At 45.0% G+C, this 121,896-nt stretch overlaps 1 long non-coding RNA gene and 2 pseudogenes across 2 annotated transcripts; all 3 read right to left on the bottom strand.

Moving 5' to 3' along the window:
* Nucleotides 1-625: 625 nt before the first annotated feature.
* LOC118546315 (uncharacterized) lies at nt 626-76,912 on the bottom strand. Of its 2 annotated transcripts, XR_004922534.2 has the most exons (4): nt 76,661-76,912; nt 11,420-11,605; nt 1,787-1,924; nt 626-1,514 (listed from the first exon to the last, which is right to left on the bottom strand). It is a non-coding gene; the product is annotated as an uncharacterized LOC118546315 (long non-coding RNA). The 2 variants fall into 2 exon arrangements; XR_013449468.1 differs by lacking the exons at nt 626-1,514; nt 1,787-1,924; nt 11,420-11,605 and adding exons at nt 61,461-62,135; nt 73,679-73,753.
* On the bottom strand, nt 70,331-71,316 carry LOC118546318 (histo-blood group ABO system transferase 2 pseudogene; annotated as a pseudogene).
* Nucleotides 76,913-119,666: 42,754 nt separating the features above from the next.
* On the bottom strand, nt 119,667-119,774 carry LOC118546319 (U2 spliceosomal RNA; annotated as a pseudogene).
* Between the last annotated feature and the right edge of the window lie 2,122 nt (nt 119,775-121,896).

Below are 121,896 nucleotides of genomic sequence, written 5' to 3'. Positions count from 1 at the left end.
GTGTGCCTTCCCCCGGCCGGGGATCTCTGTGCTTCAGGCCCGTCTCCCCAACAAGGAAACTGCATGCGCCTTCCCCTGGCCAGGGACCTGCGTGGGTCGCCCAAGCCCCCAGCCCTGGGGCCTCCATGTGGAGGCCCCTGCAGGTGTCCTCTCCCCGGCTCTTGTGTCGTTTTGTCACTTGAGACATCTTGCAAGCGCTGTAAGCGGCTCCTCTCTGCATGGAGGTGTGACCAATAATATCTACACAGACACAGGGCTTTCCTGTCCGTCCTTTTTTATTAGTCTTATTAGCCTTTTGCTAACCTTCTTATCAACTAAGCATAGGCTCAGTCGTCTGTTCATTCAACAAGTATCCAGACAGCATCAAGCCCACTGGGCCCATCAGTAAACAAGAAAACAATTCCTACCCTGAGCAGCTTGCATTCTAAAGGGGGGGGGGGACACAAAAATAAACAATACAGCAATAAATAAATATGTTAAATATGTTACAATTTTACATATTTATTTATTCACATGGTGATAAATGTTCATTTATTATAACTTAACATGTTTATCTTACCATGATAAATATTTTAGGAAAAATAGGGCATGATGAAAGACAAGGGCAGTGGTGGGGGGGGGGCGGGTCAATTACAATCATCAAGAAGTGACACTGGAGCAGAGGGCATGTCTGAGGAAAAGTGTTCCAAGACAGAACAGCCTGGGCAAAGGCCCCGAGGTGGGAGTATGACAATGGAATTCTGGATGTCCAGCTCTGAAGCCTGAAGCGTGCTCACATGTGTCTCAGTTCTGGCTCAGGCTCAGACTGGACTCCCTTCCAGAATGACTGATTTGCTTGCATTTCTGTCTCTGCCCGCCCCCCCCCCCCCAGCCCTGTGGACTCTTCCCCTTTGCCCACTGTCCCTGTGAGGTTGCCCATGTGTTCAGTGGGACATTGCTTCTTGTTTTCCGTCGGCATCACCTGGGATGACCCTTTGCCTTGGGAATGGCTGTGGGGACCAGCCCCCAGCCTCATCAGGTCCCTGGAGGGCAGGAAACTACAGTGTTCCTTGGTTTCCCAGCCCCGTGGATAGGGTGCTCCCTGCCTCCCTCACCTCTCCCGATGTCCATCACTTGGATAACAATTCCCTTCTCAGCTTCTCTTCTTTAGGGTGACTGGTGTCACAGACTATGTTTTCTTCGGCTCCGATTCCAAGCACCCGGCACAGAACCCAGCCAGTGACAGCGCTCCGTCAGGGTCTGCTCAATGAATAAGGCACAAATACTCCTCTCTACTCAGCAGCTAAGTAAACTGAGACCAGTGACTGGAGACGTGACATCCGGCCCCACCTTTGTCATTACAGATTGAGAAAGCTACCTTGGTTTGCTTTGTCAGAGTAGGCAACCCTTGCCCAAGCCCTCACTCGCCTCACGGAGGGAGTTTGTGCAGAATGGGGAGGGCGTGGAGGCGCGCATGGAGAACACAGTCGGGAACAATCAGTCCTCACGCGCACAGTTGTTAGTCCATGGAGGTTCTGAAACAAGGAGAGAGTGTTTAGGCTAAAATTATTTACTAAAATCATTAGCGTTTGGCCCACTGCCCACCAAAAGTCTGCCAAAACATGGGCCACTTACTGACAGGGAGCCCTAGCCAGATGCCGAGCAGCTTAGTTCATTTGCTCAGAAAATATAAAAGAACATCTCTCTGGGAATACTCGTGCACTAGGGAAACACCACCCCCATTTTAAATGCTTGACTGTATTCCTGAAAGGAAATTGGGTTGTAATAGAAACAAAGCAAATGTTACCCTGAACATGGAGCAGGGCTGCCCGGGGCCCCGCACGCACTGAGCATGGAACAGTCGTGACGCTCTCCCATCCACATTCTTTATTAGAGCTCCAATCTATGACGAAATCATCCTGCAGAACTCAAACCACTTTGGATCCTGTAACAAGCAGACGAGAGACAGGTTGACTTTGGTGCACTTTTCCATCCCAGCCACTGCCTCCATATAAACTCCCTCTTTTGGGTTGCTGTCATGGCCTCCAGCCTGGACTTCTGGCCACTCGCTCAGGCCATACTACACGTTGCTCTCAGGTGTTTTTCCAAATCTCCCTTACTTAGTTCAAATACCAGCTTTGTCACTTACTAGCTGTGTGGCCTCAGGTAACTTGGTCAACTTCTCTGTGCGTTGGCTTCATCATCTTAAAATGGGGATGATAACAGTACCTACCTGATAAAATTGGTGCCCCAGATCAAAGTAAGTTAAAGCGGGTGAAGTACTCAGGACTATGCCTGCACATTGATACCGAGATGTAAGTGGTGGTCATTCCTGTTACACTTGCAAACACTAGCTGGCTTCACACTGCTCTTGGGATAAAATGCAATCCTTTAGCAGATACGGGTTTTCCTACTCAGAATCTCCAACTGTCTTTCCAGACTCATCCTCCACCTTTTCCCTTTCTACTTCTCCCCATGATTACATGTCTCTTCACCGCTCCGACAAAACCTACGTTCTTGCGAGAAGATTCTGTGAGCTGGACCTCGAACACCACTGCCTTCCCTGTCTTTTCTTATCGAGTGTTTTGCATGTGCTTTTCTCTATATGCGGAATGTTCTGCCTCCTCCTCCATGACACACGCCATCCACCTTCCGGGCCCTCCCGGCTGGGACTCTGTCTGTGCAGCCACCCAGCACCCTCCAAACAGAGGAAACAGCTCTGGTTCCCCAGGCCAACGGAAGCCTTCACATCTCTGAAGGGCCAATAACCACAGTGTACGCCACCTCACGTGGTTGTTGTCTCTCCTCATAGGAATTCATGCTCCCTGGAAGGCAGGAAATATACCAAAACCGATGACTTCGGTGCTTGGCATGTGTTCAAGAAATGCACAAGTAATTGAATTGATCACATAAAAGCAACTCGGAACGGGCAGAGGAACTGGCCTGTCACTCAGGGACTCCCGTACCACAGTTGCTGGGTGAGAGGAGCTGAGACTTTGGGCTGGGTGACTTCTGACTCCACGATTCCAAGAGAAGCTAGAAAAGTTCGTGCTGCGTGTTAATATAGTTGACTGGATGCAAATAATAAATCGGACTCCAATATTGTCATTTCATTGTACTACTTTAAAAAATTTTTATACTAAAAAGATGTGTAAACACATGTGACAGACCAAAAGTTGGTTCTCAAGGTAATGAGTTTCGTGAGAGTTCACAGAACTCAACTGCACCAATGTTTTATACAAGGGGTCGTTCTTCCAACTGGAAGATCTGAAAAATGCAAATTTAATCTATTCCTCTTGCTAAAAAAAGTCAAATACAGAGGAAGAATGATGAAGTGGTGGGTGAAGAAGGTGGGAGCCACAGGGACAGAGCAAAGGAGCTGCCAGCCGAGCCAGAAGATGGGACGGTCAACAGTGAGGTGAGCAGTGAGCTAGCTGTCCAAGTGGCTCCAAATCTACAATCAGTGTGCTTATGTCAGTAATACGCAAAATGAAAAAGGTCAAGCAGTGAAAACACTAGCAGCTTTTCCTCGACAATCACACAGGAGACGTAGCCTGGACCATACCTCTTGTCATCCAAGAAGTTTCTCCATTTCAGACTTGAGTATGTCACATGCAAGTCTGACACGGATCATTTGGGAAAGCAGAGATGAAAGAATGTGCCTGCAAGGAAAATCATTCCTACTTATTTTTTTTAAAGACTTTATTTATTAATTTGACACAGACAGAGAGAGAGAGAGCATGAGCAGGGGGAGCGGCAGAGGGGTAGGGAGAAGCAGACTCCCTGCTCAGCAGGGATCCCAACGCGGGGCTCCATCCCAGGTCCCTGAGATCATGACCCGAGCAAGGCAGACGCTTAACCAACTGAGCCACCCAGATGCCCCCCTTCCTACTTATTTTTAAAAAACAAGTGTATATTTAAAATATGGGGCGCCTGGGTGGCTCAGTTGGTTAAGCGACTGCCTTCGTCTCGGGTCATGATCCTGGAGTCACGGGGTCGAGTCCCGCGTCGGGCTCCCTGCTCGGCAGGGAGTCTTCTTCTCCCTCTGACCCTCCCTCTTCTCGTGCTCTCTCTCTCTATCTCATTCTCTCCTCAAATAAATAAATAAAATCTTTAAAAAAATAAAAAATAAAAAAATAAAAAACAAGTGTATGTTTAAAGTATTAAAATCGTTCAGGCTTAAGAAATACCCAGTGTTGGCAAGGCTGTGGAGGGACAGGAACCTTCGTGCTCGGCTGGGAATGTGATCAGTACAGCACTGCAGGAAATAATATGGAGGGTCCTCAAAAAGGTAAGAATAGAAATACCATATAATCCAGTAATTCTACTACTGGGTATTTACCCAAAGAAAACAAAAACATCAATTCAGAAAGCTATGTGCACCCCTTTGTTTATTGCAGCATTATTTACAATAGTTATGGTATGGAAGCAATGTAAATATCTATCGATAGAGGAATGGATAGAGATGTGGTATAGATTGATAATGGAATATTACTCAGCCATCAAATTAGCAGTGAAATCTTGCCACTTGCAACGACGTGGATGGAGCTAGAGGGTATTATATTAAGTGACATAACTCAATCAGAGAAGGACAAATACACGATTTCACTCATATGTGGAATCTAAAGCACAAAACAAACAAGAGCAGAAACAGAGCCCTGAATACAGAGAACAGACTGGTGGTTGCAGAGGGAGGGGAGGGACAGGTGAAGGGCAGAGGGAGGTCCAGCTTCCAGGAATGGGATGGATAAATCCCGGGAGGAGCAGCACGGCACGGGGAACAGAGTGAGTGGTGTTGCCCCAGGTAAGTGTGGTGACGGACGGCAGCCACACTCGTGAGACCACAGTGTAACACACTCTTGCACTGTCACCGTGCTGTGCGCCGGACACGAACGTCGCAGCCTGTGTCGGCTACAGTTCAATAAAAAATTTTTTTTAAAGAAAAGAACAAAAAGGACTGAGATACTGAGATGAGCTACAGGAGAGCCAAGCTCAGAGCAGCACGCCAAAGGCCAAGTGACAGAAGTCCAATTTTCCCGCAGGGTCCAGAGCAGGCAAGTTGGTGCAGAGACCGTGCTCTAGAGCCGGCCAGCGTCTGGGGCTAGGGAGGTGGAGGGACACGCTGATGTCGCCGTGGGGTCTCACCGGCAGCAATGCGCACCAAGCTCGGCATGGTACTGGATGCGAATTCTAGCCTCTAAAGCTGATCTAAAATTTTGGAATAAATAGTGAAAAATAAACAACTGAACTTTAAACATAAAATCAGGGGCTCCTGGGTGGGGATTGGGTCGATTAAGCTAAGCGTCTGCCTTCGGCTCAAGTCATTATCCTAGGGTCCTGGGATGGAGTCCCACAGGGCTGGGGGCGGTGGTGGCGGGGGGTTCCCGGCTCAGTGGGGAGTCTGCTTCTCCCTCTGGGTGGCTCCCACTGCTTGTGCTCTCTCTGTCAAATAAATAAATAAAATCTTAAAAAAACCCATAAAATCATTTAGTCTTGATGTGAAATGTAGTTTGTTTTTTTTAACAAAAATAAAGAAATGTTTTGGCCAAGTTCACCTTCCTCTTCTGGTTTATTCACAGATGAAAGAGAAAGATAAACTTTCCTGCTTTTTTCTTCCCAAGCTCCCAAGGAGATCTGTTTACAGAGGCAGAGAACATTCTTTCTGCCGTAGAAAGCTCAGCTTTCGGAGGAGCTGGGCCCCCAGGCCTCACCGCCAGCGCCCAGCGAGAACGGCCAGCCCTGGACGCCTGGGAATGTCCTCTCACCCGCAACTGTTCCTTGAAATTTAACATATTTGAAAAGAAATCAAATAGAGGTTTTTAAAAATGGAAATCTTTAAACAAAAGTGCCCAGATAAAAGTATAATATTTTTATTATATATTTTATAAATATCATAAAATATATAATAATATATATATTATTATATATTTTATACTTTTAAAAGTATAATAGTTTTAAAGCAGTCATTTTGTACAGTTTTCAAGTGGGGGGAGATTTCTGTTTCACCGTGGGTGTGGCGTCCAGCCAGCAGATCCAAGCGTGGGTCGGGAAGGGTGTCACCCCGCAGACCGAATGGGAGGCAGCGCCCTGGGCTAAAGTTCACTAGAATCTCAGATATCTGATCCCATTACCTGTGTAAGAACACAGATTTGTCAGACCCCTTCAGGAAACTTCTATTTAAAAACTATGGTCAGGGCGCCTGGGTGGCTCAGTTGGTTAAGCGACTGCCTTTGGCTCAGGTCATGATCCTGGAGTCCCGGGATCGAGTCCCGCATCGGGCTCCCTGCTCGGCAGGGAGTCTGCTTCTCCCTCTCCCACTCCCCCCTCTTGTGCTCTCTCTCTTTCTCACTCTCTCTCTCTCAAATAAAAAAAATAAAAAATAAAAAAAAATCTTTAAAAACTATGGTCATTAAAAACAAAAACAAAAACAAAAAACTATGGTCATTGTTCTACCGTTGACATTTAGGCCAAAAGAACTTTTAATGCCGCTGGAAGGAGGGTTCTGAGAGATGTGTGATCAGCAGATTCCCCCACATTTCCTCCCTGCTCCCAGCCCTTGTTCAGTGTTAACCAATAATCAAATAATCCAGGTGTCAGCTGAAGAGGAGCTGGAGAGGTCTTAAGCACTGATTTTTATTTCCCTGAAAAACAGTCCTTAAAAAAGGGGGTTGGGGGGTGGGGAGGCTTTCAAGAATTAACTACCTGAAGCAGTCACAGTGAACTGCTGTTCTTAAGCACTGATTTTTATTTCCCTGAAAAACAGTCCTTAAAAAAGGGGGTTGGGGGGTGGGGAGGCTTTCAAGAATTAACTACCTGAAGCAGTCACAGTGAACTGCTGTCCTGGAGAGGGAGGGCCTCAGTTTACCGGCCAGCGCTGTGGCCCCAGGCCCGTCCACCCCTTCCAGAGGGAGGTGCGCAGCCCAGGGAAGCCGCTGGCCCTCTGCCCGCGCCCCGCCCTCTTCCTCTGCCCGCGCCCCCGCCCCCCCCCCCGCTCGCGTCCCCCCTCCCTCTGGCGGCGCCCCCTCTCTCTCTGCCTGCGCTCCCTCTGCCTCTGCCCCCCTCCCTTCAACAAACCAAAAACGCCTGAAATGATCAATCTGAACAAGGAGCACCTTATTCTATCCTTCGTGAAGGTCAAAGCTCAGAATTCAGCGAGACCGCTCCCCCCTCGGCCACCTTCTGCATGTCTGCTCAACTACCTCCCCCCTACAGTCCCCACGGGCATTCTCCCCTTCTCCAAAGGGCTCAGGAGGACAATCTTGACCTGGATGATTTGTGTGAGCCTGACTCAAAAACATTAATTCTGGCAAATTGAGCTCCGAACATTCACAATACACAAACCCTGTCTTGTGGGGACTAACCCACCTTCATTGTGCTGTTCCCTCCACCCACCTTGGGTTGTCTTTGTATGAACTAGGCTTTGCTCTGAGGCTATAGGGATTGGTTTTACTTTGTTTGTTTTGGTTTTTCTGGACCTCACCCAGAGGTCAGTGATTCTTAACCTTATTTCACTCATGACCCCTTTTGAGAACAAGGTGAAGGATAGGCATCTATTGCCCCATGACAAAGCGCACCCACACACTCGCCCGTGTACACACACTGTTTTGTGTACATTCCAATAAGATGATCTTTTGGTTTGCGTCTTATCTTAGAAAACTTCAACTATGTAGACAACATGGACCCAATATATTAGAAACTAATACAGCCTATGTTTATAAAGTCTTTGCAATGAATGGTTCCACACAGCTCAGTCCCTTCCAGGGGTAAGTTTTGTGAGCCTGGGCTTCAGAAACACACCATTGGAGCCAACCCAACCCGTCTCCTCGCCTTAGGCTGGTTTCACGGTCTGCAGAGTGAAAGATTCAGGAATGCCAACCAGACCACACATTTTGCCTAAGGTTCCACTTTTCTATTACCAAAACATCATTTGAATTAGTCTTTCTTTTGAAAAATGTCTTGAATAGTTGATACTCCTCCTCCCTGCTCACACCTTCCCTGCATCATACTTCTTATCTAGAGGTGAGGAAGAGGGAAACATGACCTTAATAAGAAAGTCAAACAGTATTTGTGAAATACCTGTGGTGTCACCAGTCCTGAGTTTCTGAGTGCAAATATGCAATGACCCACGTTGTCGAAACAATAGTTCTCGAGTAGAACAAATCTTGAGACGTGGAAAATTTAGTGGTGCCATTATAATTACTGAGGATTATGATTGTCCATTAATTTGATGATGATTGTTTAAGTGCAGTTGGGCATTTTACAGAGACATTTTTCATTTATATATGGAAAGATAAGTCTAAGGAATATAGTACTTTATTTTATTTTATTTTATTTTTAAATATTTTATTTATTTGGCAGAGAGAGACAGAGCAAGAGAGGGAACACAAGCAGGGGGAGTGGGAGAGGGAGAAGCAGGCTTCCGGCAGAGCAGGGAGCCCGATGCGGGGCTCGATCCCAGGACCCTGAGATCATGACCTGAGCTGAAGGCAGACGCTTAACGACTGAGCCACCCAGGCGCCCCAGGAATATAGTACTTTAAAAAAAGCCATTTCAAAGCCTTCTTGATACCATCTATTATAAACTCCCAAACCACTCTTTCAGTCGCTTTGAATCAGAAAATTCCTAAGTAAAAGGAGAGTACTCGGAAAGGGAGAACAGTAAGTAGAAAGAAATGTTCCAACACCTTAAAATAAAGCAGTATTTTTGTTATTCGCCATTTCTGAGCATGCATGCATTCTTACTGGAGAACACTGAAGAGAGGCCGAGCACTGAGGCATGTTTGCAGGCTTGGGGTATGGCCAGAGGAAGGATGAGGGAGCACAGCTGTGAGACACAAGTCAGGAAGCAGACAGAGGCTGCAGCCCAGCCCAGCACACCCGCCTCGTCAAAGCATCTAAAGCAGGATGAATGAGTGGCTGTCAGGGCATGAGGGATCAAGGACCCAGGGGCTGCTCCAGATTCTGAGCCAGGGAGGGAGGCTCTGGCAGTGATCTGGCTGGAAGAGGGTAGGGGACTTTTCCTGGAGCTGTTTCCAAAGCAAGGCTTCATGAATTATGACAAGTGCTAGTCATGTTTTTTCCTGATTTGGGGTAGCCTGAAGAAGGCCAATGGACCTCTGGTGCAGGGCGTCCCCTAAATCCTCCTCTGGAGCTTCTGCTAACATGCTGTCCCACTCCTTCCCTCCCCGTTCTTCTCTCAGAAATAACCTGATAGCCACCCCCCTTCCCACCCCTCGCCTGAGCCATCTCTGTCCCCAGACCCTCTGCATGCAAGACCCCGTGCCCACTTCTCTGAGCAGAGTTACCTTAGCAGAGGCTCACGTGTCTTTCTTGCATCCAGATACCTTAAGGCTGTTCATTAAGACCGCTTAATGAGTATGGTTTATTTCAGAGAGGTTTTAGTGACTGTCTGTCATTATAACAAACGTGGCTCACATTTATTCATCTACTTTTCCAAGGACTTTACATGAATCTACTCATTCAATCCTCACTATAATTAGAGATTCCCTTGGCCTATCCCTGAACTTCGTAATAACGAATTAGTGCAGTAGGTACTCTTCTCAGTAGCTTCTTGCACTCGACATTATGTCTGTGAGACTTGTCGACAGTGTTGGGAGTAACTGTAGCTCACTCTTCTTCATTGTGGCTAGAATTCCAACAAATTCATGAGAACAGGATCTGCCCGCGTCAGTTTACACGAAGACAATTGTGTTCAGAGCACAACAGAGCAATACAGCCTTCATTCCTATCTAATGCCAGGATTACTCATGCTTGAGTTCCCGAAGTTCTGTGCGGATACTTTAATTACAGTTTTAAAATAAAGCTTTCATTAACAGGAAAGAAGAGGAGAAAATTTACAGGTGAAATTCCTTGCTTGTGATTGAGAGTAAGCGGGGGAATTCTGAAGCTGGTCTTTGGGCTCCCTCGAGTTTGAAGGTAGAGCCAGATCTTAGGAAAGTTCAGGAAAAGGGACAGAAAAATCATCTTTGGAAGCAGAAGCTTAGAGGGTGGAAAACAGGAAGAATTAAGCTTCTAGGTAATAGTTCTCATTGTCTACAAGTTACACCTCTAAGTTCACTCTTCAGTACTGACCGTTGCCAGATCCCAGAGGTTCACTTGCGGGAGCAGTGAGCAGCACGCGGGCTCCAAATGTACCCGCCCCGTCCAAACCCCAGCTACTGTCACATTCACGGACATTTGAAGACTTAGGAAGCTGGATAGTCAGCTTCTCCACATTATCCCCTTTAAAGCTAGAGTTTTGCTGCTTTAAATTTAAAGTCTCATGGCTTTGACGGCCAAGCTGTGGCGGTGAAGACCTTTGCCAAATATTTTGTTCCCCGATATCAGGAGAGGAAACTGAGACTCTAATGAACCTATGGAACCAACAAGGTGGCCAAATCTTTCAGGATGCCAAGAGAATAGAAAAGAACCCAGTTGTTTCTGTCTTTGTTTTACAGAAAAGAACAATTCTATTCTCATTAAAATTTCAGGCAAAAATGAATAGTTTCCTTCATCCTAGCAGAATTTCTCCCTTGTTCAAATTAAATAGATATTTATTAAGCATCCACTGTGCGTAAGTCCCAGTAACAGGTGCCATAACGGAGGGCGCCTGGGTGGCTCAGTCGTTAAGCGTCTGCCTTCGGCTCAGGTCATGATCCCAGGGTCCTGGGATCGAGTCCCACATCGGGCTCCCTGCTCCGTGGGAAGCCTGCTTCTCCCTCTCCCACTCCCCCTGCTTGTGTTCCTGCTCTCGCTGTCTCTCTGTCAAATAAATAAATAAAATCTTTAAAAAAAACAACAACAACAGGTGCCATAACGGATATAAAAATAAGTGAGAGACATTTCCTCCAAATTATATAGAGAAAAAAACAATCTCCGTATCTACAGAAAAGCTAGAGAAAATGAGCAAAAGCTACCTTGACCCACAGCGACACCTAGTGACTGATCCTCAAACAGCACTCAGCCGTGTGAAGAAGGATGGTCGCGCACCGATAGGTGAGGCTGGTGACAGGGACGGCTAAGGTTTGCAGGGCACTCAGTACTTTACCAAGCACTCGTCTCTGCCTTATTTCACCCGGTGACTGAGACGGATGCCGTGGAATGTAATCGAGGCTGATGGGGTCTGGGCCGCGGTCAAGCTGGGGTCCCCTGGGCTTTCTGTCACAGATGGGGAGGGGCGGGCAGGGGGACGCAGCCCCTCAGCAGTGCTGGACGAGATGCATGGAGGGCTGGGCAGCCACCTGTGGGCACCTGCAGAGTCCCCCTCAGGGGGGGAATGATGTGTCCGTCTGTCTGCACTGGGGTGCCCCTGAGCGACCTTTCCAACCCCTCTCCCCTGAGAGCCCCAGACCTTGGAGCCCGGTGCCTGTCGAATGACTGTGTCGGGATTTGTGGTCACAGGTTGTTCCCGACACGCTTGTCCCGAGGCCTCAATGACCTACTGCGTCTCCAGAGTTAAAAATGCTCGCATTGCGATGATTGATTGACAGTTTCTCCTGGACTCTGGCTTCCTTGAGTGAGGGTCTTCCTCGTCCCTGCAGCCCCAGCACTTGGGGATGGCACATAGTAGGTCTGGGTGCACAGTTAGCTCGGGTTCCAGATGAATAGCAGAAGGTTTCAGCAGTTTTCTGGAGCATAAGCACATGGAAGGGAACCAGAATATGTCACCCCAAAATATGCCACGTTGCCAGAAGGGTTAATTTGAGCTGAAGACAATCAAGAAGAAGCAGAGACAAGGGAAGTTCCCTGTTTTTTTGGAAAACCTAAAGGCAGGACTCAAATTTTCAGGTGTCCCTCCTCCCCCTCTATCAGGAAGGACAAAAGGAAATCACCAGAGGCAACCCTATTTTCTTATTTTATCATTTTTTAAAGATTTATTTATTTAATTTTTAGAGAGAGAGAACTAGCATAAGCGGGTATGGAAGGGCAGAGGGAGAGAGAGAATCTTAAGCAGATTCCCTGCTGAGTCTGGAGCCTGACGTGGGGCTCGATCCCACGACCCTGAGATCATGACCTGAGCTGAAACCAAGAGTCGTTCGCTTAACTGACTGAGCCACCTAGGTGCCCCCCCAGAGGCAACTGTAGACCCTTATCGGTCTGGAGTTGGCTCCAGAGGAATCTACGGACAAATGTTACTGACTGGCTTGGATCTCCCATGACTGGCCTCCTGTGCCCTCCCCTTCCCGCCATTCCCTGCCTTTGGAAGCCTGAAATGCTTTCCTTTGTCCTGTTGTCTCTCCACGACCTCACTGTCCTTTGTTATGGAGACTGTGTAAGTCTGAGCTTTACCATGTCTGTATGAGCCGCACATGTTCCTATTAATAAATGTCTGTTTGTCTCTTACTAACCTGTGTTTATTACAGAGCCCCGGCCAAGGGCCTAAGATCGGTAGAAAAGCCTAAGATGGGTAGAAGAAAATGTTTTCCTCTTGCACAGTATTTACAGCAGGTCATATTAGGGGACCCAGGCAGACTGTCAGGTCCACGGTTCTGAGCTATCCCCAACCTTTGGACAGCCTAAAAAGTCCGGAGCAGCACCAGGGTCCATTTACTAGAACTAAGGATCAGGTGGGGAATAGGATTCTGGATTCAGGAATTGGGCAGAAACCTGGATGTCGGAATTGGAGGAGACTCGGGGCTGGACCCCCATAGAGTCTTTCGCAGACAGACGGGATGGCTCCTGAGTCTCCCGATTGCATGCTCCTCACACTGCCACCAGAGCCAGCTTCCGGAGACTCTGAGGCTGCCACCCCCTTGCTCACGGCTGTTGTGTGGTCCCGTACTAGTGCCTCTCATCCCCAAAGTCGCCTCATGGCGCTCAGCTTTCGCTGCAGGACCCTGGACTCTGCAAACCACTTCTTTGTTTGCTAGGTGGCTCGGAGTTGGGTTCTGATGAGAGGCCACACCAGCAGGAGACTGGATGCCCAGAAGGAAGACAGGATCTCCCCTTCCCCTCCACGTCCTGCCAGCATCGTCCTGGCAGCCTAGCCACTTCCAGCCCTGGATTCCAGTGTGCAGTGTTCCCAGCATGCACCAGCCTCACCGCGTCCCCTTCAGAGACGCCAGCACCAGCGGGACTGCGTCAGTCCAGGAACCCCAGCTCCCAGCCCCCAGGGCCACCCTGGGGCTCAGGATGCCAGCACCCAGGCTCTGAGTTTCAACTCTGCAGGGCGCCTCGTCCAAACTTCTGGGTTTTCTTTAATCGGTAAAATACACATCACGTGGAATTTATCATTTAACCATTTTTTAAAAAGATTTTATTTATTTATTTGACAGAGAGAGACACAGCGAGAGAGGGAACACAAGCAGGGGGAGTGGGAGAGGGAGAAGCAGGCTTCCCGCTGAGCAGGGAGCCCGATGCCAGGACCCTGGGATCATGACCTGAGACGAAGGCAGACGCTTAATGACTGAGCCACCCAGGCGTCCCCCATTTAACCATTTTAAGTGTACAGTTCAGTATTGTTAAAACCATTCGTATTGTTGGTGCAACTGATTTCCAGAACTCTTTCATCTTGCAGAACTGAAGCTTTATCTCCGTTAAACAGCAACTCCCTATTTCTCCATCCTCCCAGCCCTGGGCTGCCACCATTTTACTGTGTATCCATGAGTTTGACCACTCTAGGTATTTATGTAAGTGGCTTCATATGGTATCTGTCCTTTTGTAACTAACTTATTTCCCTTAGCATGATATCCTCAAAGTTCATGCAGGTACGAGAGTTCCCTTTCTTTTTAAGGCTGAAAAGTATCCCATTGTGTGTATGGACCACATTTTGTTTATCCACTCACCATCCACGGACCCTTGGGCTGCTTCTGTCTTTTGGCTACTGTGAGTAGTGCTGTTGAGAACACGGGTGTACAAGTATCTTTGAGACCCTGCTTTCAATTCTTGGTGTATATCCCGAAGTTGAATTGCTGTATCATATAGTCATTCTAGCGTTAATTTTCTGAGGAATTTCTAAGTATGAATAACTCCAAACTCTCCCCTCTGTCCCCTACGCCATAGGGGTAGTTGCTGTTCCCCTTGTGTTTTCATTATTTTTAGTTCCTCAATAACTCTTTGTATTCGGTTGTGGATAATTGTGTTGCAGATTAATTTTTGGAAGATAAACTTAGTTACAGGATATTCAGCTTGGTTGCAATTGGACTTGAGTACTTCACAGCATCCTGACTGGGTCCTGACAGTGATACCCGTCCCACCTGCTGAGTGAAGGACACATATATGTGTGACATACTTGTGACAGACGAAGGACACTCAGCACATCATCCGTGGGCTTCTCACACCCTGGGCTCCCCTTGCTTAGGTCTGGAACCACGTTCTAGCCATGTTTCCACTCTGCTTTCCTTCCTTCCTTTTTTTTTTTTTTTTAAAGATTTTATTTATTTATTTGACAGAGAGAGACACAGCGAGAGAGGGAACACAAGCAGGGGGAGTGGGAGAGGGAGAAGCAGGCTTCGCACTGAGCAGGGAGCCCAATGCGGGGCTCGATCCCAGGACCCCGGGATCATGACCTAAGCCGAAGGCAGATGATTAACCCACGGAGCCACCCAGGCGCCCTACTTTTCACATGAATTTGAGCAGGCATTAAATGTGGTGATGTGATCAATGCCTCTTGCACAACAAATGACCAGTGAACATTAGCTACTGAGTAAGAAATGAATATATAACTTCAAATGGTTGCAACTGTTCCTCTCAGTTCGTCTTCATCCCTCCTTGCCTGCTCTGTGAGGATGGGTGTGGGCCCTTTGAATGTTTTCCTGCACCGGCCAACAGTGACCATTGTAAGCGTGGAGAGCTAGAGAGACGTGGATGGTGGAGGTCTTTCTTCCTGGGTCTGAATGGATATCTCAGCTGGATCCTGTCCTGTGAGCAGCACTGGGTCCTGTGGTGCACGCATGGTGTCCCTGGCACCCGTGTGCACCCGGCAGACAGCAGTCCCTGGGGTACCCCTGCTGTGCAGGTGGTTTTGTACAGAATGCTTTCATCCAACAGCTTTCCTAGCACCCTCCAGGGCAGCTGTCCTGCAAGCTTCCAGCAAGCTCCCCCAGCAATGCCACCACAGTGGTCTCTCTGCAGCTCACTGAGCCGGGGCCCTATCCTCTCCAACAAGGTCTGGATCTGAGCTATGAAGCAGGGGGCCTTCCCTTGGGGCTCGAAATCAGCCAGATGGCAGCTAGTGGCCTCTTCTTATATTTCCTAGCATTCTCTTGATTTCTTGCCTGCCAATTCCATGTTGTTTAATAATTCAAATTACTGTGTGGTTCCTCTGTCCTGATTGGACCCAAACAAATACAGATGATCTTTAAATGAAGCAGAAAATAATCTCCGTGCACTTTTACCTCCAACCCAGACTTGGTCTATCCTTTGAATTAAGTTCGTTTACATTCCTGCTATTTGCATAGGTCCTGTGCTCAGGGTTATGGATGTGGTGCACACGAACAGAGTAGGATTGCCTTCCAGAGTTTGAGTGGGAGGGAAAGGGCAGGAGGCAGATACAGACATAGATGTACATGTAATGTCTTTGTGTTTGGATCTTAAAATGATAGAGAAGAAAGGAGGAGAGGTGAGAAGAGCAGAGGATGGGAAAAGGAGAAACGAAAAGCAAGAAGAGGGCATCGAGCCTCCGAAGAACTGACTTCCACTTAGAAATCAGGGAATTGAAATAAGCTGCCAAAAACCTTAGCTAGGTCAACTACCACTCAAAGTTCTCCTATTTTCTTTCTTTTTAAAAAAGATTTTATTTATTTATTTGAAAGAGAGAGAGCACAAGCAGGGGGAGTGGGAGAGGGAGAAGCAGACTCCCTGCTGAGCAGGGAACCCGATGCGGGGCTCGATCCCAGGACCCCGCGATCATGACCTGAGCCCAAGGCAGACGCTTAATGACTGAGCTACCCAGGAGGCCCATGTGCTTTTATTTTTCACTAGACTAAAAACTTGAGGGCAGGCGCAGGGATGTGTCTTGTGTGCCCTTCAGCAGGAGGTGGGACAGAGGACTGACAGACTTCCCACCTGGATGCCGGCTGAACGACAGTTCACATTGGGACGTCAGAAGGTGAAGTTCTGGAAGGTGCCGAGATCAGACAGTCCCACCTCCTCGTTCTCCAAGGAGACCAGGAGCATCGAGAGGATTTTTGGTTCTCCAGGCCCCAGGACACTGGCTGGCAGGAGCTGATACCTGGTACACACTCAGGAGGAAGGAGAGGAGGGAGGTCGGCGTGGCGTGGAGGCAGTGCCTCGAAACTGGAGTCGAAAAGTGATTTTTGCTGAAACTCACCTCAAAACTCAGTTCTCTTCTCTCCCAGTCTAGCTCTGTTTCCACTAGATTATTCACATTTTTAACATTACCAATGTTGCCAAAATTGCCGTCTATTTTTCTGTTACTGATGACAGTTTAACTGTGAGAGCAGTTGCCTAGCGTCCCTGCAGCTGTTGCCCCACGTACCTGGACGGTGCTCCAGCTGTCACCACCGAGAGCCCAGCCTGCAGGAAAACAAGACAAAATACTCTGCTGCCTTAATTCTAGTGGGGATTTAATTTAATTAGCATCTGATTTACGCAATGTGCTCTGACAGCTGTGTTTGTGGAGTATCCGTGGAAGCAAGAAATTACCATCCATTGAAATCATCATCAAAGCTCATTTATCTTCCTGCTGCACCTGCCAGCCTTTGGCTGTGGGGACTTCACGGAGGTTCCAGTAAGTGACACTCCAGGAAGTGTCCTGGGATCTACCGAGTGTTTTGTGCAGGCTTGTTCCAGAGTCTTCGTAGGATAAATCTGGAAATGGGGCTCTGGAGGTTTGATCAAAGGATGGGTGTTTTTTAATGGTGGGTTTTAAGGAATATTAAGGATCTCAAATGAGAGAATCTTACCACCGGGGCCAAAGGAGGGATCACAGCCGGGGCACGCCGCTCTCGCTGCTCAGGAAGGACACGGGTGATCTGGGGCAGACCACTCACGGGGGCCTCCCCTGAAGCACCTGGAGCTGTGCAAGGGGGCCCAGGGTTATCCATGTTTATAAGAACTAGTTGTTGAATGAGTGAACAAATGCATAGCATCAGGTGTGATCAACTGGTGGCTCTGCTTTTCAGTCCTGGGCACTTATTCACTGCTACCCCCCCTTCAATAAACCCATTACAGGAAGAGTGAGTACTTGAGTTTACAAGTCACTCTAACACCAGCAGGGGGCATAGTAGGTCAGGGATGTTCTAACTAAGTCCTGAGGAGGGAGGGTGACTATCTGAATACCAGCCCAAGGGAAGTGTCCAAGAACAGGTGGGTCTTGAATGACACAAATGCTTTGTTAGAGATGAATGTTTTAATAACAAGAGATAGGAGGTGGGGATCCCAAAGAGAGAACATTATATTAACAGAGATGAAAATGCATGAAATCTAAAAGATTTTATTTATTTATTTGACAGAGAGCAGGAGAGAGAGCAAGAGAAAGCACAAGCAGGGGGAGTGGGAGAGGGAGAAGCAGACTCCCCACTGAGCAGGGAGCCCAATGCAGGGCTCCATCCCAGGACCCTGAGATCATGACCTGAGCCGAAGGCAGACTCTTAAACGACTGAGCCACCCAGGCGCCCCTGAGATAAGATTTTTTGAGGAGCTGGGGGCTTGGCTCACAGAGAGAGGAAAGGCAGGATAAGTTAGGACTAGACCATGAATGACCTTGAAGAAACTCAGATTTTATTCTGTAACAAACAAACAAACCTTTGAAGATTTTTTTTTTAAAGATTTCATTTATTTATTTGACAGAGAGAGAGAGAGAGAGGGAACACAAGCAGGGGGAGTGGGAGAGGGAGAAGCAGGCTCCCCGCTGAGCAGGGAGCCCGATTTGGGGCTCGATCCCAGGACCCTGGGATCATGACCTGAGCTGAAGGCAGATGCTTAACGACTGAGCCACCCAGGCGCCCCAACTTTGAAGATTTTTGAGAAGGGGGATGACCTGATGAGATTCATGGTTTGGAAGAAAAGCCTCCAGCATAAGGGAAAGAATACACAAGCTGAGAGACACCCTCACTAGTTAGAGAGACTTCCAGCGTTTCCACTGGCAAAGCAGTAATCAAGAACCAGCAAAGCCTGGAAGCAGGGCTACCGCCCTGGAGATGAGTTCCAGAGATAACATGAAGGGTGAATTGTCAGGTTCCAGCGATGGATGGACTCCCAGCTGAGAGTCAAGGGTGCCCCTGAAGGACAATGCTTCTGGCTGGGCCCACAGCAAGAATGTGATGCCATGAAGAAGAGGGAAAAGTTTAAAGCAGTTGCCGGTGAAAATAAAAAATGCTTCCCCGTTTAGCCCGTCATTTGTACACCTGACACATGCCCAATTTTCTTGGTACCATTCTGGCATGATAGGATATGAATATTAGAATTATCTGCTGTAGTGTTTCTCAAAGTCAGCTCCTCAGACTGCTGCTTCTCGATATGCACAAGTGATTTTATGAGCAAAACAACGCACATGAGCGTATTAAATACTCTGCAAAGTCCTGCAGCAAAGGAACATTTTTCACTTTGTTTATAGTGAACTGCTCCAAAAAATCAAGTTTTTCAAACCTTCTTAAAAATAAAGCTTATGAATGAATGAATGAATGAATGAACATATTTCGAGAAAAGCTAATTTAGTCCCAAATCCTCATGTCGTAGATTAGAAAACCAAGCCCAGGGATACTCAGTGGCTTTTCCAAAGTCAGAGAACTTTCCAGAGTTGGGACTAGAATCTTCTTTCCAGAATTCTGTATGCAGTGCTCTTCCTTCTGGGTTTCCGATTACTATGATGGTGATTTGTGCAGCTTCCCTGAACTGGAAATAGCCAGAGGGTGGAAGACTGGTTGGTTCTGTCCTCCCTCTTCCCTCAGGTTGTCTCCCTCCACAGGCATGAAGCTCCTTCAGACCCTGGGTTTGACTCTTCTTTCTACCTTCCCTTCCCACCTTTCCAGGACTGAACAACACACACTCAACTGAGTAATTTAAAAGATTACATTGGCTTTCTTGAATGATTCATGAATTGGGCAGCATCCCGTCCGGCAAGGACGGAGAAGCTCCTCAAGCTACAGAAGAATGTGTGTTTCTGTGTCAAGGTCACATTGCCTTAATTACGACAGCTTTGTAGTCTACCTTGAACTCTGGGATTGTGATGCCTTCAGCTTTGTTTTTCTTTGTCAAGATTGCTTTGGCTATTTGGGGTCTTTTGTGGTTCCATACAAAGTTTAGGATTCTTCGATCTAGGTATGTGAAAAGTACTATTGGTATTTTGATAGAGATTGCACTGAATCTCTAGATAGCTTTGAGTAGTGTCCACATTTTAACAGTATTAATTCTTCCAATCTATGAGTATGGTATATCTTTCCATTTATTTGTGAGTAGTGGTAACTTCTTAAAAACATGCTGGGTAGCAGCTGTATCAGGATTCTCCAGAGGAGAATCAAGGGATTGGCTTATGGGATGTGGGGCTGGCACGTGAAAATCCGTAGGGCGGGCCATCATTCTGGAGACTGAGGGGGGGTTTGATGCTGCGGTCATGACACAGAATTCTTTCCTCTTTGAGAAACCTCAGTTTTTTCTCTTAAGTCCTTTTTTTAAACATTTTTTAAAAAAGATTTTATTTATTTATTTGACAGAGAGAGAGACAGCAAGAGAGGGAACACAAACAGGGGGAGTGGGAGAGGGAGAAGCAGGCCTCCCGCCAAGCAGGGAGCCCGATGCGGGGCTCGATCCCAGGACCCTGGGATCATGACCTGAGCTGAAGGCAGACGCTTAACGACTGAGCCACCCAGGCAACCCTCGTAAGTCCTTTCAACTGATTGGATGAAGCCCATCTCCATTACTGAGAGCAATATCCTTCCCTTACAGTCAACTGATTGTCGGTGTTAACCACATCTACAAAACACCTTCACTGCAGCATCTGGATTACGCCTGATTAAATAGGTGGGTCCTAGATCCCAGCTAAGTTGCCACATAAAACTAACCATCATATTAGCCAATGAGGAAAAACTGGTATTTCAAGCCATTGACTAAAATCAGCATTGATTAATAAATTAACATTAATAAAATCAGTAAAGTTTCAAGAGCTACCTTTCTTACAATTTGAAGATGAAGAAGCGCTCCACCTTCAACACATTCTTGGGGCCTGTCAGCGAAACTAATTTTTTCCCAAGACAACCTAAGACCATCATGAAATATTTATCTTGGGACATGTTTTCTACAGAAATTCAGTCAATTCCCAATAGAATTTTCGTGTAGACCACTTCTCCCTGGTTTATGCAGCTGGTAAACTTGAGCAGGTGAAGATGACAGAGTCAATGTGCCAGGAAAGTAACGTGCACCTCCTTTCGGGTGATTTGTTGGGGGTCCCTTCATATTCTTTTTCTCGGTATCAATACCACCCAATTAAGCTCATGTTGACAGAACCATGTCCCTCTGCCCTTGTCCCCAGTGTCAATGAAACTATACAAGGGAGAGTTTTTTTCTGAAGGGCATTCACCATTTCCCCCTCTTTTGCCTCAAAAGCTGACTACTGTGTTTGCCAGCACTTGGCACAGCTGCATAAATTCCCTGAGAATAAAATTGATGTAGTCGGCTTCATTTGGCTGTAGGGATAAGAAATAATTATATCGTGTGGTTCGAGGCAGTACAGTTTGGCAGAGGATAGGAACTTTCACAGGGGTAATTGAAGAGCATCCTCATCAAGATGCCTACGAAGATGAAAAAGACCCAAACAGGTCCCGGCTGGCTGCTCATCCGGGCAAAGACATAAAGGGTGGGTGCCCATGGCTTCTGCCAAAGCCTTTCCCCGATCACGTCAGACTTCCTGAATTTCCACTCTAAGGGTTAAAGTTTAGGTGACTCCATCATTAGACAGAAGAAATAGTGAAATTAACTTTAACTTACCTACTTTACATACCACAAAGTGTGGTGATAATGACCCAGAACATCAAGAATCTGAAAACCATTTGGATTTACTTTATTGATTCAAAAGATGTTTTGCTATATAATTAAATTAGGGACTTTTGGCTGAGCACGAATCTAGGGCCTGCTGGATGTGGAAGTCAGTTATTCCATTCCCAACATTGGATCCTGACAGCTAACAGAGCTGGGAAATACTTTTCCTCCAAGTACTCTTCAGCATCCTTACGTTTGTAGAAGGCCCTGCCGCCCCCCAGGAGGAGAATGCAGGTCCTTCTCCAAGGGTCAAAAAGGAGCCAGTCAGATGGACGGGAGCATTACCGAGCAGGGCTGGGTGGCAGGAAACGACAATACGGGCCCAAGAGGGGACTGGGGATTGCTGACTAGTCTAGATTGCTGGTGGGCAGTGTTGGTTCTGGCTGTGGACTCCCTTCCTGCCGAGTCCACTTGTGGTTGTGGCGCCGCCGGCAAAGTGGCTACACATCTGGAATCAGAGAAATTTATCTCCAAAGAATTGTACTCTATAGGAGCTTCATTTTTTTGGGGGGATACTCATGATTAATATTACAGAGAAATGTCTCCCTGGCACGTTGAACACCCAGCTGGTGAATCAGCAGGTAGGTGATATGGGGATTGACAGGTGGTGAACACAACAGCCAGATGAATCTGCTGGAGACGCTGCCTGGTTCTGCCCCCAGCACAACACAACCAAGTAGGAGCATCGCTGGAATAGCTCAGGGAGTTCAGTTAGCCAAGAGGGAGTCTGGTCAGATTCCCGCCCTCTGAGAGCATTAGGATTCTTGAATGAGTACCTTAGGAGTCCCTATGAAGATTAAGGGATAAGAAATGTGCTGGTTATCAACTGGCATGTAAAAAATGACCCCAAGGGCGCCTGGGTGGCTCAGTTGGTTAAGCGTCTGCCTTCGGCTCAGGTCATGATCCCAGGGTCCTGGGATCAAACCCCCATGTTGGGCCCCCTGCTCAGCAGGGGGGTGTCTGCTTCTCCCTCTGCCTGCCACTCCCCCTGTTCGTGCTTGCTCTCTCTCAAATAAATAAGTAAACAAGTAAATAAAATCTTTACAATGAAATGACCCCAATATTCAGCAGCTGAAAACAACAAACAGGCTCCGTGAACGGCTTAGCTGGGAGTTTACGCTCAGGGTCTCCTGAGCAGTTTCCGGGAGCTGTGGTTGGCTGAGGCTGCAGCGCGTGCAGGCTGGAGGATGATCACCTTCTAAGAACACTGTCAGTGCCCAAGCACAGTCCTGCGCAGACAGAGGCTCTAATGAACCCTGAAGCCATGTATCCTGGGAACTCGGAAGCCTTGCTGGAGGGACCTGGGAGTCCTGGAATGAGAGACACCTGGGAGCCTGGTTCCCAGAGAGGCCTGGGTCCCCAGCAGCTGCATTATCAGACCGGGTTTCAGGGGTCCCCTCCCCTAGGAGAACGGACAGGTGCTTAGGTTGTGGAGCGCCCTGGCTGCCCAAGGCCTGTTGAAGGGGTGCAGACTGCTCAGGCGCCTCAGGGTTGCCCGGGATCTGGAACGGTTCAGGAGACCTCAGCTAGTGTGGGCTTCTGGGGGACCTATAGCGTCGGAATGATTCTGAGCCCTAACCTCATCAATGATGCCTATTGCTCCTGAAGACAGATCTGGGGGGAATTCCAAAGTCTTGCAAAGGTGAGGCAAGGCGGGGCTGGACGGGGTTTCCTCCAAAGAAGAGACATCTGGGAGACCTGGTTGCAGAGAGGCCATTTCCCCCCGGACGCCAGGTGTGGGAGAGCAAACTCCGCATGCCCATCCCGCCCAGGCCCTTGGAACCGGGGACCGGAGCTAGCTCAGAAGCTGGTGCTGGGCCAGGACCCAGTTCAGGGAGGCAGTGGCGGTATGCGGGAACCAGGCATCTGCACGACGCAGTCCCCGTTCCTCCTGAAGGCAGATATCGAGGGAACTCTGAAGCCTCGCTTTGAGGGACCAAGCCACGGAGAATGAGAGACACCAGGAAGCCCGGTTCCTGGAGTGCCCCTGGGCCCCATCAGCAGCACTTCAAAATAGGAGCAGACTTTTCCCCACTATCAGATAGTGTTGTTGGGGGGACAGTATCTAGGTGGCTAGATTGGGCCGTGACGTGGGAGGTCTGGAGGGCGTGGCCACCCAAGGCCTGCGGCAAGGGCCCACACTGCGCACGCATGTGCACATCCGTACCCAGGGACTCAGGCTTGCCAGGGTTCTCCGACAATTCAAGGGTCCTGAGCAGCCCAACCAGCAGCGCAGACTCCGGGGACAAGGCAGGCACATGCCAAATCACAAACCCAAAGTTGCCCCAAACAGAATATTCCCCCTGACGGCAGAGTTCCTGCTTCCTTGACTCCCCTGCTGAGAAGGGCCCAGGCTGACTGGTGGGAGTGTCCTCCAGCAAGGGACACCCGGGGGCCCTGGTCCTGTGGAGAAACCAGGACTCAACCAGAAAGCAAGGCCAAATGCAGACCCTGTCACAGCCTGCAGCGTGGAGCCCAATGTGGGGCTTGAACTCATGACTCTGAGATCAAGACCTGAGCTGAGATCAAGAGTCGGATGCTTATCCGACTGAGCCACCCAGGTGCCCCTCTTGCTGTCTTTTCTTAAAGGCAGAAGATAAATTCTTGTGTGGAAAAATACCTGCCTGGTTGAAATAATTGCCTCCCTTTTCCCTGCTAGTTCTAGAGGATGCACCCGGTGTATGCCAGGGAGCTCCCCCTTCAGCGCTTCCCGACTCACATCAAATGAGATTTCTTGTTATTTTCACATCACCAGTTTGCACCCTCTGCCTCAGGGTGATTTTCCAAGGCTGGCCCCCTTCACCTTGGAGACCTTGCAGGTGGTTAGGGCCCGGAGGGCCACAACAGCTCCAAATGTGCTGACATGGAGTGGACTACACAGACAGAGGGCACATGGGTCGGGGAAGCCAAGGGCTTGGACCAGGGAAGGTGTCAGGAGAAGCTGGATCATGGGAGCTGGCTAAATCCAAGCCTTCACCTCCACCAATGAGGTCATTCCCCCAGAACACAGAATGGAGGCATCAGGACTCCCTTCCCAGGACAGGGCTGGGAGGGCTGGCTGGAGTATCCTCCATAAGATACACTTGAGAGCCTTATTATTGGAAAAGCCCCAAATGCCATCAGGAAGCAGGACCAAAATGGAGCCCAAGGTCAGGAGTTTAAAGCTGCCGCCTCAGACAGGTATTTTAGGAGTGGTTTCCCTCCAACGTGTTGGCCATAAAGCGGTTGGGTGGAAACTCCACAGACCAGGAGGACCCCAGTCCAAGGTAAGCTACAAAGTGCAGACCATGCAGTGGAGACCCCAGGGACCTGGAACAGGCAGATGTTGGGGAGAATGGTTAGGAGGACTGGGCTTTTGGGGAACAAAACATCATCATAATGGCTACTCCCTTGTAAAATATTCCTCCTGAATGTGGAGCAGGAGCTTTTCAATGGCCTTGGCAGAGAGAGGACAGGGAGCCTGGACAGGTAACCTGGATTAGCACATATCTGGTAGGGTTAGGGTTACAGGTTAGGGTTAGGGTTACAGGTTAGGGTTAGGGGTTAGGGTGGGGGTAGGGTTATGGAGAGGGTTAGGTGTTATAAGGTAGTGTTAGTGTTAGGTCTGGTTATAGTCTTCAGTTAAGGCTAGGGTTAGAGTGTTGGTGTTAGGATTAGGGTTAGGGTCTGTGTTAAAGTGATAGGTTGGGTTAGGGTATATGCCTGGCATCCTGGGACAGTCCTCTCCAGAGGTTTAGTTTTAAGGGTAACAGTGAGATTTTGGGTTAGGGTATTTGCCGGGCATCCATCAGTTCAGAGACCTCTCGAGACAATAAAACCCAGACCTCTGCTGGGGTCAGAATAGACCTGGCTGCCATCTACTGAGCTGAGACAAGGAGGGGATTTGTGGCTCTAAATACTCTTCATATTGATATTAAATTGTCCTTTCTATCGCTATGTGCACACCGTTTTCATAAATCTAGCATTTCTTCTTTTTCCAGGTTTAGATTCATCCCAGCGTGTCAACATGCAGTGTAATATTAGTTTCAGGTGTCCAATATAGTGATTCAACACTTTCATACATCACCCAGTGCTCATGATGCTCATCACGGCAGGTGCCCTCCTTCATCCCCATCACCTGTTTCCCCCATCCCCCACCCCCTCCCCTTTGGTATTTATTAGTTTGTTCCCTATAGTGGGTTTCTTGGTTTGCCTCTCTCATTTTTTCCCCCTTTGCTCGTTTGTTTTGTGTCTTAAATTCCACATATGAATGAAATTATGTGGTATTTGTCTATCTCTGACTGACTTATTTCGCTTAGCACTATACTCTCTAGTTTCATCCAGGCTGTTGCACATTGAAAGATTTCTTTCCTTTTTGTGCTGAGTAGTATTCCATTTTATATATCCACCTCTTCTACTTCTTTTTCCCCCCTCAGATCTAGGGTTAGGGTGAGGGTTAGGGCAGGGTTAGGGTTTGGGATAGGGTATATGCCTGGTATCCTGCTGTTCAGAAACTTCTCCAGGGAATAAACCCCCCAACCTCTGGTGGGGTAAGAAGAGACCTGGCATTCCTACACCAAACTTAGGCAAAGGATTTTATTTTTTTTTTATTTTTTAAAGATTTTTATTTATTTATTTAACAGAGAGAGAGAGCACAAGTAGGAAGAGCGGCAGACAGAGGGAGAGGGAGAAGCAGGCTCTCTGCTGAGCAGGGAGCCCAATGCGGGGCTCGATCCCAGGACCCTGGGACCATGACCTGAGCCGGAGGCAGTCGCTTAACTGACTGAGCCACCCAGGCGCCCCAGGCAAAGAAGGATTTTAAATAGATATTCAATTGGTCTTTCTGTTTTTATCTCTATCTTCACATCCATTTTCATCAATACTACCGATTTTTTAAAGTATTTTTTTTTTAGTTCCAGTATAGTTAACATACAGTGTAATATTAGTTTAAGTGTCTTTTCCTTTGGTCATTTTTTTTCTTAAATTGCACATATGAGTGAAATCATATGGTATTTGTCTTCTTCTGACTGATTTGTTTCCATTAGCGTGATTATTTCTAGCTTCCTCCACGTCGTTGTAAATGGCAATGTTTCATTCTCTTTGATGGCTGAGTAATATTCCAGTGTGTATATATACATATATACCACATCTTCTTTATCCATCCCTCAGTCCATGGGCACGTGGGCTGTTTCCATAGTTTGGCTATTGTAGATAATGCTGTTGTAAACTTTAGGGTGCATGTATCCCTTTGAATTAGCATTTTGTATTCTTTGTGTAAATACCTAGTTGTACAATTGCTAGGTTGTAGGGTAGTTCTATTTTTAACTTTTTGAGGAACCTCCATACTGTTTTCCAGAGTGGCTGCACCAGCTTGCATTCCCACCAACATCTCTTGTTTCCTGGGTTGTTGATTTTAGCCATCCTGACAGGTGTGAGGTGGTATCATTGTGGTTTTGATTTGCATTTCCCTGCTGATGAGTGATGAGCATCTTTTCATGTGTCTGTTGGCCATCTGGATGTCTTCTTAGAGAAAATGTCCATTCATGTCTTCTGTCCATTTTTCAATTGGATAATTTGTGTTTTGGGTGTTGAGATTTATATGTGCTTTATAGATTTTGGATACTCACCCTTTATCAGATATATCATTTGCAAACATCTTCCATTCTGTAGGTTGCCTTTTAGTTTTATTGGTTGTTTCCTTTGCTATGCAGAAGCTTTTTATTTTGATGAAGTTCCAGTAGTTTATTTTTGCTTTTGTTTCCCTTGCCTCAGGAGACATACCTAGAAAGAAGTTCCTATGACCAATCTCAGAGAGGTTACTGTTTGTGTTTTCTTCTAGGATTTTTATGGTTTCAGGTCTAACATTGAGGTCTTTCATCCATTTTGAATTTATTTTTATGTATGGTATAAGAAAGTGGTCCAGTTCATTCTTCTGCATGTAGCTGTCCAGTTTTCCCAACACCATCTGTTGAAGAGACTGTCTTTTCCCCATCGAATATTCTTTCCTGTTTTGTTGAAGATTAATTGACCATAGGGTTGTGGGTTCATATCTCGGTTTTCTCTTCTGTTCTGCTGATCTATGTGTCTATTTTTTGTGCCTGTACCATATTTTTTTGATCACTAGAGCTTTGTATTATAACTTGAAGTCTGGAATTGTGATGTCCCCAGCTTTGGTTTTCTTTTTCAACACTGCTTTGGCTATTTTCAGTCTTTTAGGATTATTCGTTCTAGCTTTGTGAAAAGTGCTGTTGCTATGTTGATGGAGATTGCATTAATGTGTAGATTGCTTTGAGTAGTATGCCCTTTTCAACAGTATTTATTCTTCCAATCCATGAGCATGAAATGTCTTTCCATTTTGTTTGTGTCATCTTCAATTTCTTTCATCAGTGTTTTATAGTATTTACAGTACAGGTTATTCACCTCTTTGGTTAGGCTTAATCCTAGGTATCTTGTTTTTTGTGCCAGTATAAATAGGATTGATTCCTTAATTTCTATTTCTGCTGCTTCATTATTGTTGCATAGAAATGCAACAGATTCCTGCAAGTTGATTTTGTATGCTGTGATTTTACTGAGTTTATCAGTTTTACAGTTTTTTGATGGAGGCTTTCAGGCTTTCTGTACAGAAAATCATGTCATCACCAAATAGTGAAATGTTGACATCTTCCTAGCTGATTTGGATGACTTTTATTTCTTTTTGTTGTCTGATTGCTGTGACTAGCACTTCCAGTACTGTGTTGAATAAGAGTGATGAGCGTGGACATCCCTGTCTTGTTCCTGACTATAGAGGAAAAGTTTGTTTTTCCCCATTGAAGATGATATTCTGGGTTTTTCATCTAGGGTCTTTATTATGTAGAGGTATGTTCCCTCTCAACTTACTTTGCTGAGGGTTTTCATCATGAATGAATGTTGTATTTTGTCAATGCCTTTTCTGCATCTATTGAAATGATCATGTGGTTCTTATCCTTTCTTTTAATAATATGATGTATCACATTGATTGATTTGTTAATATTGAACCATCTTTGCAACCCAGGAATAACTCCCACTTGATCATGGTGAATGATTTATTTAATGTATTGTTGGATTCACTTTGCTAGTTTTTTATTGAGAAATTTTGATCTGTGTTAATTAGGGATATAGGCCTATCGTTCTCTCTCTCTTTTTTTTTTATAGTGAGGTCTTTATCTGGTTTTGGTATCAGGGTAATGCTGGCCTCATAGAATGAATTTGGACGTTTTCCTTCCTCTTCTGTTTTTTGGAATAGTTTGAGAAGAATAGACATTAACTCTTCTTTAAATGTCTGGTAGAATTCCCCTGGAAGCCATCTGGTCCTGGACTTTCTTGGGAGATTATTGATTACTGATTCAATTTCTTTGTTGGTTATCTGTCTGTTCAAGTTTTCTATTTCTTCTGTTTTTGGTTTTGGTATTTTCTATGTTTCTAGGAATTTTTCCATTTCTTCCCGGTTTTCCAAGTTGTTGGCATATAATTTTTCATAATGTTCTCTTATAATTGTTTGCATTTCTGTGGTATTGGTTGTTATTTCTCTTCTCTCATTTGTGATTTTATTTATTGGAGTCCTTTCTCTTTTCTTTTTGATAACTCTTCTATTGGTTTATGAATTTTATTAAAAAATTTTAAAGAACAAGCTCGTTTCATTGATTTGTTCTGTTTTTTTTTTTTTAGGTTTCTATATAATTTATTTCTACTCTAGTCTTTATTATTTCCTTCATTCAGCTGGCTTTAGACTTCATTTGTTGTTCTTTTTCTAGCTCTTCTAGGTGTAAGGTGAGGATGTTTGTTTGAGATTTTTCTTGTTTCTTGAGGTGTACCTGTATTGCTATATACTTCCCTCCTAGGACCAGTTTTGCTGCATCCCCGAGGTTTTGGGCAATTTTGTTTTTATTTTCATTTGTGTGTGTGTGTGTGTGTGTATATATATATATATATATATATTTGATTACTGGGTTCACCCACTCATTATTTAGTAACATGTTGTTTAACCTCCATGTATTAGTGGTCCTTGACATTTTTTTCTTGCTGTTGACTTCTAGTTTCATAGTGTTGTGGACAGAAAAGGTGCATAGTATGACTTTAATCTTTTTGTATTTGATTAGGGCTGTTTTGTGACCTAATATGTGAGCTATTTTGGGGAATGTTCATGTGCACATGAAAAGAATGTGTATCCTGCTGTTTTAGGTTGGAATTGTCTGAATATATCTGTGAAGTCCATCTGGTCCAGTCTGTCATTCAAAGCCACCGTTTCCTTGTTAATTTTCTGTTTAGATGATCTGTCCATTGTTGTGAGCAGGGTATTAAAGTCACCTACTATTATTGTTATTATCAGTGAGTTTTGTTATATTTGTTATTAATTGTTTTATATATTTGTGTGCTCCCATGGTGGGGGCATAAATATTTACAATTGTTGTATCTTCTTGCTGGATTTTAGCCTTAATAATTACATAGTGTCCTTCTCTGTCTCTTGTGAAGTCTTTGTTTTAAGGTCTAGTTTGTCTGATATAAGTGTTGGTGCTCTGGCTTAAAAAAAATATATTTGTTTATTTTAGAGAAGGGGGAGGGGCAGAGGGAAAGGGAGAGGAGAGACCATCTCAAGCAGATTCCCTGCTGAGCACAGAGCCTGACATGGGGCTTGATCCCACAACCATGAGATCATGACATGAGCCGAAACCAAGAGTTGGACATTTAACCAACTGAGCCACCCAGGCGCCCCACTCTGGCTTTCTTTTGACATTCATTTGCATAATAAATATTTCCCCATCCCCTGACTTTCAATCTGTAGGTCTTTTTAGGTGTAACATGACTCTCTTGTAGGCAGCATATTGATTTTTTTTTAAATCCATTCTGTCATTCTATGCCTTTTGATTGGAGCATTTAGTCCATTTACATTCAAAGTCATTATTGATAGGTATTTATTGCCATTTTATTACTTGTTTTCTGGTTGTTTCTGAACATTTTCTCTGATCCTTTCTTGTCTTTCTCTTTTATGTTTATATTTTCCTTAGTGATGTATTTGGATTTGTTTCTCTTTTTTCTTTGCATCTTTATTAGTGGTTTTTGATATATAATTACCATAATGTTTGTATATAACCTCTTCTGGATATGGCACTCTATATTAATGCGATGGTCATTTAAGTTTGAACCCATTCTTTTCTCCTCCCTAGGTTTCAGGTATATATTATATCATTTTTTTTGTGAGTTTCATGACTGATTTTTTACAAAAATATTCACTTTTGGGGCACCTGGGTGGCTCAGTCATTAAGCATCTGCCTTCGGCTCAGGTCATGATCCCAGGGTCCTGGGATCGAGCCCCACATTGGGCTCTCTGCTCCACAGGAAGCCTGCTTCTCCCTCTCCCACTCCCCCTGCTTGTGTTCCCTCTCTCGCTGTGTCTCTCTCTGTCAAATAAATAAATAAGATCTTTTAAAAAAATTTTTTTTTCACTTTCACTGCTGTTGGATTTCCTACCTTTATATTGTCACTTTTGGTCTCTCCTTTCCACTCCTACATTCCTCTTTAATATTTCTACTATGGCTGGTTTAATGGTCATGAACTCGTTTAGATTTGTTTGGGAAACTCTGTCCTTCTGTTCTGAATGATGGCCTTGCTGGATAGAACATTCTTGGCTGTAGATTTTTCCCATTCAACGTGTTGAATATATCATACCACTCCATTTTGTGTTACAAATATATATGTTGAAAAATCTGCTAGCCTCACAGGTTTTTCCTTGTACATTATTAACTTCGTTTGTCTTGCTGGTTCAAATTTTTTTTAATCACTGTATTTTGTCAATTTAAATACCATATGTCTTGCTGTGGGTCTGCTTTTGTTGATTTATGATAGTTCTCTGGGCTTCCTGGATCTGGATGTCTATTTCCTTCTTCAGATTAGGGAAATTTTCAGCTATTATTTATTCAAATAAATTTTCTGCCCCCTTTTCTCTCTCTTCTTCTTCTGGGATTCCTATGATATGAATGTTATTATATTTGTTAGAGTCACTGTGTTCCCTAAATCTATTTTTTTTTTTTTTTAATTTTGTTAGTTAACATATACTGCAATATTGGTTTTGGAGATTCAGTGATCCATCACTTACATACAGTACCCAGTGCTTATCACAACAAATGCCCTCCTTAATCCCCATCACCCATCTAGCCCTTCCCCCACCCACCTCCCTCCATCAACCCTCAGTTCGTTCTCTATTGTTAAGAGTCACTTATGGCTTATTTTCTTCTCTCCTTTTTTTCTTTTCCCCTTCCCATATATTCATCTCTTTTCTTTCTTAAATTGCACATATGAGTGAAATCGTATGGTATTTGTCTTTCTCTGACTGACTTCTTTCACTTTGCATAATACACTCTAGTTCCATCCACATTGTTGCAAATGGCAAGATCTTATTCTTTTTGATGGTCAAGTAATATCCCATTGTGTATATATACCACATCTTCTTTATCATTCATCTGTCTATGGACATCTGAGCTCTTTCCATAGTTTGGCTATTGTAGATAATGCTGCTATAAACATCGGGTTGCATGTGCCCCTTCGAATCAGTATTTTTGTATCCTTTGGGTAAATATCTAGTAGCGCAATAGGTGGATCATAGGGTAGCTCTATTTTTAACTTTTTGAGGAACCTCCTACTGTTTTCCAGAGTGGCTGCATCAGTTTGCATTCCCACCAACACAGTACGAGGGTTCCCCTTTCTCCATTACTTCGCCAGTACCTGTTGTGTCTTGTGTTGTTAATTTTAGCCATTCTGACAGGTGTGAGGTGGTATCTCCTTGGGGTTTTGTTTTGTATTTCCCTGATGATGAGTGATGTTGAACATCTTTTCACGTGTCAGTTGTCATCTGAATGTCTTCTTTGGAAAAGTGTCTATTCATGTCTTCTGCCCATTTCTTAACTGGATTATTTGGTTTTGGGGTGTTGAATTTGATAAGTCTTTATAGATTTTGGATACTCTTTTTTTTAAATAAAGATTTTATTTATTTATTTGACAGAGAGAGATATAGCGAGAGAGGGAACACTAGCAGAGGGAGTGGGAGAGGGAGAAGCAGGCTTCCCGCTGAACAGGGAACCTGATGCGGGACTTGATCCTAGCACCCTGAAATCATGACCTGAGCTGAAGGCAGACGCTTAAAAACTGAGCCATCCAGGTGCCCCTGGATACTAACTCTTTATCAGATAGGTCATTTGCAAATATCTTCTCCCATTTAGTAGGCTGCTTTTTAGTTTTGTTGATTATTTCCTTCACTATGCAGAAAATTTTATTTTGATGAAGTCCCAATAGTTCATTTTTGCCTTTGTTTCCCTTTCCTCCAGTGACATATCTAATAAGAAGTTGCTACAGCCAAGGTCAAGGAGGTTTCTGCCTGCTTTCTCCTCTAGGATTTGATGGTTTCCTGTCTCACGTTTAGGTCTTTCATCCATTTTGAATTTATTTTTGTGTATCGTGTCAGAAAGTGGTCCAGTTTTCCCAAAACCATTTATTGAAGAGACTGTCTTTCTTCCATTGGATATTCTTTCCTGCTTTGTCAAAGATTAGTTGACCATAGAGTTGTGGGTCCATTTCTGGATTTTCTATTCTGTTGTATTGATCTATGTTTTTGTTTTCGTGCCAGTACCATGCTGTCTTCATGACTACAGCTTTGTAATAGAGCTTGAAGTCCAGAATTGTGATGCCTCTGGCTTTGCTTTTCTTTTTTAAGATTGCTTTGGTTATTTGGGATCTTTTGTGGTTCCATACAAATTTTAGGATCATTTATAGTACTACCTCATGTTCTTTTTTGGGGGTGAATTTCTCTATCTCATCATTTTGTCCAGAAAATAAAGAAGAAATGACAACGACAATAACAACAACAAAAACAAAACCCCAAAAAACTTGATGCTGGGTGTATTTTGGTCTGCTTGTTAAAAGAATCTAGATACCAAAATAAGAAAGCAAATAAAAATAAAATACAATGAAAGTAAACAAAAAATAAAAAATATAAAGTATATATATAAATAAAAATTAAATTAATAAAAAAAGAATTGAAAAAATAAGAAAATAAATGAAAAAAATAATAAAGATTAAAAGTATGAAGGAAGCTAGATCCTATTTCTTCTAGAGCTGAAGGTTTGCAGCCCCCTGCAAAGTAACAAGTAAACTTGGTGAGAGCCAGTTGTTTGTGCTGGGCTTCTCAGGGAGGGGACCATTGTGCTGATTCTCAGGTGGACTTGCCCTAGGGGAAAGGCTTCTGGAAGGCCCAGGGAGGCACGGCTCAGTGTAAGCGGCTCTGGACTCCACTATGTGGCGTTGTTTTGCTCCCTGAAGGCTTTCAGCACCGATAGGTGGGATGAATATGGCAGTGCCCTGCTCTCTAGCTGAAAATTCATGCCCCCAATCTTCAGTGAGCTCTCACAGAAGAGCAATCAATCACTCTTGTCTCCCCAGTTTCCATCAGAACCCTGTGTTCACCCGGCCTGTGTCCCAGCTTTTTTATCTCAGGCAAGTGACCCAGTTTCAAAACTCCAAATTATAGGGACCCCTGTATCGTGGACGTGTGCTCTTCCTACTGCGGAGGGTCTTACCAGGCTGCTGCCATTTGCTGGCCCGTCCCAGGAAAGCGGTCCCACCACGGCGCAGCGCTTTGCAGTTGATGGCAACACGACCAGAAGGCTGGCACCAAGCCCTGCCGCTCTCTGCTGGCTTCCCTGTTCCTGTGCCTGGGAACAGTGCCGCACTTTGGCGCCACCCATTCTTGTGACCCAGGGGATCCTCAGACCACGCTGTCACTCCTGGGGCTCCACCCCACTTTGCAGCCGGAGCGTCTTTAAGCCGGGCCCATCCCCCGATTCCACATCTGATTTTGTGCTCTGCTGCTTATAATACTTTGTGATAGGCTCTGTTAGCCAGCTCCCTCCCCACTGCCACATCCACAGCTGTATTTCTCCCAAGTCAACTCTCCATACCTCCTACCTTCCAAAAGGTGGTTGCCTTTCTACCTGTAGACTTGTAGTTTGTTCTCTCAGACCTCTGATGGACTTCCTGGGTGTTCAGAACGACTTGATAGCCATCTCACTGTGTTCAGGGGTGAGACAAGCTCAGGGTCCCCCTACTCCTCCACCATCTTAACTCCTCTCTCCCTAAGTCTGTTCTTGTTTTGCATAATTTTTTTTTTCTCTCTTGTCTTCAGCTTGATTGCTTTCCATTATTCTGTCCTCTAGGGTCACTAATTCATTCCATTTCTTCTTCCATCCTGCTGTTCATTCCATCAAGCATATTTCTCATTTCACTGATCGTGCCCTTTATCTCCACTATGTTATTCCCTATATATGTGTTAAGGGACTCACTCATGTCCTCCACTCTTCTCAAGCCCAGGGAGTATCTTTATGATCATTGCTTTAAATTTTCTGTCAAGCATGTTACTTATATCTGTTTCGCTTTGATCGCTGGCTGTGGCCATGTTCCTTTCTTTCATTTGGGATGAATTTCTCTGTCTCCTGGTTCTGTCTGCCTCTCTCTGTCTGTTCCTGTGTGTGGACTAAGTCAGCTGTGTCTTCTGCTTTTGAAAGTAAGTAGTGAGTTTATGAAGAGGGGGTTCCTGGAGTGCCCTGTAGGGCAGTGTCCCCTGCTCACCTGGACCTGGCAGTTCAGGAGAGTATCCCATGTGTGTTGCTTATGCTCTTCTATTTTGTTAGATATACTTTTCCTAACAGTGCAGTTGTCTGCACTGACTCTCTGCCTGTTGTGGGCTGTCCTTGCTCTCTGTAGCGTGAGTGCGACCCAGGCAGGCCAGCTCTGAGGGGTGAGCTCCTGCCGAGGAACTTGGGAGTGCATTGGGGTGGTAGCAAAATTTGTACTGGATCACCTGAAGTGCTGTAGCAGCTGGGAGCTGGGGGCCACTGCTGCTGGGAGTGTGAGGATGCACACAGTGTGCAGCAATGGCTAGGCATGGTTGGGGCTGGTCCACGCCAGTGGCTGGGGGTGTGCAGCTGGGCATGGCACGCAGTGGCAGCTGGGCACCTGGCTGCCGGCTGGGGAACTCATGCTAACAAAATCTGCCCTGAGTCCACAGCCAAAGCTGGCATGCTTGGAGTGGGGGAGTCCTCAGGAGAACTCGTGGATGGTGCATTGCTAGCTGGTTAGGTGGCAAGTGTCTGTGCAGCTCCACCTCTTGCAGTTGGCTCACTGGGGAGTGGGAGAGGAAAATCTAGACTGCCAGTGTCCTCATTTTAGAGAAGTCCCCCAACATGCTCCAAAATCAGCATGAAGAGATCTGCCTCTTATTTGCCCCTGGCATTGTATAAACTGCCATTTTAATGTTGTCCGTCCATGCAGGCTGCTGTCTCTATAAGGGGGACGATCCAGTTGTCACTTGCCCTCCAGGCTTGCCCAGTGCTGAATCAGCTGACTTTAAAACCTCTGGGTTCCAAGTCCCACTGATTTTAAAAACTCAGGGAATTCAGCCCCTCTGGTTTTTAAAGCCAAGCATTATGGGGATTAGTCTTCCTCATAAGAGCTCCCTCCTACGAGGGCCAGTTTCTCTGCCCTATTCATGTGCACAGTTCCCTCCCTCTGCCTTTCCCACCTTCCTAACCTTTCGGATGAAGCCTCTTATCTATGTTTAGGTGCGCAGTTTGTTATGCCAGTATTTGGATGGCTCTCCATTTTATTAACTTGGGTATAGATGATATCTAGTCATAAACAATGGACAGGGAGACCTCAGGGTCCTCCTACTCTGCCCTCTTCCTAAACTCTTGAAGAGACTTTAGATTTTCCGTATGTAGAAGTAGGTCATCTGCAAACAGTAACAGTTTAACTTATTCCTTACCAACTGGGATATATTTCCTTTTTCTTTTTCTGCCTAATTGCTGTTTCTAGCTCTTCTTTTTTTTTTTTTTTTTTTTTTTAAAGATTTTATTTATTTGAGAGAGAGAGAGAGAGAGAGCGAGAGAGAGCACAGAGAAAGAGTGAGAGGGAGAAGCAGGCCTCCCACCGAGCAGGGAGCCCGATGCGGGGCTCGACCCCAGGACCCCGAGATCATGACCTGAGCCGAAGGCAGACGCCCAACCGACTGAGCCACCCAGGCGCCCCTGTTTCTAGCTCTTCTAATACTATGTTGAATAAGAATGGTGACAGTGGGCATCTTGTCTTTTCCTGATTTTAGAGAAAAAGTTTTCAGTGTTTCACTGTTGACTATGTTTTTGATGGGTTTGTCATGTATTGTCTTTATTTCTTTTAATTAAATTTATTTCTTGTGTCACAAAGCAAATTATCAGATACTGGCCAGTGCTAGGGTGTTCTTGAAGCAGTCAGCAATGTCATCAAAGAGCTTGATGTTTCCCATCTTTCTCCCACTCTGTTGGCCATACCTTCTCTCAGAAGGGAAGGGGGTTATAGCACCTATAGGTATCTTATACAGAGAATATGTATTATGTTGAGGTATGTTCCCTCTATTCCTATTTTGTGAAGAGTTTTTTTTATTAGCCAACATCATTAGTTTCAGATATAGTGTTCAATAATTTATCAGTTGCGTATAACATCCAGTACTCATCACATCACGTGCTCTCCTTAGGGCCCAGCACCCAGTTACCCCAGCCCCCACCCACTTCCCCTCCAGCAACCCTAGTGTGTTTCCTATAGTTAAGATTCTCTTGTGGTTTGTCTCCCTCTCTGATGATTTCCATTCAGTTTTCCCTCCCTTCCCTTATGATCCTCTGCGCTGTTTCTTAAATTCCACATGAGTGAAATCATATGATTGTCTTTCTCTGATTGACTTATTTCACTTAGCATAATACCCTCCAGTTCCATCCATGTTGATGCAAATGGTGGGTATTCATCCTTTCTGATGGCTGAGTAGTATTTCATTGTGTATATGAACCACATCTTCTTTATCCATTCATCTGTTGAAGGGTAGCTCTGCTCCTTGCACAGTTTGGCTATTGTGGACATTGCTGCTATGAACATTGGGGTGCATGTGGCCCTTCTTTTCACTACATCTGTGTCTTTGGGGTAAATACCCAGTAGTGCAGTTGCTGGGTCTTAGGGTAGCTCTATTTTTAACGTCTTGAGGAACCTCCATATTGTTTTCCGGAGTGGCTGCACCAGCTTGCATTCCCACCAACAGTGTAGGAGGGTTCCCCTTTCTCCACAACCTCTCCAACATTTCTTGTTTCCTGTCTTGTTAATTTTAGCCATTCTGACTGGTGTGAGATGGTATCTTATTGTGGTTTTGATTTGTATTTCCCTGATGGCAGTGATGTGGAGCATTTTTTCATGTGTCTGTTGGCCATTTGTATGTCTTCTTTGAAGAAGTGTCTGCTCATGTCTTCTGCCCATTTCTTAAGTGGATTATTTGTTTTTTTGGGTGTTGAGTTTGAGAAGTTCTTTATAGATCTTGGATACCAGCCCTTTATCTGTAATGTCATTGGCAAATATCTTCTCACATTCTGTGGGTTGCCTCTTAGTTTTGTTGACCATTTCTTTGCTGTGCAGAAGCTTTTTATCTTGATGAAGTCCCCAAAGTTCATTTTTGCTTTTGTTTCCCTTGCCTTTGGAGACGTGTCTTGAAAGAAGTTGCTGTGGCCGATGTCAAAGAGGTTACTGCCTATGTTCTCCTCTAGGATTTTGATGGATTCCTGTCTCACATTGAGGTCTTTCATCCATTTTGAATTTATCTTTGTGTATGGTGTTAGAGAATGGTCGAGTTTCAATCTTCTGCATGTGGCTGTCCAGTTGTCCCAGCACCATTTATTGAAGAGACTTTTTTCCATTGGGTCTTCTTTCCTGCTTTGTCAAAGATTAGTTGACCATGGAGTTGAGGGTCCATTTCTGGGGTGTCTATTCTGTTCCACTGATTTTTGTGTCTGTTTTTGTGCCAATACCATACTGTCTTGATGATTACAGGTTTGTAATATAGCTTGAAGTCAGGCATTGTGATGCCCCCAGCTTTGGTTCTCTTTTTCAACATGATTTCTTGGTACTATTGTTAAAGGTGCTTTTGCCTCAAGTTCCCCCCTTTAGTAGTAATTATAATGATAATGGAAATTTTTATCCATGGGCCTGGATCCTGGGCTCCCAGGGAAGCTATCCTTTAACATTTTACCAAGCTCAAAATGACTGGGCAAAACCTCAGAGCATGGGCCCTATTTCTGCCCCAAGCACATAATGTACATCTGGTTTGAGAAGAAAAAGATAACCCAAAAATGCCATTGCATACATAAAGATAAGAAAAACAAAAGAACCTCTCTGGCTCCCATAAGATTAAAGTCATACTGACTTGCAGAAACTGAAAACATAAGAAAAGGTCTATAACTTTCTGGAATGTTCTTCCTCATGATGATGTGTAACTGTATGTAAAACAAAACAGAACCCAAATGTTCCTTCCCCGGAGCACTCCCTTCTTTGTGAAGATTGTGTCTCCCAGGCAGCTAGTTTGGCTATAGTGGATATTGCTGCTATAAACATTGGGGTGCAGGTGCGACTACTTTTCACTAAAGCTGTATCTTTGGGGTAAACACCCAGTAGTGCAATTGCTGGGTTGTAGGGTACCTCTATTTTATCTTCTTGAAGAAACTCGATACCATTTTACAAACTGGCTGTATGAGCTTGCATTCCCACCAACAGTGTAGGAGGGTTCCCCTTTCTATGCATTCTCGCCAACATTTGTTGTTCCCTGACATGTTAATTTTAGCCAGTCTAACTGGTATAAAGTGGTATCTCATAGTTTTGATTTGTATTTCCCTGATGGCTAGTGACGTGGAGCATTTTTTCATGTGTCTGTTGGCCATTTGCACGTCTTCTTTGGAGAAGTGTTGGTTCATGTCTTCTGCCTATTTCTTGAGTGGATTGTTTTTTGGGTGTTGAGTTTGAGAAGTTTTTTATAGATCTTGGATACTAGCCCTTTTTCTGATATGTCATTTGCAAATATCTTCTCCAATTCTGTAGGTTGCCTTTTAGTTTTGTTGATTGTTTCCTTTGCTGTGCAGAAGGTTTTTATTTTGATGAAGTCCCAAAAGTTCGTTTTTGATTTTGTTTCCCTTGCCTGTAGAGACGTGTCTTACAAGAAGTTGCTGTGTCTAAGGTCGAAGAGGTTGCTGTCTGTGTTCTCCTCTATGATTTTGATGTGAGACAGGAATCAATCATCTTTGTTTCATGATTGTATTTGAGGCCTCTGTCTTTCTTGGTGAGTGTAGCTAAAAGTTTGTCTATTTTGTTTATCTTTCCGAAAAAGGCAGCTCTTATTTTCATTGATCTTTTGTCTTTTTAGTCTCCACTGAATTTATTTCCACATTCCTTTTTGTTATTTCCTTATTTCTACTAATCTGGTTTTTTTTTTCCCCTACTTCTTTCCCATGTAAACTTAGGTTGTTTATTTGAGAGGTTTTTTGTGGATTGATGAAGACCTGAATTTCTATGAACTTCCCCCTTAGAACTACTTTTGCTGCATCCCATAAGTTTTTTCAGGTTCTGTTTTTCATTTGTCTCAAGGTACTTGTAAAATTTCTTTTGATTTCTTCTTTGACCGTTGGTTGTTCAGTAGCATGTTGTTAAATCTCCACATAGTTTTGACTGTCCCATTTTTTCTTGTGACTGATTTGTAGTTTCATATTCATTGTGGTTGGACAAGATTTGAACCAGAAGGTGAAGGGAGTATGCAGATTCAAAGTTTGTTTCTTGGGCTTTTTTCTGAGGGCAGACCACGAGTTCCATAGGGACAGAGGAAGGGTTTGTGAGATGGGGGGGGGGGGGTTAGCCCTTTTAGAATTAGTGACTTCTACCATGCATGCTGTGTACCACCATTCACACCATAGTCCTGAGGGACTTGTACTTCATTAGAAACATTTTCTAGGAGGTGCAGGGGCGGCCTTCTCCAACAGAAAGGTACCATGTGGGTTCATGGCATGGCCTCAGGTCAGCAATCAGGATGTATGGTATTGTGGGGGATCAGAACTAGGCTTTCTGTTGGAAGTGACAGAAACAGGGCATGGTGAGCTTCATGACAATAGCTGAGGTTCAAGTGACCCACTGGGTGTTGGCAGTGGGTGGGGTAGTGGGGTCTGTGAATCTGTCTCCTCGGATCTTGTGGAATTTGGGGACACCCTCCTGTGTGTTGAGTTGTGTGGAGACAGGTAGACGGCAGTCTCTGGCCAGGCACGAGGGTCACACTGGACCGCCACCAGAGGGGCAGTGTGCGGTGGGAGCCACTGCTTGGTTTCCATGAAAACTGACTGGGGTCTGGGACTATGATTCCTAGCAGCAGCATGAGGAGAGAAGGCGGTGGTGGTGCCCACTTCCTAGGGTTGTGGTCAGGACTAGTCTGGAGCCCCCTGAAGTCAGCCACGCCTGGCACAGAAGGCACCCAGTCACTGTAGCTGTGGGCACTGTGTCCTTGGCACTTTCATGCGGGCCGGATCTCATGCTGCCAACTCTTGCTTTTCATCTTCATGGTCGTGAGCCTGTGCTGTTGCCACAGGGCCTCTGGGGTATTGCCCTCCATCTGGCCCTCCTCCCTGGTGCCCTGTGCAACCCGATGCCAGGGTAGCGTTCTCGAGAGGCAGCCCTGTCAGTCCCCTGATGGAACACTTCCATGGATCCCCTGAGGGGCGAAGATAATGCCCTGCCCTGGAAGGGGGCTGCAGGTCCCCAATCAGGAGAACTACGTCTCTCTTTTCAGCCTGGCCTGCTCTCCCCTCAGTCTTCCTCAGGGAAGCTCTCTGCAGTGTCTGAGCTGACAGCTCTGAACTTAAAAATGAACATTGCGTTATATTTCTCAATGCCTTAGTTCATCCATGGCATGTCTTTCAATCCTGTTAGTGCGTTTTCAGCAGTCCTGGAGGGCTGTCTGCTCAAGGAGGGGATGACCTGGGAGGGGCAGTGTTCATTCCCACCTCCCTCAGTATGTCCCTGAGCCCTGGAGTCAGCTGTCCCACTGAGGGATGAGGGACCCGAGCCAGCCCATCCTGAGCCGAGGCTCTGTGTGAGCTGTGGAGACTGATGTGCTCCCAGAGGGGTAGGAAGCTGGCACGGGCCAGGGGCAGGCAGTTTCTCCTTCTCATTCCTTCCCCCCCTCCCTCCCAGAGGTAGCTCAGAGCAGCCTCCAAGCCCTGCATCTCGAGATCCCTTGACCTGTGCCTCCTGCCTTCAGCTGGTGACCTTGGTGGTTTCCCATTGCTTCTGCCTCCCATAGTGGCTCCCATGGAAGTTCCTGGATCAGGGGAGGGGTCGTACTCTTGTCTGTACTTGGTCCTCCTCCTGTCCCGCACCGAGTCCTCCCACCTTTGCATCTTCCATGTATGGGCTTGGAAGCAAGCCCATACACAGGGAACCTGTCAGCCGCATGGATTCAGGTAATGACCATTGAATTAGAGATGCAGGATATATCACAAACCTGCTCTGAAACCTGTCCCACACTCTGTGACTATCTCATACTAAATCCGAAACAATAATAGCTTTCTGGATTGTGAAGTGGCACCTGTCTCTACTTACACTCTTGAATGCACTGTGCTGAGTCTGGACAGAAAGGGACCATGGCTCCCGTGGGGTAGGATTAACAGGTAAGGTATGAGAACTCAGTGAAATTTGAATTTAAGGCATAGAATGAATAATTATTGTAGAGTAAATAGTCCCAAGTAGGGCTTATGAACATTGTACAGGAAAAGCTTTTTCAAAGAGGTACTGAAAGGAAAATCTTTTTAAAATTTATGTTAATTTCAGTAGAGTTAACATACAGTGTTGTCTTAGTTTCAGGTGTACAATAGAGAGCTCATCAAGAAAAGTGTACTGTTAATCCCCATTCATCTATTTCAGTCATCCCTCCTTCCACCTCCCCTCTGGTAAGCATCAGTTCTTTATTGTTAAGAGTCTGTATTTTGGTTTGTCTGTTTTCTCCTTTATTTATTTATGTTTGTTTCTTAAATTGCACATAAGAGTGACATCATATGGTATTTTTCTTTCTGTGACTTATTTCACTTAGGATAATACCCTGTAGCTCCACTGATGTGGCTGCAAATGGCAAGATTTCATTCTTTTTTATGGATGAGTAGTATTCCACTGTGTGTGTGTGTGTGTGTGTGTACATGCATCTATCATCTCATTTATGAGTTTATCAACAGACACTTGGGTTGCTTCCATATTGTGATATTGTAAGTAATGTTGCAAGAAGCATAGGGGTACATGTATCCTTTTGAGTTATCATTTTCAGATTCGTTGGGTAAACACCCAGTAGTGTGATTGCTGGATCATAGGGTAGTTCTAGATGTAATTTTTTGAGGAACCTCCATCCTGTTTTGCACAGTGGCTGCAACAGTTTGCATTCCCACCCACAGTGCACGAGGGTTCCCCTTTCTCCACATCCTCCCAACACCTGTTGTTTCTTGTGCTGTTGATGTTAGCCATTTTGACAGTATGAGGTAATGTCTCATTGTAGTTTTGATTTGCATTTTCCTGATGATGGGTGATGATGAGCATCTTTTCATGTGACTGTTGGCCATCTGTATTTCTTCTTTGGAGAAATGTCTGTTCATGTCTTCTGCCTATTTTTTACCTGGATTATTTGTTTTTTGGGTGTTGAGTTGTATCAGTTCTATACATTTTGGGCACTGTCCCTTTATTGTATATGATATTTGCAAATATCTTCTCCGATTCAGTAGGTTGTCTTTTTATTATTACGTTTATCATTGTTATTGTGCTGTGCGGAAACTTCTCATTTGGATGTAGTTCCAGTAACTTATTTTTGCTTTTCTTTCCTTTGCCTCAGGAGACACGTCTAGAAAAATGTTGGTATGGTGTATGCCAGAGAAGTTACTGTTTGCGCCCTCTTGTAGGATTTTTATGGTTTCAGGACTCCCATTTAGGTCTTGAAACTATTTTGAGTTTTTGTGTATGGTGTAAGAAAATGGTCTAATGTCATTCTTCTGTGCATAGGTGTCTAGTTTTCCCAACACCATTTGTTGTAGAGACTGTCCTTTGTCCTTTCGATATTTTTTACTGCTTTTTAGGTTTATGTCTGAGCTTCTGTCCTGTTCCCTTGGTCACTGTGTCTATTTTTGTGCCAGTACAATACTGTTAGGATGACTACAGCTTTGTAGTATAATTTGAAATCTGGAATTGTGACTCTTCCAGCTTTATTTTTTTCTTAACATTGCATTGTCTGTTCATTTTCTTTTGTGGTTTCATATAAAATTTTAGGATTGTTTGAGTTCTTTTTTTTTTTTTAAGGTTTAAATTCAGTGAGCCAACTTACAGTACACGAGTAGTTTCAGATGTAGTGTTCAATAAATTATCAGTTGTGTATAACACCCATTACTCATTGCATCACGTGCCCTCCTTCATGCCCGTCATCCAGTTATCCCATCCCCCCACCCACCTCCCCTCCAGCAGCCCTCCTTTTGTTGCTAGAGTTAGGAGACCCTCATGGTTTTTCTTCCTCTCTGATGATTTACCAGAGTTATTCCTCCCTTCCCGTATGGTCCTCTGTGCTGTTTCTTTTATTTCCCATATGAGTGAAACCATATGACAATTGTCTTTCTCTGATAGATTTACTTCACTCAGCAGAATACTGTCCAGTTCCATCCAGGTGGGTGTGATGGCAAGTAATCATCCTTTCTGATGGCTGAATAATATTCCATTGTATATATGTAACACATGTTCTTATGCATTCATCTGTCCGTGGACATCTGGGCTCTTTCCACAGTGTGGTTATAGTGGACAGTGCTGCTGTGAGCATTGGGGTGCAGGTGCCCCTTCTTTTCACTATATATATGTATCTCTTGGGGAAATACCCAGTAGTGCAATTGGTGGTTCGTAGGGTAGCTCTATTTTTAATTTCTTGAGGAACGTCCATATTGTTTTCCAGAGTGGCTGTACCAGTTTGCATTCCCATCAACAGTGTAAGAGGGTTCACCTTTGTCCACATCCCCCCTTCGTCCACATCCCCTTCGTCCACATCCCCACCAGGTTGTTGTTTCCTGTGTTGTTAATTTTAGCCATTCTGCCTGGCGTGTTGGGGTACCGTATTGTGGTTTACATTTGTATTTCCCTGAAGCCAAGTGATATGGAGCATTATCCAAGTGTCTGTTAGTCAATTGTATGTCATCCTTGGAGAAATGTCTGTCCATGTTTTCACCCATGTGTATATCTGAGGTTGGGTTAAGGTTCTGAAGCTTGGAAGATGTGATCAGTCAGAAGGGTGGAGATCTTCACAGGTGAGTCCGGGCGAGGGGGTTTGGGCTAGGGGGTTACGGGTTTGGGATAGGGGGTTAGGGGGTTCGGGCTAGGGTTTAGGGGTTAGGGCGAGGGGGTTAGGGCTTAGGGTTAGGGGTTAGGGTTAGAGGGTTAAGGGTAGAGGGTTAGGGTTAAGGTTAGAGGGTTAGGGCATGGGTAAGGGTATGGGTTAGGGTATGGTTAGAGCGTTAGGGTACGGGTTAGGGTACAGGTATGGGTTAGAGTACAGGTACGGGTTAGGGCACTGGTTACGGTACGGGTTAGGGTTCGGGTATGGGTTAGGGTACGGGTTAGGGTAAGGTTAGCTCTGATAGATTATTAACTCTGAATGAGAATAGCTGATTCCAATAAATGCATTTCTTTAAACATGTTTTATATATATTATAAAATAAGGATTCTTTAGAATCCAAATTTTTAAGAAAAATTAAATTCACTTTAATAAACATATCATGGAAAAGGAAATATAGATATCAATCATCACAACTGATAACATCACAAAAGAATACAGACACAATCTGTTTCTGATGGAAGAATATACTACTACTTAAGTAGTTCTGCCCAATGTTAAACCTGTTGAAAGCTATAGATCCAGCTACTCATTTACAAAAACACATATGTCAGAGAAATGTCCTAACAAATAGTATAAACATGTAATCAATAAAGTACACACTGCATATATTCCTACAGGAAGAAGATTTTCCCAACAAATAAACTGTAAGACCAAAAAAAAAAGAAAGAAACTCAGAAATTAACCCACACATGTATGGTCTTAACTTACGACACAGGAGAAGAAAATCTACAATGGGGAAAGGACTGTCTCTTCAGTGAATGGTACTGGGAAAACTGGACACTAAATGCAGAAGAATGTAACTGGATTTTAAATTTTAAATGGATGAATGACTTGAACATAAGACCTGAATCCATAAACCTCCCAGAAGAACACAGAGGTAGTAAGTTTCTTGACATTGGTTTTGCAGAGAGTTTTTTAGATCGGACACCAAAAGCAAAGGCAACAAGTGCAAAAATACACAAATGAAACAACATCAAATTGAAATCTTCTACACATCAAAAGAAACCATCAAACTTAAAAAGCGACCTACCCAATGAGAAAAAATATCTGCAAATCAGATGTGTGAGAAGAAGCTAATATCCAAAATACACACACTCATACAAATCAAAACAAACAAACCTGTACAAAAAATGGGGAGATGGGGCGCCTGGGTGGTTCAGTCGTTAAGCGTCTGCTTTTGGCTCAGGTCATGATCCCAGGGTCCTGGGATCGAGCCCCGCATCGGGCTCCCTGCTCTGCCAGAAGCCTGCTTCTAACCCTCTTCCACTCCCCCTGCTTGTGTTCCCTCTCTCGCTGTGTCTCCCTCTCTCTGTCAAATAAATAAATAAAATCTTTTAAAAAAATAAAAAATGTGGAGATTATGTGAATAGATGGCACACAGGTGGCCAACAGACACAGAAAAAGTTGTTCAACATCACTCATTGTCATCAGGGAAACCTCAGCCAAAACCGCAATCAGTTACCACCTCACAACTGTAGGGACGGCAATGGTCCCAGAGACAGACGCCAGGTATGGTCAAGGTGTGTAGACAAGGGGACCCTGTGCACTGTGGGTGGGAATGTAAATTGGTACAGCCACTGTGACAAACAGTATGGAAGTTCCTGGAAAAAATGAACACAACTTCCACATGACCCAGGAATTGCTCTAATGAGTGGATTTATTTGGAGAACACAAAAATACTACCTCAAAAAGACAGATTCACTCCCATGTTCACTGCAGCATTATTCGCAGTAATCAGACCCAGAAACAGACACCTTGGGAGCATTATGCTAAGTAACTCAGACACAGAAAGACAAATACCAGATATTCAGGGACGTTCCACATGGAAACAAAAATACTGAATGCATAGATACTGAGAACAGATTGCTGGTTGCCAGATTCGGGGATGGTGGGGAGACGGGGGAAGGTGGTCAAAGGCACAATGTTTGAGTGATAAAATGCGTAAGTCATGGAACATTCTGTGCAGCATGGAGACTAAAGCTAACCCGGCAGGATGGGGTACACGTTCCCCCGCTATTTGAAAGGACAGTGTTCCTAGGAAACCTTTCACAGCAGAAATGGTGTAAACCAAGGGAGGAATTACCATTCATTTATACAGAAAAATTAGTGAGCATGCTCAGACTCCAAAAATGACTTCTCTTTGGCTTTCTTAGGCCTCGGGACACAACTTCCTAAAGGATGCCCAAAATAAATGGAGATGAAACACAGCAGATGCTCACAGACACAATTCAAAGTGCTGGGGGCTGGACGCGGAGAGTGGTTCCCAGGAAGGAGCTGGTTGGGGTGCACCCCGCCTCTGCAGTGGTTCCCCACAAAACAGATGCTGAACACGATGCTCACTTTTCAACTTTTTTCATAAGAGGGAAATCCTCTTCAGGTTTCTTCCTATTACTGAACCCGGGTAATAACATAGATCTTTCAAAAAAACCGAAGTGTCTTACGGAGAACTTTTAAAAAGTGGGGAATACTTGTACTTGAAAGTTGCTGAGGGAGTAGATGTTAAATGTTTTCCCAGACACACACATCAGCAGATCCACCATGAAAGGCACCTTCCTCAGCATGGGGAACACAGATGACCTCCTACCCCCAGAAACCTCCTCCTTCCCCTCACTCAGGACAACCAACCACAGCTGGGAATTACCCCAATTCCTCCTTTCTCCCATGCCGAATACCTAACCCATCACCAAATCTGGTGAGCTCCATCTTCAAAATGTACCCAGAATAGGACTGACCACTCCTTCCAAGGCGAGTTGTCTGGTCCACACTGGAGCCCATCTCTTGCCTGAGTTCCTGCAAAAGCTTCATCATGGACCTCCCTTGCCCATCCTCAACCCTCAGTCATCTGTTCTCAACATTTTAGCCAGGATGGCCCAGTGAAACAGGATCCCATGGGCTCACAGCCCTGCTTTCTGTCTCCCTCTGTCCCCTCCCTGAGGTCATGTCCTAAGCTGTCTCCTGTGGCCACAGGGCCTTCTTGCTGCTCCTGGACATTCCTGGTATGCTCCTGCCACAGGGCCTTTGCACATACTTCCCCTTCCATTTAGAATGCTCTTGATGTGATATCACTCACCTTCTTTAGATCTTGACTCAGGTATCACCTTCCTAGTGAAGTTCCACCTGGCCCCTATGTGAATTACAAGCACCACCCCACCTCCCCTTCAGCACCCAGCCCTGTCTCCTGCTTTATATTTCCACAGCAGTTATCACAGTTACCAGTCCCTCTCGGCAGGGCAGAAACGGAGGCCTACACGGATGGTTTCACCACTGACTCCCTCCAATTTCTTGGTCCAAAGCCCCGGGGGAAGGTACCCCAGGGCTCTTGCACAGCCAGGGTGCCTGGGACAAGGGAGTCCACCTACTGCACCCTGAACACCATCAGGAAAATGAGCCACACGAGGAATCCACCTGCCCATGCAACCTGAAACGAGACACCTTCCTCGATTATAGGTGAGCACACACACTTCCTCCCCTTGCCTGAGGTGCTCATCTAAGAAAGCTGAGCAGAGACCCATCCCAAGATCCAAATCTCCCTGTGGCCAAGGTCCTAGGAAACAGATATCTCTCCTCCCTCACCAACCACCTGGGATTGACATCGGAATCCTCCTGTGGTCAGGCAGAGTGGTGCACCTGTCCCTCTTTCCTGTGATGTCATCACAAACCAGGCTTTGCTGCACAGTTTTCAGGAAGGAGCCTGCAGCAGGGTCAGCAGGCCGCCCAGGTTCAGCCTCAGCCTCGCACATCAGGCCCCACGCAGAACTAGACCTGCATGGAGCCTGGTGTCTCGTGTGGCCTCAGATCTGAACAGAGGAGCTGGGATTTCTGTTCCAAATGAAAAGTGACCTCTTGCACACAGCACAGGAACGTGGAGAGAGGGTTTCTCAGGGGTGTGGCTCTAGAAGAAGTGCTTCTGCCGGCTGAATTCACAGACACCAGGCAGAGGACATCTGCTGTGCCTCCTCCGAGGAAGCAGGGGGCACACTGGGCAAGAATCGATAATGCTGCCTGTGGGCCGCTTCCCACCAACCACCCTGCTGAGCCGAGGGCTTGAGAACCAAACAGGAAGCAACTGTCTTCTCACATCTGCAGCAGGAGGGCTGGCCAGGGAGGAGAGCCCAGTCCCTGTCCCTGTAGCAAGTTGGCCTGCCCATCATGAGCGACGGTCCACCACCACGGCATCACAACCTCCCAGCTATCTGATCCGACTACCCTGCCAGGCTCAGACCTGCTCACACAGTGAGACATAAGACCCAGAGACTTCTTTCCACTCCAGATCAATGCTTCTCACAGAGAAGCAAACTCCAGCCTCACAGATGTGCTCATCGTTAGCTCTGGAATTCCCTGGGTGGTGTCTACACTGGCCCACACCGTGTCCCATCCAGACCACTCCACAAATGCCCTAGGGTTTCAAGCCACTTCCAAGCTGCCCTTAGAAAGGCAGGAACTGGCCCGATTAGGCACACCAGCCAAGTGACTCGACGTGCTGGACACTCGGACAGCATCCTCGCTGAGCACCAACGCTTCCAAGTCCGAGCTTCACACCTTCCCTCGGGCACTGGGCACCATGTCAGCATCAACACTGCTCTTTCAGTTCACTTGTCTCCTGTTCCTTAAAGTCGGAAACCAAGCTCCAGTCACCGCTCTAGTTTCCCTTCAGAGAAATAAGGCAAATGATAGAATAAAACACTACGTGTGCACAGCACACTTCTATCAAAATATAACTCCTTGGTCTTTCTCATACGGGCAGACCTACTTACCCATACTAATGAGAGAGGCCACGAGTTCAATCATTATATATATATTTGACCTTGTGTTTTTCCTTTTGATATTTGTATCTCGAAGTCAGTCTATATTGCTTTCTTAAAATAATAATAATCATAATGATGTGGTCACATAAGGGTCTGGATCTCCATAGCCACACACCATGGCTCTGGTCCAGATAAGGATGAAGACACAACCTCAGCGATCCCGACACGCCTCACAGGTGATGAGTTCCTTTGCTACATGGAGTTGTCCGAGTACAAAGGATGCAGGTACCCTCCAGGATTCCTTCTGTTTTCTTTATAAAATTCCCCAGCTCAAGTCGCAAGTGACACCGGGTCAAGCTTCCAGAGCCCAGGATGGGCCACCAGGTAAGCAGCCCCCTCACAGAAGGCTAACAGGGTGCTACATTCCCTTTGGGAGCATGATGTGCCGCTCCCCGAGCTCCTACACTTCTTCTCCATGCATCCCTCTCACAAAGGGCACCGTACCCTGTTACAGCTCTGACGCTGTGTTTTACTTTAAAACATAATTTCTAATATCAGGATGTGGTTCATGGAAGAGGAAAACATGAACACTCACAAAGGATTCTTATAATATTTCAGAAATTTGTTTTCCCACTGTTTAATTAAAATGGGAAATAAAAACACACAGATAGCCCCTTCCACTAGCAGGTATGATTCTCTTTGGTGCTTGAAAGAAGAGCAGGAAATGAAAGAGTAACAGATGTTCTGATGACCCGTCATTTCCATAATCAAAGTTTTGAAACTTCACACACCCTCAAAGAAAGAAGCTCAAACAAACGTCTTGGTCTGGCAACTCCGAGATGTCTGACCTGGAGTGACAGGGACAGACGATGAGGCTGTGTGTGTTGGGTGAGGCTGGTGGCACAGAAGAAGGTGCTCAGCCAGCTCTCCACCTGTGCCTCACCTGTCCTCAGCCAGGAACCTGCTCACGGCCCTCACCTGTCACAACTCTCACACGGGAGACCCACAGCCAACCCTGGAGCCCACCCTGCCCACGCCCTCCTGCACAATGCACTCAGCTCTCTTCTGAGGCCCCTGTCAGCTTTACCCAGACCTGGAACTCCCCCATCTGCTGCAGAGCTCCGGGATTCCCCCTCTTCTTCCAAAACGACACTGGCCCAAGGCTTTCATGAGAGAGGTAGAAGGCTACCTAATGAATGGTTCACACCTACTCTCCCCTTCTGTCGTATTTCTCTCCACTTACCTTCCTACCTGTGCAAACTGTAAGTAACATATCAATGGAATATGAACATGATCTGAGATCTGATTCTTTCACTGCAGCCTTCTGAGGACTCCTTGTACAATAAAATACCATATCCTATGACGGGGGGGGTTTAAAACTATTATTTACAGAATAATTCAGCCCAAATCACCTCATTTTTAATTGCTCTTCATCAGGCAGAACAGTTTCTGTGGAAAAAGACTTTCCATAGAGGGGAGCCTGGGTGGCTCAGTCGTTAGGCGTCTGCCTTTCGCTCAGGCGGTGATCCCGGGGTCCTGGGATCGAGCCCCGCATCAGGCTCCCTGTTCAGCGGGGAGCCTGCTTCTCCCTCTCCCACCCCCCACCCCCGCTTGTGTTCCCACTCGCTATCTCTCTCTCTGTCAAATAAATAAATAAAATCTTAAAAAAAAAAAAAAAGACTTTCCATAGATATTACCTTCCAGCAATTTCATAAGGAGTCAACGGAAGCTCTGTGGGATAACCTGACTCACCTAGGGTCAGGCAAGCAGTTCCAGAACTCAACCCAGTGCTCCTGACAACAAGCCCCTTGATGCCACCAGCATGCCTCTATCCAGAATTCCCAAACACTCTCCTTCTGACTCCATCACCAAAGAAACTACAGAGAAAATACGGCATGTCAAAATATCTAGATGATACATTTAGAAAAACTAGAAAGTCAGGCTCAACTTTTAAACAGTAAAAGCCTGCTTTGAATAATTTTGATTTTTTCCCTTGACCCTAATTGTAACTCTTATGAACCATCACCTTTGACAAATGACAAGACATCATCCGAGTCTGTATCTGACGACAAAAAGCCACCTAACTCTAGATGCTGGCCACTCAACCATATCCTAGGCCCAACTGAATAAACACTGTTAGATTAAGGAACAAAAGATATGTTAAAAACACACAAAGAGTAAATTTCACCTTCCCTTTCTAATAAAAGTTACTTCTAGGAAACAGATGATCAGAATATATTTTGTAAGCAATAAATGAACAGAGAAAATGGGATCCCCTGCAATGTTCTACCCGCAGGGAAAGTAAGTAACTCTTGAACCAAATGGAGAATGCTGAGAGCTACTTAAGTTTTGCTTCCTGGCTCAACTAGAGAAAAGAGAAAAGCCCAGGAGGTTTGGGGTTAATGAGAAGTTTTACCTCCAGTCCTGACATGAAGATGACACTGTGCCAAGTGGACCTGCTGCTTTCTCTGAATGCTGACATCCTGTGACAAGCTGCATCACTGACTCAGATGCTGATGTTCAAAACTTCGAGTCTCATGGAGCCAGAGCAGAGAAGTGCTGTCAGGCAGAGAAGTGCTGTCAGGTGGGGATAAGTAGGACCTCCGACCTATGGCATGCACACCTGCTTCGGTTTCTGGGAGAAGGGGAAACACATACTTGTTTTTTAAGTAGTAATTATCTTCATTCTAAAGTAGACCAATGACTTTGACATTTTTGGAAAAGCGAATTACTCTTCCAAATCAACACCTCAACTCATCTGTTCCTCATGCAACTTGAGTGGGGTCTGGTTTACTCCAGCCTCCAGGCCCCCACCTGGAGGACCCTCCTGCACAATCCTGACAGCCCATTACCGTCATCCCCGGGGGACATGGGGCACAATGCTGAAGTTGGAGGACGGCTCTGGGGCTTGTTACCGCCACACCTGTGCTTGGGGGAACAGGGGACACCCTGCTGAATGAACTCGGGGTGCTGCTCAAGGTCCATTACCTGCACTCTGCCAGGGCACAGGGGGCACCCCACTGAACCTGGGGACTGTGTGCGGTCCTTACGTGCACTCTTCCAGGGGAACACGGGAAACCCTGAAATGTCCGCAACCCATCCCACAAAAGCTCGGGTGAGCGGGGTCCTGGAGTTCACGGGGCTGGGGGCTACGGCCCGTTGAAGTACTTTCAACGATTAGGAAACTCATCTGAGTTCGCGGGATTAGCTCGCTCCCCGCCGCCTTCGAGGACCCCCCAACTCCCACCCGGGGTGCACCCTACGCCCGGGACCCCACCCCGGCCCACAGCGTGGTCTCGCCCAGCCGGGAACTCCACAGGTGAACTCTCTGGGAGCGGGTCTCCTGCCCCACCTCTGCATCCCAGGACAGCTCCGGGTCCTCCCGCAGAAAGGTAGCTCCACCCCCACGCGGTGATTGGTCGGGGAGAGTGGTGCCCCGAGCCCATTGGATGCCGCGCCTGCCTCTACTGAGCAACCCGCCCTCAGGCCCGCGGCTCCCTGCGACGGCAGGTGGTCCAGGAGGCCCCTCCTCACGCCAACACCTGGCTTGGCGGCGCAGGCATGGGCGGGGCTATGGGCGGGGTCCGCCCCCCCCCCCCCCACACACACCCGGCCCATTCCGCGGAGGCCTCTGGCTGCAGACCACCCCCAGAGCCCTGCCCCTTCCCTTCCTGCACCAACCCTGCCTGCAGAGCTGTTCCTGGCTCCCGGCAAGGTCAGCTGCTCTCGGATCTTCCGAGGCTTTGGGCTTTAGGAAATGCAATGGTTTCACGTATTTCCAAGGCAGTTTTAAACCCAAAAAGTAATGCTCTAAGCGGGAAGAGCTTCGCCTTCTGGTCTCACCCATGGAGTGGATAGTGCTTCTTGGACCTTCAAAGCATCCTTGTAGGATGAGCCCGTTTATGCTGGAATATATATACATATGCTTGGTTCTACAGGGAAGCTCCAGGATGAAGAACAGCCGCCCTTCTGTGCTGTTGGAGTTGTGAACCAGGAACATTTATTTTTCACTTAAAAAGAAAACATATTGTTATTGTCGACACTAAATGAACAAACCCTTTTAAACACTTTAGAGAGAAAGGAAGAGAGTTTTATTCAAACCCAAATCAGGACAGCTGCCTGGGAGACACAATCTTCACAAAGAAGGGAGTGCTCCGGGGAAGGAACATTTGAGGCAGGTTTATATATTTGTTCTGTGTTGTTTTACATACAGAGTTACATATCATCATGAGGAAGAACATTCAAGAAAGTTACAGACTTTTTCTTATGTTTTCAGTTTCTGCAAGTCGGTATGACTTTAATCTTATGGGCGCCAGAGAGGTTCTTTTGTTTTTCTTCTCTTTATGTTTGCAATGGCATTTTTGGGTTATCTTTTTCTTCTCAAACCAGATGTACAATATGTGCTTGGGACAGAAAGAGGACCCATGCTCTGAGGTTTTGCCCAGTCATTTTGACCTTGGTAAAATGTTAAAGGATAGGTTCTTTGGGAGCCCAGGATCCAGGTCCACGGATGGTAAAAGATAAAAATTTCCATTGTCATTAGAATTACTACTAAAGGGAGGAACTTGAGACAAAAGTACCTTTAACAATAGTACCAAGAAATCAAAATGATGCCTAGAGAAGTTCACCTGTTCCATGGTCCACACAACTAAGAGAGGGGTTCACAGACACTGGGCTCCTCCCCTTCTCCTGCGCAAATCTCTGAAGCACACAGATAATTTAAAGTCAGAATTTTAGAACTGCTAGACATCTTAGAGATGTCGGCACCATTCCCTTGGACTATAGAATAAAACAGAGTAGCTCATTTTCACGGCACTAATGGAAACATGAAGTGCCCCTAAAGCTTGGATACACTGTCTCAGTTCTTTCCTTGCAGATTTTGATTAATGTAATTCATAGTCATACCATATAAACACTACGATGGTTGGGATCGTAGCTAAGGGAATATTTTAGCAATGTTTATAAGCACTGTCTCACTTCATAGAAGAGGCTGAGCTGAGTGTTTTTAAATACTATTTCAGACCTGTCTTACAGTACACTCTGAACATACCAGAGCCTGAATCAATTAAAAAAAGATAGTTCTTTCAGTAACTGTAATATTAGAAAAATATTATAATGTCTCTATTCCTAGAGATCTTGGAGTATCTTACTCAAAGATCCTCCAATTACGATGGGCAGAGGTTAAAAGGCCAACTGAATTCATTCCAGTTGGCCACACAACAAGAAAATCCTGATACTTGATATGTTTCCAGATACAGAAGACCAGAGATAAGAGGGAAATAGCAGGGTGCCTGGGTGGCTCAGTTGGTTAAGCGACTGCCTTCGGCTCAGGTCATGATCCTAGAGTCCCAGGATCGAGTCCCACATCAGGCTCCCTGCTCGGCGGGGACTCTGCTTCTCCCTCTGACGCTCCCCCCTCTCGCTCTCTCTCAAATAAATAAATAAAATCTTAAAAAAAAAAAAAAAAAGAGGGAAATAGTACCGTGTATGGAATAACAAGGGATTTGGAGTCACTTTGGAGATCCCACTTAGGTCTCTGACACTAAAATCCTCCGTGACTTGTATCGTCTCTGAGCCCCTGCCTAACCATCTAGAAAATGTGACTAATAATACCTACATCATAGTTTAGAAGTTTAAGAGGGAGAATTCCACAAAGAGCCAGTGTGATGGCGCTCAAGGGCAGGTGCTCAGGAAACCATAATTCCTATTTGGATCTATTTCTTTTCCAGAAAAAAAGAACACATGTTGAAACCATATTTCTAACAGATGACTCACAAGATGATTTTCAAACCTTAAGGAAGGTCAAGAAGCTGCTATTGTGTCATATTTCACTCAGAAATCATGTTGTTGGACTGGTGAGGACAATACAATAGCACCATCGTCACTAGGAGTGGGGAGCTTCCCATTTCCATATGGCCATGTTGTCCCCCTTAGCTCAGGGCCACCAGAAAGGGCAGCTTGGGTGGGAGACACCGTCATCACTAGGCGTGTGGAGCTTCCCATTTCCATATGGCTATGTTGTCCCCCTTAGCTCAGGGCCACCAGAAAGGGCAGCTGGGGGCAACCACATACCCAGGCTGCCAGGTGTGGCTGAGGCAGGCAGAACTCGGACTTAAGGCTGAACTCCTGTCTACCGTATTTATAGTGCTCTTCACAGATAGAATGCCATTGTCTGTGAGCTCTGATGTAGAAAAGATCGAGAATTTCCATTGTGATTCCCTCTCTGACCCTTAGGATATGTAGCAAAGTTACATTTAAGTTTTAAGCATTGAGGGACTTCCTGCTTTTCTTTTCATTATGACTATGGCTCAATTCCCTGTGGTCTAAGAATATAATCTAGTTAATTTCAGGCTTTTAAAATGTGTAGACTTGATTCATGGCCCAACATATCGTCTATTTGGATAAATATTCTAGGACCACTTGAAAATAATGTATTCTGCACGTACTATGTAATGTTCCATATATGTCATTTAGGTCACATTTCTTACCAATGTTTTGTCTGCTTTTTCTATCAGATATTGAGAAACGTATATTAAAATCTTCAAACAATGCTACTCTAGTCAACATTGCATTGGAGAATCTCCTATGTGTTATAAGCCAAGAGAAACAAAAAGAATAAGAATTGAGGAGATCATTGTGACTATTCACAGATAATATGATGGTGTACATAGAAAATCCAAAGTAGTCTATAAATACACTATTAGATTAAACATGGAAAACTTGCAAATCTTAGAACCAAGGAAGCAATCCAGAAAGCAGCCAGGGGGAACAGATTTCTTACATACGGACGGAGGAACATCAGAATAATGTCAGACCTGTCCATAGGGACCTGGCAAGCCAGAAAGGGCTGGAAAGACATATTCACGGTACTAAATGAGAACATGCAGCCAAGGATACATAGTCAGGGAAATGTTGCAAAGGAAAACCAAACCTGGGGGCATCACAATGCCTGACTTCAATCTATATTACAAATCTGTGACAGGATGGTATTGGCACAAAAACACATAGATCAATGGAACAGAATAAAGACCCCAGAAATGGACCCCCAACTCTATGGTCAACCAATCTTTGACAGATCAGGAATGAATATCCAATGGAAAAAAGACAGTCTCTCCAATAAATGGTGCTGGGAAAATTGGACAGCCACATGCAGAAGATTGAAACTTGACCATTCTCTAACATCATACACAAAGATAAACTCAAAATGGATAAAAGACCTCAATGTGAGACAAGAGTCCATCAAAATCCTAGAGGAGAACAGAGGCAGTCACCTCTTTGACATCAGCCACAGCAACTTCTTTCAAGACATGTCTCTAAAGGCAAGGGAAACAAAAGCAAAAATGAACTTTTGGGACTTCATCAAGATAAAAAGCTTCTGCACAGCAAAGGAAACAGTCAACAAAACTAAGAGGCAACCCATGGAATGGGAGAAGATATTTGCAAATGACATTACAGATGAAGGGCTGGTACCCAAGATCTAGAAAGAACTTCTCAAACTCAACACCCCCCCCAAAAATAATCCAATCAAGAAATGGGCAGAAGACATGAACAGACATTTCTCCAAAAAAGACATACAAATGACTAACGTTTAACATCACTAGCCATCAGGGAAATTCAAATCAAAACCACAATGAGATACCACCTCACACCAGTCAGAATGGCTAAAATTAACAAATCAGGAAATGACAGATGTTGGCGAGGATGTGGAGAAAGAGGAACCCTCTTTACACTGTTGGTGGGAATGCAAGCTGGTACAGCCACTCTGGAAAACAGTCTGGAGGTTCCTCAAGATGTTAAAAATAGAACTACCCTACTACCTAACAATTGCACTACTGGGTATTTATCCCAAAGATACAGACGTAGTGAAAAGAAGGGGAACCTGAACCCCAATGTTCATAGCAGCAATGTCTGCAATAGCCAAACTGTGGAAGGAGCCGAGATGCCCTTCAACAGATGAATGGATAAAGATGTGGTCCATATCTACAAGGGATTACTCAGCCATCAGAAAGGATAAATACCTACAATTTGCATTGACGTGGATGGAACTGGAGGGGATTATGCTAAGTGAAATAAGTCAAGCAGAGAAAGACAGTTACCATATGGTTTCACTCATATGTGGAACATAAGGAATAGCATGGAGGACCATAGCGGAAGGGAAGGAAAACTGAATGGGAAGAAATCAGAGAGGGAGACAAACCATGAGAGACTCTGGACTCCGGGAACCTAACTGAGGGTTACAGAAGGGAGGGGGGTGGGGGGATGGGGTAACTGGGTGATGGGTATTAAGGAGGGCACATGTGATGAGCACTGGGTGTTATATGCAAATAATGAATCATTGAACACTACATCAAAAAATAAAGATGTACTATATGTTGGCTAACTGAACATAATTAAATAAATAAGTAAATAAATAAATATGCTTTCTATATGAAAACCAAATAATAATGGGTACAGAATTTCAGATTTGCAAATGAAATGTTCTCAAGCTATGTATCACAGCAGTATAAATATACTTAACACTACCGGACTTTATACTGAAAATGTTTAAAATGGCAAAATCAATGTTATGATTTTTTTTTTAAAGATTTTATTTATTTATTTGACAGAGAGAGACATAGCAAGAGAGGGAACACAAGCAGGGGGAGTGAGAGAGGGAGAAGCAGGCTTCCCGCGGAGCAGGGAGCCCGATGCGGGGCTCGATCCCAGGACCCTGGGATCACGACCTGAGCCGAAGGCAGACGCTTAACGACTGAGCCACCCAGGCGCCCCAATGTTATGATTTTTTACAACTTTTTTCCTTTTTTTATGTTAATCACCATACATTACATCATTTTTCCCTGACTACTATCTTCTTTTTTCTTAACATATAAAGTATTATTTGTTTCAGAGGTACAGGTCTGTGATTCAACAGTCTTACACATTTCACAGCGCTCACCATAGCACATACCCTCCCCAATGTCTATCACGAAGCTGCCCCATCCCTCCCACCCCCCACCACTCCAGCAACCCTCAGTTGGTTTCCTGAGATTAAGAATTACTCATATCAGTGAGATCATATGATAGATTTTTTACAATTTTTTAAAAGTACATTCTGTATGATTCCACTTTTATAAAGATTTTATTATTTTAGAGAGAGAGAGTGTGGCACGGGAGTGGTAGGAGATGCAGGAGGTGGAAGAGAGAATCGTGAGCCCGCGCTGCCCTGAACACAGACCCTACATGGGGCTCGATCCCACACCATGAGATCACATCCTGAGCCAAAATCAAGAGTCAGCGGCTTAACGGACTGAGCCACCATCCATCTCCTTGGGCATTAGTGTTGTTCCATTCCCTGCTCTCTCCACCACTGCTGTGCTGAACACTCCTGAAAACACATCTGTGAAAAACTGAGCCAGAGTTTCCAGGGGTGAGTCTGAGGCCAAGCACTGCCAGGTGATGGGTGCACCTGCGGCCTGGGATGGGTGCTGCTCACTGTTCTCCCAGATAGGGGTGCCCGACACCCTTCTTTCCAGGGGACCTGCAGGGGACCCCCATGTCCTCAAGCACCTGAGGGCCACCCGGCCCAAGAATTCACCTTCTCTAGCAGAGGACAGATGGGACTTCTTTCTCTGGCCAGGAATATGAACCCTGATCCTGGGAAAGGAGAGCTCTCCTGGACTCCTCGCCCAGCCAGGCAGCTGTGGCCACGATGTATGTGATGGAGCCAGAGTGGCTGGGCCTTGGAGAGAATGAGTGCCTTAAACCAGCCTTGCGCAGGGCATGCGGAAGCAACAGTCCCTGCTTCCTGGGGAGCAGTGATGTGTGGGCGGAAGGAGGCTGGGGTGGAGCCTTCCAAGCCACACGACAGTCTTTCCCTTGGTCCTGAAACCAGCAGGAAGGGAGCTCCGAGGGCGGAGACGAAACTTCAGGAGGATTCCCATCCAGGGAAAGGGTGCCCACTGGAGGGCACTGAAGCAGCCAGCCCCACCGACCCGCAGACCATTTGCACAGGATCACCTCCCGCGCTTCCTTAGCATGTTGTCCGTCTTCGTGTGTGGACAGTGACTGGCTGGTGCACTTCCAGAGGCAGACTAGAAACTTTTCAGTGCTTGCTCGTGGGTCAGAGGACCACCGCCCAAAGAAGCAGAGGATGTCCCTCTCCCTCCGGAGCTGGGGAAGGCAGCCACCGTCCTGGGGCAGGACTGGGTCCAGGAGTGTGTTCTTTCTGAAGCCCCCACCTTCAGTGGGCGTTGCTATGCCTGAGAAAGGCCCCCTCAGCCCCAGAGTCAGGAGCAGTGAGGGGCTGTCTCCAGCCCAGGCCCAAGATCACGACCCTAAACCATCCTGTCTTTGGGAGGACAGGCCTCCTCCAGGAGCCAGGGAGGGGACTGGCCCCTCTCCCCTCCCCAGGTCCAGGACGCCTGGGACCCTTCAAGAGCTCTTCATTTGAGGAAGAGTCATGGAGAGCGTGTGTGTCTCGTCAGCCCAGCAAGTGAAAGAACCAAACCCCAACGCTCAGGTTCTAACAGAAGCAGAATTTCAATGTACCGTTTAGAGGCAGCCTCCTCCCCTCTTACGTGGCCTTGGGGGACCCCAGGGAAAGTCTTTGTTCTCCTTCCGTCAGAGACAGGAGCTGGCCCCGTGTCAAGGGGTCCCCACCACATCCCCATTCCTGAGGAAGAGCCACACACACGGGCCTGGTGTCAGGAGTGTGGTCGACCACTGCTCCTGGGCTCCCAGCCAGGGGCCCGGGGGCTGCATGGAAGGGCTGGATTGCTTTTGGGGGGAGGGGTGCTCACTGGTGACACCACTCACCATCCCCCACTGCACTCTGCAGTCCAGGCTCTGTACCCAGCTTAGGTCAATCACCAGCACCCTACATGTTCCTGCCATGGGAGGGATCACTCAGCATCACCCCATTGCACAGAGGAGAGGAAGGCCCAGAGAGGGGAGGTAAATGACTCCAGTCCCAGGGCTGGTCAGCAGAGAAGCTGGAAGGCCAGCGCTCCACAACCCCCGCTAGCCCAGCCAGAGACTCCCTGAGCCCAGAGCGAGCCCTCCCCTGCCTGCCCAGCCACGCACTGGCCCCTGAGCTTCATGTGGCCTGTTCTTGGCCCTGAAGGTGTTGCTGGCCGACTAGGAGGGGGAGTCCAGCTTGTGGGACAGGCTGTAGATACAGGACAGAGTGACTCGTCTGAGCTAGCAGGAGCCACACTCTGGTCTCCCTCCTGGAGCCTGCCAGGGAGGAGGAGTCTGGGTGCCCTAGGGGCCAGCACACAACAGGGTCTGCGCTGACCAGGGAGCCAGGGCCCCCAAGGAGAGTCCACTGTGCCCTCTTCCCGCTCCTGCCTGGCCTCACCTCTCCTCACTGTGGGGCTGCAGGACCCGGAACCAGGCCCCATAGGTATGGCTCAGCTCCAGCTTGTAATGATTTTGCAGCCCCGGGAACAGCTGGATTTCCTGGGTCTGGAGGGAGGAGTGGTTGCAGACAAGGATTGGGCTGGCGAGGATGCAGGGCCTTGTGGAGGGTGAAGGATGGGGCAGGGGCCAAGTCCTGGGGCTGAAATCCCTGAATGCCCACAGGGTCCCCCATTACAGTAACGACCCCCTTCACACTCAGGCATCCTGCTCGTGGGCCCCTCCACCCCGGCCTCCTTCCTGCCCCTCTGACTCCAGCCAGGGCTGCAGCCAGGGACAGGCTGGACCTCTGTCCCAGGTCCTGCCAGGAAGACAAGGCAGAAGGAGGAGAGGAGAAGGGGAAGGGGCAGACTGATCTCCCTGTCCTGAGTCGGCCTCCACTGATGCCTCCAGGTCCTCTGGCCCAGCCCTGCACTTACCTGGACCCTGAGAGGGTCTGCATTCCAGGCCAGCTGGGTGGGGGGTATTCAGTGACCTGTGCGTCCCCAGATGTCCAACGCACCTGGCCTTGCACCCTGAGGCCTGCCGCCCAGGGTGGGCGTGGTTGCAGGGCTGGTAGACTTTGGGGCCACAGAGCAGTTGGCAGTGGTGAGAAAATGTGGGGACTGGTCAGGTGCGGAGCCATGGGTCTCATGCACATCCGCCGCCGGGCTGGGTCATGGTACAGGTGCTGTATGCAGGTCATCTGTGCACACCTGGCCGTGACACACCTGGCTGGCCCTCTCGGTGGGGAGGCCTGTGTGCCTGGTGCACCTGTCCCCCACCTACCCCTGGAGGAGTGGCTGCATTCAAGCGTTTCCATGTCCAACCCTCAGGGACAGTTGGGAACCTGGGTCAAGAGAGGCAGGGACTGGCCCAGGACAAATAAGGGGTGCAGAGTCAAAGCACAGGGCTGCTCTCCAGTCCTAGGCCAGCCCCAACCCTCTCATGAGGTTCGCTTTGGGGGTGAGAGCCCCTCAGATCCTCAGGGATAGCTACCCACCCCGTCCCATGTGGGGACATGACCTTGGGCATCCCCAGGCACGTAGAGGCATGCGCACCTACACACCCACACACACACACACACACACCACTCTGACTGCCCAGCTGGGGGTCAGAACGGGAGGGCACCCTGGGAGCAAGGTGGGTGGCAAGGGGGAAAGAAGAAAGAGGTTGCAGACAGCTGGGCCATGGGGCAGGGCATCACGACTCCTGGCAAGGACCCAGATCCATAGCATGGGGAGGGGAGACAAGCCAGGCTCATGGTCAGGGGTCCCCAAGGGGCCCTGGGGGGTTGCCAGGGCACTGGGAGAGGACAGGGTCTGGGTTCCGGTGTCCATCACCACCCTGGGCACTTGGAAGTAGGAAGAGATACCCACCCCCAAGTCCAGAGGGGCTACAGCACAAAAGGCCTCAGCTTACTCTTCTGTCACTTGGGCTGTAGAGATGCAGTGTCCCTAGGGTCCCACAGGCTTGTGGAAGAGCCTGTTGGCCTTGGATCTCCATCCCTGACCCACTGTGCTCCCAGTCCTGGGAAAATGCTTTGTCCTCCCTCGAGGTCCTTCTGAGCAGAGGACAGACTGGGGGCTTGGGGGGCTGAGGACCTGGGTATGCAGAACGTGGCAGAGCACTGGACCACTAGTCTGGGGACCAAGGTCAAGACCCTCCTTGTTGCAGCCTCAGGGTCCCCATTTGGAAGAGGTTCCAGATTCACTGCTCTGGTCAGGGTGACAAGGCCTTAGGAAGGAATGGAGCACCAGGACAGGAGAGGGAAACACGGACAAGGGAGGCTTCTGAGGTTTCTCACATCACCCCTGGAGTCCGCAGATCCTGCTCCTGTGAGAGACACAGAGACAGAGACAGAGACAGAGAAGGAGACAGAGAATGAACACAGGACAGAGGGAACCAGAAGTCACACACTTCCCTCCATCAGCTTGGAAATGACATCCCAGCATTTTGCCCCATTATCTTCCTGAGAGCGCCGTCACACAGGCCATCCACCCTGGAGGGGAGGGGATTCCATAGGGATGTGTGACCAGGATCCGGGGATGCTGGGAGCCACTGTGGGGACTGCCCAGCACATGGCACAGACGAGGCCCTGGGACCTGAGCCTAACCCTAATGGGAGCCCCTGGAAGTCTGTGTTGTGAGAGGACAAGGTCAGAATCAGTTCATTACAACCTTCCCACGGGGGCTGGGACACAGGCAGGAGGGGGGTGGCTTTGCCCGGACCCCAGAGCAGACCCAGGCCCCTCTGAGCTGTGCTCCAAGTCCCGCCCAGCCCCTGGCTCATCCTTGCAATCCCAAGTGTGCACCAGCCTCCTGTGATAGCAGGTACGGAACATGTGTAGAGGTCCTACCCTGATGGCGTCCCTAGAAGTAGAAGCCAGAATACCCCAATGTGCAGATGGGGAGCCTGGGGAGGCCCTGAGAGGCCCAGGGTCTGTCCTGGGTCACAGCCCCGGGCACGCGCAGGAGCCCGGTCTGAACCCAGCTCTGTGTCCTCACAGCGGGGACACCGGCTGCACCCAGGCCTCCCGGGGGCTGTGGGTGGGCTGTGTGGGTGTCACTGTATGGATGGGGCATGGGGGGAGGGTGAACGTTGAGCAGCTGGGGAAGGTGGGCCCTCGGGGGGTTCTTGTGTGAGGAGGAAGTTGGGTAAGGGGACCCCAGGCAGTGGTGACCTCACTTCCCTGACAACAGAGCCCAACAGAATTTGGAACCCCAGTAACCAGGCACCCACATTCCAAAGACAGCCCCCTGCCCAGCTCATTTCATTGGAGATACTCCAACAAAAAACATGTTCAGGTGTTGCCCTCCAAAGTCCGGAGGCTGCAGGCTGAAGAAAGCGCGCCCTGCAAATGCTGTCCCCTGCTGGGGATGTCGTGTCAGGGCTCCCCACCACCTCTGGCCATTTGGCCGGAAGGACAGAAAGGTGACACCAGGAGGCCCAGAGCCGGCCACCCAGCCCCACACGCTCTGATCTGACCTGTGCAGCCCCAGGTCCCCTCCGTGTGTGTGTGTGTCTGTGTGTGTCTGTGTGTGAGTGTGCGTGTGCGTGCGTGCGTGTCTGTGTGTGTAAAGAGGGGTTATGCGGGGTGAGGCCACCCCGAGCAGGAGCAGGCTGGTGAGGGGTCAGATACCCAGTGGACAGGTCATGTTCAAGGTCAAGGCTGACTGGGTGGGATGGGGTGTGCGGGCGCTGCCCCTTCTACCCAAGGTTTATCCCGATAGCCCTGCAGGGATGGGTCACTGCATCCTGGGTGCAGGGTTGTGCACGCACAGGTCTGTGTCTGATCTGGGAGCAGCAGGGGGACTGGGCAGGAGGACAGTGAGGATGGCCGGGCAGGGCTGTGATGCCTCCAGCCGGCTACCCGTCCCTGTCTTTGCAGAAGGCCACGGATGACCTCCAGAGGCAGCTGGCGGACATGCCCTCCTCCCTGACAGAGGGGTTGACCCCACAGGCATCCCCAAAAACAGGTGCTGGGGATTGCCGGGCAAGACCTACACCACCACCCAGACCACTGTCCCAGGTGGTTGGTCACCGGACAGTGGTCCAGGAGCCGGAGCCCACGGAGGCCGAGCCCGAGGGTGAGAAGGCTGGGGCTGGGTGTTTGTGGTGTGTGGGGATGGGTCAGTGCTGGCCCCACAGGGAGGAGCCCCCAGAGGCTGGTGTGGGGCCAGGAGCAACGACTGGGCACAGAGCACCCAGCGGGTGGACTGCAGTCGGGGAGACGTCCCCGTGAGGGCTCCTTCCTGGTTGTGGCTTCTCTGGGAGGCCCTGGGCTGGGTTCTGGTTCTGCAAAGGCCCACGGAGAGCAGGCACGTGGGTGAGCTTTTCTCCTCTCACAGCTGCTCCACCACCTGAGGAGCCAGAGCTGGCTCTGGAGGGAGGGGTGGTGCCTGCGACTTCAGGAGGGGACCAGGAGCCGGCAGGTGACCCGGCACCCGCCAACGGGGAGCCTGATGTGGACCAGGAAGAACTGGCACCTGCCCCTGAGCCAGCTCCTGCTACTGCTCCTGCCCCTGAACCAGCTCCTGCCCTGGATCCTGCCCCTGAGCCAGCTCCTGCCCTGGATCCTGCACCTGCCACTGCTCCAACCCAACTCCTGCCCCTCCTCCTACCCCTTCCCCTGCCCCTGCCAGAGCCATTGCCCCTTCCCCTGCCCCTGCCTGAGCTCCTGTTCCTGCTCCTTCTCCTGCTCCTGTCCCTGCCCCTGCCAGACTCGCTGCCCCTTCCCCTGCCCCTTCCTGGGCTCCTGTTCTGGTCCCTGACCCTGCTCCTGCCCATAACCCTACCCCTGCCAGACCTGCTGCCCCTTCCCCTGCCCCTGCCTGAGCTCCTGTTCCTGATCCTTTTCCTTCTCTTGCTTCTGCCCCTTCCCCTGCCAGACCTGCTGCCCCTTCCCCTGCCCCTGCCTGAGCTCCTGTTCCTGCTCCTGCTTCTGCCCCTTCCCCTGCCAGACCCGCTGTGCCTTCCCCTGCCCCTTCCTGGGCTCCTGTTCTTGTCCCTGACCCTGCTCCTGCCCCTGCCCCTGCCAGACCTGCTGCCCCTTCCCCTGCCCCTGCCTGAGCTCCTGTTCCTGCTCCTTCTCCTTCTCCTGCCCCTGCCGGAGCTCCTGTTCCTGCTCCTTACCCAGGTCCTGCCCTGGATCCTGCATCTGCCACTACTGCTGATCCTGTCCCTCCCCTTGCCCCTGCCCCTGGCCCTGCTCTTACACCTGTCCCTGCCCCTGGCCCTGCTCTTACACCTGTCCCTCCCCTTGCCCCTGCCCCTGGCCCTGCTCTTACACCTGTCCTTCCCCTTGCCCCTGCCCCTGGCCCTGCTCTTACACCTGTCCCTCCCCTTGCCCCTGTCCCTGGCCCTGCTCTTACACCTGGCCCTGCTCCTGGCCCTGCCCCTGGCCCTGCTCTTACACCCGTCCCTCCCCTTGCCCCTGCCCCTGGCCCTGCTCTTACACCTGTCCCTGCCCCTGGCCCTGCTCTTACACCTGGCCCTGCCCCTACCCTAACCACTGCCCCTACTCCTGCTCCTGCAGGGCTCCCAGAGCCACACCCAGAGCCCACAGCCCTGCGGGGAGAGCTCCTTGTACAATTACCCTTAGTTCCATCGCCGGACCCCGACGCCCCGCCAGATTGTTTCATCCCCTCTCCCTATGTTCTTTCTCTCTGGTTCATATTAACTGTTATTTTATCTTTTCATGTTCTGTATACTGTTTATTATTTGTTTTAAATAAAATTACTTGTTTTCAATTGAACACGTCATGAACATTAAGTACATTCCCAACGCTGTGCCACCACACCACAGAACATTGCTGCGGAATATCTCATGCCCCAAAGGAGTCCCCGAACCAGAAGCCCTCCCTGCCCGTTTCTCCCCCAGCCCAGACCATCAAAACCCCTAAGCTGCTTTCTCTCCCTGTTCTTTTACTTGTTCTGGATGTTTCTGTACATGGAATCACGCAATAGGTGCCTTTGTGTCTGCCCACCTATTTTCAAAGGGGACTTGTTTTCTTCTGTGTTTATTTGTCATAAAATTTCCCTTATTCGATATTGAAATCCCCGATGGATTACACATCAGATGTAATCATAGAGGCCACTTTAGGAATTATGGCCACAATCTCGAGGCCGAGACCCCTGTTCCTGCTGGGACACCACAGCCTGACCCCAGACAGGAAACGGCTGGTTCCTCCTGTGGCCCACACAGAAACCAGGGAAATGCAGAAAGCTGGAAGACACACCACAAAGCAAGGCCAGAGAAAGGTTTCACCTGACTCTGGTCCAAACCACGCTCCAAGTCACTGGGTTCCACAGGGATGGAGACCAAACACACGCAAGTCCAAGGGGGAGGATAGGCATGCAGGGAATATGTGTCAGAGATGTGGAGCTCCCGGGGAAGGACTCTGGCAAAGGAAACCCTATGGATGCAGTGCTGGTCACCCTCAGACCGGCAGGTGTCTGGTCTGGGGAGAACATGAGGAAGCGGAGGTCTAATGCAGGTCCCCTGGAGGAAAGGGTGATGGGCACCCCTGTCTGGGAGAACAGTGAGTAGCACCCATCCCAGGCCGCAGGTGCACCCATCACCTGGCATGCTCGGCCTCGGACTCACCCCCGGAAACTCTGGCTCAGTTTTTCACAGATGTATTTTCAGGAGTGTTCATCACAGCAGTGGTGGAGAGAGCAGGGAATGGAACAACGCTAATGCCCACGGAGATGGATGGGATCCATGGTCCCAGTCCTCATGATAGAATGCCCTGTAGCTACTGTCACATTGTCCTTTGGGGTACAGGATCTGGGAAGCCCCTCCTGAGACCCCCTCCTGCGACCCTGTTCCTGGGAACATTGAGAATTGTTTGAGGAGGAGGTGGAGAGGATCCAGGATGACACCGGGTCCAAGGAGAAGGAAGGTCAGCACTGGGAGGACAGATGGACGTGCCCTGAGCCACCAACCAGGGCCCGTGCTGTGATGCCCTTGGACCTCACCCCAAATAATGGCTCCTGAGGTATGGATCCAGCTTCTGTGGTTTTACTCCCTCCCTCCCTATGTCATTTATTCACTCATTCATTTCCTCCTCTCTCTCCTTCCCCTCCACTCCTCCCTTCCCTCCCCCACTCCCTCCCTCCCTGGCTCCCTGCCTCCCTGCCTCCCTCCCTCCCCTCTATCCCTCCCATCGTCCCTTTCCTCCTGCCTCTCTCCCCTCCCTCTCCCCATCCTGCCTCCCTCCCATCCTCCCTTCCCTCCTCCCTCTCTCCCCTCCTTCTCTCCCATCATCCCTCCCTCTCTCTTTCCCTCACTCCCATCCTCCTTCATTCAGCACAGGATCTGGGGTCCCTGCTGTGTACTGAGCACTGGGGCTTCATCAGCAAGCACCCCCCAACCCACATGGTCACGTCCACTGTGGGAGGTGACGGGGGGCAGTCCTCAGGGCTAGCTCTGGTGATGTAGGAATCTGCTCCTGGAAACAGGCCAGTTGCACAAAGAAAAGAATGGAGACACCCATGTTTAGCACCTCCTCTAGAAAAATCTCGTCCTGAAAAGTGATGAAAAGTAAGTATATCCTAGACTTCATGCAATGTGAGTTCTAATGGCAGGTACACACTGATTCCTAGAACCAACAAAGAGTAAATCATCCAGTGTCAACTGGGGAGTTGTGACACAACTTCTCTGACCAAATGACAGCATTTTAGCCACCATCTCCAGGGACTCCGAGTTTTCCCAAGGGTCTCTGTGATCCTTGGATCCTTCCATCGACCTCCTTGGGAAGCTCTGTCCTGTCCTCTTCCTTGTCTCCTGCCTCTTCTGGGACCCTTCTGTGGCTTCCCCCTCCCCCCTTTGCAGGGCCGCCCTCACCAGGATTCCCCATGCCCCTTGGCTGGGCGCCCGCATCCCACACTGGGCCCCATGAGCCCAGTGCCTTGTGCAAGTCCTGTACGCTCCCTCTGGGGTCACTTGGCATCTCCCTTGCAGCGACCTGCATCTTGCTGTGCTGAGTCTCCTCTGAGCAGTCTGTGAGGCTGAACTGTACCCATGTCATGGGCACGGAAGTGAGAGTCCAGAACGTCCAGATGACCTGCTCCCAGTCCCAGCATGTGGAGCCTGGGCCAAGGATGGTCCACGAGCAGAGGAGGACTTGGACCCAGGGAGCCTGAGGGAGGATGTGGCACAGTGAGCCCACAGGAGGAGAGTGAGCAATGTGGGGGCCTGGTGCTCAGACCTGCTGGGAGACCACATCGCACTGGCTCTGTCCCCAGGGCTGGAGGTTGTCAGGGTATCCACCCTCCCAGGCTGCAGGCTGGCAGGGACTGGCAGGAGAGGAGGCACCTGGTGCAGGAGAGAGCCCTCTGCAGAGAGGAGGGGGCAGGAGCTCCCCCAGCAGCTGGAGGAACTCGGGGTAGCCACCCTCTCAGGCTGCAGGCTGGCAGTGGCTGGCAGGAGAGGAGGTGCACCTGGTGTAGGAGAGAGCCCTCTGCAGAGAGGAGGGGGCAGGCTCTCCCCCAGCAGCAGGTGCACTTGGGCAGGCTGAGGGGGGCATTAGTGGACAGCAGTGCCTACAGCTGGGGTCTCCACAAAGACTCTCAGGCTCAACACAAGCTGTGTGGATGGCCTTTGTCCCCCAAATACAAAGTCTGGCCCAGGACCCCCCTCAAGCCCTGACTCCCAAACCTTTGTACTCAGCTCAAGTGACAAGCAATGGCCAATAGTTTAGGTGGTGTTGGGTGCACAGGGACATTTGTTTTTCTGGCCCATGCTGTAACATTGCTGGCATTTTAAAGATCTCAGGGCTTTGATTCAAAAACGGCAGGATGCCGGGGACCCCAGACAGCTTTCTGGAAACCTGCCTCTGGGCCTTGCAGCCCTCCCATCCCACCAGCTCTGCTCAGAATCCCTCCAGGCCACAGACCCACAGTCTTGGGTCCTCAGGTGGCCCAGACGATGTGCCTTCAAAAAGCGATCCCAGTGGGGCTGCAGGACACACTGTGGATTCCAGCAAATCCCCCTCCCAGAAACTGAGGGTACCGTTGGACGAGCGGTCTGAAAACAGCCAGGTCAGGGTTCCAGGAAGACACCAGAGGCACAGGAGTAACTGAGGAGCATCTGAAGGTCAGGAAGGGACAGTCAGACTTCCAGGCCCTTCTTCCCTAAAGCTCCTCATCACTCAGCCTTTCTTTCAGTGATTCTGCTTGGTTTCTATTTGTCCCAACTGTTATCCATTGCCCTAGGCAGCAGAGACTCATGTATGCCTTTAAATGTTTCGGACACTGAATGTCCTCTTCAGGACATAGCCACTTCACTCCTGGGAGAGTTGGTAGCAAGCAAGAAGTCACAGAGGATTCCAAGGGTCTGGACTTGGTATTTCCCTCTCCTGAGATGGGGACACCTGTGGAAGGTGCAAGTGGCCAGCTGGTGGAGGGGGGGGCAGGCACCTGACATGAACAGATGAGGCCTGAGGCCCCCCGGGGTATGTGCCTGGTGTCTGGACTGAACGGGTCTTCAAAGCTGCAGATTGGCTGGGATCATCTTCAGGCTGAGGAGGAAGGTGAGGGGAGCAGAGGGGACTGAGGAGGCTTGGCTTAGACAGGAGAGGGCAGGCTGAACCACTCCTCTGGGGGAAAAGTGGGTCAGGTCCAGGCTCATGGGGACAGACACTGAGGCCACTGTGTACATGAGATAAACCAGTCCCTAAAGGACTGATACTAGAGGACCCCACTTGCAAGGGATGGAGAGCACTCTGACTCATAGAGGTGGAAGGAGCTGGTGGGTGCCAGGGCTGGGGAGGGGGAAAGGGGGTTAGGATCTCATGAGTAGAGGTTCAGTTTGGGATGATGACAAAGTTGTGGTGATGGATGGAGGTGGCAGGTGCAGAACAGTGAATGTACTTATTGCCACTGAATTGTACCCTGAAACGTGCTTAATGGTATCAGTTGTATGATCTATTACACCACAATACAAAAGAAGTGAGTCAGGAGGTCGGGGCCATCGCGAGTCCCAGGAGGGCCCAGGAGCAGGGAGCCTGTATCTTAGTTCTCGCTCTCACGCTCTGCCCCTTGTTGGTGACTGAGCTCACAGTAGGTATCAGTAAATGCTTGCTAAGACACAGTGCAGGCAGATGGTCCAGAGAGAGTGCACAAGTGCAAACCCACTGGTGGGCACTGAGGAATCCCAAGGGGACGCGCAGCCAGACAGAGCGAGTGCCCACATTTCAAAAACACCAGTGCAGAAATAGCCATTTAAGACCAAGGCAGGAACCATAAATAACCCAGAGGGCTCCATGCTCCTGGAGGCCAAGCTAGCGGCCACAGCCAAGGCCTCTGGTGGTCAGGGGACTGGGGTTCTGAGAGGTGGCTCGGCGCACCCCTGACCCTGAAGCCCCATGGCCGCGGTGAGGTGTAAGGACTGGGAGGGAAGACCCGGCCAGGGCCCGTTCTGGCTCCATGGCTGCTACAGGGCTGCTCCCAGCCCCACCAGGCGGTGTCTATTTAGAACCAGGGAGAAAACCTTTTCCCTCAATTGTTCTTTTTAAAGATGGTTGCTCAGCATTGACACAGAAAAATATCCGACATAAAACTGGAGCCGTTCACAGCTGCAAATGTCCCAGAAGTGATCAAAACGCACCAACCACAGAGAGTACCTTGTGCCCCCAGGCAAGTCTCCTGTGTGTGGGTGTGGCTGGGGGCCCTGGACATGCCCAGGTGGGCAGTGCTGGGCTCCACAGTCTCCCTCAAGGGGACAGAAGTAGGAACCTGCTCTGACAGCTCCTGGTGATTCTTGGGCACAGCCACAAATCTCATCTTCTTCGTGACTGGGGCCAGCCCAGCAGCCTCAGGTCCCGCAGGTCCTCCAGGGACAGCATCTTGGTGGGCTTGTGGTCCAGCAGGTAGCTGTTCAGGTGGCTCTTATCGTGCCACACAGCCTCGATCCCATTGGCCCCATCGGCCACCATCTCCTAGTGACAGGCCGAGGTCAGTCGGTGAACCTCCACCATCAACACCCCAAAAAAGACCCCCATGTACTAAAGGTCACCCTGGTCCCTGGGGATGTGGGCCTGGGACTGAGGCCAGTGCTCGTAGCTGAAGTCTTCGCACACCACACCATAGAAACCGGGGTGCAGGGTGCCGAAGAGGGGGGATGGGGTCCCCATGCTCATGTGGTTGCCCAACTTCATGCCCACGTGTGCACACACCAGGTCGACCACCTCATGGAGGAGGCCCTGCTCGCAGAAGCGGCTCATCATCACCTTGTGCTGCATGGATACATCCTGCCAGCATGGGGTGCTGGGGACCTCGAGGACCACCACCCTCAGGCCCTCCTGGAGGGGCACACGGCCCAGCAGCCAGCTGGTCGGTGAAGACGTAGTAGGTGACCCTGTGTCTACCATGAGGACCACCACCCTCCGGCCCGCCCGGAGGGGCACATGGGGCCCGGCAGCCAGCTGATGGGAGAAGACCTAGTAGGTGACCCTGTGTCTCACCGTGAAGTGCTTCTCCACCGTCTGCAGGAACAGCTCCAGGAAAACCATGTATCCACAGGGACAGGGGACAGGGCTGGAGGAGGGTCACTGCCAGAGGCAGGACCCCAAAACTCAGGCCGAGAACGTGTGCACCTTCTTCAAGGGGGCAGGCCCTGGGCCGCTTTAAGTAACAGCCACCCTGGCCTGTCCTGAGCGAGTCTGCCGGTTGGGCCTCCCTACCCTCCGCTCCCAGAGATGGGGGCCATCAGCACTCCATCTTACAAAGGGAGCCTGAGGCTTCAGAGGCTAGAAACCCATGCAGCCCCACAGTTAGCATGCTGGAGCCAAGAACACTCCCCCTGTGCTGAGCTCCCGGGCAAACCCTGCAGGTGCCCTCCCCTGGCTGACCCGCTGCAGGTTCTGTCCCCATCTGCCAGGAGTGGAGTACCTTTGGGCACAGCCCTCGTCTCTATGCCCTACAGACTGGGTAGAAGCAGCAGGGCTGACCACCTGCCCACTTTGCTTTGAGTGGGCTGTCACTGGTCCCCAACGGAGTTGTCTCTGCCCCCTATAGGGTCCTCGCTTGAAGGCTACTAGGCCTCTTGCTGACAACGTCCTCAGTAAACCACTAGTATTTCTAGGAGGGGCCACCTTCGAACTCCCCCAGATCAGGAATCAGGTACAGCCCGGGGGCAGAAAAGGAGAAAGAGAACTCCTAAAAGAAGAGGGGGCTTGCTTAGGCCCCAGTCTTGAATCCAAGGTTATAAACTTCTGGGTCAAGGTCTACATCTTCCCGGCCCTAAGAAGTTGGAAGTCTTGTCCAACCACCTCACCTGGCTGGTCCCCCTTTGAGGGGATGACCTGCTCCCCAAAGTGGGGACAGCAGCTCCCCCATCATCAGCAAGTGTGGTCAGCCCCTCTGAGACTGATTTTTTTGCTCCAGCACTAGGTCTACTTCCCTGTGCCTGCCCTATACCTGGCAGGTTAGTAAACTGCTCACAAAGGGAAGGCAGGCACTACATTTAAATAGGGGACAAGCACACTCAGCCAGCAGACATGAGTCAGGTCACCAGAGGGCAAGTCCAGGCCCAGCCAATGGGGGAGAAGCCAGACATGATGCAAGGGGAGAGAAGAGTGCTCCTGGCAGAGGGCACAGCGAATGCAAATACTTGAAGTCAGGCCCGAGGCACATGTGGGATGACCACACACCTGGGTGGACCACAGAAGGGGGGCCTGTGGTGGGAGAGGTGAGGCTGGAGAAGACAGGCAGGGAGGGAGCAGACCACAGAGAGGTTCATAGGTTATGTTCCAAAAAGATCACTCTGATTACTAGAGGAGACTGGGCTCTGTGTAGTGGAGGACAAGGAGACCCTAACCCTAAAACCTAACCCTAACCCAACCATAACCCTAACCCCTAACCCTCTAACCTCTAATCTCTAACCCCTAACCCTTTGTCTTTAACTCTAACTTTAACCTTAACTCTTTACCCTTAATTTTGTTCCTCACCCTGAAAATATATCTATCCCTACCCCTCTAGCCCCAATCTCTGGATAATCCTTTCTGTAGTCCCAGCCAATGCTCTTTAAACCACGAACACCAACTCCAATTAAATCATCACAAAATCACCAAAATACATTCCTATATCTTTTATAAAACAGATGTATGAAACCTCACCAGAATAACTGCTATATGAAACCAAGAGGACATAAATGTATTGTGCACCATAAGTGTGTCTCTTAACCAAAACTTCAAAGTTTATTCAGTATAGTGAATCCAAGCAATGTTATACGCCACAATATTTTTTTACATAAAAACATGTGATTATGTTTATTGATGCAAAAAGTTTCTAAACAAAATCCAAAGTCAGTTCATGATTAAACACTCAAGAAAGTAGGAATAAAGGGTAATTTGTTCAATATACCTACAGCAAAGATCATGCTCAATTTTGAAGATTGACAACTCTACTCTGAAATCACAAACAAAGCCAGGATTCTGGCTTTCACCTCTTGCTCAATAATTGTATTGAAATTTCCACCCAGAAAAATGAGACAAGAAAAAAGGCATCCACATGTGAAAGGAAACAGTTGAACTGTGTCTATTCAGAAACCAGAGATGATAACATCTTATATCGAAAGCTTCCTAAAGAATTAACAAAAAACGATTACAGCTAGTCACCTAATTCAGCAAAATTACAGGGCAAAATATCAATACATAAAATCTGTCTTATCTGTATACACTAGCAATGAATCATCCAAAAAGGAATTTAAGAAAACAATTCCACTTTCAGTAACATCAACATTGACAAGATACTTAGGAATAAATGCAATTAAGGTACAAGTCTTGCACACTGAAAATTACAAAACACTGCTGATTGAAATTAAAGAAAACCTAAATAACTGTGAAGACAACCTATGGTGAGGAAAAGACATACCGTTGATAAGGCGGCAATAGTACACAATGCGATGTGCAGATTCAATGTTGTTCCCAGGAAAATTCATGGAGGCCTCTGGAAGGAAACACATAAGCTAATCCTAAGGTTGTATGGAAAATCAGGGACCACAAGATAGCCAAAACTATCTTGAAAAAGAAAATCAAAGATGGAAGCTCATACTTCCCGATTTCAAATCTTAATACAAAGCAACAGTAAATAAAACATTATGATCATATGTATCATATGTATGATCATACATATTATATGTATGACCATAATGTTTTATGATACTGTCCTAAAGGTATGCATACAGATCAGTGGGATTTAATTGATAGCCCAGAAATAAACCCCTTCATCTATGGTCAATTGAATTTTGACGAGGCTGGACAACATTACATTAAGGAGAGAATGGTCTTTTCAATGAAGGGTGCTAGACAATTGGCTATCCACGTGCAGAGGAAAGAAAGTGGGTCCTTACCTCACACTACATATCAACATTAACTCAAAATAAGTTAAAGGCTTAAATGTAAGAGGTAAAACTATAAACTCTAGAAGAAATAAATGGGGATAAATCTTCATGACCTTGGATTTAGCAATGCTTTCAGATCTGACACCAAATCACAAGTGAGGAAAGAAAACAGAGAAATTTAATTTCCTTGAAATTAAAAACTTTTGCACATCAAAAAGACAGCCCACGGAGGGGCGCCTGGGTGGCTCAGTCGTTAAGCGTCTGCCTTCGGCTCAGGTCATGATCCCAGGGTCCTGGGATCGAGCCCCGCATCGGGGTCCCTGCTCCATGGGAAGCCTGCTTCTCCCTCTCCCACTCTCCGTGCTTGTGTTCTCTCTCTCGCTGTGTCTCTCTCTGTCAAATAAATAAATAAAAAATCTTAAAAAAAAAAAAAAAAAAGACAGCCCACGGAATAGAAGAAAATATTGCAAATTATTTAACTGGCAAGAGTCTGTTATCCAAAATATATAAAGTACTTTTACAACTCATCAACAAAGGACAGCAAAATTTTAAAAATGGACAAGGGACTTGGATAGACCCTTCTCCAGAGGAGACATAAAAATGATCAATTACACATGAAAAGATGTTAAACATTAGTCATTATGAAAGGCAGCTTTAAACCACAGTGACATACCCTTTTACACTAAAATCACTATAATCAAGAAAACTGAAAATAACAAATGTTGGTAAGGATGTTGAAAAACTGGAACCTTTAACCTTGTTTGGGAAATGTACAATGGTGGTGAAGCCTGTGTGTAAAATAGTTTGCATTTCCTCAAAAAGACAAAAATAGAATTGTCATCAGTTCAACCATTCTACTCCTGGATATATACCCCAAAGAACTGAAAACAGTTGTTCAAAGAAAACCAACAACGTGTACACTAATATTCATAGCAGCATTTTTCACAATAACCAAAAGGTGGATGCAACCCAAGTGTCCATCAACAAATGAATGGATACACAAAACGGGGTAGGTCCATAAATGGCAATACTGTTCTGCCATATAAAGGAATAAAGTAAAATGGTGCATCTGTGGAAAACAATATGGTGGCTCTTCAAAAAATTTAACACAGAATTCTGCTTCAGCATATGCACCCAAAAGAATTGAAAGCAAAGACTTGAGCAGATATTCATGTGCCATTATTCAGAGCAACATTTTTCAAAATAGCCAAAAGGAGGAAGCAATCCAAGCACCCACTAACAGATGAATGGATAAACAAAATGTGGTATATACACAATGGGACACGATTCAGACTTAAAAACGAGGAGAGCTCTGACACAGGCTACAACACGGATTGAACCTGGAAGTCATTACGCTGAGTGAAATCAGCCAGTCACAGAAGGACAGATACTGTGTGATCCCCCTTATATGAAGCATCCAGAGACGGAAACTAGAATGTGGCTGCAGGGGCCGAGGGGAAAGGAGAATGGGGAGTTGGTGTCTCATGCATACAGAGTCCCCCTCGGGGAGAAGGAAAAAGTGCTGGAGAATGATGTACCACCGTGGGAACTCAGCTAAGGCCAGAGAACTGTGCACCTGAAATGTTCCCAACTTCCTCCTCCTTCTCCAAGAAATAATGTCCCTTTCCTTTGTTTCTTGCACTTACCTGCGACGTGCCTGTAGCTTGCATGTCCCAGACTGCAAATCTCTGCTATTCCCAATTAACCCATTCTTGCTGATAAAATAACCGGCAGTTTTAGTTTACGGTTAACAGAACTAATAAATTCAGTAAACTTGCCGGATACAAAACCAATATACAAAAATCAGTTGCATTTCTATACGCCAGAGGGGGAAAGACAAATTCAGAGAGCGATCTCATCTACACCTGCATCAAAAAGAACACTATACCTGGGAATAAATTTAACCAAGGAGGTGACGGACCTGTTCTCTGACACACACACACACACACACACACACCTGGGAATAAATTTAACCAAGGAGGTGACGGACCTGTTCTCTGACACACACACACACACACACACACACACCCGTGAGACACTGAAGACAGACATCGAGGGAGACACACGGAGACGGGAAGACACTCTGCTCAGGGAAGAGCGGACACCGTGAAAACACCTACTCTCCCCAAAGCCGTCTGCAGAGTCAGTGCCATCACTACCAACCTTCCCGCGCGGTCTTCACAGACACCGAACCAACAACCCTGAAGCGGGTGTGGACGCGGGGAGGACCCGGCAGGGCTGAGGCGGCGGGAGCACGAACACGGCGGCGGGAGGCCGCCCCCTGACTGCAGACTGCCGGAGGAGCCCCAGGAACCGAATCCAGGCGCGCATAAACACAGACGCGTGGGCCGCCGAGCAGCTCCGAGTCCCGAGAGGGGAGACCCGACAGCCCCGCGCACAGCACCGCACACAAAGCCACGGAAACCCCGCGGTCTGTGCACCCGCCCTTCCTCCGCTGGGTCCTGTGAGCACGGACCCCCTCAGCAGTCCCCGCTCAGACGGCTTCTCCTCACCTTCTCCTCCCACGCCGGGTCCTGAGGAGGCCGGGCTCCTGTCCCTGTGGACACCGCCCCGTGTCCTCTACAAGCCTCCGCAGCGGGTCCTGTGGGTATGGACGCGGACCCACATCCTCCTCAGAGGGTCCTGAGGAGGCCGGGCTCCTGTCCTTGTGGACACCGCCCCGTGTCCTCTAGAAGCTTCCACAGCGGGTCCTGTGTGTATGGACGCGGACCCACATCCTCCTCAGAGGTCCTGAGGAGGCCGGGTTACTGGCAGAAGGGACGCGCATGCCCCCCACGGGTCGGGGAGCTGGGCTCGGGCGCCCCCTGCGGGCGGTGGGGGCAGTGCAAGATGCGGTGGACTCAGTTCAGTGGAGGCACCTGTCCCCTCCCGGGGTCCAGCTGAATCCATTAAATTTTGGAAATTCACACTAAAATCGAGCCCATTATCCCCTGACATCTCCAGAAACAGGAAAAATTAATTGGAAGCTATATGGAATTAAATGAAATGCAAATACAAACTTTACAACTTCTACCAAAATTCATTCAAAATTGTAGATAAATTTAAAATGCAAAACCATCAAAACACCAAAAAGAAGACATAAAGGAAAATCTATATGACCTTGGGTTTGGTGAGGAGTTTTAACACACAACACCAAAAGCCAATCCATAAGAGAAGAAATTTGATAACGTGAACTTCCTAAAATTAAAACTTCTACTCTGTGAAAGACCTTGCTCAGAAAACTAAAGACAATCCACATGCTGGGAGAAAATATCCACAAAACACATACCTGGTAAAGGATTTGTGTTCAAAATAGACAAAAACTGTCAGAACTCAACAAAAAGGAAATAACCTAATCAATAATGGGTAAATATCTGAACAGAAACCTGGACAAAGAAGACATACAAATACAAAATAAGCATACAAAAACATGCTCAACATCCTCTATCATTAGGAAATTACAAATTTAAACAACAGTGAGATGGTGCTGCACACCTGTTAGAAATGCTAAACTCCAAAAAATGAGATAACCGATTGTTGGAAGGTGAGGAATGACAGGAATGCTCCTTCCCACTGGGGAAGTGCTCCCTGCGGCCACTGTGGAAACCAGCTTGGCAGGTTTTTTTTAAGTTAAATAAGTCTCACCTTAATAGCTAACAATCACACTTCCAGTATTTAGACAACTGCTTTGAAAAACTGTTTCCAAACAAAAATTAGCACGCAGTTATGCACAGCAGCTCTATTCATATTGGCTAAACACTTAAAGAAATCAGGATGTCCTTCAATAGATGAATCCATAAGCAAACTGGGGTGCATCCAGGTGAAGGAAGCAGAATAAGCCACCCTAAATATACTTCTCTGGCGCCAGGGTTATTTGAGACTCATCAATTTTAAGGAACAGCAGACATGGAGAATCTCTGAAAACTGAGCAGAGGTTGCCATTTGGTGAGTGAAATGGATACTTACAAAGGAAAGCTCCATTTGTCAGGGTGTCTCCCTCTCTGTACCAGGAACAGAAGAATGACTAAATCTCAACACACTCTTACCAAAGGAGAAGGCAAGGACTTAAATCTGCATAACAGCCATACCCTCCTTTACTGTGCTTGGCCTGGTCATGTCCCTTAATTGGCCTTCCCACTGACCGAAATCTTTGTGTCTTTAGCTGAAGGTGGCATTTAGGCCGAGGGCTGGGCCACTTTGAGGAGTTACTCCATTTTCTTGGGTATCTCCCATGTAAACAGGATGTATGCATGTTATTAAACTTCTGTTTGTTTTTCTCCTGTTAATTTTGTCAGCAATAAAAAGGAATGAACCCCATACAAAGACATGGATGAATCTTATATGTATTATGCTAAGTGAAAGAATCCATTCTGAAGACTCCATTTATAGGTCATTCTGGAAAAAGCAAAACTACGGAGTTGATGAAAGGATCAGGTGGTGCAGGTCTGAGTATTCCCCATGATACTTTCATGCTGGATACCTGTCACTGTGCATTTGTCAAAACCCAACATCTTCACATCCCAAAAAGTAAATCGTAATCTACTAAAATTAAGTTATTTAGGATGTGGGAGTGTCACAGGATGATGTCGGGATCAAGGCCAGGGAGCACTGAATGTGCCACTTTGTCATATTGATTATGTTAAATAAAAATTACTTAAGAGACAGTCTCTGCAATGAGGACACTCATATCCTCCTCTATCTCCCTGGAAGCAGAAAATCTATCTCCATGTGAAGATGTCCCTGTAGCAGGAGGTAAAGAGACTTTGACATCTCCAGAGATGAGAAATTTAGAGCCCAAAAAATTGTATAAACAACACTTGGTACTTTTTTTTTTTTTAAGATATTATTTATTTATTTGACAGAGAGAGACACACAGCGAGAGAGGGAACACAAGCAGGGGGAGTGGCAGAGGGAGAAGCAGGCTTCCTGCTGAGCAGGGACCCTGATGTGGGGCTCGATCCCAGGACCCTGGGATCATGACCTGAGCCGAAGGCAGACGCTTAACGACTGAGCCACCCAGGTGCCCCTACACTTGGTACTTTTTACTAATTTACTACCCTAGCCCAAATTCTGTTTAGAACTCCTTACTAATTGCAGTTCCCAAGGTTGTTTCCTTTCTGCTCTGAATTCCTCACAGTTTTACTTTTTCTTTACCAAAAAACAAACGAAGGAAAAAACCTGCCATCTTTGTCATTTCTTTGGGTCTCAATTTCTTTATTGGACCTCTGTGCGCATGTAATTATACTCTGGTTTTTTTCTTCTCCTGTTAATCTGTCTCATTTCAATTTAATCCTTATTCCAGCTGGAAGAAACTTTGAGGAAAATTTCTTCCTCCCTTTCAGTGGAATACAGAATGTGACAAATAATCTAACTGTATTATAAATGTATGAAAAAAAGTCCTACTGTCACATGGGTGGCAAGATGTGCTGACCTAAGTAATTTTGGAAATGAATGGAATTTATAGACTAAAGGAAAACTGTACTGTAGGTACACAGTGGACTCTATTTGACAAAGTTCTTTCCCATCAGGGTGGTAGCTAACAGCTCTGAAAATCCTCATTCGTAATCTGGAACGGAGCAATGAATTAAATACATGGCATGTGGTGGGAGCCAGTTTGTCACTGTTGGAGTAGAAAGTTACAAATCAGCAAAGAGAAAAGATCACAATCTCCACATGGTGACAGACCAGGATGGAGACATAAGTATAAACTCAGTCTTTTTTTTTTTTTTTTAAAGATTTTATTTATTTGACAGACACAGTGAGAGAGGGAACACAAGCAGGGGGAGTGGGAGAGGGAGAAGCAGGCTTCCATCTTTGTGGGGTTTTTTCTTGGTACCTCCTTACTTTCTGTTACTTCAAGATTATCCTGGCTCCTATACTTACTGTCTCAGTCCTGGTGCCAGCAATTTCTTCAAAGAACCCTGGCTCCTTTTATTAGAGAATGGTATTAAAGTCTCACCTGTGGGAACTGAATGTACCCAGTGGGCAATGCAAGGCAATACATGCATATATTCCAACCTATGTAAACACACCTAGTTAAAGATTTGTATGTGGAATTGTCTGTATCCATATTAAGCTAAAGACTGAGTTTTGGGGTGCCTGGGTGGCTCAGTCATTAAGCATCTGCCTTCAGCTCAGGTCGTGATCCCAGGGTCCTGGGATCGAGCCCCGCATCGGGCTCCCTGCTCTGCGGGAAGCCTGCTTCTCCCTCTCCCACTCCCCCTGCTTGTGTTCCCTCTCTCGCTGTGTGTCTCTCTCTGTCAAATAAATAAATAAAATCTTTAAAATAGGTAAGTAAATAAATAACTCAGTTACATTTTTTTAAAAGATTTTATTTAACAGAGAGAGAGAGAGAGCCACAACCCTGGACTGAAGTTGAGTCGTATTTGTTTTTTGTTTTGTTTTGTTGGTTTCTGGAGTTGAGTTCAGTGATTCATCACTTCCATACAACACCTGGTGCTCATCACAACCAGTGCTCTCCTTAATGCCCATCCCCCACCCAACCCATCCCACCCACCTCCCTCCCACAGCCCTCAGTTTGCTCTCTATCGTTAAGAGTCTCTTATGGCTTGTTTCCCTCTCTCCTTTTTTCTTTTCCCCCTTCCCATAGGTTCATCTGTGTTCTTTCTTCAATTCCACAAATGAGTGAGATCATTTGAGTAGTACTTGAAACAGTCATGACCAGGCAGACATTTCACTCTTCCACTGGAGCCCGAGACTGAGGGATAGAAAACCAGTGCTCAATCCCTGATACACACCGGACCTAGGCAAGTCCTGTCCATCCTAGAGGACCAGACAGAGGAGGAGAAGGAAGAAAGGCAGTTATGCTTAAACCTAGCACTGACCCTAGCCCTGATCCTAACCCCTGACCCCTGACCCTAAGCCTAGTCCAAAGTGGGACTGGGTCTCTCATCCTGACCCTGACCCCAACGTCCATCCCTGGCCCCACCCCCACCCTCACCCTAAACTGCATAATACCTTTTCCTCTAACTACAGCTTCAAAAGGTAGATGATTGAAGCTTTGTCTTACTATTCCTTTAAATAACTTTTTTAAAATTCATGTATTTATAAATCTGTATTTAGTTAAGCTGTAGTATAAATATATGTTGCTAAAACGTGTTTCTCAGAATTCTAATAAACGGTGAAGGAGACAGTTCAGGTTTGTGTTATCAGAAGTACTATGTGTAAATTAGTGCATCAGAGAGCTTTTGGCGCATAGCTAAATCCTTCCTTCTATTTACTTACTAAAAAGAGTTCAATAACGTATTGAGAAATTATACGTTTATTTCATGGGGGAGGGGCAATGGTATTTTTCCTGGAAAAATTAGATTCTTAGTATTATTTGTCTTTTGTATCCATCACCTTTTAAAAAATATTTGTTATTGAAAACATTTAAAACTTTGAAATTAAATTTGCAAATGTTATATGTTTATGCTTTTGTTATTTGATTCATTCATAACTCACCTAAGTAATTAAAAGTTTTTACCATATTCCTGGAAAATATTTTAGAGTTGTTGATTGTTAGATTTCCTCCTGCCCCTCCCACGTCCCTCCCCCCCATCTTTTTCCTGTAGAATTACAAATTAAACTTTTAAATCCAACCTCCTTTTTTGGTTTAGAGAAAGTATCACAATTTTTAAAAAAGGTTTTATTTATTTATTTGAGAGAGAGAGAGCACGAGCAGGGGGAGTGGCCGAGGGAGAGGGAGAAGCAGACTCTCCACTGAGCAGGGAGCCTGATGTGGGGCTAGATCCCAGGACCCTGAGATCATGACCTGAGCTGAAGGCAGATACTTAATGACTGAGCCACCCAGCCAGCCTCAAATATCTGAGCACAAACAAAATTACCAAATGCTCTATGAATTCTGTGTTTAGTAAATCTATTAACCGGAGTAACTTTAAAATTTGTATGCATTTTGTTACAGCAAATTTAATTTTTTATTTACAGTCGGTATAAGTATTTTCCATAGGGACTTCATATTCTGTACTGCTTAAATGGGTATTGGCTGTAGCTTTTTTTGTGGGGATGAATTTCAAGTCGTAATTAGTAGTCAGAAATTTTTTTAATTTTACTTTTTTTTGCCTACAGTATAGACTTTTGTTGTTGTTGTTGTTTGGATAGTGAGTCATTAAATCTTAAGCTCAGATAATTAACTTTTTGAGTCTTAAGAGGCTTTCTGTGTATGGGATGGTATCAGCCTATGTACAATGAATTTAATAAATTTCAGTATTATAAGATTTTTTTGCACATTTTGAGCTCCGTAAAGTGTGAATCAACTGTTCCAGATTTTCTTTCTCCATATTTGGAAATATAGTTTTGTAAAATCAGTGTCTTACCTTTTTGATACACTAGATAGTATTTTGTTTTGTTTTAAGGAAACAAGAAGTTTTTCCATCTTTTGTTTTTTAGGAAAGTGATTAACATTTAACTCTGTTTACATTTTTTATCACTGTTATCCAATGCCCATTTTATGTTACTTTGTAAGTAAGCTTACATGTCACAAAATAAGTATCTGTTTATGTAATCTACATGTACCTATTTTACTATCTAGCCCAGTCATTTAACATTATGCTGAGATTTACCACTGCGGGGGGGAAGAATAATCACTATTCACCAAGGATTTTTAAACATGTGCATGTTTAATAAATTAGCATTATGAGGATATACTTTGGGTTAATAGGATTATCATGGTTTTTCCCCAAAAGAAACATAAATAATGACTTTAATTATGATTTTAGTGTATTTCTTATGGAATGCACTCATAAAAAGGACTTCAAGAAATTGTGGATAGTGAATCATATATTTCTCTAATAAAAATTTAAATTGTATGGTATTTTTTAATAAAGTCTTTACACTAATTGATATTTAATATGGATGAAAGTTGTGCAGATTCACATAAATTAAAAAATTATGATAAATGCTAAATATTTTATGTAAATAGTTTTTCAAGAAACAGTTGTAAAAATGTGTATATTAAATGTCTGTAACATGGAGTTTGTGGTATTTTCAACTTAGTATTCATTATTCTTTGTTTTATGTGTCTGTAAAGATTGTACTACGATGCCTTTTCACACCACAATTTGCTATTATGGGTCTTTACTTTGTCTTTAACTGAATAAGAACTTTCTTCTGATTTTGATTGAGTATAATTTACTATTTTATGATTTCCAAGATGATGTTGTTCATATTATCCCTATAATGTCTACATATTAAATTTTTAATATAACTTAAGAAAAAGGAATTTTTAGAGAGATTCAGTTGTAATTTTCACATTTCATGCAATTGAAAACATTTATTCTAGGATTTGGAATATTATAGAAGATGAAGGATGAAAAAAGATGGTATGACATAATTGTATTTGTGAAATTACAGAAATTTTGTCCATTAATTTTAAAGCATTGTTGTCATTTTAGTACTCTCTTAGCAGTTAGGCATTTGATCCTTTAAAACTTGATTTGCTCTGAAAATTATGTACAATGTTTTGTAATAATCTTCTTTATCCAGTGCCTTTAACCTTGATTCCATATGTTTGTAGCCTCAGTTATCCTTCCTTCCACTATACCCCATGATGTTTTCATAGCCTAGACATCAGTTTCTTTTTAAAAAATATCAATTTGATCATGTCAAGAGGTAACAAGACAAGTAGAGTTGCCTATGGAAGCCAGGCTTCTTAATTAACTAACAATGTTTCCTGGATGTCTACCATGTGCCAAGTGTTTTCAGCCCCTAAATATACAGTTGTGACCCTGTCAGATGAAGCCCTAGCCATTCCCAGCATTTTGTCTAGATGGGGTGGAGTTGAGAACCTAATTAAAATAGAGATACAGAGAAAGAGGCATTTAAGAATAATAAAATTAACTAGTACTTGAGTTTGTGTGAAGATAAGGTAGTAATTATTGATTTGAGATAAGCAACTGACAATATGTTAGAAAGGTTAAAAATAATACTTTGCTGCATTGTGACCTCTATTTGACTTTTGAGTTCAGGTAACAATTATAGATGGAATAAAAAAGCCTTACTTTTTCACTTTCCTTGCTGGTAAAGGTATATTTATTTTTAAATGCTCATTTAGAGTAGAGATTTATCATAACATTACTGTGAAAAACACCCCTCTACATGTTCACAGGCAAATTAGTGCACATTTTTAAAGTTGTATTTTACAATTTAGTATAAATATTTTCGGCCTCAATCTTATCTTCATAATCACTGATATTTTAAATTTGGCAACGAATATGAAATTACTTTCTGACTTGTAAAATGATTGTATTGTTATTTAAAATGCTTATTAACATCTTAAGTTGGAGTCTCCATTTTTTTTTTTTTGATGCTTAAATTCTTATCACTTATTTTGATAGCGTTTAGTAAGAGGAAATAATATTCATGTGATTAAACAAATAAAAATATACTTTGAAGAGTTTTTTTAATTGTTAAACTTTGTCATCATGAGATTAACTTTTGGCCTGGTGTTCAGTTAATATGTACTAACAAATGTAATTATGGGGTGAAATAGTCTTAAGTATGAAGTGTAATGTACCTGCATATAAATGAAAATGGCACACACAGACACTGTGCTATAGGGAGCTGTACCAGAAGATTTATGGGGCATGTGAAATTGCACCTAAAATTGTGTTATAAGTGACTGTGCTAAATTTATTTTACTTGATAAATAAATGTATTTACTCTAATCAAACTTACTTTGGTTTAGATGTCTAAACAATGTCCCTCTTTTGAAAATGTATTTGTGATGTCTACTATTGATGGGGGATATTATTGGACTGCAGGGGGTTCATGTGTTTATTTTATAGTCTGCTAGGATATACTGATTTTGTAAGTGATATTTAGATAATTCTAGTCACTGTATATTTGACAACCTTTTAAAATGTTTTACATTAGAACTTTTCTTCATTAATTGAAATATGCTACCAAACCCATGGTAGTTTAAAAATAGCTTACTTAGGGCGCCTGGGTGGCTCAGATGGTTAAGCATCTGCCTTCGGCTCAGGTCATGATCTCAGGGTCCTGGGATCAAGTCCCGCATCGGGCTCCCTGCTCCTTGGGAGCCTGCTTCTCCTTCTGCCTCTCTCTCTCTCTCGCTGTCTCTCATGAATAAATAAATAAAATCTAAAAAATAAAAATAAAAAAAAAATAAAAATAGCTTACTTATTCAACAAATATTTGAGTGCATGCTGTGTACCAGAAACTACAGGAATAATTAGGGTTTCACAAATTATTAAGACAGAGTATTAACAAAAAGAAGCATATGCACTGCAAGTGAAAAGGTATGTAAACAATTTTGCATGAATATTTATTTTTCTATTGTGTGGACTAAAATCTTTGGAATCAACCTTATAAGAGGAATGGACTATAGGAGAAACAAATTGACTTGGGTGTGAAAATATATACTATAATTGTAGTTTTGCATGTATGTGAAATTTCATGAATGAGCTACTTCATCGGTGGCCAAATTATTCTTTTCATTGATTAATCAGAAAGAGAGGGTATTATTGAACACCTACCCTATTTGGCTTTGGAGATTTTGAAAAGCAGCATGAAACAGTAACTATCGTCCAGATATGTATTGTCTGGTAGAAAGAAAAAACTATGTAAATGTGGGATAAAATGTTACTGGAGCTGTGATTGATACTTATCAGTACCCAGCAGGGCTGTGAAAGGGGAGTCAGTTCTGATACCATACAGGAGAAGGAAGAGGGCATGTGATTCGTAGCCTCATAGCAATGAGTCAAGGCTCCCGGGGCTGGTGGTACTCCTCTCCTATGCCTGAGACTAGGTACTGTGTACTGCACGAGGAAAAGTACTATGTGCGGTAGTTTCTTCTTTTGTGAAGCCTGGCTTCCTAACTGCTTAGAATAACTGGGAATCGCACTGCCACAGTCTCCTAGTTATAGCTAAGTGTAAGAACTAAATACAAGCTGAAATGAAATAATATGCAAAAAAATAATAGTAATAACATTTAAATCACAGTGAAAATAATCACTTGAGGATTTTGTTAAAAATACAGATTCAGATTCAGCAAGCCTGGATAAGGTCTATGATACTCCTGGCCCGGGGACCACACTTTGAGTTGCAAGATTTTCAAAAAGTCCTTTGGGGGTTTAGTGTGCAATAGAACTTGGATCACTTTGATTGAAACAACCAGAGCTGTTTGAAAGCCCGGGGAGTGAATGGTGAAAGAAAAGAATGTGAGAAAATACAACCAGCAGGTAATACCGGGCATTTTCAATCGGAAGAAAAGTTCATCAGCTATGTCAGGCCATTAAACCTTCCTCCTACAGGTCTTCAGAGTCCTGTAATAATAGACTTGTCTTTTTTCTATTATATGTGCTGTTGGTCTCTGTGTGTGTGTGTGCATGCGCACACACACATGAATGATGCCCACTTTGCCAGCTGAAGAAAAGTTTTCATGTGCCTTTAATTATATTGTACTTGCTGCCTAGTACATTCTAGAGATGCTTTAGGCAGAAATGACATGGTGCAATTGGTTAAAATGAACTGTTTTAAGTCATATCTAGATGTTTCTAAGAGAAGTTAGGAAGGTCTTCACAGTTGTTATTTATTAAGCTAATATAATTTGGGATAGGCACAAAGAAGATGATGAATGTGGAAGCATCATACGGATATTTGTTAGTCTATAGAAGAATAAACAGTATCACCTCATACATTTTGAAGACTGTAAGCTTAAGGTAAACAGGCTTCATTTATAGCTTATAGGGCTTGGATCCAGTTCCAATAATATCCTTGTTTTTGTAAATTTGTAAATAAACATGTTTCAAGCTTGTTTGAGTCAGGTTTGCTATTATTGCCAAATCCAGAGTCAGTGTGGGAGGGTATGGGAAGAGGGCATGATTTGGGGGGCCACAGTGCAATCAACCATATGCTCCAATCTCGGGCCAGCTCATGTAGGGCAGCAAATATTGAGTCTTAGCTTTTCATGGTCCATGGTTTCTTCAGGCAGCAAGGTCAGATCAAGTGAGACAACATGGATACTAATTCTGCTGATCAGAACAGAGGCATCAGGGCAAGCAGCATATGCAAATTTTAAATATCTTTTATTGTCTCTCTTTTTATCTTACCCAGGTCTCCACCCCTCACCTCTTGTGGGTAGAAGCCATTGGGCAGTCTCCCAGTGCTGCCATCTTCCATCTGCAGTACTATGTTATACTCCAGGGAGTGGTTTCTTATCCTAAGCAAACTTGTCTTATTCATGAGCTTCCTTGGTGAAGACTTGAATGTCAGTTGATTTTCTTCCAAGTGTGTACCAACTGCTATGTTTCCATGACCAAAAAAAAAATGATGCAAAAAAGTATTTTCTATTACATATTATCGTTACCAGTTCACCAGTGGATGTTAAAACTATTGTTTTAATTGAACTAGTAGTTTTGGTTCAGTTTTTAGGAGCAGGAGCTACTTCATTCTAAAATACTATTTGAACCTGAATATGCTGTTTTATTGTTAGGTTAGCTGGATTTTAGTGTTTGTAAATTGGAATTTCACGTTAATTTATTAATTGTCATTTTCTCTCTACTCTATTTTTCTATTAGTAGTATATACAACACAAGTGGGGGTGAAAATTCTTAGGAAGAATGTATGTTTACTTCATAAGTCCACTTTCCTCCGCTTGATCCCATGACCCTGAGATCATGACCTGAGCAGAAACCAGGAGTAGGACGCTGAAGCGATTGAGCCACCTAGGTGCCCCTCCTGGAATTTTTAATAGTTACTGTATCTGAGTCTTTATTAAAAACATGTGCTATCTATCTACTGCAGATCTTAAACATAACAGCACTGGCCAGTTTTCAGTCTTTGTTTTTTCCCTCTTTCCTAGCGGTATCTATAAATAGAAGAACAGAGATTTAGTTTCACTAAAATGAATTATGATGACCACTCTTTGACAAGCACAGTTGGCCATGGGAGCTTTAGTACCATTTTCCCCCTTTATGTTACTGATGTCAAGCCCATTTAATCCTCACAAAATCTTTATGTGAAAGTTTTATTTCAAATGGACAGATTAGGAAAAGGCAAATGGAGATTAAGTAACTTGTCCAAGTTCAGAGTTTATTATGAGGGGTTCCACTTTGATCTAAGAGGCTGAGGTGCTCAACTACCACACAGAATTGGCTTGCTTCCCAAAGCTTTGGCTTCCCTGATGAGGGATATCTGGATTGGTAACAGTATGCTGCACCATGTGCTATCTTTGTAGGAAAAGACATCTATGATTGAATTAAATGCTGAAAATATTATCCAAATTTAAAATGTGGGTTTATGGGCTCTTACTCTTCACGGAGAAATCTGCATGTTGAAGATATTAAAAGGCCAAAGCTAAAAATCGGGTTGTTTCTATTCATCCAAGTGTACAATGTAACCCAGGAACAAAGATTTTAAATATGTACTTAAATATATAGGTTAGTTAGTTATTTGCAGCATTATGATGGTTTTCTGATGTTGTAAGGCAATCTTGAAAGGACACAGATTAAAGGAGTAGAAGTATCATGGTGGAATCATGTTCAGATTATACACATGAATTTAAAATTTTAACTTGCAGCTAAACAGGAAGATTCCTTATGAATATATAGACAAAGTATATGAATGCTCTCAAGATAGTACCATGTACGGAAAATTTTATCTTTATCTTTTTCTTTTTACAGTTTTATTAAGTGTAATTCAAGATTTGTTAATAAATTTGTGATTTAACTTTGTGAGCTATCACCACAATCCAGTTTTATAATTTTTCCATCACCCCCAAGTGGTCCCTCAAGCCCGTTTGCACTTTTCACAATTCTTAACAGGCCTGCAAGAGGAACACACAGACACACACACACACACACACACAATCATTTACTGCTTCAAAAGAAAGGAAAATCACCTAGTACCACCTAGTGCTGTTTGAGTAGAGAGCAAGTTGATATTGGAGTTACCGAATGCCTCAGATTCAAGATCCCCTTAACCGGTTCACTAAATCAGCTACAAGTATTTAAGGTTTATAACTGAAACTCATCTTGCAAATATTCACAAGCTTATCTTGAAAGTATTCACAAACTCAAAATATTAACAAGATCCTTAGTAGATAAATTTTTAGAACTTTAATTTTAAAAACGAATGATACCCTTTCTTCAAAAGAGAGTTTACTTGGGGCCTCAATATGTTTTGTTGATAAATGCTTAACAGCTTTGTTGGAGGTAGAGAAGGGAGGGCAGGATCCTAGCCTACTTGCTCCCTGACCTGATGCAATTAACTATGCAAAGAAAATACTGGAGAAATACCCAAATATAGAAAGAGTGGTTATCTCCAGGATTGGAAAATGAGTGAATTTTTCCTTTTGATTTTATTTTTCTCCTGAGTATGTATTTATAATTGAAAAACCTCTAATAAGCTCAATTTTCAAAAGTGAACATCGAATTTCAAAATATTGCAAAAATGCCCAGCAATGTTCCTGAAAAACATGAATTTTCCATGATTATTCCCTTTCTTTTCTTATTGGTGGCAGTAAGTGTATCATTTACAGGGGAAAATTGAGGGCAGTGGTCAGCTAGGGGCTCCTGCCTCAGCCTCCCAGTATGACTCCTTGCGGGGGACTCCACCTGTTACCTGGTTTCATGGGAGCTCAATGTCCCAAGATTAATTAAATCATGATCAACAGTGTTATTATAGTGAAATGCAGAGGATTCTGATAATGTGACTAGAAAACAGTGTTTATTGCAGGAAAATTATTTAGAGAAACAATAATCTTGGCAAAGAATTATGTGATTAGAGATGTCAAGTTGAATAATAATAAATGCCTAATTTAGATTCCGATTCTGGCTCTGATTCTTACTATCTGTATGACCTTGGGCAAGCCACTTGACCTTGTCATGAATTTGTTTCTCAGCTGTACACTGTGGATAATAAAAATACCTACCTTACAAGGTTGTTATGGAAATTAAATAATACATGTATGCCATATATTAAGCACTCAACAAATGTTAGTATTGCTACCTTATTTTACTATTAGTATTATTTTCTTAGAGTGGTGTGGCTTAACCAGTGACTGGGGAGAACTGATCACACCACTCAAGGTGCAGCGCTGTCCTTGGTGCTGAAACCACCCTTGCTGACTACAGCAAGATTGTTTTGAAACCTCAGGATACGCGATTCCTGGTCCAAATTCTTCCAAGAATTTTGAAGCAAGTGAGAGTAGAAGTGGAGGGAAATATATGTGTGCATGTGTACACACCAACACACACACAGAGGGAGAGGGAGGGAGAGGGAAGGAGAGAGGCATAGCTCCTGAGAAGTTGCCCGGGTGAGGGGTGAGAAGAAACAGTGTTTGACATTGTTTCCAAATGACATTGCTTGCTGTCATCAAGGAAGGAAGAAAGAAATGAACTATAATCAGAAAGACTTAGGGGTCCCCAGAAAAAGAAAGACCAGACACAAGACAAGTCATTTTAGGCCCTCAGCTATTTTCTGTGATCTATGTCCAAGCACACTTCCTGCAGAACTTCCTAGGAGGTGTCAAAATTACAAAGAAAGGCAAAACCCTCAGTAGTTAAGGGTTTTAAGGGAAAAAATGAAGTGCAAAAACTAAGTGTCTACCAGGTCAGGACACAATTCAACCCCTAGCACTGTCTTTGTTCACCATTTCTGCTCACGGCTCCTCTCTTTCCTTCCTCATTTTTGCTGACCCTCTGTCAAAATTTCTGAAGTAGCGGAGGGGACACATGCATGAACACAAACACACATTTCAGAGCCCAGGACACAGGAAAGGTCATGTGTCCCCTGAAAGAAGCTATGTTCCCCCGCTACAATTAGATCCATCCCCGGGTAGAAAAACACCCCTTACCCGGCACGGGTCGTTAACTCTGACCAATAGCTAGCAGCACTACAGAACACACAACATTGTCACTTCCTATACTCTTTTGCCTTTTATGCATTTTCCAAACAAATGTAAATTTGAGACTGATTTTACTGTGTATCTTACATTTGAGACTGATTTTACTGTGTATCTACGTATCTTTGAGTAGGCTGGAGGAGAGCAGAGAAGAGGCATCGAAGAAAGTTCACTTTTCTGTGAAGTTGAGGAGATGGGGCTTGCTGAACTCAGGTGGTTATGAGATCAGGGACCATTAGGGACCAAAGGGTCACAGCTCTTGGTGTCATACCAAACACTCCCTCTCTTGGTTTACTTTTCTTCCCACTCATTCTCATTTTCTTCCTTTCTTCTATTTGTTTTGAGTCCTGGGTGACAAGAGGTCTCTTGATTCTTTCAGTGTTTGTTAGATTTTGCCCTACAGGTTGGAGACTAAAATATTTGTGAATAAAGAAATTAGGCTTTTATAAACTGATAACCCTGGGTCCTTCTGTTCTTGGAAAATCAGGGGCAGTAGTCTGTCAGAAGAAATTATGGTGTTTTAAATCAATTGGGAGGAACCAATTACCACAAAGAAAATATTCTATTCAATTAAGCAATTAATTGATTTGTCAAATGTTCATGTATTTTCCAGAGATTGTGTTCTTGACACAAAAGAGGTATTAAAATTCTTGTAACAGCATGCAAGGAGGTTTATAGTTTTTTTGGGGGGGTGGAGGGGTTGTTGTTTTAGTGGGAAAAGAATTGAAAAGATAAAGCCATTAGTAAATCATGGACTACTATAAACAAATGCAAAATAGTCTGATTTTACTGTGAGTAGATGGCTGCCATCAATCCCCAGGGTTTGAACTATCAGTCCCACTTTATAAGACTGCAGGTAACAGTACTTCAAAAGCTCCATGAAAGGCACATGCTTAAAAAGCTTTAAGTAATTCAACACTGGACTAAATAGAATTTCCTAGAAGAAGATTTCCATGGATACTTTTTTCTTCTTTCTAAAGCTACTTTTGGTCTCTTTTTGAAATTCCAAATCTGAGCAGCAAAGACTTTCCCACAACTGAATAAATTGTCTGGAAATGCAGGGTGGTTGCAACCCCCAAAGAAGTCTGAGAGTTTAAGAAATGCCCTGAATTATGTCACTTGAGACAGAGCGTGCTGGCTGTCCATTCAGTATTCAGTCTCTGTTCCTAGTTTCCATCTTGGCCCTTGGAACTTTTGCACTAAAGCACATATATCCCAGACCCTCAGAAGGCTCTGAGGTGTGGTCATGTGTGGTGGTGTCACCAAGCTCTAGTCCACGGGATATGAGCTGTGGTCACGTGTGCATCGGTATCTTTCATGCCCTTTCCCCTCCATTTCCTTACTTCTTTTCCTGATGGCTGGAATGCAGATACAGTAAGGAGCTATCTGGGACTCTGCAGATGCAGGTAACAAATCAGACTGTATCTCATTGTTTTCACTTGCTTATCTCTGAATACTAATGAGACTGAGAATTGTTTTTCATATACTCATTAGTCATTCAAGTTCAGCATTTAACTCAATGAATTGGAAAAGAGTAACGAAGCACATACAAAGAGATAAGTAGGAAAGAAATAATAAAGTTGTCTATTTTTAACCTTTCTTAATTCCTAATAAGTGCATATAAAACAAGAAATTTCCCTCTGAGCATTGCCTTAGCTATGTCAAACAAATTTTTATATGAACTGCTTCATTTCTACTCAGTTCTAAGTAGATCTTAATTTCCTTTAGAATTTTATTTTAATTATGTAGATTTCTTGGTCATGTTATTTAGTCCCTAAACACTTGAAATGTGTTAATAGCTATACTTTTGGCATTAATTTCTAATTTTATTTCACTATGATTGGACCAAATAGTGTGAATTATTTATTGATCATTTGGAATTTATTGAGATTATTGCAAACTTCTAAAATGGTTTATTTTTTTGAATGTTGCATGTGTATGCAAAAAGTATATATTCTTCATTGGTTATATGCATGTGTGTGTGTGTGTGTGTTCTAACATACATTTGATATATTCAATATATTTAATATATCCAATACAGTATGAATTGTTCATGTCTTTGATAACTTCACTTATTCCTGTCTTCTTGTTGTATTAGTCTCTGGAAGGATGATGTCATAAATCTATAACATAATTTTATAGTTATAGTTATTCTTTTTAGAATAATGTCTTTTGCATTTATTTATTCATTTTATTTTTTATTATGTTCAATTAACCAACATATAGTACATCATTAGTTTTTGATGTACTGTTCAACGATTCATTGGTTGCGTATAACACCCAGTGCTCATCACAACACGTGCCCTCCTTAATACCCATCACTCAGTTACCCCATCCCTCCCACTCCCTCCCTTCTGTAACCCTCAGTTTGTTTCCTGGGGTCCATAGTCTCTCATGGCTCATCTCCGCCTCTGATTTCTCCCCCTTCAGATTTCCCTCCCTTCCCCTATGGTCCTGCTCGCTATTGCTTATGTTCCACATATGAATGAAACCATACGGTAATTGTCTTTCTCTGCTTGACTTACTTCACTTAGCATAATCCCCTCCAGGTCCATCCATGTCGATGCAAATGGTGGGTATTCATCCTTAGGCAGTAACCTCTTCGACATTGGACACAGCAACTTCTTTCAAGACATGTCTCTAAAGCCAAGGGAAACGAAAGCAAACAAACTTTTGGGACTTCATCAAGATAAAAAGCTTCTGCACAGCAAAGGAAACTGTCAATAAAACTAAGAGGCAACCCAGGGAATGAGAGAAGATATTTACAAATGACATTACAGATAAAGGACTAGTATCCAGGATCTTTTGCATTTATTTTGATGAACATCTGATACTTACTTGGTCTTTGTCAAACAATTACAAAAAGTTGATTGCATTTATGTCTTGGTTTGATTATCAATTATTTGGCATTTGGAGTGCTTACTTATTTCTTTATTTTAGTTATTTTTCTCTCCTGCTGTGCTCATTTGTTCTTCTTTAATGGTTTTGTAATTCTAAAAAGAAGGAATGTTTCAGAGAATTTTACCCAGAGTGCCCATCATCACCAAAAGATTCAGCTGAAAATGTGGGGATAGTACGGAACGAATGCATAGCTCTGTGTAGCACTGATGGGGGTAGGGGTCTCTAGGAGGGGAGACTAAAACTACAAAGGTGATGATCTTTGAAACAAGGCTCTTCATTGTATTCTGTAGACTATGTAGAGTTCTTAAATACTCTCTTGTCTTGGCTTTGATTCTGATTCCTTAATAATAGAACTAGGGAAACAATTAACAGTATTCTCAAAGTTGTCATGTAAACTGCTTGCTATTTTTGATATGATTTGGAGATCTGAAATGATAAACTCCCAATATCTAAAAAATTATCTCATTATTATTCTCAAAGTATGTATTTGGTGAGTGTCTAAAACTATATAAGTGACATGCTTTAAGTATCCTGCTGCATCAGTTTTACTCTTATCATTATTTAGTATTCTTCTGGATCAATGATTCCCTAATTTGGCCCTGTTATCAGAAGACCAACCTGAGAAGCTTAGCAACTATGGTGGAAAGAGGCTAAAGGGTAGAAGTGGAAAGGAAATGAAATTTTATTAACTTTTGTTAAAACTCATGAAATCCTGCAAAATACATGGGCATCATTAACTCCAGTTTGCCCATAAGAAGTTGTATAAATGGCCTTAGGATGTATAGTTCAGAACTCAATCCTAGATCTGTCTCACTGCAAAGACAGTGTCGCCCCTTTCCACCATTCTTTCCTCCTTAAGGCTGACTTTATTTGGAATCAAAACTACTATAAAGCAAGATTTACTTCCTTTTGAGTTTTATCATACAGGTGTCATGCCAGAGGCAGGGACAGGCATGTCTAGGGACACAAGGGATAAGCATAAAGTGAGATTTGTTGGGGAAGATTCCAAAAGACCAGCTCTTATCAGGGCACCTGGATGGCTCAGTCTGTTAACCATCCAATTCTTGGTTTCAGCTCAGGTCATGATCTCAGGGTTGTGAGATTGAGCCCTGCATCGGGCTCCATGCTGGGTGTAGAGCCTGCTTAAGATTCTCTCTCTCCCTCTGCTCATTCCACCACCCTCCACCCTGCCGCTCATGTGCACTCTCCCTCTCTAAAAGAAAAAAAAAAAGATCAACCCTTGTCATGTGTAGGGGCCTTAGTAGGCATAGCTGGATGCACAATGGAAAGTGCTCCCTGAGAAGAATCCTGAATGATTGTGTCCCTCTGAAATTTATCTGTCAAAAACCTATTGCCCAAGGCCATGGTATTAGGAAGCGGGGCTTTGGGAGGAGATTAGGTCATGAAGAAAGAGTCCTTACGAATAGGATTTGTGCCTTATTAATGAGACTCCACAGCGCTAGCTGCCCTTTTCCAGCACTTGAGGACACAGCAAGAAGTCTCAGTCTGCACACTGGAAGAGTGCCCTCACCAGAACCCGATCGCAGTGGCGTCTCCACCTCGGATTTCCAGCTTCCAGAGCTATGGAAAACAAACTTCTATTGTTTACGAGCCACCCAAACTGTGGTGTTGTGTTATAGCATCCTGAAATAAGACAGAGACTGTGGAAGGGAGCAGAAAACACTTAGCTGACCATGTACAGAGTTTTCTGGTTGCAGGTAGTGGCTTTGCTCGAGAAAGGGAGCCCACAGGTCCATCGATTAGGGAGTTCACACACCAAGGCTACTATGAGCTAGTTACCTTGTAGGGCTTCAGATGAACTAGCTCATCCTGCTGAGCTCAATGCCAGAAGACCCAGAGGATGGCCAGTGGTGAGGGGGCAGCAGGGGGTTCGGGTGGGTGGAGCCTCCAGGCACATCCAACAGGCATATGGTTAGTCTCTTTTCAGCAAGTGTGTTATTTCCTGACATGACTATTTTATTTGAACACATGCTTGTCTTTTTTTTCTTGTTTTTTGATCTCTTTCATTTTCCTTTTATCTCCTCTCTTACTACTTTACTCCACACTACACATTTCTAGTACCAGATTTAATTCTCTTTGAGAATGAGCTGCTGGGAAGTCCCTTGGGCATATACTGTCCAGGACCCTCACTGTACTTCTATCAGAAAGAAAGTCTCCCAGGAGCTTCCACAGAGAACAGGAGTGAGTATCTCATGGTTATCTTGAGCATCAGTGGTGATAATCAGTAGCCAGAACATCTCAGGGTAACACAAGGTCTCAGGCTCAAGGAACAATCTTATTTTCTCTATCTTCTCTTAAACTTAATCCAGAGACTGGAATAGAGGCAATAAGTCAGGAGGCCTGATGGATACACACGCTGTTGTCTGCAAACAGAGGTGGATGCTGTTCTTTAAAAGGACATCTAGCACGTTTGGCAGTAGGCTTTCATTTCACCTGCTGCTTCTGTACCACTCGATGAAATCACGTTCCCGGTGGTGACTTGAGAGCACAGCTCTGTCACTCTCTGTAACCCCGGGTGTCTGCCTGGTCAAGACGTGGCTGGAAATTTCCGGTGATTGCAGCACGTAAAGAGAACTCTGCTGTGCTGCTATTAAGAAAAGGATGACAGGCTGCCTCTGCCTTTCAGTGTGGACCGTAGAAAACAGGTCCCGGGCACAGCGAGGGGAGGGTCTGGAGCAGATAGCTGGGGGCCAGGGGAGGTCAGGTGGGATGTGCTAATAGGCACAAATGCTCTTGATTTCCTCCCTCCCTGGCTATGTAATCATGCACAAATTACTGAGACTCTCCCGGCCTCACATCTCTCTGAAAATGGGAATGTTAGTAATATCTTGATTCACAAGTTCAGGATTTCCCCTAGTAAATTTGAAACTGGCCCTGTACATGGAGGCCGGCCTCTCCAAATTGGTGGGTGGCACGTTTAATAAGCAGGGGAACTCACACAGAGGCTTGTCTTTGGTACTGCGAGGCACGTGGACCCTGCACATGTCTGCTAGAATCTTAAGTTTATGTAGAGGCTGTAAGTGGTTCCAACATGTTTCAGTCCACATGGTCTCGGCAACACTTTCACCATCAAGGCTGTGTCCTTGAAATGGCTGCTGATACGGAATAGTAGGGAGAATGCACATCGCAAGGATGGGGGGAAGTGAAGAGCCTCTGATTGCCCAGGTCCAGCTTCTGGGTCAACCCGTGGTCATGTCCTCTTGATGACCTCCTCCAGAACATCCACCTCATAGAATTGTTGGAAAGATTAAATGATTGAAACACATTTCTAGAATGCTGTGCACAGAAGCCCAAGTAAGCGGTAACAATGTTATTTTCTGTGCTATTGTTGCTCATCAGATTAATGGCATCCTGGAGGTGATGGCTGTTTTGGAGGCATCTGACCTAACTGAAATTTCTCTATGAGATGATTCTACCTCTTTAGAGTCTCCTTCTATAATACTTACTCTTTTCTCTTTACCTAAGAAGGGAGACACATCTCCATTTTTCAGCATGAGGAATATTGGGAGTCAAAGAAGAACTATGACCAGCCTTATTCACAAAGCTGGTTAGTGGTGGGGTCAGAATGTTATCTGACAAGAAGTGACTGTGAGCAGGATTTACAAAGGACTCAAGATGACGTGAGACGGGCTTGCTTCTTGCATTTTAGGGGTGGGCTTGGAGTGACAGGGGAAACGCAGGGTCTGCTGGGAAAGGAAAACTAGGGTGAGGCCCCAAGTCGGGGACCCTTGGAGCCTGAGAAATGCAGAGTCTGTACACCTGGGGCAGGGGAAGGGGTGAGAGGACAGTCACCTGCCGGGTCCTGCTCATCCTGACTGCTGACCTGTCACTTCCGAGAAGCCTCTCTGATCCTTCAGACCTGGTTTGGCTGCCGCCTCCTTCCACAGCAGCCCAGGCTCTTTGCAACATTTCCACATGTATTTTGGGTCTTCCCGATCAATTTTCAGTGCTGAGAAAGCCGGTGTTTTCCTAACTGTCCTCCAGGCTGGGCACCGTGCCTGGCCCACAGCAGGGGCTCGTGCATGGGGTCGCTGACTGAACGAGAGGGAGGCGGGGGCTGCCAGAATTGCTCTGGGGTCCAGGTCTTCTGTGGCCTTTTGGGGCCTCTGACTCAGCTTGATCACAGAGCAAGAGGTTCTACTACTGAAGAGTTGGAATTGCCGTGGGTGAGCCAGAGAGGAGGGGAAATGGCAGATTTCTTTCACCGCCTAGAAAATAACATTGCGGGCTTCAGATTTCAGGCTAGAAGACGGGTAACAATGGTCAGAAGTCTAGACATGGAGCTTCACCCCAAGTTCCCCCAGCTGAGATGCAGGAATGTTTGGAAGCACTCCGCTGCACCTTCAGAACAGAGCAGAGTGGAGCAGGAAGGAATTGCAGTGAAAGCTTTCTGGGCTGGACAGACCTAGAAGCATCACACGCCAGGCGAGCGCTTCTGCAGGTGGGACCTGCCCTTCCCTGCGATGAAGCAGGTGCTTTGATGTCTCCACGGCTCCAATTCCAGGTCCACAAGGAACCGCTGAGTAGCCGGCCCTGCTTTCCCCTTGGGTGCTGATGCAAGTTTGTTGCTTTGTTTTATATTCCACCCCACGGCAAAGACCAGATTTGGAGAACTGGCTTTCTCGCTGAAGGTTTCCCAGAACCAACCCCTTCCCTCATTTCTGCCTTTCCTTCCTCCCTTCCTACAGTACCACTTTAAAAAATCCTACATCCTTTCTTCTCCACCAGTTCAATGTACCCTATTCTTTCTGCTCTTATGCTGTACTTCCTGAAACTGTGCTCTCTTGAATGCCCTGTTCAGTAAGTTTCCAAAACTTCCTTTCAAGAGGGGGTATAGCTCAGTGGTAGAGCATTTGACTGCAAAACTTCCTTTCAGATGGTAAGACCTATGATAACTGTTTTTTGTCTCTCCTCCTTGGCTCCTCTTACAATCCCTCAAGATCTGAATATGGCTCCTTGCCACCAGAGGCCATGGGCCTAGACTCGGCTGTTCCAGGCTCCATTCCAAAGTCCACAGACCACACATGCATTTGCAGCACAGCACTGGGCCAAATGGGATTGGGAATCTCTGATTATGCTGAGGTAGCAGGATTATCTCATTTAATCCTCAGGCAGCAGGGCTCCTGTGGGCAGACTCTCTTCTTGCTATGGGCTACCTTGAGGCAGGACTCACCTTAATGTGGACTTCTGATATATCCAAATTCCTCCTGAGCTCATGAGAAGAGAATATTTTTAAAAATATTTTATTCATTTATTTCACTGAGAGAGAGAGAAAATGAAGGGGGTGGGAAAGAGGAAAAGGGAGAGAAAAACTCAAGGGGACTCCATGCTGAGTGAGGAGCCCGATGCAGGGCTCGATCCCAGGACCCTGAGATCTTGACCTGAGCCGAAATCAAGAGTTGGTTGCTTCACAGACTGAGCCACCCAGGCGTCCCAGCAATGCTTTAAAATGAGCAAACAAGCCTCTTCCACAGCAGGTCTGGGCACCCTTCAATGTGCTGTGTCTGCAGGGGGCCGTGTACGAGACATCTCTCAGGTCTTCACAGCCCGCCAACACTGTGGGTGTGAGCTCTGTTGGTTTTCATAGCTAGATAAAGTTTTTTTGAGGTCATCTCTCAGGTGCGTGTCTTAAAAGTTGGGGCGCCCAATGTGGGGCATGACCCTTCACCCCTCTGGGAGAAGCTCAGGGTTCTCAGTTCCCTCCTGATTGTGGGACTAGGTGCTGGGGGTGTGGTTTATAGGGTGATTATGTCTCATTCTTTCCTACCCCTTCCATGTGCTTTCCCCCCTCATCTGCACACTTGTTTTTAAGGTTTTTTTCCACAGGAAATTTTTCCATATACAGCTGTAGATTGGTGTGTCTGTGGGAGAAGGTGAGCTCAGGATTTTCCTATGTCATGATCTGGAATCAAAATCCCGACAATACACTCTAAGGAGCACAACTCCTTTAGTGTTGCTGTGATGTGATGTTGTCTAATCTGATCTATCGTTGTCTAATTGAACATCATCTTGCAGTGGATGAGGATGCTGACTTATGTCCTTCCACATTTCACAGTCCAAGGATTTGCCCCTCAGCACATCCCACTGCTGGGGTAAGAGTGACCTTGTTTCTTGACTGTGGGACAGAACTTTGATGCTTTCCTTCTTAACCTTCTTCACATGAGCCATGCAGAAAAAGTGTAAGAATACAATATGTTTTTCTTGTCACCATCACTTAGCTATTCACTTTTTCTCTAGGAAAAGAGATTTAACAAACAGCAAAAGTTATTTAGAATGATTCCTTTCCTGACACTTTCATAAGAAAAGAGCAAGTTAGTTACATTTTCCTTCCTCCAGATGTGACTGAAAGCTCCTTATGCATTCCAGCCCACTTTTGATTAAAAGGATATCAAAGAAGTAATCGTATTTCTTGCTGTCTTATAAAGGCATCTGGCAATACACTTTTTGTGCTACAGTGGGAAAATCACACAGAGGAATAAATTTTTTATTGCAACAGGAATAAATTTGGAACTTGGTGGAAGAATTTAACTTTCAAATGTGTGAAATTATAATGCAAAATCGACCCTATGGGTCCAAACGAGATATTTCTACTGGTAAAGTAAATTAGTGATCTTCATTCATATGAGCAAATCAATATTCCTATAGGTGAAAATACATTTTATTTGCCAGTTAATGTGTTTTCTTTCCCTCACTCTTCTATGAAATCAGATGATTTCCAAATACCTGATTAAATCATACCTTGCTTGGGATGTCATCTTGCCAGATCACTTAAGAATATCAATGCGTTTGATGTGAGGCATATTAAAAATTGGCAGAATCAAATCCTTAGTGACACTGATAAATATGATATGTGTATATGTAATGTATTGAGGTCGTTTATTTCTAAATATTAGCTGCAAGGTGGACAATATACAATCACTCTGAGTTAAAGGAAAGTGCAGAAGAGCACTGTATTAAGTTATCTCATTATGGAGAAGCATTTTGTAGAGCATTCTCTCAAACTCGACACTATAGCTCCATGTCACATTGAGATGCACTGGGTGGATATGTCAATGTACACTGAATACATTTAAAAGAAAAACAATTGTAAATGAATTGAGTTGAATTTTTTCAAAGGCTGGCCTGCACTCAAAGCCTCCTAGAAGGCTTACTTTAATGAATAGATCAGTTCCCGAAACCACCGACTTCAGTGCATTGTGGTTGCCTTGTGAACACATGTGCACACAGGAAACAGTGAGGTCTGTGAGAACTGGGCTTTAGTTTCCACTGGGACCATGTACCAACCCAATCAGGGCATGGTTCTCAGCAGGCCAGGACCATCTGCATATTGGTCAGTTGGTTTTCCTCTGTTTGGTCTCATTTTTCCTCACATGAGCCCTATTCGTCAGGAGAAGGCTCAGGGAGGAAAATGAGAATGATTCCGAGCACGTTCACTGTGGTGGGAGGGGCTCTTCGTGGCACATCAGTCCTGCCCTCGTTCTACTGAAGAATAGCATTCGGATGTCAGTATGTGAGGAGACAATCGTGTTTCTTCTTAAGTAAATATTATTTTTGCAAAAGAATTATAGGGGCGCCTGGGTGGCTCAGTCATTAAGCGTCTGCCTTCGGCTCAGGTCATGATCCCGGGGTCCTGGGATTGAGCCCCACATCGGGCTCCCTTCTCCGTGGGAAACCTGCTTCTCCCTCTCCCATTCCCCCTGTTTGTGTTCCCTCTCTCGTTGTGTCTCTCTCTGTCAAATAAATAAAATCTTAAAAAAAAAGAATTATATAAAGTGACCACTTTTGTGTTTCAAGAGTTAACTTTAAACAAAGCAAAGAGCAATTTTATTTAAGTAAAAATGAGTTTATTTGGGAATAGCAAAGAAATTGCAACTTGGGACGAGCAAGCTGTGGTGAACCATAGGCAAGTCCAAAGAGACAAAAGGAAGGTCAGTTTTTACTAGGTTTTAGGAGGAAACTGGGCAGGGTTGTTTTGAACAAAACTGGAGAACAAGAGTTTAGGGTTGTGTTGGTTTCCTACTACCTGCAAGCAGTGATCAGTGCATTGGTGCTGGGCAGGGAGACATCTTCCTTCCTTTTCAAGGCAGGAGATAAAATTCCTATGTGAAAAATGTCCTTCCTTGTCAAAACAATTCTTCTCTTCCTTCTTGCTGCCAGTGATGCAGGCTGCCGTGAGTGGTTTGTAGAAAGAGCGCCCTTCAGCGCTCCCTTTATTTATCTTCACGCAAGTTAGGAATCACTCTCCCATATATGCTATCAACACCATTGATTTTCTTCATAAACCTTTTTCCCCATAGAAAAGAAAATTTTAAAATCAGCCACTCTGTGAATTATAATCAATTTCAAGCTGGTAAAGTCAAGCTTGATACATGTAGATGGTATAGATGTTAGTTAAACTCTGATGGAAGGTAATTTGTAACATTAGGAAGATAATTTGTAACGTTAGGCCTTAGTTCTATCTTTGGGCATCCGAGTTGCTCCCTGCTGTAATAATTCATTCCAACTTTTCTTTTTCTCTTTGCTACTCTGCCAGTACGCTCTGGAGCTCTTCATAAAAACATCCCCAACACAATTTGGGTTGAAGAGTTTTGAAAGGTGTATTCACTTCTCTACAAGAACTCTGTTTCCACAAAGAGTATTTATCTTTAAACTTAAAAAACCTGGACATCTTTTTTTAAGTGACAAAAACAAACAAACAAAAACTTTCTACTTCTACCTGCAGTGTAATGCAGTTTGTATTCAGAAAGCTGATATGAAATCAGTTTGGAGTATTTTTTTTTTTTATAGCAGTTCTTTTGGAAAACCTGCTATTGGTCTGTTGTGCAATAATTAATTACATATAAAGTTCACACTGAAACACATTCACAGAATGGCATGCCCGAGTCACATGTTTTTACTGGGCCAGGTGACCCAGCTGTAGGAATACCCTTAAAAAAAGAGGGGTGTGCATGTGTGTGCGTGTGTACCTTGTATACCTGTGTGCATGTGTGTGCACACGTGTGTGTGTGCATGTGCACATGTGTGTATACGTGAGGGGTGTTCATGTGTGTATATGTGTGTGTGTATGTGTAGAGTAGAAAAGAGGAAAGAATTGCTGGAAGGATCAGCCCTCTACCCCCAATGTTGGCTCCACTGAGGAAAGAGTGGAAAAAAAAAAGTGGGAGAGAGTCTTTTTTGTTTTGTCCCTTGCAATCCCTTTATTTTTACATTTCTAACCAGTGCATCCTCCCTTGCTCCACCCCCTAGACCAGACTTCATGGTGCCATAGGCAAGGTTTGGCAGAGACAGTCCAGAGGGCACACTTCACAAAATTCTTGCCTGCTTCATCTCCAACTTTTTGTCTGCCTTGGGGCTTATCATGTACCCAGCTGTTGATTGTTGGTGACATGCATGTTTGATGTCAGGTGGTCTTCACTAGGAGTTTTGGGGGAGCCAGCAGAGACATAGATTTAGCAATCTGGTGGGAATTAACATGTGGGGGCTATTTTGTTGTCTGTATAGGAACCTCCTTTTACCTACAGCCATCTAGAAGAGGAAGGACCAGGACTGTGAGGCAAGATGACACTGTTGCTGGAGCAGGACAGCCCTCCAGGCTTGCTGATGTCAGCTGTGGTGGCCTGGGGAATGGTTCTGCGGTTTCGTGTCTCATCACGGCCCTGAGTTACGCTTTCAGGAATCAGACGTCAGGCACATTTATACACAGGGAGAGACTTAGACAGTCTAAAATGGTTTTCGTGTTTTCTTTCTTTTTCTTTCTTTCTTTTCTCTTCTCTCTCTCTCTCTTTTTTTTTTGTTTGAGAAAATTGAAGTTGTTCACCTTCTGATTTAAGTTTTAGTAATGTCACATTGAGATGTTTCTTTTTTGTTTCCACTGGCCAGAGAAAAAGCTATCAAGGAAGGATGTACATTATGCTACAAAGGTCAGTGCAGTTGAGTGTGAAAAGAGCCAGATTCCTGAGCCGGCTGCAGACTGCCCAGACTCAGTCCTGGCTCAGCCATTGATCTCTGTGCCATTGCTCTATTGTCCAAATTGGGTCATTTGTCCCATAAAATGCTCCACATTTGGATTTCCCTGTGTGGTGTATATATATAATGGAATATTATGCAGCCATTAAAAGGAACGAAATATTGCCATTTGCAACAACGTGGATGGAACTGGAGGGTGTTGTGCTGAGCGAAATAAGTCAATCAGAGAAAGACATGTATCATATGACCTCACTGATATGAGGAATTCTTAATCTCAGGAAACAAACGGAGTGTTGCTGGAGTGGTGGGGGTGGGAGGGATGGGGTGGCTGGGTGATAGACATTGGGGAGGGTATGTGCTATGGTGAGTGCTGTGAATTGTGTAAGACTGTTGAATCACAGACCTATACCTCTGAAACAAATAATACATTGTATGTTTAAAAAAAAAAAAGAAGATAGCAGGAAGGGAAAAATGAAGGGGGGGAATCGGAGGGAGAGACCAACCATGAGAGACTATGGACTCTGAGAAACCAACTGAGGGTTCTAGAGGGGAGGGGGTGGGGGGATGGGTTAGCCTGGTGATGGGTATTAAAGCGGGCACGTTCTGCATGGAGCACTGGGTATTATACGCAAACAATGAATCATGGAACACTACATCAAAAACTAATGATGTAATGTATGGTGATTAACATAACATAATAGGGGTGTCTGGGTGGCTCAGTCGTTAAGCGTCTGCCTTCGGCTCAGGTCATCATCTCAGGGTCCTGGGATCGAGCCCCACATCGGGCTCACTGCTCAGCAGGAAGCCTGCTTCTCCCTCTCCCTCTCCCCCTGCTTGTGTTCCCTCTCTCTCTGTGTCTCTCTCTGTCAAATAAATAAATAAAAAATCTTAAAAAAAAATAACATAACATAATTAAAAAAATGCTCCATATTTCTGCATTTGGTGGATCAATTATTCATAGCATTGCTCAGCTTGTCCCTAGACCCCTGTAATTTCCATAATCTGGTAATTAGAGTTAGAAGTTTAATTTTTTGGAACAAATTCTTCATATTATTTCATTCTTAAAATTCAAACACAGTATTTGTGTTTGTATTCAAACTATTGTAACAAGCTTGCACCATCGAATTTATAGCTTAGGCTCAGATACATCAACTAATTTAGTGGACAGTCTGGCGACAAAAAGAGATTCTCCCCACAAGATGGCATTTATTTGGAAGACTCAGCTATCTCCCAAGAAAGATGTTCTTACATGAGATCTCAATTTATTCAAATATTTATTTGGTATGGAAATAAGTCAGAAGACATGTTTAACTCTGATAAAGACAACTCCATAACACAGTAGAAAAAACATATTTTGGAGACAAGAACAACTAGCTTTGATCCAAACTTGACCACACTTTAGGTGACCTTTTGCAAATATTTAAGGTCTTAGAGTACTGGTTTTTCATATGCAAAAACAGGAAAACACCTTCATTCTAGGGTGATTTTTAGGATAAATAAAGTAAAATTTTAGGATAAATAACAGAGCACCCACAAAGTATCTACTATAGAGATTTGCCTTCATAAGTGTTAATTTTCTTTTTTTTTAATTTAAATTCAATTAGCCAAGGTATAGTACATCGTTATTTTTTGATATAATGTTCAATGATTCATTAGTTCAGTATAACACCCAGTGCTCATCATATCATGTGCCTTCCTTAATGCCTATCATAAGTGTTAATTTTCTTTCCTTCTTCTACAAATATTTCTTGACCACCCACTTGACATCCAGCTGCCTGTCGGGTGTTATGTTGGGGGTCAAAAAGAGTGTAAATAAGGTAGTAACGTATGGCGATTAACGTAACATAATAAAAAAAAGTAAAAAAAAAAAAAAGGTAGCATGGAGCATGGTGCCTAGCACAAAGTAGCTTCTCAATAAATGTATTCTATATCTGAATTGGAAACATGGTGTCAGTCCCAGTGGTGCTTCAGGGCACACACACACACACACACACACACTCTACCAAGTGAGGCTGACAGGGCTTGAGTTCTGTGGTCAGAGTCCCCACTGAGAGTGGACATGATGGGGAAGTTCTCATAGAAAAGGGACTAAAGCTGAGACTGGAAAAATATAGGAGCATCTGAATGAGTAGAGAGGATTAACAAGTTTACTCAGATTTAAGAAATATGATAGGTGAAGGAGCAGAGAAATGTAAGCAAGGGCATTTTTCTCATAAATAGATACCCACACTTGATTAAAAGGGAGATGCATGGAAAGAAGCAGCAGAAAAAGCTGGACTTCTGGGTTGTGGTAACATTAAGGAAAACCGCAAAAGCCACCACATTAAGCAGTTTAGATTTTATCCTAGACCACAGGAAAAATACAAAGGCTTGAATGTGTTTTGATGAAGGAGGTATGTAGAAAAGTTCATTTACAGCCTAATGGATTGGGAAGAAAGACTAATGGACTGAAGGATATCAGTTAGGAGACGGTAATTAAAATCCTGTCATGAGGTAAAAGGGTCTTGGGTGACTTCTTGTTCATATGGGTTTAGATCATGGAAGTATCAGTACCAGACTACATAAACAGGATTAAGTAATATTCGAGGCATATTGGTTTGGAGTTCTCAAAAACTTTTTTCCCTAATGCCTTGGTGGCTTGGTACCAAGGATAAGTGGAATCAAGGATTCCCTGGATGTTGGGAGGACTTCTACATCCCTCCAGTCTCACTGGTACAGGGTCTCAGGAAGAGAATGGGCTTCGGTGTCAGATAGTTAATATGATCTCTCTGGTAAATGGGAGTCATAATGTAGGTAAAGCACAGTGGCCGGTACATTGTATGTGCTTGATCGATGCTGGTTAGTTCTCTTTGGGTGAAATGTGGTAACTAGGGTCAGTTTTTAGAGTACGGTCACAGTGGGGGCTGGTTAGGTTCCCATGATGGCCATCATGGTCATGGGCCAGTAGGTGATAGCTATTTTACCTTTAACCTGGTCTAGTGGGAAGAGGATAGACTGCATGGTAGAGGTAGAACCAGGAGGGAGATGGGCTGGTCATGCCCTTAGTCTCCTCCCTCTGAATGCCTGCTGGTGACCCCTCCCTGGCTCTAGTTGGGGGAAAGGGCATTATATCAGGTAAGGTACACCTGCATTTTACATCTAATGGGCCTTTTACCATTGCATATAATGCTATTCCTCAACACCTCCTTGTAAGTAAAGTCAGTCTTATTTTGCAGCTGAGGTAGAGATATTCAGTGTCTCTATCGTTATCACCCCAGGAGATAGGACTGTTTATGTTTCGTCCACTGAGCTGTGCGTCCAGGCATTTCCCAGGGACAGAACATTTTGATGTGAATTATATTTCATGAAATGCAAATTTTAACACCAGAACACAGCAGTCTTCACAGTTATTGTTGAAATATCAATTATTGTAATTGGACCAACTACCTTCAGCAAATGAGCAACCAAAATGCCTCAAGATTATAGATACGCATGGAGAAACCACCTATCGCTGACGGCAGCAAGGTTCTGTCTCCACACACGTGGGGTTCTGGTTGCCAATTTTGTGGAACCAATTTAATGAGAATGAGGGTCAGGCAGATGGATCGCGACTTTTTTGGATTGATTTTTGTTGTCTTCAGTGAGTGAGTGAGTGAATGAGTAATAAGTGCAAGTGTTTGTATTTTCATAGGCTTCACCCAAAAATAAGTACCTCTCCTTATTGCTCCAAGAATCCCAGAACTGACCTTAGCTAAAGAAAGTAAAATGGAAATGGGCCCGAGGGAAAAGAGACGCTTCTCTGGGAATGCTGATGGACTTTCCTGCTGGCTTCCAACACAGGGTGGCAGATGTGTTCTTATTAAGAGTTGAAGATGGTGTTTGGACAGCAAGTTGTCCTGGCAAGACTCTGTGCTCTCTTAATTAAATAGTCGCCCCTCACACACCAAGACCGCACAGGATGCTCCTGTCAAGACGGACATCTATTTTGCAAGCCACGAGGATCATGTTTTTCCATTACTGATGGCTTGGCTAGGGATGCTTTTTTGAGGCCTTTCAATTCATTTCAGTAATGGAGTGGGGTCAGGAGGACCACGACCTCTCATTCACCTCTCATTTAATAACAGTGAGCATTAGGGAAAAAATGAGACCTGATTTTAAACATGGACACTATGCTTGGTACTAAAAACCTTTGCCTAAGAATCTTAGTGTCCTAGAAGACGTGAAGAGAACAAAGAGTGGGATGTAATTTTCTCTCACAACTGTGGAGAGAGAAATGTTTCACTGCACATGGTTGAACTCCAGAGGCAGGTTGGTCCTCAGTGATCATCTAATGATTAGAATCTCTGAGAGGGAGTCAACCCTGGCGACACTCACCTGGGTACTTTCAAAAAGCACAGGGGCCTGGATGCTGGCAACAGCATCCCTAGACGTGGGAAGGAGGCATGAGCATCTTCCATTTGAAAAAGCTACGCAGGTGATTCTGGAGTGAAAACTTCGCCATTGGAGTAACATTTGTAATCTTAAGCATGAACTAAACACACTCTCAGATCAGCCTTACCAGTGTAACAGCCCACGGTGGTGGTCTCATGAACGCAGCAAGAACCCAGGAACTCTCACATCCATTCTCCCCTTCAGCCTGGCAGATTTGAGAGTCTTCTCAACAGATCCTCCTTTGTGTCCTAGGCTGAGTATAGCAGAAGTGTGGGGTGTCATTCATTAATAGCCTTTAGCTTTGCAGTTCTGAGTTGTTTATTATATAATCAATAAGGCACCAAGCATAAAGCACTAGGTTGATCAGAGTTGAGAAAGGTTTAGGATTTTTGGCATCTGCTCAGGAAGCTCTGACTTTGGGAGATGCAGAAATTCACTAATCACTAGAGTATAACAAGGCAGGGGAAGGATTCCCGTGAGCAGATTTTGAGGTTCCCCAAAGCAATCTTTGTATGTTTTCCAACTTGGTGGTGTGCTGCCCAGATTCACTGCTAAGCACTGAGGAGTTGAGTGTAACGGCCTAATGCTTCTCTGGGAAGGACTGGAGAAGCTGACCCCAAGGGTGTCAAAGACAGGTTCTAATTCCTGATAGAGATGAAGTCGGGTCTCCATCTGAGCACAGGCCTTCTCTTTGTGGAGGTCTCAAGGTCACATAGAGTCACTGCTGAGGCTTTGTCTCTAATGGTAGTTGAAGAGGTAAGAATGTTGCCTCACAGTCAAATGCATGAGAACACAATCTACTTGGTAATTATTTTTCCTCCGGTTGCCCTGTTATTTTAATGTTAGGTAAGCACATTTTGAATAACTAGTCAATTTGAGTCAATTGTGCCTAAAACTAGTCAGTGCAGTGACAAAAAAAAATCAGCCCAACCTTTCATTTGGCATACACATAGCAAAAATGTAAAGCACAAAAACATTCCAACTGATTATAGCGTCACTTTTAACATGAGAATGGCAGCCAGTCTGGGCTTTTAAATACCTAGAAAGAGAGCCTCTGTTGTTCACTTTAAAATGGTTACTTTATTGTTCCATGAATTTCAGATCGATAAACACACACACACATAACTACAAAGGGCAAAATGTCCCGCTTGGGGGAGAGCGTCCCATCTGGGAATGCTAAGTTAGCCATCTACTCTGTTTGTTTTTATTATAAGTCACTAGGTGCTTTCTCTGTGCTCCAGGAATGCAAACATAGACCAGGATACAGGACGAACTGTGTGCCACGGACATTTGGTTCTCTCTGGTTGCCCATGTGGTTCATCAATCTCAGAAGTCCGTGCTGGAAACCGATTTGTTTAGCCTTCAATGTTTACAATGAGCTTGTCCCAGTTGCTCACTAATGGGCAGGTTTTAGCCACAATAAATAGAATCAGGATCTACCAAAGAGGTCTTCAACCAAGGCAGCTACACAAGTTCTCAGAGGATCCCAAACTTGAAGTCTTGCACCAAGTACCCAGGCAGCAGGCACGGTTGGAGAGATGAGCCCTGGGACTCTTGTATCACAGATTCCAAAGTTCTGTGACACCAGAAACATGTATTTCCTAAACTCAATTTTTCTTTCTTTACAACAGACATTTTTGGAAATTGCAATTCTTTCTCAGGGGAAAAAAATGTCATAAATATTCCTTTAGAATTTAGTCAAGTATTTTTAACTTTAGCTCAGAGAAGGAGTTGTTGGCAACTGTAAATATTTCTGACATGATGCCTTCATGTGTCTCCTCTTGAAAGTCGCAAGAAGCATGTCCGTGCTCACCATCCTCTTTGGAAAAAGCATGACACGAAGCTCATCATCAGAACAGGAGGGCAGAGGGATGGTTTGAGAAACTGGCTTTGGATGCTATGAGGCTGAACTCTAAAGTTAAAAGTTGAATATCATCAGAAGGTCAATAGTCATAGAGAAGAGGAACCAGATGCCTGAAAGACTGTCCTCTTAAAAAAACCTGGAAATGATTTACTTTATTCATGAAGGAAATAAATTTCTCTCCTGTTTTTGATTTTCAGTGACTAATCAGTCATAAATAAGTTAGATAATGTGGGCACTTTCTATTTTCTCATGATTGATTGGACAAAAGGAGTTTTGCTTGGCTGTAGGCCTTCGCAGGGAGGCTTGTTTGCTTAATGAAAGGTGCTTTCAGTGATTAACAGACTGAAATACCACATTTGACAGAAAAGGTTGAGATATTTGCATAGCACCTCTGTGGTGTTTCCAGATAAATGTGCACTGCTTTATCTGGTTTCCAATAAATAATTTGCCTATATTGTAATGAAAATGATAATGGAGTATCCTGAATGCTATGCAAATGTCCTGCTTATTTTGAATTACCCAGGTAATTGTTCACAGTTTTCTGCACTGTGTGAACGTCAGTAACCAGGCCAAAAGGTGTGGAAACCTGCTAACAGAATTGGACCGGGAAGTAAGAAAGCTGACGACAAATAGTGAAGCGATCTCTCTCCCTTAAATACCCCGTAAATCATGGCACATTATGGTCTGGGAATTAATTTGAACTTAGTTGTGAAGTGAGCCAGAAATAAAATGTCATAGATTTTACATTATTTTGTTAACGCCATCTAATTGCAAGCTGATGTTATATATGCCCGCATTGTCCTGCATATGTGCTGTGCAGCTTTCATATGGTCCCACAAAGTTGCCATTTATCATCTCTTGCTTCTCTCAAAGCAGAATTAAAAAGGAAACACAATTATAGCTTGTAAATATTTTTCCATCAAAAGTGGAAAAGCAACATCCAGACCTAGAAGGTCACAGCTTTTCTAGGGAAATCAAATAACATCATGGTGTGTGTGTGCGTGTGCGTGGGTGAGAAACTGAAGAGTAGTTCATATGTAAAGTAGATCTTTGTCAAAAGAATAAATTATAACACCATGTGTAAAAACCTTGTCTGTTTCTTTTCCTGACATTTTGTACCTATGCCCTATGGTTTGGGAACATGATTTCAAACAGGAATGGGTTTTCTCCTTGATGTTTTGTGTTTTATCCCCCTTCCTGCATTCTTCTACTTGTTTGTCTCTTCAGCAAAAAGCAATCACTCAAAAGCAGTGTCTTAATTTATTGTCATTTTTTCTTCTTACTGCCTAGGCCGTATGTAGTCGTCCAGAAACACTGCTGAGAGCGTCGGTTCCCAATCTTGGCTGAGTATCAGACTCCTCTGGGGAACTCAAAGAGAAAACAAAACAAAACACATGCCTGGGTATCATCTCTACAGATTCTGGTTCAATTACTCTGTAAAAAGTTCACCAGGAGATTGTAAGGTATGGACTAAGTTTAGAACCAGTCTATGGCTACAGTTGTTTTATTATGATATTGCTGTTTAATATCACCCTCTGTGCATAATTTATGACTGTAATTTAAGAATTTTCTTCCTTGGGGAACATAATGTGTGATTTTTTCATAGTTATAGGACAAACAGAACCATTATTTTTGTTTTAGGATGTACATAGATAGAAGTTTTGGCTGACCTATTATGTTTCTGTCAGATACAAACATTTCTTCCTCCTGGAAGTGCTTTTATGACACATTTTTGGTATTTCATGGAATCATATCATAATTAGAACTCAGTTTTCAGTTCAATGTTGAAGACTTGATGGACACAGGAAGGGGAGAACACTATTGTAATTAGTGAGAAATGTGGGGTAAGAGGGTGAGACTTGATGGGACCCCAAACCTTGGAATAATATTCCAGTTTAATCATTCAAAGTCCCCAAAGGGAAACATTAACAGAATAATATGGTAGAAACAAGGAGCATTCTTTATTATGCACTGAACCCAAAACCTATTGTAGAACTCTTATGGTCTATATTTAGCCATATAGACAACTTATTTTTTTCCATCCTAAGGCATTTCTGGGGTCTAGAACCAAAATAGGGTATGTGGTTTATTTCACTAGCGGTCCATTGGATTGATCTGAGATTTAAAAAAAAAAAAAGTGCTATTGCTTCAGATCTCCCTCCCGTGCCACCAGAGATACTGGCTAGATCTGTATAATATGTGATTGGCCAACAGAATTTTAAAAACTTAACAAGGTGGATTCTAACCTGTAGTCAAGGATAATAATCACTAGTCTATTCTGTTTCTTTTCCATCAGTGCACTACTCAGCCTCAGATCTTTCTGCTTCAATGGGAAGGTCAGAGCACCCAGCAGTGAATAAGAGGACACCCTCAGGAAGGGGTCATCTCCATGCTCAACCTTCCTCTACCAGTTGGGAGGAGATAGACCTGTCAAAGGAGAAGGGGGCCAAGATGAAACAGAGATGGGCAGTTGGGTTTTTTTTCCCCAGGAAAGAGTAGGTCCTGTTCCTGTCTCCCTTTCTCCAGCTGCAAGAAATCAAGGGAATACACATGATCTTCACTCCCTTGAAAATGGACATTCGAGGACAGAGGTCAACTCAGAGACAGACTTTTTGTCCTTAAAAGTAAAATGAGATGTGAAGGTCAGGAGAGCATCACAGTCCTGAACCCTCTTTCATGAGACTACTTGCTCAGTCCCTGCCTCTACACTCATGACCATGAAATGTGCATTGTGATCTCTCATGGCTATATGAATGCCTCTGATGTGGCCCTCCGAAGCCTTTTTGAGGTTAGCCCCTGTACCGCTCTGTACATTACCTGAGAATAATCCTCTTTTTCTGACTTGAATTTTTTTATTTAAATTCAATTAGCCAACATATAGTACATCATTAGTTTCAGAGGTAGAGGTCAGTGATCCATCAGTCTTACATAATACCCAGTGCTCATTCCATCACATGCCCTCCTTAATGCCCATCACCCAGTTACCCCATCCCCCCACCCACCTCCTCTCCAGCAACCCTTAGTTTGTTTCCTATAGTCAAGAGTCTCAGATGGTTTATCTCCCTCTCTGACTTCTTCCCATTCAGTTTTCCCCTCCCTTCTCCAGTGATCCTCTGTGCTGTTTCTTATGTGCCACATATGAGTGAAACCATATAATTGTCTTTCTCTGCTTGACTTATTTCACTTAAGTAATCCCCTCCAGTTCCATCCACGCCGATGTAAATGGTAAGTATTCATCCTTTCTGATGGCTGAGTAATATTCCATTGTATATATGTATACAACGGCTAATCCTACATAACACTGTGACTTTATGCAGAAATGGAGTGCCACGGAGGCCAAATGGCTCACCCAGGGTGACACTGAGGGTTGACTGTGCTCCTCATCACACCTGACCCACTGCATTCTAGCCGAGTTCCTTCAGCACAGATAGAAAAAGACAACCCCAGGAAGGTGGAGGACACCACATCATTACTTATATCAGTCCCCAAATATCACCCTCTTGGGGTACCTGGGCGGCTCAGTCTTTAAGTGTCTGCCTTCGGTTCAGGTCATGGTCCCAGGGTCCTGGGATTGAGCCCCGCATTGGGCTCCCTGCTCGGCAGGAAGCCTGCTTCTCCCTCTCCCACTCCCCCTGCTTGTGTTCCCTCTTTCACTGTCTCTCTCTCTATCAAATAAATAAATAAAATCTTAAAAAAAAAAAAACCCAAAAAACAAATATCACCCTCTGGCTCCAGTTTAAATCATTTTGTGCAGGATGGGGGAATGCTAAAATTTCCATAAGCAATTCTGCTCGTAACTCTGACTTTGAGCTGATAAAGCGATTCATTCAGGCTGCTGTACTCAGTGCGTCATGGTCAGGACGTCACCCAATATCCTGGGTCGGGCACGGATCTTGGGCGGGATAGAAAGAGCATCAGCGCTGTGATGTTGCCGTTAAGAGACTCAAGATTTATTTTCAAACCCTCCTTGGATGGAAAGACCAATGGTGGATTTGTCAGGAAGCGGGCAGTATAATTTTGAAGTGAGTGATTTCTGTGCGCCTCAAATAAGAATCTAATACAGGCCTCAAAGGGAGCCAAGATAAAATGTCAAAAATTGGAACACAAGGAATTTATAAGTGCGATTAACTAATATCTTTAGCTTGAAAAGATGTCCTCCCTGTTCGGATGCCCTTCAAACAAGATGACTTTGCTGACCTAGATTTCTCACTGTAATAGTTCTATTTGCTGCCTGCCTATCTATGTGCTAATTTAGTTTTCATTCATGTTTCAGAAAATAATATATCTACTTTTGAAACATGACCAATGAAATTATAAGAAACTACCTATTGTGCCAGTAGAAAGTTCCCCTCCACTCTCTTTAGAAGTAAGTCGAAGAATCACATAAGTAAACTAAACATTAAATAGCACCTCAAAGGAGGTCCAGATACTCACCAAATAATCTAGTCCTGGAGTTTGAGTCTAAACCCCTGAATTAAAGTGGAATAATGTTCCTGAGGCACTGGACGAGGAAAGAGTCAGGGGGCAGGGCTGAGCGATGTCACGGGTCCAGCACGGCCGACAGATGTGTCTTCTATCCAGAGGAGCTACAGGGCTTATAGGAGAGATCAAGTGAGGGCCAGGAACCAGGCAGAAAGAAAGCCAATGATAAAACTGGGAGAAAATAAAGAGGTCCTGGACAATTTAATAAAACTGAAAGGTCCTAAAATGTCAGTCAAAGTGGATTAAAGATAGGATGAGGCATTTTTCTAACCAAGAAGGGTGACTTGGTTTGTCAAAAAGTTGGTCTTCTCAAAACCACTTACATCTTTAGCCAGTCACAACCCTGTGACTTCTAGTCCCTAAATATGCCTGCCCTATTCTCAACCCCAAACAGTCTAAAGTACACTTGTTATCCATTGTGGGATTGCTGCAGTTGACTGGATCAAATAGGAGACACTAGATCCAATCCACTGTCAAGCCAACACACCATCAAAATACTTCCTCACTAATTTAAATTAAGAGATATCCCACTCTAGGCAGCGGGTGGAACATAATTGAACTGAAGAGTCATGTGACTCTGAGCTCATTGTTTCTGTGCAGACAGAGGTGTAAACAGAGGACGCCAACCTACAGGAGAAGAGAATGCACCAACATAAAGAAAGAGGCAGACATTTGGGAGCCTCTGATCCAAGAAATAGTGAAAGGGGGAGATGGGGAGAGTAGCTGTCTTGGTAATAGATGGCGGAGCCCTCTTCAGTCACAATTTGTATGAAATATCTATGTGTCCTTTGTTTCAATGAGGTTTTTGTATCCTTTCATCAAATATCTCTTGTACCCAAAGACTTTGGCTAGAACAGCACAATTAGTTATTCCCCAAATATATTCCTCCTGTTGTCAGCTCGCCCCTGTGTGGGCAGAACTCTCTTCTAGAGAGAAAGAAAACCTTGGGGATCAAACCTATACTCTCAAAATGCATGTGCAGGGCGCTTGGGTGGCTCAGTTGGTTAAGCGACTGCTTTCAGCTCAGGTCATGATCCTGGAGTCCCAGGATCAAGTCCCACACTGGGATCCCCGCTCAGTGGGGAGTCTGCTTCTCCCTCTGACCCTCTCCCCTCTCATGCTCTCTCTCACTCTCTCTCTCTCTCTCAAATAAAGAAATAAAATCTTTTAAAAAAATGCATGTCCATACACACATCTACATGTAAAACAATATAAAATTTGATAGATTCATTGGTGTTAAATGTGACAGACTTAACTGCCACCTTTGGGAGGGCTACTATGAGCTGCACCCACAGATAGCAATTGCCCACCATGACCTCAAATTCCACTGACATACATATGTCCCTTTCTATTTCTCGTCCTTAACCCTCAACCTAAGGAAGAATATTCTATTACCTATGGGAAAAGCAATGATATTTGTTTCTACAAGATGAATTCTAGATGAGAAGAATTGAACAGGCAAAGTAAAAAAAAAAGTCAATTTCATCATTTTTATAACATACAAAGAGAGGAAAGTGGATCTTTTATACCTGAAACTTCAGTGGAAGGCAAAATTCAAAAGGGAAAATATGCTATGAAAGAATATTTTTTGAAGCTTTTTGGCTGGAACATGTAGGATTATCAAAAAAGTTTTGGGGGGGTGAAGAATAACTGGAAGACATAAATTATCAGACAGGCATCATGAGTTTTCAACATGAAGTCCCAAAGACAATCACTCTAATAAAAATCATACTTAAATAACATATTCAAAACCATTCTCAAAATTATAATCATACCAACAAAACAAACAAATGATTCACTTTTTTTCATTCAGAGGAGGAAAACTCTCTAGGAGACAATGATGATAAGTGGAACGCTAGCAAGAGCATTCTACACTGAGCAGTCTGGCAGGCTCAATTCTGATACAGCCAGAACTGTGCTATGGACATAGTTTGATACAAGGTAGTTCTTTCCAGAGAACCCTGGGCACTGTCGTGATGATCCAAACCAGCTAAAAAAAGAAACAGTGAAGAGGAAGTACTGAAGATTTTAAATGTATTCTCACCTTAAAGGACATTTCTATTGCTTCAGAAGAGATGCCTTTGTGGTTGATTTTACATGCTGGCCTTAGTAGTTACTTCTGTGGGTAGAACAGGACTTCAAATTATTCTCGTGAAGACTCTAACAGCAGCATGTTCCTGAAGAAGTAGGTCATGTAGACAGATCATTCTTCAAAAGAGACTCTTTGTATCAACTCTGGTTACCAGAATTTTGAGTGCAATGTGTAGAAATTATTCATTCATTATGAGTATCTACACATAAGCATATCTGGAAGGAAAATTTAACTCTGAAAGAGGAGATAACAAACAGATTTGTTGGGAAGGGTGAATCCAAATGGTGAAATAGAAACTGTGCATGCACATGCACACACACACACACACACACACACACACACACACACGGCATTTAATGGATAAGGCCATGTAGTGTGATGACTAAGAGTTGAAGGCAGAACAGTGTGGTTGAGTAATGGCTGTGTTATCTTGCACAAACTAATCAGCCTCTCCAGTTTCCTCATCTATAAAATCATCATAAGAGGACCTGTCTCCTAGAGTTCTTTGGAAAATTAGGTGAACTAAAACCCATAAATCCCTTAGACAGAACCTGAGTCACAGTAAGAACTGAATAGATCAATGTGGTGATGATGATGATGATTGATGATGATGATGTCAGTTTCAGGTGTCTCCTTATTATGGATCCAATAACAATCTATGTGACTCATGTTTCTGCTTACATCCAGTCTGAGCATTGGTTTTCCCCATGTTCTCCTTATTCTACTCATCGCCATCTGTGTCCCCCACATCTTTTCCAGTGATGTTAGATACAGGTAGGCCATTTCCCTCTTTCAGATTCCCTATGATTCTTGGCATAGAATTCTTAGTCTTTGAAATCACAAATACATCAAGTTTTCTTTAGAGCCCTATAAATCAGTTTTCTTCCCAAATTTGTCCCTGTAGATGTGACCGCTTATTTCACTTGCTGCTATAGGAGTATCTCAAGCTGCAGTTCCTTAAAGTCAACACCACCCTCTCTCTGCTCTTTGGGATGTCAGCACTTCAGTGAGCAGTCACATCCCAAATGGGGTCCAACTAAAAACAATTTTCCTAATTGTACAAAAAAACCCCATGATAATACCTATGTGACACCATTAAATAGCACTCCTGACTATTAAATTATGTCCTGACTGCTATTGTTCATCTTACACTAGCCAAGAATTAAACTCAGTGGATAAAAATACTTGTTAAATGAAATTAAATTAGATCATAAAGAGAGCATGGAACAATGATGTTTCAGGGAGCCTTTGGATAATCTGTTTTTGATGGCTGAAAAACCTGTGTAGGTAAGATTCAATTATTCCTTAATATTATTCTAGGCAGAAAATAAAATAGAGTATTTTGGGGGAAGAAACAGAATCTATTTTGTCAATATTTGTGATTTGTCATCTCGTCCCAGGACCCACAACATTAGATTCAAATCCCATATGATTCAAATTGCAAAGTGGCCTATTTTTTTGAGTTTGTCCTTTCTTGTACTATCTTAAATGTCACTAAATAGAAGCAGCTGATATTTTAAAAATTTCACTGGGAGATCTTCTTGCCCAAATCCAAAATTTGTTTAAGTGCATTGTCCATCTTCCTAGATACAAGTGACCATTTCACCAAATGGATCACCATTTATTCAGTCTTCTATAATAGTTTCCTCATCATTTTTCCAACCTCCCACCACCACCCAGCCTTAAAAATATTACTACATATTTTGGGTGTTTATTGAAACAACATCCAATTTCTGGGTACCAATTTCTGTTTCAATTCCTTTTGGTTGTATAACAAACCACCTAAATACTTAGTGGCTTAATATATATGATAGAACTACCCGAAGACATAATTGAAAAGATTATAGTTTAAAACTTTCCAAAATTGATGAGAGGTATAAATCTATAGATCTTTTAAGCTCCATGACCCACAAGCACGATAAACACAAACATCACATCTATTCAAACACAGTATGCAGACTGCTGAAAAAACAAAGATAAGTATTAAAATTTCAAAGTAGATTTTCTGCTTTTAAGAGAGTGAGGGGAAAAAGGGATACATTATATACAGCATAAATCTGTATAAATAGTAGCCAACATGTGACCTGAAACAATGAAGGTCATAGGACAACAGAACATCTTTAAAGTGATAAATGAAAACCAAAAATACTCAGCTTAAAATTCTCTATCAGAAGACAATATCCTTTAAAAATGAAAGTCAAATAAAGACATTTCCAGAGTGGCAACAGCAGAGAGAATCAGTCTTCAGCAGACCTACCCTATAAAGAAATGCTAAAAGTTCTTTTTTTTTTTTTTTTTTTGCTAAAAGTTCTTCAAGCTGAAGAGAAATGATACCAGATGCAACACTCAATCTTCAGAAAAGTATGAGGACCACAGCGAAGTGTGTGTGTGCCTATTTTAATTTTCTAAGGACAAATTGCTTTTTAAAATATCAGCCAAGCATTATGGGAATCATCACATATCTAGAAGTAAAATATAAGACGATGAAAATAAAATAGGTGGGGGGGGGAAGACTGTTGTAAGGTTCTTATACTGCTCATGAGGTAGCAGGATATTACGTATAGATGGACTGCACTTAGATCACACTGCAATGTCTGGGACACAGCATCCCTTAAAGTATTCAAAAATAGGGGCACCTGGGTGGCTCAGTCGGTTAAGCATCTGACTCTTGATTTTGGCTTGGGGTCTTGGAATCAAGTCCCACATTGGGCTCCGTGACCAGCCCAGAGTCTGCTCATCCCTTTCCCTCTGCTCTTCCCCCACTCATGTGCGTGCACTCTCTCTCTCTCTCAAATAAATAAAATAGTTTTTAAATGTATTAAAAAATACATAGCTAGAAGGCCAACACATGAAATAAAATATAATAATAAAATGTGAACTTACCCAAGGAGAGCAGGAAAGGAGTCAAAGAACAATAAAGAGCTTTGTAGGTGAATTGAACCAAACATTTTAAACTGATAAGAACAGATACTACACTTGATCTTAGCCAAAAGGCCGAGAAGCGATGAACCAAACATTTTAAAAAGAAATAATACCAATATTACATAAACCCTTTCAGAAAACAGAGCAGGAAGGAATGCACCCCAACTTGATTACAAAAACTCGAAAGAACATGTATAACAAAGCTACAGACCAGTAATCATCATGAACATAGAAATCCTGAGCAAGGGGCACCTGGGTGGCTCAGTCGCTAAGTGTCTGCCTTCGGCTCAGGTCATGATGCTAGGGTCCTGGGATCGAGCCCCACATTGGGCTCCCTGCTTGGCAGGAAGCCTGCTTCGCCCTCTCCCACTCCCCCTGCTTGTGTTCCCTCTCTCGCTGTGTCTCTCTCTGTCAAATAAATAAAATCTTAAAAAAAAAAAAAAAGAAATCCTGAGCAAAATACTAGTAAATTGAATCCAGAGATAGTAAAAAATAATAAATCATGACTAAGTGATATCTTTCCAGGAATTCAAATTTGATGTCACTTTCAAAAATCAATGTATTAGACTTCTGGTTTCAGCTCCAACATACACAGACCTTGCAAGTCATCCCTCTAGTTCTCGTACCAAAAAAAAAAAAAAAACCCACACACAAAAAAACAAAAAACAAAGAAAAAAAACTAAACAACTTGAAAATCAACAATGCTTCTTGGGTCCATCAGAGGATTGAGGTCACAGCCCTGAAAGCTGGAGAGCCATGTACACAGAGGGTTCCTGCTTATCAGGAGCAGAATCCCCCAGAGCTACAAACTGGTAGGAACACTTAAACAGTAAGCAACAAATCGCTGGAGGCTGAGTGAGGACTAACTTGGGAGTTTTTATACTTCCAGGAGCCCCACCAGGTTTTCCTGGTAAAGACCCCGGAAAAATCGCCCTCTGATCCCAGCTGGGAAGGAATGGTTGGGGGCAGGGCAGGGAGGGAGAAAGTAATCATTTTGAAATAAGCCTAGGACGTTCAGTCTACTTCACCAGAGCCTTATCTGACTTAGGGGAACGGCAATTAGGCTGCTCCAGCCCCCTCTAAGCTTTCCAATCCCATAAAAAGCAGGAAAAAAAAAAAAAAAAAGGCTAAGAAACTTTCTGAAGATCACACCTGAGGGCTCTGACCCACTGAAAACACTGAGATTTAATCGTAGGATTCTAGAATGGTTTCCCTCCCCATACCTTACAACCACCTTAACAGTGCTGCAGTATAACAGTAGATTACACCGAGAGCTACAAGGCATCACGCCATTTAAGGAGTTTCCAAGGAAACTCAAAGACAACAGGGAAGACAAAAGTGAGGACATTAGAGAAAACTGATCCTCTGACAAAGTTCTGGGAAACATGAAACACAGCCGCACTCCTAGCCGGATAGAAAAACGCCTCGCACAAACGACCCGTTTACCTCAGTTATTACCCAATGCATCATGTCAGGCTTTCAACAAAAAATTACAAGGCATGTTAAAAGGGAAGAAAAAACTGTCTGAATGATGTAGTTTTTGAATGTTTGGTGAGGTTGGTGTGTTGGTGGGGTCTGGAGCCGATGGCCAAGAAAGAATTCTTGAGGTGTCTTTGGTGCAAAATGGTGGTTTTATTAAAGCTCGGGGACAGGACCCAAGAGCAGAAAGAGCCGCTGCCCTGGGATTGTGAGGAGCAACTTATTATATACTTTGGGGTTGGGGCAAATAAAGATAAGGGAAGTTCATATGCTAAAGAAGAGTCACCAGATACCAGAGGCCTGGCTATTGTCAAGCTAAGGTTGTTTCTTCCTCTAGCAAAGCATTAACATGAAGACAGTCGGGAGCTTCCTGGAGGAATGTTATGCTCCGCCTGCCCGCAGGTATTTGTCAAATGGGCTGTAGGTTATAAGGACATTTAATTTTATCTACATTTCCTTCAGCCTTTGTTTCCCCCATCATGAAGAGACAAAGTAAGTGTCAGAACCTGACTCAGATATGGTAGAAATTTTGCAATTTTCAGGCCAGGACTTTAAAATAACTATAATTGATATGCTAAGGGCTATAGTGAAAAAAGTGGATAACAAGCAAGAAGAGATGGGCAATGTAATTAGATGCTTAGGAAAGAATCAAAGGGAAATGCTAGAACCCAAAACGGCTGTACTGTCAGCAGACTGGACACAGCCAAGGAAAGTGTCACTGTGCTTA

This window comes from Halichoerus grypus, chromosome 7, assembly GCF_964656455.1.
Source record: "Halichoerus grypus chromosome 7, mHalGry1.hap1.1, whole genome shotgun sequence".
Taxonomy (NCBI): Eukaryota; Metazoa; Chordata; class Mammalia; order Carnivora; family Phocidae; genus Halichoerus; species Halichoerus grypus.
This window is presented reverse-complemented; position numbering and strand designations above follow the sequence as displayed.